The following is a 141,530-nucleotide window of genomic DNA, read 5'->3' as shown; positions in this document are numbered from 1 at the left end:
ATAGCCACATGGAAAACTCGAGAGCTTTTTCCCAAATCATACACTGGGAAGTAGCTGCTGTAAATTAACATTTCCATTAAGGTTGCACTCCAAACTAAAAGTGGGAAATGAGCAACACTGTGCCAATTTAAGGTGGAGACATGAGGCAGAGCAGGAAGCTGAGTGACCCCAGAAATGGACATGCAGTTAAACAGGCACGAGGCAAAAGATGCCCTAAAAGTCTGCACAAAACCAAGCAGTGCCCTTATTAAAAAAAAAAAAAAAAAAAAAAAAAAACACCCAGTGATAGAACTGTGCTTTAAAAAAATAAATTACTGACTATCCAGTGCCTCAACAAGTTTTGGACAAGGTGGGCCCCTCTTGTGCCTTCCCCACATCTTTACCATGAGGGTGGGCAGCCCTGGCACAGGTGCCCAGAGCAGCTGTGGCTGCCCCTGGATCCCTGGAGGTGTCCAAGGCCAGGCTGGACAGGACTTGGAGCACCCTGGGATAGTGGAAGGTGTCCCTGGTTGGACCCAGGTGATCTTTAAGGTCCTCCCAACCCATTCCATTCCACCACTGGCACCCCTCAATGCACCAGGCTCCATCTGGCAGCCACAGACTTGTGTTGTCACTCCATCAAAGAAAGAAAAGCAGACAGGGATTGATTGCTGCCCCCAAAATCCCACTGGGAATTCTCCCTCCGAGCCAAACACAACAAGCAGAGCCGTCAGTGCTGCACTCAGACAGCCCTGACCTCCTCCTGCTGCTCCTATATGATAAATTCCATAGTGTTGTGCTTTGTTTTTTTTTGTTAGGAATGAAAATAATCCTTGCCCAGCTCTCCAGGGCTCACAGTGCCATCTCCAAACAAACACTTCACTCGCTGGCGAGGAGTTTTGTTAGCACAACTGGACGTGCTGAACTGTGCACAGGGTTTGAACACATGCTGGAGTCAGAGGCTGTCTGAGCCTTTTTTAAAACCAGTCTCTTTGTGGGCTGCATTCAAACCATCCCCCCCCAGCAGCACTGAACAAGGAGTGGGCACCACTTGCCAGCCAGCAGCTGCTCCAAGGGCATCCACATCCAAAAAGGCACAAGAAGTTTTCTTGGATTTCCTTGGTGCCTCATGGAGGGTGAAAAAAAAAAAAAAAAGAGAGAGAAAAAAAGGTGAATGAAATTTTAAAAAATTCAACAAGATAAAAGCTTTTATCCAAGGATTTTCTTCCGTGTACAGCCTACTGTCTTAATGATCCTTAAATTGTTTTGCACCCATGCAGATCTTCTTGTGCTCCAGAGCACAGAGAGAAGTCAGATTTCACTCTGTGCCTGTGGGCATTAATTCAGGTTATCTCAACCCTCTTTTTGCTCCACCCACATCCATCACACTCCTGTACCTCCTGCACAGACAGGGATGTGCTCTTCCACATCACTTATCTGCCAATTTCCATTTTCAATCTGATGTCTCCCAGCATTCCAAACTGTTACCCTGGGTTTCTTTGCCTGACACGTTGTAAAAATAACCCAGACTGCAAAGCTTAGTTGATGTTTACAGGAGCCTGTGGAAACTTCCAGCTCACAATAATTAACTTGCAATCAAATTTTAAACTACATTAAATAAAAAATAGAGGGCAGCTCAGGGAAATGCTCCAAAATCCACTGGTGGGAGACAGAGCCCTCTGGGAACAAATTAGTGACATCTATTAATGGGAGAATCCTGGTGGATTAGGTGAACTAACAAAAGTAATAATAATTAACATTAGTCACATGAAACATAATTGACTTCCAAGCGCTTCGGATGTTATTTTTCTAATAAAGATGCTGGAAAATCATCAGAGTTGGCCAGAGAGCTTATCAGGGGCCAGCAGAGGCAGCAGGATTAGCTCTGAGCACAGAGAGTGATTCACCCCAAGGAAGAGCCGCTCGTCCTTCCCAGCAGCAGGAAGGAAATTTTCAGCAGTTGAGTTTTTTGCTGCTCTTTCATCCCTCCCCAGCTCAGCCCGGGCAGGGGGACCCTGGGGGGACCCTTGAGGGACCCGTGCACGGAGCTGCCTGCCAGGAGTTGCCCTTTTTAGAGCTCCACACTGATTAATTTGTGGTGGTGGAAGAGCCGTCCCTCCCCGCTTTGGGTTGGGTTTATCCTGTCTTAAAGTGATGTTTACCTCTGAGAAAAGCTTCACTGTGCACAAGAAGTTGGACACAGCTCCAAGCTGACTGCTCTGGAATCCAAACCTCTTCCTCTGGGTTAAGTACCTTTTCCACAAAACCTTTCTGCAAATAGCAACTTGCTCCACACATTTTGCAAGGTGATTTGTCAAGCCCTGGAGATGGTCTAATACTGCAACCACTCTGCAGCACCAGCCATGCTCCTCACTGGAAAAGGTTCCTACAGAAACCATTCCTTTGTGTCCAGTGAAGCCACAGTCTAAAAACCAATTTCTAGACAAAGTAATTTCACTTTTGGAGCAGTTTTTCCCAAGCCTGAACACATCACTATGCCACCCCTCCCTGTGTGTCTGCTGTCACCCCCAGGATATCTGTCCCTGCTGAGTATCCAAAACACATCCACTGGTGTCCACAATGCTTCAGGAGTCCCCAGGGCTCCTCCTCACTCATTTATTGGAGTGTCCCTTTCTCCTATGGGGCATTAGGACTGTTCCTTTTAACTCCCCAGTGCCCAGATGCTGCCTGAAAAACCACAGAGAAACACAGAATGGTTTAGGTTGGAAGGGACCTTAAAGATCATCCAGTTCCAAACGCCCTGCCATGGGAGGGACACCTTCCACTAGCCCAGGCTGCTCCACGCCCTGCCCAGCCTGGCCTTGGACACTTCCAGGGATCCAGGGGCAGCCACAGCTTCTCTGGGCAACCTCCCCACCCTCACAGGGAAGAAGTTTTTTTTCCCAATATCCAATCTAAACCCATTCTCAGTTTGAAACCATTCCCCTTGTCCTGACACTCTTGTAGACAGTCCCTCTCCATCTTTCCTGTAGGGTCAGGTATCCTGCATCACCCTGATGCCCTTCCCAGCCCAAAAGGAGCCTGAGTGAGCCCTGCTGGGTGCTCTGTGCCTGGTGCCACCACAGGTGACCTCAGCACGGGGCTGCCACTGCCACGAGCAGCATCCCTGGATCTGCCCACAGCGCCCACCAGCTGGAATAACAAGGATGCCTTTGATCCTCATCTGTCCCTCCCTGAGGAACCGTGCAGCCTTTCAGCACTCACAGTTCATTGGGAATTAATGTCCCCAGCGTGGCACGGTGTCACACACCCCATGCCCTGCCTGGCTGATGGCCTTTGTCTCACATCCCAGCCCAGCCAGCTCCAAACCCACATCAGCACCTCCCCAGAGGGTTTGGGGAGGATGTTCCCACCCAGCCGTGCCTCTCTGCCCCTCACCAGCCTCAGGGACTGCGAGGTTTGGACTTTCCAGTCATTGCAAAAACCCTGCTCATGCTGTCCCAGAGAGCCTGTGGCATGCAAGTTTGTAATGGAGAAGCCAGGTTGCATTTTTCCACCCTGAACATTCTCTTGTTTGTGCCCTCTCCACCCTCCTGGCATTCCTCTCTCCCAGCCAAGCTGGCAGCAAACACCACGGGGTTTTCTTCCCCCCTGGAGCAGATGTTTCATCTGCTTCTGTTGGTACGAGATGCAGGTCAGGCCCTGGCAAGGCACACAAACCCTGAGCTAACGATGAGCATCTGCAGCCAGGATTAATCCAGGAGGTGGGAAATGCACATCCAGCAAGAAAACACAAACCTCCCTTCTAATTGCTTCGTACTAACACCAAAACATTTATTTCCCAGGATTCCCAAGAGGGGGAGAGTGCCTGGACTGTTCAGCACCTCCTGTTTCTGGGTTGAGAGGGGAGTAGGGCTAACAGAATTCCCCATCAAAAGAGGGACAGCGGGGGTGGCAGTAGAACCCACACACTTGTCCTGTCCTCGCCTGCCTGTGACATCTCCTGTATCTGGAGCATCCTCTGGGATTTCCACTGGCCTCTTGCCACCTCTTCTCCCCCATTCCACATTCCCAAGTATCCCCAGAGATGGATCTCATGCCATTTTTGGGGATAAGACTCATAAAAGCTTCCTCACACCACCAGAAGGTGAAGGCATCCGAGAGAGCTCACAGCAATCCAGCTCCCGTGGGTGATCCTTTCCCCAGGGCAACATCTGGAGCAACATCTCCCTCCTGATGGCCTGAGGAGGAGGTCTGGAAGTATTTAATACCAAAAACTCACCCCTTTTGTACCCTACCCTTTTTCCAGGAAATTTACAACAAGGATATTTGAAGTAGCAAGTCCAATGGAGCTGCTGACTGTTGCTAACTCTCCACTTCATTATTTTTTTTACTTCTAAGCTCTCATTTTACAGTCAACTGTTGTTTTCCTCGTGGTGGATAAATGATCTGTTGACATCCTCAGGGCAGAGAAAGTTCCCAGTCGGCAGCTCATCCTTAGAGACTGCAACAAAATCAACCTGACACGGCATATTTAATATTTGTAAAGTTGGAAAGAAGTGTGAGGAAAACAAGCAACACTACTTTAAAAAACACAGTCATTTTCAGGCTTCATAACAAAGCAGAACAGCAAGCAAGTCGCCCAACAAGCCACCTTTAGGCTACAGCCATCTATTTTTAATGACAAGGCTCAAATAAATGTTTTATCAGTGTTGTCTCAGCGTAGTCATCAGATTACAAAACCTCCTGGCTTTGTAAGGAGGGAGCTGGAGGAGATCCCAGCTGTCCAGGATGAGGTGTCTCCCCTGCAGGCTGGGGGATGCCCCTGCTGGGGGTGATTCCCACCCAAATTCCCGGGGATGGTTTGTGGTGGCACCTGCTGACCACACGGGATTTGTGGTACTGCCCAACGCCATCCATGAGCAGGGAGCACAGAGCTGAGCATGGAAAGGTCATTAAACCTGGGAGAGACCTCTGCCAAAAACCATGGCCTGGCTGGGCTGCCTTCCTTCCTCCTGCCAGGGTCAGCTCACAGGATTCCCAGTGATGCCTTCAGTTTGAGCTTTCATGTTTTCCACACTCTGCACTGCATTTATAATTCTGAACTTCATGTCAAGTGTCAGCAGCTCTCCTCACAGCTCAGGCACACACAACAATCCTTTTCCAGCCCAGAACCAAGGACACCGCTGCAGCTTCAGCCCCAAAAAGTGCAAACAGCAGGGAATGGAGGAGAGCAACTTGGGAGGATGGGACTGCAGCACCTGGAGCTGGAATTGGACACTGAACCCCAACAGGGAAATGGACCCAAACTTATAAAAGTGTCAAAACTGGTGAGCAGGAGTCCATGTGGGGTGGAGCCACGGCCGGGCTCTTGCACTGCCCAGGGTGTGTCCTGTGAAGGCCTTTCCATAAATCCCTACTTTACTGCTGTGACTCTGCCCAGCCTCTGCTCCAGGACACAGATTCCCACCGGGACACGCTCCCACCTCGTGACCCCACCAGGGACCCCAAACTCCCCTGCCACTCTCCCAGGCTTTCCTGAGCCACACACGCTGGCAGGGTGAGTGTCCCCAAAGCCACACAGGGCTGTTGGCTCCGATGTCACTTAAGGAGATGTCCACTTCCTGCCTCCTCATTTTCACTATTTACAGGCACTGACAAATTCTCTTCTTCATGGAGCTGGTCCAAAAGCAGCAAACGACTGCTCCTTCCCCCTCCTGAGGGCCCAGAGCCCAGCACACAGGGAAGGCATTACAACTATGTAACCTGGGGTCACATTTCACCCTGGACTCAATTACCAGGGGTTAAAAATGGAACAAGACTTTACTTTCCCATAGGAAAGTTGCTCTCTGCCTCCAGCGGCCTCCTGACACTTCCACAGAAAACAGCATCGTCCTCAGCTCTGCTTCAGAGGGAATTTCTCTGTGCTGGCAGCTCCTCTCCAGGCCACCACATCCTGCTCACACGGAGCATCCCGGGGTGGCTGCTCCTGCTGTGGGGGGAGCCTTCACACCACAGCAGCACAGCCAGCCAGAGCAGCGCAGCCCTCTCGTGCAAAACCCCCTCTCACACAAAACATGAAGAGGATGGAGGTTATTTCTGCTGGGAAAGAGGATTCAGGAAAAAAGCCTCTCCAGAGGGTGGCGAGAGGCAGGGCCAGAGCTCCACGCTAACTGCAGGCTCCTGCTGGCACCCCAGCGGTGGGGATGTGACAATCACCCCTCTTGGAGCACTGCCAGCATCGTCACCAAGCTGCCTTCAACCCTGGGCCTTCCTTCAGCCCTGAGTATTCCTTCAGCCCTGGGGCCACCTTCAGCCCTGGGTATTCCTTCAGCCCTGGGTATTCCTTCAGCCCTGGGTATTCCTTCAGCCCTGGGCCACCTTCAGCCCTGGGGCCACCTTCAGCCCTGGGGCCACCTTCAGCCCTGGGGCCACCTTCAGCCCTGAATATTCCTTCAGCCCTGGGTATTCCTTCAGCCCTGGGGCCTCCTTCAGCCCCAGGGCCACTTTCAGCCCTGGGTATTCCTTCAGCCCTGGGTATTCCTTCAGCCCTGGACACTCCTTCCGCCCTGAATATTCCTTCAGCCCTGTGCCTCCTTCAGCCCTGGGGCCACTTTCAGCCCTGGGGCCACCTTCAGCCATGGGCCTTCCTTCAGCCCTGGGGCCTCCTTCAGCCCTGAATATTCCTTCAGCCCTGGGCCACCTTCAGCCATGGGCCTTCCTTCAACCCTGGGCCTCCTTCAGCCCTGGGGCCACCTTCAGCCCTGAATATTCCTTCAGCCCTGGGTATTCCTTCAGCCCTGTACCTTCCTTCAGCCCTTGGGCCACCTTCAGCCCTGGGGCAGACACGGCCCATGCAAGGCCCGTGTCCCACACCCACGGCAGCACAGGGAAGCTCAAACACATCGGGTTTTCTGTGCACAGCACCGCTCATTTATCCCCCCCTGCTGCTCCTTCTGCATCAGCCAGGGCTCCCCTAAAAGCTTCAGGCGACGTGACGTGAACGGGAGAGAAATGAGAGAGAGATGTTTCAGCAGCACAGGCGTCGGGAGCAGAGTGAGGAATCGCAGCAGCCCTCAGACCGGGGGGGTGTGTGAGGTTTGGGAGGGCTCCCAGCTGGGCTGGAGGACTCTGGGTTTGCTCCTGCACAACACCTGGGCAGAAAAAAAACCAGGTAGGAGAAGGAAGAGCCCACTCCACGTTGATGAGTCTTGTTTGGAGACCCAGCCGCTGCGTTTGCCAGTCCTGTTTGGCTCATGTGGCCACCTCGCTGTGGAGCTGCACCCATGGGCAGCTGTGCCATGGCCACCTTGCCCACCGCTCCCAGCACTGCTGGACACCTCCTGAGTGTCCTGCTGGTCAGGGCTGGGTCAGTCCCTCCCTGCAGAGGTGCTGGGGGACCCTCGTTGTCACCAGCACAGCCCCAGGCACCACAGAGGAAAGAAGGGGCAGCACAGGGCTGTCCTGGGGAGGGGGTTTGGTGTGCCCTCGCCCACGGGGGAGGAGGGGGGCCAGGTCTCACTCACTGCAGGGATCAGGTTTCCAAGAGCTTTCATTGGGGGTCACATCTCCGAAGAGCTCAGCACCCAGCACAGGAGGGGTGACAGCAAACCTGGTCCCCGGGGTGCAAACCTCAGCATCCAGAACACTCCAGAAAAACCCAGCCAGCCCCGTCTAATCTCTCTCCCACACACACTGCAGCACGTATCATTTCCTCCACAGCAAGGGGAGAGATATACATCAATGATCCTCTCTCATTTCTCCTGCTGAAAGCTGCTGGCTGCAGAATCTGGCAGCCAGGGAGCTGTGGTACAGCTCACAGAGCCGCTCCGAAGGGGAGCATCAGCTCCACACACAGCCCCATCCCTGCCCTCTGCCCTCTAGCAGACTAGCCTCATTTCTATAGCTCATTAAAGAGGGATAAAAGTAACCTTTAAAGGTTGCTTTCATGTGAAACAAGTCTAAAACCAAACAATGACTTGGCAAAGAGTGAATTGGGTTTCTAAAAGCAATGCGTTTTACTGGAAATCTTATTTCTTTCCTTTTTTTTTTTTTTTTCTTTTTTCTCCTTTTGAGCCTGATGGTGGATTATTTTTCCTTGACACAATCCCGCCTCCGCTGTGATAGATGACGGCACATTTAGCAGTGTTCAGCCAAAACTTTTTATCTCCATATGGAAGATGGATGGACGAGGACTCTGAAGCCCTCATCAATTCCTACAAGAACAAACAAGGATCCAGCCCAAACCCCCTCCCAGGTTTGTTTAAAATACACGGAGCACAGGGCAGATCCTATAAAGCTCCATCCATCTGGCCATTTTTCAGTGTTTATGAAGCCAAAAGGCAACGTGCACTGCTGGAGACCTCTGGCCACCTCCCTGGAAAACACGAGGGAGCTGCGGCTTGGATGGGCTTTGTGCTGGGGGCCAGCACTGCCTGCACCTTCCTGTGCCTGTGTGAGGCTGAGGAGATGGTCCCAGCTCTCTGAGCAGGGATCACACACAGCTCCCTTGAGAGCAGAGGCTGGAAAAGCCAGAGAAGAGCCAAGTGGCTTTTGGAAAACAAAACTACCAGGCACTGCATCACTGCAGCCAGTCCTTCATAGGAATGGACAGGGCAGGAGAGCCAGCCTGGATGAGCAAAGCAGAGCAGGAGATCATGGAATGGTTTGGGTTGGAAGGGACCTTAAAGATCATATGCTCCCACCCCACTTTTCCCAGGCGAGGACGATGAGGCCCTGGAGCAGCTCTGGGCTGTGCAGGTTGCTCCCAGCATGGGTGACTTCCCTGCACCACCCCAGGCCACACACTTTTGCTGAGGTGAGGGAGCAAGCAGGTGATGGCTCAGGATTCCAGGTGAGTCAAGGAAAACGGGAAATCCATCAGCATCACAGCTCCTTCTGGCCTGTCTTGGCTTCTCACAAGAGATGAGGCACCAGCCTTTAAACAGCAGCCCTGGATGCAGCCATGGGAGTGCCACATCCCACAGGACCTGCTCCCAAATCCCTGACCACTCTCATGGTGCCCCTTCCTGCCTGAACCAACAAGTACAAAGAGCAGAGGTTTGGGGTGAATTTGCCTGCAAGAGCTTAGCAGAATTCCAGAGAAAACTTGCTAGGAGAGCAAAAACCAGGAGCAGGTAGGGCAGAAATGCCACCAGGGGATGGACATAGGAGGTGGAGGGGGCTCAGGGCTGCCCACCTGTAAGGAAAACATCATGGCCATGTCTTGGCACGGGGTGCAGCAGCAACAGCCATCACACAAAACAACACATGCACCACAGCGCTCCCACACCTCGTTAATTATGTCTGGGGCTCCCAACACAACATGCCAGAGAAGTTACCTAACCAGCAATAAAACCTCCTTTGGCCCTGTCTCTGGTACAAAAGCCAACACTCCTCATCTCATAAAATACAAAAAGCCCCCAGATGTTTATAAAACTCTGTTGGGCAGCTCAGTGCAGATCTTGTTTACCACTGGGGATCAGGCCTGACCATCCAGCTGACAGGAGCTTTGCAGATGCTGTCATGTGCCAGCAGGATGATCCTCCCCAGCTTCCCACAGCATCAGAGCAGTGTCCTCAAGCCACCACCTCCTGTCACTCCAACCCACTGACCACAGCTGCTTCCAGTGCAACACCTGCTGTCCAGCAAGAGCAGCAGTTGAGGTTAGGTTTGAATGGGATATTGGGCAGGAATTGTTCCCTGTGAGGGTGGGCAGGCCCTGGCACAGGGTGCCCAGAGAAGCTGTGGCTGCCCCTGCATCCCTGGAAGTGTCCAAGGCCAGGTTGGACAGGGCCCTGGGCTAGTGAAAAGTGTCCCTGCCCATGGCTGGGGTGGAATTTAACTAATCTTTAATGTCCCTTCCAACCCAAACCATTCCACCCACTCTAATTCCACATCTGGATGGACGAACACAGAGGTCAGTGGAGGATGCTGCCCACAGGTAGCACATCCAGAGGGACATCTGGGCCAGGCTTTCTGCAGCCACAGGGCTCCTGCTGTTCCCAGGCACCCTGTTGAAGGCTGGAGTGCCCCTGGGTGCCCTGCAGGGCTGCTGGCTCCACTCTGAGCACGGGCTGAGGCATCGCACCGAGGAGCTCCACGGGGATCTCCCAGTGACAAACACCCTCCCAGCTCAGTGGCAGGGACCAGGCCAAGTAAACACAGAGTGTATTTATTGCTCCTAGGAAATGCTTTCATTTCCCCCCACTCCTCCTCCATGTTCAATTCAAGAGAGCAGCAGCGAGCTCCGAAAGGCTCCCTCCATGAGGTGCCTGTTAACCATGGGAAGTGAACACGCTGCTAGCTTGGACAGATCATTATCCCTTCATGCACGGGGCTGAGGAAGGGGGTGGCAGTCTATAATGACGCTAATTAAGTCCTTAAGTGTCTTGGTAAAAAGCAGGTAAGGCTTCAGCAGAAGGCAGAATATTCCATTAGGGCAGGCTTCACCGTAGACACAATGCTGCATAATGGGATCCTGTAATTATGCCTGCACTGCAGAGACTTTTAAAAAAAGGAACCCTGTTTTACATTCTCAAATGCAAACAGCATGAAATGATGTTGCTTAGAAACCTTTACACTCCTACAGTGTGTGCAAAAAAGTTATTCCAGACATCTGTATTTAAAATAAAATTTAAAAACAATCCTACCGCACACACTCACATGGATCTTGGCTTCACATTGAGTGATGAAGCCTATGAAATGTCAGAGGAAATTTAAATTAAAGGAAAAAAAAAAAAAAAAAAACGACACATGCATTTAAAAAGCTTGAGCATCTTGTTAAGTCATTTCAGGTTATGTCTGGTACTGTTCCACCTCACCCCTTCACACAGAGCTGCATCTCCCTGCACTGATGGTGCCATTTGTACCAATCCAGCCTGAGAGGCTCAGAATTATTTCCCGAGTCAGGCTGACCTCAAATACCTGGAAAATATTTTCTTTTCTAGAGAAGCCACCCCGGTTTCACTCCAGAGCAGGCACACACAGAGCAGAGCACTGTCCAGGTGCTGGAGTCACAGAAAACCCCTTCAGCACAGAAAATGTGACAATTTCATGGACAAGCCACAGCACAGGGCACAAGACACAAACCCCACTGCTGCTGGCTGCTTCTCCAGGCTGAGACGGGTGGAGGGACATCAAAATACACCCGAGGTGACACAGCCAGATCTGCAGCAGCCCATAAATAGCATTTTGCCCAGCATCACCCTGCTCCTCCAGGCTTTGCATCCCACAGAGATGGCAGGGCCCAGCAGGGAAAGCTCTGCCTCAGCCCCAGCAGGCAGGAGGGGATGGGGCTTCCTGCAGCCAGCAGAGCAGCAGGGATTGTCAGCTTTGCTCCATGAATCCAAACCCCCCAGCCAGGGCTGCCACTGCCTCCCACCCACCCGTGGCTCTCCCCACCCTCTCCTCCTCTCCGAAAAGGTCACCCCTCCGTGCCTGGCAACGGGGAGCAGCAGGCAGGGCTGATGGATGTGTCACAGCTGCCACCACCCTGGCACGGCGCAAAGGCCAGTGCTGGGGATGTGACAGACCTGACACAGAGCCGTGTGAGCCATGTGTCCCCAGCTGTGCCTGGCACCATGCACGGCGCTGAGCTGATGCCCTGTCCCCCTCCCAGACCTCACAGCTCACAGGTTTGCAGTCATCCTTCCAGCACTCTGCCAGAGGGGTATGGACACAAGAGATGGAGCCTGTGTGCCCTCAGCAGCAGGGAAAGGGGGATATCCCGAGGGATGAGCAAAAGTGGAAATTCCTACAGGGAAATCTTTGCTGATGGGAGATGGGAATCAGCAGCTGTGCCTCTGGTGCAGTGGCCAGACTCAAGATTGTCTGAACTGTGCCAAGGAGCTGAAGCTGTGCCAGGGCAGGCTCAGGTTGGATTTTGGGAAAGGTTCTTCCCCCAGAGGGTGCTGGCACTGCCCAGGCTCCCCAGGGAATGGGCACAGCCCCGAGGCTGCCAGAGCTCCAGGAGGGCTTGGGCAGCGCTCCAGGGATGCCCAGGGTGGGATTCTTGGGGGCCTGTGCAAGGCCAGGAGCTGGATCCTTGTGAGTCTCTTCCGACTCAGATATAATTCCATGAACTCTACATGAAGCAACTTTTTTCAGCCCTGCTGGTACCTGCTGTCTGAGGTCTTTTCCAAGATTCCCTCAGTCCTCAAGACTACAGTGGCCAGAACACATTTGTCTTAAAATCACCCTTCAGAAATGCCACTTTTCCCTCTGTCCACCACAAAGAACCTCCTCACAAGAGCAGATCAACTGTTATGACATTTTAAATGGCAGAGAAAACACTTTCTCTGCACACAGTTTTCTGCTGTCACCTGAGAAGGTCCATAGGCAGCAGCACTGGGAATTCCAGCTCACACACTTGGCTCCTGCAGGTGTTTCAGCTCCTGCCAGGGAGCTCTAACTGGTGGTGCAGGTACCTGCAAGGTGCTTCACCCACACATGCCAAGGATCCAAAGCTGGAGCCTCACTCTCCAAATTCCTTTGCACTGTTCTGGGGCAGGAAGCATTGCTCACACCTGGATATAACAACTCCAGTTGAGCACCAAGATGCTTTTTAGTAAAATAAGCATGAAAAATGTGATCAAATGTGAGAACTTGTACATCATCCAGAAGGCGGATGCTGGCCAGCTTCTGAAGGCAAATTCCACACCTCACCCCGCTCTGGTCTGGCTGGAGCCAGCTTCAGGAACACATCCTTCCTGGGGGAATGTGCACAGAGCAGGACAGCCCTCCTCTGCCAGCTGCTCCCCTCCCACGGGGGCAGGAGACAACCTCTGCAAGGGCACATTCTTCTTCTATCTTTGATTGTTGCTAAAAATAATCTATACGAGCAGCATGGCTCAGCCTGTTCTCACCATTGCTCACTGTGGGGTGAAGTCCAGATCAGAGCAAATACAGCTCCGTGTGCAGGGGGCTGTGCTCTCCCAGGGCTGGTGGTGTGTGGGAGCACAGGCAGGGGCTGTGCTGGCCCTAAACAGGCCAGGGTGCACAGGGAGAGAATGCACTGATGGAGCCTCCAGCGAGTGGGAGGGCAGAGAACAGGCACAGGAATGGAAAATGGAGATAAGGAGCTGGGTGTCCCCATGTGGGAAGCTGGAAATCCTGTGAGCCTTGAAATAATGAGAGGATGTTCAACCCACTATATCCATACAGCATCAGGCATCTCCATCCTGGTATCTGCAGTCACCTGAGAACTCAATGTGTGCTCCCCAAACTTTCTGCCCATTATCAAAGCCCAGCACTACAAAGTTATTTTTCTAATCACTCTATGGTGAGAACAAACAGTTAAAGGACAAGCCCAAAGCCTGAAAGGTAACACTGCCAAATAAAACATCCTGGCAACTTCTGCCCATGGCTCCAGAACAAACCTCAGCACAGCAAGGTGGTCCCGTTCCTCTGTGCACTTCTCATTTGAGGGGCCAGAGCACATCTGATTTCTTATGGATAACTCAGCAAAGTACAGGTTCCATCTGGCTGCCCTCTGCATGGATAAAATATTTTATATTTTACGGGGGCTGATCAGCCAAGAGAAATAAAGCAAAATCCTAAAATTGCTCTTAGAGATGGGAAGTCAGACAAGCAGCACCTGCAGAGCCCACGGGATCTCTTCACATCCTGCCCAAGAACCCAGGACTGTAAAACCTTTGAAGCTATTTCCGATGTGCCTTTTAAAAAAAAAAAAAGCCAGTTCTAAAGGCTTGATTCACCACCCACAGCAATGCAGGACATTCCCAGAAAGAGTTAAACACAGGAAACCTGTTGATTAATTTACAGGCAACAAGCTGCACTAATAAAGCCCCAGGGACCTTAATCAAGCTGTTTGCTGGTTTGCAGACCAAAGCAGGAAGATGGGCAGAGCTGTCAGGATGGATTAGTGTTTGCCCGCTGGCAACACCGCTCCTGAATGGGAGAAAGAGGGGGAGAAACACACACACAAAGGTTTTTTCCAGCCTGAACCATTCCATGATTCTCTGCAGGGGAAATGATGTGCCTGGAGCTGGCTGGAGCCAGCCCAGGTTTGTGTCTTGGGTTTTATCCCCCACTGTTTGCAATTCCCCCCAAAAAGCCAGGAAGTAGCCATTTCTTCCTTTTTTCTTCCTTTTTAAAAAGATTCTACCCTTTTTCATTCACTAAATGTTCTTAGCTCCTCTCTTCCTTTTCCAGGAGAGCTGAATGAAGTAAAGTTGTTTATAACTGACCCCATTTTGAAGGGTTTGGGTGACACACATTGGGGGCAGGATATTTTGGAAATTCATCTGAAGGTGAAAGGGAACAATTTCCTTTCATTGTGACAACAAGGCTCGGCTCAGGTACCTTTTTCTCCCTGAACCATTTACAGTTCTGACCATGAGGTTAATGCAGCAGAATGCAAACAAACCCTCTGCCTTCCCATCCTTTAACCAACAGCAAGGAACCCAAGTGGAATCAGTGCTGGAATCAGTCAGAATTACAGATCGGAACTCTGCTTATCTGCAGGGAAACTTTTCACCCTTGAAGTAACTAAACTTTACTTAACCTGGCAATTCTTTTCTTTTCTATGTGCTGCCAGGGAGCCTCTGCCTTGGGGTTCCAGTTTAACAGGCTGCTGTGTGGCCAAGAGGATGTGGAGAGCTTGTAAAACACCTGACTCCACACAGGAACCAGCAGAAAAGGCCAAAAGATTGATTTTATTTTGCTAAAGCTTAACAGGCCAAAACAAAGGAGCAGAGAATTGCTCAGCTGTGAGTCCTGCTCACATCAGGTATGTTTGAACAAGACCATTTCCTCCACCAGCTTTCTGCTGCTCCAGCCAGCAGGAATGAAATACCCCATGGGAATTCCTGTAGCTGAGTGCTACAGATCCACTCAGCACAGCTTTGATAATTTACACCAGCCAGAGATCACCTTCTGCATTTACAGCTCCCCTGAACACCACAAGGGACACAAGCTGGATGTTGACACCTCAAGACTTGCACCCAGGAAGGGATGAAGGGGATGGTGAGCACTGAGAACATGCAAATACAGCTGAGGATTAGCAAAAGCAATTATGAAAAACAAGTAGTGGAAATAATGATTCATCAGGAGTTGAATCAGATGTGGAGCCCAGTCCTGCACTCAGTGGATTTGGTGATGGCAGTGAGGATTCCAGGCCTACAGAAGTCATTTTTAAAGCTATTTAAATGCACAGAAGGCCCAGTGATAGTTTTGCAACACTGCATTTTTGTCTACCCTACTACAGACCTTTCAGACAGACCTTGGAAGATGTCTGGGGCATCCTTGTCCCTCCACAGACACCCCTTTCCTTACCAAAACTCTGAGTCAAGAAGAGACACTGCAAACCACGGACACCAGATGGGAAGAGCTGTGTGAAGGTTTGCATGGGGCTGAGTGAGTGGGTCAGTCCCTCAGAACCAGAAGTAGAGCAGCACACAGTGTTTCCTGGCAGATCCCACTTCCAAAGTCCTTTAGAGAACACTGACAGTGTCACAGAATCCCGTGAATAGCTGGAAAAGTGGAGAAACAGAAATGCACGACCTTGCTCAAGGTAAAGAGCTCTTGTCCCTGCTCTAAAGAGGACACTGGGTCCTCTCTGCCACTCCCTCCTTCTCCTGGTGAGGGAACACTCCAGGCATTGCCCCAAGCACAGCCAAATTCCACAACAGCTCCAGCTGTGGGATTTTCTCTGGGCAGAGACACCAACACCACGCCTGGAGAGACCCCAATAACCAGGAACACCCTCTGATGAGACAATATTTCCATTGCTCTCACTGGGAACAGATGTGAAGCTGGAAAAAAGGCTGGCACAGAACCCTGACAAGGGCTGAGGACCATCAAACCTGGATTCGTTCTTGTCACACCAACGGAGCAGAACGACCTCGCTCCGTTCCTGTCAGCTCTCCATCTGCAAAGCTTCAGGTTCAAACATTACAATTTCAGAATAAAGTCAAGTGTCAAGTGAGTCACTACCATAAAGATGATATAAGAAAGCTCAACTCGACTCCCTCCATCCCACTCCAGGCTCAGCAGCCAAGACTTTCCCCCATCAGCTGCAAACTTCTTGCCTTGCCAGTGAAATCATGAACAAAAAGCCAAGAGAGCTTTTTTTTTTTTTCTTTTTTTTTCCCCCTCAGTGTTCAAAGCCTGTGCAGCAGTTGGATTCCCACAGGCTGTAATTTCAGCACCCCTCAGACATCCCAAATCTCTGCTGACACATAGCACCTGCCTGGCCAGCCCTGCCAGACCCTTCCAAGGGCTGGGCTGGGAATTATTCCTGGTACTCTGCCCTGAGTTAGGAGAGCTGCTGAGGAAGGCTCGGTCATATGGACTCGGATTTTTGAGGTGGGTGAGCCGCCCTGAGGGAGAAACATGGGCCCAAAAAAACACAGGAGGAATTTCTGTCACAAAGAGACTGATGAGGTTACACTGATGAGCAAAGTGCACCAAAAAATCGGCTCATTGGAACTCCCTCACCACCTTCTCTTCCCTTTGACAGAACCAAGGGTCTAACCCAGCTTCTAATCCACTGAAACTCCCCTGAGTGCAAAGCTGCCAGGGAGAACCTCTGGGAAGAAAAGAAAGAACATCCTTCAGGGGATCCATGCCCCTACAAGGAGCACCAGGCAGACAGAACAGACCCTGAGCAGGTTCAGTGCCCGAGTCAAGAGCAGCCAATCTCCCAGTCCAACCAGTGCAGGGTCCCTGTCACGGCCACACAGGTCCTGGTTGCTGACAAAAAGCAAACTTTGGGCTGCCTCAGTCCCCTCCTGTGGTCCCTTTTTTTTTTCAGGGAGGCCATGGGAAAGGCAGAACCACTGACCCCAGCCCAGTTCCACGCTGGGTAGTGGTCCCAAGGGTCCCAGTGGTCCTGGGACAAAACCCCAGGAAAGCCTCTGCCATCAAAGAGGAGGAAAAGCCTGGCTAAGCCAAGAGTGAATCAATGGCAACAACTGGAATGCAATTTCCAGCAAAAAAGGCAGAATACAGGGACAGCACAGGCAGTCCGTCATAAGACAGATGAAGAGCATTCAGGGAAGACAAAAATCAGTAGGGAAAGGGGTGAAGGAAAACCCAGTGTTCAGAACTTGGACAACACCAAAAAAGTAAATAGACAAAATACCCATATTTTTTCTGCTCTTACCGTAGCAGAAAAACAATGTGAAAATAAAGAATATAATCTTGCTGAAGCCACTGGAGCATATTACAGCTGCCAAAGAGCTGAAAACCAAATCAAACCTGGAGATCAATTGCAGGAGAATTTCAGATGACTCTGTGGATCACCTCAATCTCCAGCAGTTACAGAAGGGAAAGAAGGTGCAGAGGAACTAAATTATTTATGTCAGTCAAGCTTATCTGTCAGAGGGATACACCTTTCCTACCACGGCACATTTCTGGGATTAATGATCAGGCACTATCTGGAGCTGGGCAGAAGAAGAAAAACTGAAGTGATTTGGTTATTGGGGAGGAAAAAAAAAATATGTATTACCCAGCTCAGCTAACAAACACAATTTCAGAGGAATATCTCCCTGAACCAGGAAAATGATACTTTATGATAACTAAAAAATTAAGCACTGAAGGATAACAAGAACAAGAGCTCTGCTGAAAAGTGCATCCAGGAATGACAGTGGTGCCAATGCCTGATAAACTAATTAAGATGCTAATTAAAACCAGAGCACTTTCCCATCTGGGGTTCCCAGCAGAGACTGGGTTTAGCCTGAGCAAGTCTCACTGGGGAAGGGATGAAGGAGATGCCAGAGTGACAACAGAGGATTTTGTGCCCAGTTTGCTGAGGCCCTTCCCAAGGGGCTGCCGAGGACAAACAGAGTCACAGGAAATGGAGAAGCAGCAAAGGACTCAGGGAGGGAGCAGGGAGGAGAAATAACCCAGGAGTTTCATCAGGGCAGCTCCCTCACCCCAGAACACCAGCTCCCCAGGGAGATCACAGTTTATCAACCCAGAAAGCAGGCTGAGTGAGCAGGGGTTAAAATTCCCGCTTTTATATAAATTATTCCCAAAGGAAAGCTGAGAAAAGTGCAGAGGAGCAGCTGTGGGTGGTGGTGGCTGCTGCTAAGGTGACACCCACCAGCACGGGCAGCACCCACGCTCTGTGTGAGCCCAGAAATGGGTGAGAGCAAACTGGAAATCAGCTCAGAGATGTGGAATAAGGCTGGGGAGCACTGGGAACAGTGCAGGGCCTCAAAGTGATGAAAAGAAAGCACCGACCTTAAAAAGGCAGAGCAAGGAGGTGAGAGAGTCCCAGGTTTCACTTTCTCCTTTCTGAGAAGTTACTGACTAAAAAAGATAATGATGGTTATAATGAAGGAAGGTTTGGGAAGTTAGCATTTGCCAGAGTTTGAGTTGGGTAATCCTAACTCAGCATTCCTGGATGTTCCTCCTTTCCAGGACATGGAGCAGGTGTCCATAAGGAGAGGGAGAAAAAGCTGCATTTAAAAGTAAGCATTGTGTGTTTATCTTTGCAGCCTTTCAGAATGTTTATTTTGGTTTGGGTGTGGACAGACTTGTTGGAGGAAATGATTTAAAAGACACCACATAACTGCACAAAAGCACATTGTGTGGCAATAACCCTCCCATGAAATTCATCCCTCGCTGAGCCATCACTGCAGGGCTCCCACAAAAACCTCAAAGGCTCAGCCCAACCTGGCTGTTTTCACCTTGCTTTTGGTGGCACTGAGGGACACCTGGCTCAACAAGCAACCCAGAGAGTGACAGGAAATCCTGAACAGCACCAGCTGTGGCCACATCTTCACCAGGAGGGTCAGCAGAGCCACCAGCCAAGGAAAAGGCAACTCCTTCCCTGCCATGCCCCAGGAGCTGAGCTGGGAGTGCCAGCACCCCCAAAAGGGCAGGGAAGGCCCACAGGGACCCTCTGTCCCCAGGCCCAGCAGGTGTGAAGAGCCAGGGGAAGGTGCTAAGGTGGGATCACTGCCCCTGACAGCAGCCAGGAACAGACTGCACAATGCCAGGATGATCCTGCATCAGGAAAGGTGCTGACACCAGATTTCCATAAGTACTCCCAGGGCACTTTGCTGCTGCCCTTAGGATGCTCCCCAAAGGATTTGATCACAGTTTGAGAGGCAGGGATACATTATTCCACCTGGAATGTTACCACAGGCCTTCCACCATCCACTGGAGCATCTGAGACTGGTTTGGCTCCATGGGAAAGATTCCTGCAGCACCACCAGGGCCTAAGGAAAGCTCCCTCCCAAACCACTTGACTGTGAAAAAGGTGGGTGGAGGGGAAGGCAGAGGGTCATTTTTGGTTTCCACTGGCACCAATTACGTCTCTGGCACGTTTATGGAATTTTTTTTTCCATCATCAAGATAGTGAGGCTGGGCTTTTTATTTTTAAACAAACAAAGGCTGTAATGGGCAGTCTGTGCTGGGGCATGTCTGCAGCCTCCAGCTTATCAGAGCCGTCACGGGACACTGAATTTTTGTTCATTTTATCTGGGGGAAAAAAAAAAAAAAAAAGAAAGAAAGAAATCACTGAAGCCCACAGCCCAAAAGGGTGGAAGGGAGGACTCCCTTCTCTCCAGCAGATCCTGGATTTAGCATGCCAGCTTTGACTGGAGGCCACGAGGGAGCAGACACAGCAATTAGCAGCCAAACAGCTGCTGCTGCCACCTCCAGCCCTGCTGGGACTCCAGCACTGGCAAGCAATTAAAAGTTCACATCAAAGCCCAGGATCCCCATCTCCAGAGGCACATTCATAGCCCTGAGAATGGCCCTTGCCCAAAGATGCAGCCCAGGGCTGGTTTTCAGACCCTACCTCGTGCTCTGAAATCCTTGGCTGGTTTAATGTCCAGCCTGGAGCTGAGCCCTGGTCAGATCTGGTGGCATCCAGGGACAAACTGGCTCAGGGTCCCCCCGTGGCAGATCAGGAGCAGGGAGGGACACCCTGGCAGAGGAGGGCACCCCAGGTTCTGTCCTCTCCCAGCCTCTCTCCCCCATTTACACATTACTGGGGGAGCAAAGGTACTTGACAGCTGCAAAAAAGCAGATAATTCTGCCTGCCATGCCTGTGTTTACGCAAAAGCCACTGGTTTATGAGGAACAGCTTAGTCAAAGCACACAAAGAAACACCCTGCAATATTTTTTTGAAGAGGTTTGTTTTTGGGGTTTTTTATTGCTTCGAGAAGCAAAAGGTTAGCTACAGAAATAGAGAGAACAAAGCAGCTTAACAAACAACTGCTTCTTGTTTTTCTTCTTCTGCGCAGCCTCTCCCAAACCCTGCTCAGCCCCAGCTCCCCCTCCAGCTGCTCCCCACACCCAGTGCACAGCAAGGAGCACCCAGAACCTCCAAACACATTCAGCTGGAAAGGGGCAAAGCCTCACAGGGGACTTGTCACAGCCAGGGCAGCTCAGTTTGGGTTTGTTTCTCCACACCAGCGTGAGGGGAATGAGAGAAGTGGGAGATCCTCCCTCCTGCTCAGCATCTCCAGCCTCCTCCAGTCCCCAGCTGCTCCTCCTGACACCAAAAACTTCAGCAGCCACGTGGCACAAGTCCTGCCACAGGTTTGGTCTGTGCACATGCAGGTATGGATATCAAGTAAACCTGGATTTAGCATTAGGGGCCCTGAAGCATCCTAAAATCACCCTTGAATGCTCTGGCCATAACAGAGATCGCTCCCCTGGTCACAGCCCACAGCAGGAAATGCTGGGGTTATTGTTACCCTGTGGCATTTAACAGGGTTGTTTGTCTCAGCCCCATTAACCTTCAGCAATTTAAAGACAGAGGGAAAAAAAAAAAACATAAATTAGCAGCAGCTCTCAGGCTCTGAGTAACCTGTTTTCCCAGTTTCCAACACTGTTCATAAAACAAACCACATTATCCCAGTTTGGCTAAAGAGAGAAAAAAGCTGTCCCTGCAGCATCCCACCACCTTTAGCTCCTGTCTGCAAGGCACAGGAGAAGAAGAGGAGGAGAAGGTTCCATATATCCCAAAATTAAAGTGGTTTTTCCTGGCCAAGTGAAAGAATGGCTTTGTCGATGGCTCAAAAGGGGAACCACGCTGGCTGGAACCCCATCCCGTGGGAATGCCTGAGCTGGGCTGTATCCCGTGGGATATCCAGAGCCATCCCTGGATGCAGCTGAGGGCTGGGTTCCTTCCCAGGGTTTGCAGGTTGAAGAATTTGGATTTATTGGCACGGGAGTGCCACACGCAGGAGAAGAGATGCACACGCATTTCTGGGAGATGGGCTCTCCCACTCACAGGGCTCCAGCGAAAAACAAAACAGGTTTGACAGAGAACAAATTAATTCAGCATGAAGAAGCGCTGAAAAAATAAAAATTATCTTTGACACATGAAAAATAGATAAATCCTCGCAGAAGATTACTTTAACAAGGCCAAAAATCCATCACAACGCTGCAGAAAGGAGGCACAGATAAGGCTTTCAAATGGATGTGATGTTTTTATACCCACAGGCACTGGGAAGGCAGCACAGTTCAGAGATGACAGCAGGGATCTTAGCCAGCACTCCTGAACTGCCTCAAGATTTGGTGGGTTGCTGCAAGCAGAAGAGAAACCCCCCCCCCTTCACTGCAGGTGCTGCAAACTCCAGATAAGCTGGATCACCTCAGGCCTCAGTTTCCCTTTCACACCACCAAGACCGTGGGGTCTCTCAAGCCCTTCTCAGGTTAAATAATGTGATATCTGCATGAGTGTTGTGCCCTGAAAATGCAACACTTACAGCAGCCCCAGCTACCTGGGAGTTTGTGGGCATCACTCCCATCCCCAGCTTTCCTGAGCCCAGTGCTGGGAGCACACACAGCCCACGGCCCTACACCCAGACCCCACAGCCTTCATAACCCTCCTTTGTCATGCTCTGCCTTCTTGGCTTTGCTGGTCTAACCCTTCATCCTTGAGGAGCACATCAGAGCTGCTTTTCAGAGCATTGAGATTGGCTTGAAACACCTTAAATACCCACACACACTCCAGCCTTTGAAAAGTGCACAAGTGCTTGTATCCCCCTCCAAAAAAAAAAGAGGGACAACAAAAAACTAACCTGCCCCATCTCCTCAGTAAATCTCTACAGGTTTTTCTTTGTATGGACTCCTTCAGGATCCCAAAATCCTGCTGCAGCAGCCCCTCCCCAGCTTGTGCAGGTCCAGAATCCAGGATCTCCCACCAGTGCAGCACAACCCTGCTGGATGTCACCTCTCTCTGTGCTCTCCTTTCCTCCTGGGCCATCTCCAGCCTCCCTCCCCATGCCCTGTCCTCCCAAAGAACCTGCAGCAAGCAGTTCCCCTCAGTTTAGCAAGTGCTTTTATTGTGTTCCCTCCCTTGCCAGAGCAAACACGTCCCAGGTTAGCAGCCCCTGAGGGTTTTGTAGCTGCTTTCAAGCTGGGCACACGTTGTGACACCTCACATTCATATTTATGGCTCTCCAAATGTTTCACACAGATACTCCTGGCCTCCTTATCCACCCAAAGACACCAAAGGGTAAAAGATCCAGGACTCAAGCAGCAACACAAAACAGAGCCACGAAGGGAACGTAATGCCTCAATTTCAGAGCAAAAAGAGCAGCCAGGCATGGGCCAGACAGGTTATTCTGCTCTATAACTGCATCCACTGCCTGTTTATGACACCCCTCATTGCTTTACAGAAATCCAAGTTAACCTGCTCAGCCCAAAGCCTCCTCCTCCCCAAAGCCAGGCGTGCACCAGGGCTGACCTTTGCATGTGTTCTAAATTGGAGTGCACATTGTATTTCCCCAGCCTCTCGTCCGTGTTTTGCACAGACACAATGACACAAAAGAGGCAGAGCCCGCCAGCCAAGCCCTGCAAAGAAGGTGGCTTTAAATAGCCCCTTTGTCTTGCTTTTCCTTGCTGAAATATTGCACATTATTTAGAACCGAGTTTTAGTTTTATCAGGGATCCAGAAATAGAGACAATGGAGGGCTGGGTGAATTTTTGGATCATTTTAAGACCTAAAGTTTCTCATTCCTGTCTACCCTTGCCCTCCACTGCAGAATTTGTAGCTGTATCCCAGGAACCATTCCCTGAGGGGCTCTCAGACCCACAGGAGTGACCCCAGCCAGGAAGGGAAGAGGTGCCCTGAGAAGGTGGCACGTGTGTGAGAAACCTCACCTCTGCAAATTGAGGGCAGAATTCTAAAAGCAAAGTTTCTGTCCTTAATGGGGAAAAAGTCAGCAACTTCAGCAGACTCTGAGCTGGTACCCAGATGAGGTCAGAAATTAAAAGGTGCCTCGACACTAAATTAATGGGCAAACTGTCAAGAGAGCAACAGGAGTTATAAACATTTATGTTCCAGTTCAAGGCAGGGGCAGCATTTATAACTGCGTGGTTTGAGTGCCAGACATGAAAACTGGAGTCCTTTCTGGGCAGGGCACATGGATGCTCCTTTTTAGGTGTGTGCAGCAGCCTCAGAGATGATAAAATGCTTGGCCCTAGTGTTAGGGGGGACCTGATGGGAGCACGCAGCCACAAGACATTCCCATCTCCCCTCAGGGCTGTAATCATTGTGTGTCCCCTCCTCAGCACAGCCCCTGCCCTGGGAGGGTTTGTGTCAGAGTGAACACTTTGTGTTTGTCCCAAAGCAATGCAAAGGTGCCTGCAGCAAACCAAAATTCATCCAGATCTGCAAAAAAAAGACATCACTACTAAGCATCAGCTTTTCCTGAGCAGCAGGTTGGAGCTATGAACAACCTGGTCTAGGGGGAGATCCTGTCCATGGCAGGGCAGTTGGAGCAGGATGAGCTTTAAGGGCCCTTCCAACCCAAACCATTCTGGGATTGCACCAGATGAGGCTGCAGGGAATCCCCCACAGCCAGACTTCTGGGCTGGTTTCACACCGTGCATTGAGAAGGAACCACAACACGTACTCTCTTATCACCTTCATGATAAATCCACAACAGTGCCGTTCATTTATCAGTAAAAAATCCAGCTGGGACAATCATTTTGATCCCCAGGTGAGCAGAGCTTGGCACAGCCCACAGCACTTAAGAATGATCTTACAGTAAGGGTTCTGAATACAACTCTGCACTAGTTTATCATGCTGTGTTTCCTAAATGCTGTTAAATTGCTGATTATGGTCATTCCAGTCCCTGTAAGAGGCACACAACCTTTATCATCCCAGTTTTAAAGAGGGGGAAACTGAGGCAAGGAGCGAATAAAAGTGAATTGCCTACAGCAACACAGCAGTTTCCACCAGCTTTCAGTCCTTGGTCTGTCATCTATGCTGCATCCTATAAATGATGCAAAACCCCTGTGATACTGTGTAAAAGCTACTCAATCTGATACCAGCCCATAAAGACGTTCTGAAAGACTGGAGAAAAATTACAGGGTTTTTCAAAATGTCCTTTACTGAAGGTCTCTTTATAGCCAACAACGCTGTCAATGTGACTCAATATGCAATCTAGATGCAGGTGGAATAATGTGATGGAGCAGACACTTTGGGGATGCAGAACTGCAGCTGCGCAGCAGGGATTTGTTAATCCCTGTGAAATCCAAGTGTTTCTGAGCAAACCATGAGGGGAACGTGCTGCTTTCCCCACAGCTGCCCCAGCCTGCCTGGAGCCTGCTGCGTGCAGCTGAGCTCCTGGCTGTGCACCCCTGCACGATGGGCAATGCCAGCGCAATCCACGCAGGAATTCGCTGTGGTGGGGAATATTTTGGCAGCTCATTACGGTGACTCAGGGGAAGAAGCACAGCAGTGAAGACAAAACGTGAGTTGAGATTTTTCCCAGCTGCAGGAATGAAGATCCCCACCAAACTTCACACTTAAATGCCCAAGGCAGAGCGAGCTCCCGTCCCCATGGGTGAGGGATGGGCTGGGCTCACACCTGTGCTCAGCTGAGCAGCGGTGAGAGGTGCCAGTGCCGGTGCTGGGAGATCCTTTCCTGAGGCTCTGGCGCCATCTAAGCCCAAAGCTGAGATCCTTCATCCTTCCATCTGCCCTTCAGAGCAGAGGGAAAACAAAACCGTGCGGGAGCAAACTCCTCTTGCTGCTCCGGCACAGGAGAACTTCCTACAGAAGGAGAAATCTGGGAGCTGAGAGCCGAGAGAAGCCCAGGAATGACACTTTGGGAGAAACCCAAGCACTGAATAAGGTCAGATCCACCAAAAAAGAGCCCAGCACAGCTGTGTGTGTGCTCTGTGCTCCCTTGGAACACTCCCAGCACTGCAATTTGGTTTTACACTCCAAGTCCATTAATAGAGTTCAGTCAGGGAATGATTATCTAATACAGGCATAAGTCCACTTGCATTATGCAAAGAAACCTTTCATCGACTTTTGACCTTGTTGAGCTGCACAAGATGCAAATAATTCAGAGTTTCTCCCCCACTGAGGGAGTTCCTGATTGTTCAAAGGAAGCACATTGCTCCTGGAGTGAGGAGTCACCCTCAGCTGTGTCCCCCTCCAAGCCCTGCTCTCCTGGGACCAGCTGCTGCATGGTTATTTGCTTTTCTTCTGATCCCTTAAGCAACCAACTTCACAGTGTCCTTTTCCTGGCATTTGTTCAGCCTTTTTTTTTTTTTTTTTTCTAATTTCCCAGTGAGTTACAGAGTAGCAGCGCTGACTTTTTTTATCCTCGGCTGCCCTCCAGTGACAGTGTCCACCCTGGAGCCCCACTGCCCACACGAGCCAGGACCAGGGGACATGGGGACCTGCACAGCTCACCAGGCTGCAGAACCTCACTTATAACACACATACAGATCAATAATTCTAAATTAAGAACCCTCATGCCTCAGTGACAACTCCAGCTTTAAGGATTTACTGATTTTCCAATCCCACACTCTTGCTTTCTACCCAAACACTGATGATCTTTCTTTTAGCCCTTGACAATTAATTCCATCTTGGTTCAAATTCTCCCGTCCAATATTCGAAGTATCATCAAATGCATTTATTTACCTTCACTGTTAAGCAAACGGGAGCAGCAGCAGCTGTTGACACAATGTATTATTGAGGTCTGACTTGCCTAACAGTTCATTAACTTCCAAAATGTTATCTCCAACTCTGTTTTGCAGAACTGGCTTTATAATAAGAGACTGGATGTTTGGATTTCAAAACAAAAACCAACATCAGGGAGCAGAATTATTCATCAGTTAGAAATAATCTTGCATTATGTAGCAAACATGTGAATCTGATGGGGGCTGACTACCCCAAAACCAAACACAGCAGAAGCAGCTCTCAGGAAAGAGAAATACAAGGAATGAGAGGATAACCCACTACAGCAGGGTTTAAAAAGCACCCAAAGCACTCATTTGTTAGGAACAGCCAGCTCATAATCCCCTGGGGGTTTAGTAACAGCCCACAGCAGCAGAGACCCTCCCTTGAGGGACACCCAGCTCTGACCCCAGTGGTGCTGCACACACCTGAGAGCAGCAGCCAGTAGGAAACAAGCATCAGGAGTTATTTGCTTTGTTCTTTTGGTTTGGTTTTTTTTTTCCCCCTGTCTATTTTCTGCCCAATTCCTGCGGGGAGAAGGATTTGTTACAGGTGCAGACACCCCAGCCTCTCTTTGCATTGACCCACATTCCTTTTTCTCCCGCTGCAGCATGGCTGGGAGCCCGCTCTGGATTTCTGCCAATGAACTCGCCACTCGGGGCAAGGCAACCTCCTGCTCCAAAGGTTCCTGGCACAGCTCCAGAGGGACTTTTCCCTCCCCTCCATACCACACACACCTGTACGAGGCTCAGGCAGGAGCATCCAGCAGTGCACATCACGCTGCTGAATTCACACACTGAGTAAATGACAACACCCTCATCCTGCCAGCAGCAAAATATTTTGGCTTCCCCCAGAGGAAGAGAAAACAAAACTAAGGACTTTGTGAAAGAAGCCATTAAATCAGACCATGCTGTAAATGCCTAAAAGAATTGATTGCATTTCTGGCGTTAAGAACCAGGTGGGAAGAATGACAACGTTTTATTGAAAACTGAAACTGCAGCAGGTCACATACATCCAAAATAAAAAAAAAAAAAATTAAAAAAAAAAAAAAAAAACCAAAACAACTGTTCTGCAGTTTTTGCAAATCCCAAAGGCCCCAGGCGAAGGAGAGGTTAACAAGAAACAAGCTGAGGCTTGCAGAACCTCGCTGCTCTACAGCAACACCAGTAACCACGATGCTGCTTCGTGTTAGCCCGCACGTTACTCAATGCTCTCCTTATTCCCACCCAGGATTTTTATTTGTATTCCGGAGCGCTGGCATCTTGTGCCGGTTGGCTGAGCTCAGTTATCAGCTCCCTTCAAATCCAGCCAACCAGGCTGGCGGCTGTTGGACTTCTTGGACACGAAAAAAAAGACGCATAAAAGGCAACAAGAACCTGACACCCGGCAGCGCGGCCAGCGCCAAGCCGTTTGTTTTCCCAGGTCTGTTCCCGCAGCCGCGGAGCTGGGATTGGCAGGCGATTTTGGAGCGCAGGACTTTGAATTACGGCGGGCGGATTTGGCAGGGCTGTTGCGCGGGCAGCAGCTGCGAGGGATGAAAGTACATTCATGGCCTCAGCTCTGGTTTGGCAGGCGGACAAAAAGCCCCCGGAGGCTCTCGGAGGTACCTGGGCGGTCCCAGCACAGGTGAGCAGAGGGCTCAGACCTGCGGCACCTGTGCTGAGCGCGGTCCGAGCGCTGACATGTCACCTGTCACCTCCCTCCCTGTCGCTGGCATCGCTGTCGCATCCTCCCCACCCGAGGGACACGGCGGGGCGGCCCCACCGGGTTTTGTGTCCAGCGCTGGGGGAGCCCCGGGCCGGAGGGGAGCGGGACCGCTCGGACCGGACCGGACCGCACTTACCGGGAGCGGCGGCGCCGCGCGGGACGGACTCTGCGTTGCCCATGGGAGGACGGAGCGGGGCCGGGAGGGTCGGTGCGGGGCAGTGCGGGTGGCGGGACACGCTCGGGCAGCTCCGCGCTCTCGCCGCGATTCGAAGCTGCCGCCCCGCCCCGCCCCGCGCCGGCACCGCCAACCGCGGCCGCGGGCGGGACACGGGCGGAGCGGACCAGCACCGGGGCGGCTCTGATAGGCTCGGGACGGCGCGGTTCGGGCTGAGCTGAGCCCTGCCGGGTGCGCTCGGGTCGGGTGGGCTCAGCCAGCGCCCGCCCAGCCGCAGGAGGAGGTGCCCACCTCGCTGTCATCCCGCCGCGGGGCAATCCCAAAGGTTCCCATCCCTTGTGCTCATCCTGTGCACCGAGAGCCGTGGAATTAACCCAGGGGTCTCCCCACGCTCCCTGACAAGGCAGAATTGTTTCCTTTCCGAAAAGGCTTTAAAGCACAGCAGAGCCCTTGCTGTCACCTGTCCCGGGGCACAGCTGAGCCTAGGAAAGGTCAGGAGCCAATGCCACAGAACAGGGTGAGCATTTCTTCCCGATCCCAAGCAGCGTGTGGTCCTGTCGTGCCACGGAGCTGGGAGATTTCCAGCCGGGATGAGTCCTGCTGCCTTCTGTTCCCCATTATCTCATTTACTCTTCTATTTGGCACGGGACTGATGTGGACTTCGAAGGAAGTAAAAGAGCGAATGAGAAGGGTTGAAATTCCTGTTTCTACTGTCACAGCAGCCCAGCTACCCCTGGGAATAACAGAAAGAAGGAAAATGACAGTGAGGAAGCCACCATTTGTCCCTGTGCCGGTTTCCTCCTCCACAGCTGCATCCAGAACATCATTTCTGGGTGCCAGCAGCTTTGAATTGCTGAAATAGAGATGAAGACACATCCTGCCCTGAAAACCATGGACAAAGTAATGGGAACATGATGTGCAGACGAGTGTGCTCCTGCTCAGAGCCTGGGAAAGAGCTGAGTCCAGCAAAAAAGGAACCACGATGCTTTTGCAGGAGCACTGCTGCCTTCCCAGTGCCCACACCACACACCAGGGTTCCGGGCTGGGAGCCCGGCTGAGGAAGGGATGTGTGTGAGCAGAGGGTGACAGTGACATGCGGATCCTCCTTATCTGGCTGCTAATGCACTTTTTATCTCCTCCCTCAGGTGCGAGCGCTGTGACAAGCCTCGTACTTGAGCGACCTTCAGAGCAGCCTCCTGAGCTGACGGTGCTGTCCTCACACATGGCAATTTATTGTCCCTCATCGCCAGGTTTGGGGGCGTTAGTGTGGCTTGGGTTTCTGGTAATAACCCTGAAACAACAACCCCAATCCAGCGCAGCCTGGAGGAGACTGAAGTCAGACCTCATCAGGGGCTCCAATTTCTGTGAGCAACGACAGCTCCCAGGGAAGGGCTGGGGCTGAGCCAAGGGAAGATCAGGTTGGATTTAGGGAAAGGTTCTTCCCCCAGAGGGTGCTGGCACTGCCCAGACTCCCCAGGGAATGGGCACGGCCCCGAGGCTGCCAGAGCTCCAGGAGGGCTTGGACAGCGCTCCAGGGATGCCAGGGTGGGATTGTTGGGGGGTTTGGGCAGGGCCAGGAGCTGGGCTGGATGATCCCCGTGGGGATCAGGATATTCCATTATTCTATGAATAATAACAACAGCACAAGGCAGAAGTGCTGAGTGTTCCCAGTGGACCCTGAGCAGGTTGCGACTGGTGGCAAACGGGAGCTGCAGCCCCGTTTGCAGACCCTGCAAAAGGTCAGAGAAATCAGTGCCTTTCTCAGAGGCAAAGGGAAGAGCCATCTCGCTCTGTTTGTTCCCAGAAAACACTCAGACACACTCACATTCCTGAGGAGGGCGAGTAGCACACGGAGCAGCTTTCCCAGCCCTCTAGTAACAGGGAGGTTGCTTCCACCTGAGCAGGTGCAGTGGGAACCTGAGTGCAGGGGCCGCACGTGCAGAGCTGCTGCTGCCAGGGCAGGGCCCCCGGGGCAGGAGCTGCACAAATCCCACTGTACAAACCCTCCTGCACAGACCCTGCACAAACCCCACTGCACAAACCCCATTGTATAAACCCTCCTGCACAAACCCCACTGTGCAAACCCTCCTGCACAGACCCTGCACAAACCCCACTGCACAAACCCCACTGTGCAAACCCTCCTGCACAAACCCCACTGTGCAAACCCTCCTGCACAGACCCTCCTGCACAGACCCTGCACAAACCCCACTGCACAAACCCCACTGTGCAAACCCTCCTGCACAGACCCTCCTGCACAGACCCTGCACAAACCCCACTGCACAAACCCCACTGTACAAACCCTCCTGCACAGACCCTGCACAAACCCCATTGTATAAACCCTCCTGCACAAACCCCACTGCACAAACCCCACTGTACAAACCCTCCTGCACAAACCCCACTGCACAAACCCCACTGTGCAAACCCTCCTGCACAGACCCTCCTGCACAGACCCTCCTGCACAGACCCTGCACAAACCCCCCTGCACAAACCCCACTGTACAAGCCCTCCTGCACAAACCCCACTGTGCAAACCCTCCTGCACAGACCCTGCACAAACCCCACTGCACAAACCCCATTGTATAAACCCTCCTGCACAAACCCCACTGTGCAAACCCTCCTGCACAGACCCTGCACAAACCCCACTGCACAAACCCCACTGTGCAAACCCTCCTGCACAAACCCCACTGTGCAAACCCTCCTGCACAGACCCTCCTGCACAGACCCTGCACAAACCCCACTGCACAAACCCCACTGTACAAACCCTCCTGCACAGACCCTGCACAAACCCCATTGTATAAACCCTCCTGCACAAACCCCACTGCACAAACCCCACTGTACAAACCCTCCTGCACAAACCCCACTGCACAAACCCCACTGTGCAAACCCTCCTGCACAGACCCTCCTGCACAGACCCTCCTGCACAGACCCTGCACAAACCCCCCTGCACAAACCCCACTGTACAAGCCCTCCTGCACAAACCCCACTGTGCAAACCCCATTGTATAAACCCTCCTGCACAAACTCCACTGCACAAACCCCACTGTACAAACCCTCCTGCACAGACCCTGCACAAACCCCCCTGCACAAACCCTGCTGCATAAACCCCACTGCACAAACCCCCCTGCACAAACCCCACTGGACAAACCCCATTGTATAACCCCCCCCCCTGCACAAACCCTGCCCTTTTTCTGCAGCTGGGCCACAATCACAGCCCTGACTGATCAGAGCAGCCTCCTTTTATCTCCATCTTCTCCCACCACTGCTCCAGCAGCCACCAGGCTGTCCCCAGGAGGAGGAGGAGCCCAAGGCAGGTCACATCATATCACTCACCCACAGAGATAAAACCCAAGAGGGCACCCAGGGGAGCTGTGTGGCACCTTCCCATTTAAATCCCACTGGTCACTGCCTGGCCCCTCTGGGACAGGGCTGTCGGGAGGCACTGCCCCAGCTGCTGGCACGGCACAGAGGTTCAGAAGATGATGTTCTGGGGCAGCTGTTGGCAAATCCCTTTAATCCCTCCCTGCATCTTCCCCCCATAAAAGAAGGATAACACCACTCAGGGAGGGTTGGATGGTTGGTATTTAAAACTGGCCTAAAGTGTCGTGAGTAGGGAAAGGGTTATCAAGCAACACATCCCCCAAAACAGCCCCTGCATTATCCTGGACTCTTCCTGTGTCAGGGTCATGCTCTGGACACAAGCCCAATCAGGTTAAATTTTCATAATGTTTTTTCCATGGCTGAAATATCACAGGGAGCACAGATTCCCCAAGGAGATTTGGAGCCAAAACGCATTGATCCTGACCTGAAGAAAAGCTTTTTTACTCCAGGCAATCTGGCTGGCAGTGACCATAGTAATGATTTTTTTTTTTAAATCACAAACATCTGTCTCTGCTGAGAACTGAGCTGAGGTTCGCCCACTCACTCCATGCCAAGACCACCAGGCAGGACTAACCCTCAACATGTGTTATTGGCCTGGAACCAAAACCCTTCAGCAAAGAGAGGTTTAATTCCCTTAAACTCCCCCCCTGGGCTCTAGGGACAGAGGGTTTGCACTGTGAGGTGGTTGGCAGGGCTGCATGGGGCAGCTTTCCCAGAAGAAATGGGGAGGAAGATGCTGGTTTGCATTCCTCTCCTCTCCTTTGCTCTGCAGGCCCTGGAATAACCCAATACACAGAACACACAGAAATGAGAGCAGCCCCTGCAGAGGCAGAGCCCTGGTGAGATTGCCAGGGCACATCTGGGCTCAGCAGGTGCCTGTGCACTGCCAGGGGCTTGTGGAGATGCCCTCAACATTCCCTGTCCCCTTGTGCTGCCAAAAAGGTGCAGGAGACACCCTGCATGGAGCAGTGTGGAGCAGCAAGGATCAAACCCTTGCTAACACAGTGAGATTTTTACTTTTTTCAGTCTGATCCTCAAAAAAAGAAAAAAAAAGCCGTATTTTCCTTCCCAAAACTCTGATAAATGCAGTAAGAGCTATAACAATCAGCTGCTTTTGTAGTTTTATCAGCAGATCTCAAAGCATTTCACAAACCTCAGTCCCCAGCCTGGAGGGAGCCCAGTCCCCAGGGAAGAGGAGGAATAGCCATCACAGTGGCTTAGAGGCTGTCCTGCGACAACCCCCCACATTTCCCAGTGCTCAGACTGGGTTTGTATCCCACACCTTTGGGGTATGTCCCTGCCCAGGGCAAGGGCCTGCAACTAGATGGTTTTTAAAGCCCATTCCAACCCAAACCACCCCGTGATTCTATGATCTCACCCAAAATTTGGATGCTCTGAGTGCCTCCCTCTCCGCTCTGAAGATGCTACTGAAGAGCAAAGAGTTCCATTTTAGTCACTTCCCATTTTTCAGTGCACAACCCCTTTAAGGGCCACTTGCAAAATAACAAAACTTTGCTCTTTCTGTGAAGAACTGCTGAGTGATGTGACAGATCAGCACAGCTGATTCAAGTGAGGCTCCCTCCAGCATCACTTGAATCCTGACCTCGAATGACTTTGCCAGGCAATGTTCTTCCCCTACTTTTCCAGCATTTTCTCTCTCTGTAAAAAGCAGGTAACAACACTGAATTTTCTCCTCGGGATGCTGAGGGAATTAAGCAGGCAAATGTTTTTAAGGAAATTAATGCTCTGAAAACACAATTGTAAGGACTGAGCAACTCGATTGCAGCATCACTGCTCTCATTAGAGACAATATTATAAATTATGGACCCCCTCGTGCTGGGCCTGCAGAGACACAATCAATGCCTCTGCGTGGAACTTTTCACAGAAGCACAGAATCATTGAGGTGGGAATAGACCTCCAAGATTATCGAGTCCAAGCTGGTTTGGTGATCCCCAAGGTGATCCCCACCTTGTCCCCAGCCCAGAGCACCGAGTGCCACCTCCAGCCCTTCCTGGGACGCTCCAGGGATGGGGATCCAAACCTCCCTGGGCAGTTCCAGGGCCTGAGCACCCTTTCCATGGGGAAATTCCTGCTGCTGCCCACCCTGAGCCTGCCCTGGCCCAGCCTGAGGCCGTTCCCTCTCCTCCTGTCCCTGTTCCCTGGGAGCAGAGCCCGAAGCCCAGCTGGGAGCTGCTGTTCAGCCGCTGTCTCCAGCAGCCCCAGGTTCTTCTCCCAGGGTTTTCCAGGCGCTCTCCTCCCCGGCAGCGCCGCTGCGGGAATCCCCCGCTAGAGGGGAGCTTCTCCCCACGAACAGCCCGGGCTGCAGCGCCAGGAGCGGCGCATCCCGGGCTCCGCTGCGAGCGGGATTTACAAGGCTCGGCTTTCACAAAAAACGGTCCTGGTCCTCTTCTCTTCACACAAGAGAAGTTTTCCTCTCGGTTTAGCTGGCGGGAAGGGGCTTGCGGCGACTTCTGGTGGTTCCACGCACGCCCCCAGCCCTGCTGCTCCTCCCAGTTCATCTCCGGAGAGGAATCACGATGCTCTGGCTGCACAGAAACGATGGCAAGGCAGCCAGCAGCGGCCGAAAAAGGGTGACATCCTTCCAGCGAGCTTGTCCACGGTCCTTCCCAGACAAAGCTGAATGCTTTGATGTCATTAAAGTGTTTTGTAAGGTGTCCGGAGTAACCACCGACCCTGCAGAGGGAGGGGATGCTGTGCACACATCCCTCCCCGGCTGCCTCCTGTGAACAACCTTCCCCGGACCGGAGAGGGCAGCGAGGGCACAAACGCCCCTGCTGGGGCCACAGCTGACCTGTCAGACACCGCGGGCAGCTCCACACACACCGAAATGTCATCCGATAAGGGCACGGAAAACCAAAAGGAAAAGCAAACCCGCGTGTCTGTAACGCCACGCGAAATGAGATCACTGGCAGTTCCCCAGCCTGGGCCCAGAGATTTGTCCCCAGAGCGGTCTGGAGCCGCGGCAGCCGTGGCCCAGCCCGGCAGAGGGCACAGACACACGGAGCACAGCCATGCAGAACCCTAATTACAGACGCGGTTCATCAAGTGGTACCCGACACCTCCCAGCCACAGCTCCAGGATTTATGGGGCTGAGCACCACGGGGCGATGTTTCTGTGTCCCTTTCCACCCCAGAGCTCGTTCAAGGCTGGCCATGCCCATTCTGGCCTGGGAGTTTTGTGTGGAGTGGATGCAGACGGTGCACAGGCACTGCCCTGAGGGCTCCGTGCACTCCCTGCAGCCTGTCCACAGCAAGAGACACTCCTTGGACCATTCATCCAATTCCCTCATCCACAAAAAACCTATCAGGCAGCTCCCCACGGCCCCACTATTGTGGCCTCACAACACCCAGGAATTCAGAGATGAGTGTCCCTTAAATTCAGCCTGGAAGAAGATTTCTGTGTAGGAAAACAGATCCTTACAGAGAGCACAATGAGCCAGGTAGCCTTACTGAAACTCCTGGCAGCTATTTATTTACTCGTTTTGCCACAGCTATTTTAGAGTTTGTCATACGAGATGGAAACTAAAATAAAAAGAAAAAAACCAAAAAACTTCTGGCTAATGTGGCAGCAAAGCTGGACAAGATGAGTCTCTCTGATTGTGACTCTCATTGACACAAGCTAAATCACACTTACGGAGGTTCTCAACTACTTTTCTACCAGAATGAAAATCCAGGTGTGCCATTTTCTCATCGTAGCTAGAAAATGTTGTTTATTACACAAGATACATCCCTCAGTGCCGTGGAAAAATGGGTGGTGCTGCAGGTTTCAGGGCTAAGAGTCAGCAACAGTTTGAAATGGGGCTGGAAGTCCAGATGTGTGAGGTGTCTGAGGGCAGCTCCTGCTTTGGCTTAGCATGAGTCACTCCATCACTCCCAGAAGTCACAAGATTTAGTGGACTCTCGTTTCAAATGGAAACAAATGGTGGAAAATGTGCTAAGGAATATTTCAGAGTGAGTGGAAGTTGCTAAAAGCACTGACATTTGGTGCCTGGGGCCTGGCAGGGTTACTCAAGCAACCTGAGCCTGATTTCTTTTTCCATTTCCATCCCTCTCTCTCCTTCATTGACTCCTGGGTGATTTTTAACAGGTTGCTCCATGACTCAGTCCTCTCTGCCTTTTGTGTGGACGTGCTGGACACTCAGCTCCTTGATAAGGCACAGCAGGTTCTGCAGCAGATGTGACTTTGGTGTGAATAAGCCTGAGCTCACCGCTGGCCACCGCTGACGCAGCGTCTCCCTGGGTGACATCGAGTGACACCGTGCTCACTGCCACACCAGGCACTGCCCTGGTGGCCCAGCACCACCTGCCTGGCACACCCAGACACCCCTTCACACCAGCACAGCCCCTCAGGTGGCAGAATTTTGGTTGAAAAGAGCCACCTGGGTTGGCTTTTTCCATCTCTAACTCTCTTTTCTCTTCTCTAACAGACTCCAGATGGCCGGTTAAGGTCCCATCACACTCTGGAGGTGCAGGCCAGTGAGTCACAACCTGGTTTTCTCCTCCCTGGCTCTCTCTGCATCCAGGATTTCACTGTGAGTTGTCCAAGCTGTTTCCCAGAGCCCTGGGAACACACAGCTCCAAGAGCCCTTCAGTGACAAAAGTGACACAGAAACAGCACAGCTGGGACAGACCTCTCCCAGGGCTGAGGACAGGGCTTTGCTTTACCCAGAAGACGCCAGAAAAGTCCAGAAAAAAAGATCAAGCAGCAAATAAAATTAGCACTGTGGGCTACACATAATCTGCCAAGAGCTCCCTCGGTGTGGGAAGGGGAAGTGCTGGAGGTAGCACGACCAAGGAATGTGGGAGGAGGCCCAGAAGGAAAGCTGACCCATCCTCCTGCTTTGCACTGCTTCAAAATGAGAGCTGGCAGTCACTGCGTGCCCAGTCAGCCCAGGAGCACCAGGAGGACTCAGCTGTGTCTGCAGCACTTTGCCAGCCTCAGGATGCATGGCCAGGAGGGTCAGGAGAGCTCAGAGGTGCAAGCACGTTCTGAAAGCCCTGCCTGGGCTTTTTCCTGTTAGTAATTATGAGAGCATGAACCTCAGTCCTGCTGCATGGTCACTCCTGGAGCTGTCAGCTGGACTGGCCAGGGCTGCCTTCACCTCCCTCCCTCACTGGCCACGTTGTTCCCACTCACAGCACAGGATCCAGGGTGAGGACTCCCTTCCCTGGCCCACTGCTGCCACTCTCTCATTGTTCTCTGGCCCCCAAAACCCTGCTCAGGCTTCTCCCAAAGGCTGTACAGAGGATGAGCAGCTTCCCTGTGCCCAGCCTGCACGTAGCCAGGGATCTGTCCTACAGCTCTGATCCCAGTTTCCTGGCTCTGGACGGAGCACTGGTACCACGGGGCTGGCAGGAGGTGCAAGGCAAGGTGCTGCCCAGGGAGGACTGTGTCCACCCACACAAGGACTTGTCTTTGTGGGTCAGAGTCCCCTCCTGAGCTCCCTCAGGCCAGGATTTGATCAGGATCCCAGGCACAGTCGGGCCCACTGCAGAGACAGATGTGACACAGATGGGGGTTTACGTTTCCCTGGAGCTCCCTACAGCTTTTCCCCTTCTTCTGAAGTGAATTCCAGGACTTAAAACCCCTTCAAGGCCAGGTTGGCTGGAGATCTGAGCCAGCTGCTCTAGCGGAGGTGTCCCTGTCTGTGGCAGGGGGGTGGGAATGAGATGATCTTTAAGGTCCCTTCCACCCCAAACCATTCTGTGGCTGTGAGCCCCAGTCCTGTGAAGGCTTGGGGGGGACAGCAGAGCTGTGCCCAGAGGCTCCAGGCCGTGCCCAGGTGCAGAGAACAGGTCAGAGCTGGCAGGGGAGGAGGCAGAGCAGGACGGGCAGCAGCGAGGCTCCTGCCCTGCCTGCACAGCCGGTTCTGGGGGCCAGCAGGGCTCCCCGCCAGCCCAGCACTGCCTCAAACACTCCCTGATGAAAGGGGTGGGATTTCTCAGAGCATCCATAATAACCCTTTCACAGGCCCTCATCCATTTCCTGGAAGCTTTGCCCTTTTTTTCTGCGCTGTGAAGCCCAGGCAAGCCTGAAGAACCCGTTTGCTTTAGTTTCCTGTTGATTTTGTAGGATTTTTCCCCCCCAGTGGCCGGTGCCAGCGCTGCTGTGCCGTTGCTATGTTTGTGGTGGTTAAGCACAGCACAGCACGGCTCCCGGTGCCAGCACTGACGTGAACCCTGCGGCTCTGGAAGGACTCAAACCGGCCCCACAGCACCGCAGGGACAGCGTGGGGCCACCCCTGCCCCACAGCCCCCTCCCCACACCCCCAGAGAGCCCGGCAGGGGAGAAACAAAGAGACTTCAAAGAGAGCCCAACTTTTCAGGGAAGGCTGTGGCCAGCAATGACACCAAAACAGCTGGAGAATATCCACAGGAGTTCAGCTCAAAAACTTCCCAAGGGAAGTTTTGGACCCTCCAAGCTGAGGCTGGGGTAAGGTGGGTGCAGCAAGGTGGGGGTTTGGTCTCTTCTCCCAGGGAACGGCCTCAGGCTGGGCCAGGGCAGGCTCAGGGTGGACAGCAGCAGGAATTTCCCCATGGAAAGGGTGCTCAGGCCCTGGAACTGCCCAGGGAGGTTTGGATCCCCATCCCTGGAGTGTCCCAGGAAGGGCTGGAGGCGGCACTCGGTGCTCTGGGCTGGGGACACGGTGGGGACGGGGCACAGCTGGAACTCGGAGCTCTTTTCCAGCCTGGAATTCTTCTGATTCTGGAATTCTCTGAGACTGGAGAGCATTCCCATGGCTCTGGTAACCTGTGGGGAACCCAAACCCTGTCACCCAAAGCGCTCAGGGCTGCATTTTCTGCTCCACAAGGCAGAGACACACCACAGACCCCCGAAGTGCTTGGGACTGACGCAGAGCAGGGTGCTGGGCTGTGCCCCCCAACCCTCCTCGCCCCATTGCCAGCACTGTGGGATGCCTGGGGCAGCAGGAAGGGGCTGGGGTGCTCCCCCAGCAGCTCCCTGTGTGTCAGGAGAGGCACAGGGCTGCTGCTGCTGCTGGGATTGCAAAACCCTGGCCGTGTTTGAGGCTGGTTTTTGCCAGCGTTACCAGGGTACAGCAGTGACTAATTCTCTCCGAACTTTCAGTTTCAGCCTCAAGCACTGCATTTCAGAGGGACCTGGTGTGTGTTGTGCGGGGGAAAAAATCCCTCAGACAGCTCAGGGCTGTGGCTATCTAGGGCAGAAAGAGCCAGATCCAGAGATCAGCCTCATCACCCCGGAGCTGCACTGAGCTGGCAGAGCCAGACCTGCCCCACGAGGCAGGTGGGGCAGGGATGAGCACACTCTCCCCTCTCTGACTGTCCTACAGCTGCTGAAGTACTGCTGGCCAAAAACATCATCTGTGTTCCTGCGAAGTAAATGAAAAATGCCGCAAAAATGAGAATATTTGCCGACTGAAAACGGAGCAAAATGCAGTAAGCAACAGATTTTTTAAAGTCACTTGTATAAAAGAAATCTCCGGGCATTCATTAGGCCTTAATCAGCAATTAAGGAGCAGCAAGAGGGGTGAAGGCACAAGGACATGGATGCTTTTACTCGTGGGGAACCTGTGTTCAAGCACCCACCTGTGCATCCCTCCTGCTTTCCAGGAGCCCTCAAGGAAGCCGTGGGGCTCTGTCCTGCACGTTCTGGAAAAGTACAGCTGCTGGGAGAAGGCTCTGGATGCAGGCTCCGGGGCAGGGAGGGGGGGTTTGCCTCCACCCCTGGCGTGTGAAAAGGAACAGGGGCCTGGAAAGGTGCCATGGAAATGGTTTTCAATAACAGCCTCTGGAGAGGGAGCGGGGAGGGGACAGGGCCCCGCAGAGCTATGGCAGGAATGTCCCCTCAGGAACTCGCTGTTCCTTCCTGCAGCACCAACGACGTCACCGCTGGGCAGCAAGGCTCACAGAGCCCCTCTGCTGCAGGGATCCTGTGAGCTCAGCCCCACAAACACAGCCCCCTTCTCTGGGGGAACAGGGGAGGAAAAGGAAATGCCTGGACCCAGGCAGCCAGCTGCTCCCCAGAGCTGATGTGAGCTAAAGAGAGGCCAGGGGTGCTCACACTGCTCCCAGAGATGGGGCCAAGGGTCTTGTAAAGCCCCCCATGGGTCATGTGGGGGGTTCCCAGCACAGCCAACACCTCCTGGCTGTTGGTGAGCATCTCCTCCAGCTTTATGTGAGAGGAGAAACCCAACACACCCGGCTGGTTCTTCTCGCCGCTGCTGCATCCTGGCAGAGGGGCGGGCTGGGCACTGGTCTGACACGGCCACTTTGTCTACGTGGGCAGCAGGAGGAGGCTGAGGGGTCCCACACACACCCAGCCACGTGCAGGGGGAGGAAGGAGCCAGCCACGAGCTCCTGGGCAGGCGGTGATCCCGGAATCTCTGAAAATCAAATCCAGCCTGTGCCACATCCCCACCTTGTCCCCAGCCCAGAGCACCAAGTGCCACCTCCAGCCCTTCCTGGGACACCCCAGGGATGGGGATCCAAACCTCCCTGGGCAGTTCCAGGGCCTGAGCACCCTTTCCATGGGGAAATTCCTGCTGCTGTCCACCCTGAGCCTCTTCTGGCACCACCTCAGGCCATTTCCTACTGTCCCATGTCACTCGCTCCCTGGCAGAGGAGCCTGACTCCCACCTGGCTGCACCCTCCTGTCAGCTGGGAGGGATAAGGTCACCCCTGAGCCTCCTCTTCTCCAGGCTGAAGGCTGCTGGCACGGACAGCACCTGCAGAGCTGCCCCCGCGGCACCCACGCTGCCCAGCCAGGCTCTGCAGCCCCGCAGGCAAAGCTGCTCCCACGGAGTGCTCAGCACAGCAGCTGGGCCGAGCCGTTTTATAAGCAGAGAGCTCCAGCGCCTCTCCTGACCCCGCAGCACGAGGGAACAGCAGTTCCTGCAGCTCAGGGAGAGGATAAACAGATCACAACAGCCGCCAGGACACGGGACAGACAGCGCAGCCCCTCTGCAGACGCCGCCCCGCGCCTTTGGCCGTGACAAGCAGCAGCTCAGCTGCCACCGCACTCCTTGCAAAGCCATTTCTCATCTCTTCAGCTACCTTTCAGAGACCCTGGCTACAAGGGAGGAGGAGGATGAAGAAATTGAGATCTCCAGGACTGGTGATTTGGTAGAAAGCCAGGTCGGAAGGGGACCAGCCCAGAGCAGCTGGTGCCACTTGTGACGTGGTGATATTTTATCTGCACTTATGTCACGGTGGGAAGGGCAAAACAATGGGGAGTTAGCACTTCTTCTCCAAGGGTTAAACTGCGGCCCTGAATGGAAACTGGCTCGTGCAGGGGAAGGGGGAAAGGCAGCAACAAGCCAGCCAGGGCTGGTGAGTGGCCTGGGCAAGCACCGTGACAGGTTTGAGGCTCCCCAGTGCCTGGATCCTTCATCCACCGACATCAAACTCTCAGCTCTGCAGCTTCACCTGCACCCAGCTGCTCCTCCCTCTGCATTGCTGTGCGTCCCCCTTCCATGAGGAACAAAGTCTCAAAAGCTCTGAGTGCTGAGGCGCCACGTGCAGCACCTGCCCGTGGAAAAGTGTCCCAGATTGCTGTAAGAGAGGAGAAATCCATCTGCAGCACTGCACAGCTCAGCATGGAGCAGTTTGTTGGGAATGGAGACCTCCCAGAAAACAGTCCTTAGAAACAGAGAACTCCCTCCCTGAAGGAGCCTGGCTGGACATGAGTGCCTGGCTCTAGGTGAGAACACAAGTCAGAAGCATTTCACCCAGTCTCAGAACCACTGAAGATTCCTCCAAAAGAACATCACAAAGAAAAAAAAGCTGTCAGCTTTGGAAATATCAACTATTTCCACTTTGAATTTATGGCTGAGGAAAAGCCCTTCCTGGTGCACAGGTGAGTGGAGGTAAGAGAACAGCAGGTTTCAGGAGCAGGACTTGGATTAGCACCGTGACATTTTTTGTGCCACTTGTCATTGCAGTGTGGGTTCTTAGAAGGCACTGAAAAAGTTAAGAATGGCAAATTCTTCTTAAGCCTTGAAGAAAACTCTTTCACATCCTTTTCTATCTTCTCAGAAGCCCTTGTGTCACCACCAGCCCACCTGTGTGTCAGAACAGGAAACACTCCAGACCTCCAGTTTCAGATGTCGCACTGGCAGAACCCACAGCCACGAGGAGTCCAATCCATGGCCCTGCACATCCCTTTCTGCCTGGGGAACAGGTTCCTGCAGTGAACAGCCTGGCAGGGCCTGCTCCATCACCTGGAGGCAGGAGCAGAGCTGTCTTTTGCTACCCCAGGAATGTCACATCCCCTCTCTACAGCAGCCTGCAGTGCTGTTCGGAGCCTCTTGGGATCGCTACAAGGCGTGCAGTGAACCAATAACTCCTTTTGATTCTTTCCAGGAATTTCTTTAAGCCCCGGTGGACAAATGGCATTCTGCTCCTCCTGAGATCTGGAGTGAGAAACGGGTCCAAAATTGGCGAAGGCAACCAGGGAGTTTATGGCTCTGCATTTAGCATCCCTCTTCATCCCTCGCAGCCTCGTTAAATGTTTTGGAATCTCAAACTTGCCCAGCAGCCCATTTCAAACAAATGCAAAGCCCTCCAGCGTCCTCAACAAACCCCAGCTGCAAACCAAGCCCAGGCCTTTCTGATTCCTCATCCATGAGCAAACCACTGGCAGGGAGCACTGGAGAGCAGCGCTCTCCCTCTGGACCAGACCGTCACGGCCACCAGCTCTCCCTGCTTCTTCTCGTGCTCCTCTTCCAGCTGTGCCCAGCTGTTTCTCTCTCTCCCCCTGCCTCCAAACCCATGAGTCTCGTACAAAAAAAAAAAAATCCCCCCACCTCCCCCCCACCCAGGAAGATCATTTTGCACCAGAAATAGAGCTCGCTATACTTGGGATGCAGCCCGGGCGCCTTAAAAATAGCAGCTGGCGGTGCCAGGCGGGGCTGTGCCAGCTGCCAGGACAGACGGACAGGGTGCCAGGGGGCATGTCCTCCCCTCGCAAGGCCATAAATGACCATGGCGCTGCCCAGCAAGCCAATTGCCTGGCAGGGACAGCAGGGTGGGCAGCGCGGCGCTGCCGGCTCCCTGCCGCCCTCGCCGGGACCCCTCTCCCCACGCTCCACATTCCTGCGGCTCATGGAAGGCATTAACACCAGATAAAAGCACACGGGAGCCCAAATGGAGCATCCTGACGTCAGCCATCCCCGAAAGCCTGGAAGGGAAGCTGTAAACAGAGGAACAAAAGGAGTTTTAAACACCCATCCCCACTGGCGCCTGCAGACAGGCGTTTAAAGGATCCGGAGAAACGAGGGTAAGGTGCTGAAATCTGGGCGCTGCTCAGCGCTGGGAGGAAAATCTAATGGAGTCGGAAGTGCGAAAGAAAGACCGAAAGGATTTTTTTTTTTTTTTCCTCCTTGCGAACAGCTTTGTTCCCTTCTGTTCCTCCCCGTCAGTAGGAAAGGGTGGGAGCTATTGTTCGATCCCGCTGCTCAGCTGGCTGCTCGCACAGCTCCCAGGGCAGCCAGAAATCCTTGGGCTCGAAGCGTCCTGGTGACGCAACAGAGGCTCCAGCCGAGCTGCAGCAGCCAGGAGAGCTGCAATTTTCGCCAGTTCGGGTGTTCCACTCACCCTGTGCTGATCTCAGTGGGTGCTACAGATGTATTTATGCACCTTGGAAAGCCCTGAGCGCTCGGGTTCCTCATTCTCAGCATCAGCGAGGACTAAAGGTGTTTCCAAAGGTCATCTAAAGGTGTTTTCTAGTGGTCATCTCCTGCCTGAGGTGCTGGTGTGACCCACCCAGAGCGGGGAGCGGGAGAAGTGGCCGTCACACAGACATGGTTACAGGGGCATAGAACGGCCTGGGTTGGAAAGGACCTTAAAAATCATCTCGTTCTCCTCCTGCCATGGCAGGGACACCTCCCACTAGCCCAGCGTGCTCAGAGCTCCACCCAACCCGGCCTTGGGCACTGCCAGGGATCCAGGGGCAGCCACAGCTGCTCTGGGCATCCTGTGCCAGGGCCTGCCCACCCTCCCAGGGCACAATTTCTTCTGAGTAACTAACTGAGCTAATTTTCCCCTCCAGGCTGGCATCCAGACCACCAGCAGGAGCCCTGCTCCCCCAGCAGAGCCCAGTGACACGGGGCAAATGCCACATGTGCCAGACACCGCCCGAGGTCACAGCTGATGCTATCGCGGCTGACACGTGGAGGACTCCAGACTTTGTTTTAACAACAAAGACCAAGAAAACATCCTGTAATGTAACACTGAAACCAGCACCTACGCGATTGAAATAGAAAGACCCACCAGCCACAGAGTTTATGCCGCTTGTTTTTATCAGCAGCGCCTCTGGCGAATGGCAATGAGTGCTGGGCACTTCAAAGCACAGAGATCCCAACTTTCCGTCCTGTATTTTATATGCAGGATGGATTCTTACAATCACTGAATATCCCGAGCTGGAAGGGACCCACAGGGATCTTCTGTTCCTGCACAAACCCCCCAAAATCCCACCCTGGCATCCTGTCCAAGCCCTCCTGGAGCTCTGGCAGCCTCGGGGCCGTGCCCATTCCCTGGGGAGCCTGGGCAGTGCCCAGCACCCTCTGGGGGAAGAGCATTTCCCAAAATCCAACCTGAGCCTCCCCTGACACAGCTCCAGTGGTTCCCAGGGTCCTGCCACGGAGAGAAGACTGGACACGCCTTTGGGACAGCAAACAATTGATGTAACTTTTTGGTCATCACCCAAAAATCCCTGAAATACATCTCTGCAATCATCAAGATTTCATTGCAGAAGACGAGAAAGGACAGAAGTTACCAGTGTTACAGAGTATCAGGAAAGACTGTCAGAGTTAATGCACATGTGCAGTTTATATCTTTCCTAAATTAGCAAAACCTGCCATTAAAACCACATGGTGCTATGACCCAGCTGCCAATTAACAAAACCTTAACAAGATTTGAAAGAAGAACAAGATACCGATGTGTGAAAATTTTACCATAGATCATATTTTGACAAGAATTTTGAGAATACACTGAAAATAAAACACTTCTTCCCGGTGTGTAAAAGACCTGAAAAAAGCCATTGTTAGCCATCTCTACCACAACTGCTGGAGAACAAAAAAAATTCCTTTCAAATAAAATTAAATTGTCTCAGAAATTAGAAGTCTAAAAATGACACTGTATTTTATTATTTGAGTAGAGGTGGGAGTTAGATTTGGCTCTGAGACAGTCTGCAATTCAAAAAAATACATTGTGTAGTAAGAACCTGATAATTTGTAGCCAACTGGATACTGAGTTAGAAGGTAAGTACATCATCTCAGAGTCCTCTGGGAGTTTCTTTTTAAAGGTAGCCTATAGTTTAGGGATGAAAACGTATTGATATGAGAGGGGCTGGCGTCACAGAGAACCCTTTGATGAGAAATAAAGCATTTTCTGTGGCCCTCGTGCTAGCCCCGACATGGTGTGGACAATGAGGAGACTGGAACGCACGGGCTGATGAAATTTCTGTTCCCACAGCCTTGACTCACCCAGTCTGAGCACCAGCCAAAACCCGGGTGAGATCTAACGGGGCTCCTGATGCCCAGGGTGCTTCACCCCCTCCCATTCCCCAAATACACCCACGAGCATCCTCTCTGCCGGCTCCCAGGACACCTCCAGGCCCCAAACCACAGCACGTGGTGGCTGAGTGCCCACCTGGAGCTCAGCCGTGCCGGGAGCTGCCCACGGTGTCTGAGCTCACCCCTTCCCCTTCGTGCCAGGGCTGCGAGGGGAAGCCCAGGGCGAGTCATCAGGAAACGCATGCAAATGCTGCAGCTTGAGAAGCCCGCTCAGGAAACCCCCAGCCCAACCTCCCCGGGGCTCTCAGCCACCCTCAACCCCTTCTTGTGGCCCAGCACAGCCAGCCTGGCACTGCCAGGGGGCACAGCAGCCACACAGGGCAGCTTCAGAGCCCTGGGAGTGAAAACTCCCATGGCATGGGGGGAAAAAAAAATAATCAAACCCACACCTGGAGGACAGGCTGCTCACACCATATAAAGACAAAAAACTGCGTTCTGTCCTGGTTTTGGCTGCTTTTCTTACAATAACAGAGCCAACTCGCTCTGTGCCAGACTAACAGTGTCAGGTCCAGGTGGGTCCTTGGCACTGCTCTCCAGACAGGCACAGGTTTGTGCAACTGCACTTCCAAAGTGGGAACCAGCTCTCCAAACCTGGAATTCTTCACCCAGCCCAGCAGCAGAGCAGCTCAGCTGCTTCCCCTCAGGTACCTGGGTTCATCTCTTGGAGGTTGTGCTCAGGGTCACAGGGCCACAGCCTCGGTCAGGCAGCTCCAAGTCCTCACAGCAATGCCAGAAAATTCTGCTTCTCCCCAGTCTCTCCTTTAATACCTTGGTCCCATTTAACCTTTCACACCCTTGATTGGTGCTAACAGGACCCACCTGGGCCGTGCCACTCCTGGATTGCCAGCCTCCATCAGCTGTGGCCTCTGGCACTGCCCTGTAGTAAACAGAGTGTTGTGAGGAGCCACACACAGCACAAATCTCACTAATTTGTTCTGTCAGCACCAGTGGATTTGAGCCCGTGTTTGAACTGTTTTCCCCAGCTCCCACCAGCTTGGATGGGAGCAGGTTTGGGGAAGCCAAAGCCCTGGGCAGAGTCTCCCTGGCTGCACTGAGTCTGTCACAGGCGCTGCTGCTGGACCAGCAAAAGGATAAGGAAGAGGTTTAGATGGGGTTTGAGGTGTCGTGATTTCTCACCACACTGTGACAGTCACACACCACGACCTTTTCTCCTTCCCCATCCCGCTGTGACTGTGGAGCTGGGGAGTGGGCTGCACTTAAACATCACCTCCAAACAGCTCTCAGTGCCCTTTCTGCTACCCTGGAGCCAGGCAGAGGAAAAAACCCAGGTGGTAACCAGGCCAGTAAGAGTTGCCTCTGTGTGATCTGGTTGTAATGTTCTTTTTTTTTTCAACGTGATGGCATCACACATCCTTGTGGCCCTGCGAGTCTGATCCTGGGGTGACTAATTCAGGATAGTCCCTAAGCCTGAGTACACCCTGCACCTCTGCGGTGCTGATGACAACAGGCCAAAGCTTTGAGACAAGGGAATTACCCAAGACACATCTAATCTGGGGCTCTGTGCCTGTTTGTCGTGTGATAACTGGGTAGGCTGTGTCCCCTGAGTGTTGCATCTTGCTGGGGGGAGTACTCAGGGCTCCTGTGCTGTGTCCCCATGAGGGCTGGCCGGGGACACCCCTGGGCTGCGGGGACACATCTGTGGGTGCTGTGCTAAGTGCTGCCACGACTTGTGTCCAACTTGGGGTGTTTTGGTGGCATTTTGGGCACCCGAAGGGCTCGGCTGTGTGTCCCCATGGCCGCTCCGCAGGGCACAATGGCCATTGTTTGCCTTCGGGGCGGGCGAGCAGCCTCTGGCTTGGGAGGAACAAAGCCCGGAGCCAGTTCCTGCAGACACAGAACATGCCTTTTTATCACTTCGTGACAAATTGGTTTGTCAGCAGCAGGAAGTGATGTTACCGCCGTCCTCAGCGAGGGGAAACTCCTCGTGGTTTCCATGGGGATGTATGCAACTGGAGAGCTACAGATTTATACAGACTGAAAGCCCCACACACGCCTGCTGCGAGCAAGGATTCTGGGGATTGGATACCACGGGATGGCCCAGCTGAGTTCTGCTAGCACGGGGGGACAGCCAGCTCATGTTGGAGGCAGAGAAATGGGAATTTAAAGCCCTAAACCGGGTTGAACTGTGTGTCTTTAATACTCCAATCAAACAAAGCAGCAGAGCTGGGAGAATAAATAAGGGGTGGGAAGTAAAGATTCTTCCACGAAGTTTCATCCTGGCTGTGCCACCAAGGCATCCTCCTCCTCTGGCCCTCATCCTGCTCCTTCCCCATCCCTCCCAGCAAACCCCCCAGCTGATCCCATCTATCTCCCCAAAACTGTCCCACTGAGGTGACATTTGGCAGTCTCACTCTGATCTCTCCCCCCCCACGTCCTCCCCTTCACACCGGGAGCAGTTCGGGATCTGGGTGCGATCCCATCCACAAAAAGTCTGCAGGAGTCTGAGACTGGGCAGCGCCAGAGTCGGATTACAGGGAACAGCAGAGGGATCCCGATAAAGACTTGGAAAAGGGCAGTGGATGTCAGAGCTGGAGGCGCTCGGTGCTGGCTGCAGGGACCGCAGCCCTGCTGCCCGGGCTGGCTGCTCGCAGCAGGCTTTGTGCTGAAGCAGCTCTCTTTTGCACCCCTCTGTCAGGTGCCTGCTCAGGTTCTAAAAGCTGATCTGCTGCCAGGTAATGAGTTTTATTGTTCCAAGAAACACATAAACAAGCTCCCGCGGCTGTCAGGGAGCGGATTTCTGTTTGAATTGCGATTAACAGGCAGGATTTTTTTTTTTATCAGTTGCATGGCCAGGGCTGCCAAGGTTGTATTTTTCCACTGAACAAGCTCTGCTTTGCTTTGAAGGTGAAAGTTTGTTCCACCCTTTACTGCAGGTGCAAAAAGGCTCACGTATTCAGAGACAGTCTTGCATATTTAATCAGGACAGCAATGGCAGGTTCAACGTGCCAAGGGATTTTCCATGGACAAAGGGGTTTTGTAGGATTCGCAGCACGGGACAGGTTTTGGGGAGGACTTTATTTTTGAGGTTTGGGTGCACTTCAGGAAGATATGAGTTTCTAACTTCACTTCTCAGTGCCCAGGGATCTCTCCTCTTTTAGCTGCTCCATTTTTCCCCCTCCCTCGGTGTCAGGTTGAAAGTCGGTGAGGGCTGACGCGCGGCGCTGACGACAGAGCTGCTGCTTCGGAGGGGCAGCTCACGTGGAAGAACTTCAGAGGCAGCAGTGCATCATCCCGTCCTTCAAGGGCACCTTCTCCCAGGAGAACAGTCCTGGATTTTAGCACCATTAATACCCCAGGTAACTTGCAGGATTGCAGCAGGAGTTTGTGGTGCTTTGCTCATCTTGCTGCGTGACGAGAGCACAGCTGCTTTATGCTCACAAAAACCTTCACCTCTACACTAAAGATCACAACTGCTTAAATTCCTTGATTTTACAGTCACAGCCTGCTGTGTGTGCCCGAGCACAACCCTTTTTGATGGGGCAAACGTTGGATTTGACTCTTTGAATATCAGATACGCAGGAACTGGTAGCTCCCTTCTGGGGTGAGTATGGGAAAGACAAAATCCTGCTGCTCCCCCAGCATCCCTCTCCCTTGTTACCAGCATTGCCCTGGTTATGAAATCAAGCTTCCAGCTGCATCCCACAGCCCTCAGCTTCCCTGGGAAGGGGCTGTCACAGCAGGGATGCTGTCCTGCCCCACAGAGCCCATGAGAGGTGCGGTTCTGTCACAGGAACCCTTTGCTGCCCATCTCCCTGCTCCTGCCCCCAGAGCTGCTGCTGGAGCTCCCCTGGCTGGCTTTGGCTGTGTTACATCACCTCTCCTCATTGCCTCAACAGAAAAACCAGGTCCAAGTCACTCTAGTGATAATCTCCAGCAGGAAAGAATTTATTTGGGTCTGGGCAAGAAAAATCAGCGAGTTGCTGGTTACCTGATCCCTTGTCATGCCCCGATTTGTTTACAGAGATAGCCCAGCCAGCCAAACACTTCATTCCAGGCATCAGAAGCAGTTTGAGTTGCAAAAAGGATTTAAGGAGGTGGGCCAGAAAAGCACTTTGTGAGTTTGTGCCAAGCCTTAGAGATCTGTTACTAACAGGTTAATTTTTAGACTTAACCTTTCAAGCATTAGAAGTAAACAAGGAATAAGGAAGCTTATTCCTCCTTCTTAGGAGAAGCACTATTTTAAATTCACTGTAGCCCAGTGCCCAAGTCTCAGCTGGTTCTAACTGTTACAGCCACCAGGGCAGCCAAATCCACTCCCAGCTGAGAAGCCAGCCTTGGCTCCCTGCCACTGCACACAATTACATGGGGACAAAGAAAAGCTCAGGTTAAGAACCTGCAGTAGTTTCTAGTCAATTATGTTGTTTAAATCCATTTTTCTCAGTCAAGACCCGAGGCCAGAAGAGTTGAAAATTAAAGCTCCTCACCCTGGAGCTTCACATGAGTTTTGTAACTGTGAAATGCAGTATTTTAAAGAATATCTAATCCAGATGAATAGAAATATCATAATTTATTCCGTTTGTATAAAAAAAGTTATAATCATGTAACAAAACTATGTCTTCCTAAGAAGAAATATATTATTTCACATCATAAATAAATCAGCAAACATACAACCCTTGGCAACTCAAAAAAAAAAAAAAAAGCACTCGCCTGGTGCTTTCATGTCAGTGCTTGGGAAACAAGAAGAGCTGACAGATATACAAACACAGGATTATTGTACCAAAAAATACTGAGGTATTTGGTTTCTCTAGAACTGAAACTTTACGTTTGTGAAGGCAAAAAAAAAAAAAAAAAAAAAGAACAAAAAACCCCAACAACAATGCACTAATGTAAAAATAAATAAATAGGACTGTCATATAAAAGGGGACAGCATCAGTGTTGCTCAAAGTGTCCAGGAATGGGAATACTGGTGAGCATGCTACTAAACACAGAGCAGGCTTGGGACAGACAGAAGACAAGGAGGGACAGCTCAGGAAGAGCCAATGTCCTTTGATCTCTGTGCAGACATTTGCTTGAGAAGTCAGAAACACCTGGTTTCTCTGGCACTGGGTGAGCTCCTCTCCACTGACGACACCGGTCTGGGACACGCAAATGACTCCCCACAAAACACAAGTGACACTGTCCCTGTCGTTATTGCACATCTGAGACAGCAAGTCTGAGAGTCCTGGCCACGTTTTTCAGCTGCTTTTTCAGCAGCTCGGGGAAGTAGTGATGGGGCTCTGAAGGTAGTTTAAAGCACTGGACGTGGTGTGAACCGGGATGGAGACGGGGAAGTTGAAGACCGTGGTGGTCGATGCCCCTCTGTCCAACACTGACATCGCGGGGCTCCCGGCTTCTGCTGAGCAGTTGGGGGCCAGGACCTGCGACTCGAACTGAAGCAGCTGCCCCATGAAGCTGAAATTTGGGGAGATGATGCTTCTCCTCTGCTTGACAAACTCGAAGGCTTCGTCCAGTTTGACTCTGTTGGTCCTCATGAGATAAGCGAGGCAGATGGTGGCTGAGCGGGAAATGCCAGCCTGGCAGTGCACAAAGACCCTTCCTCCCTCGTTCTTCACAGAGTCTGAAAGAATCAAAGCACACAGTTAGCAAACAAGTCCCACTGCTTCCAGAGGTGGGAAAAAGCACAGACTGCTGTTTTACATTTCTTTAATCCATCCCTTCCTTAGCCTAATAGGTGCACCCGGAGCTTTTGAGACAAAGGGAGTCTTTGTCCCGAGGAAAGCAGCTATTTTCACTGTGGGCTCCAATTCCAATTATACTAATAGCTCCTCCAGGTCACTTTAGCAGTCTTGCAAGATTACGTTAATACTGATCCGCTTAAATTCACTCTTTCCTGCAAGACCAGTGCCTCTTGAACCAAGATTTCCAACCGCTTTACAAAGCTAAGATTATGCCTGTGAGTAGAATTAAACTAATGGAAACGGTCCCCGAATTTGCCTTCCCACTGGAATGCTATTCCCCAATCTCAGGCGGAGGATTTACTGGGGAAAAACCATGCCAAAAAAACCCCAGGGGACATTAACCCAGAAAAAAAGCGCGGATTGCAAAAAGAGCTCATTTACCGATGAAATCGATCGCCTCGTTGAACCAGGAGCTGATATCCGCCTTGTGGTTGTCCTCCACGGGGATACTTTTATACTGGTAGTGCCCCTCGAAGTGGTTGGGGCAGTTGGCCGAGACGTTGATCAGCGCCGTGATCCCCAAAGCGTCCAGCATGTCCTTGCGGGAGGCGTGATAGGCGCTTCCCAAGTACAGGAACGGCAGGATTTCCACGGGCCCGCCCTGCAACAGAGAGAGGAAGAGCCCCGGTCACGGCCGGCCGGCGCTCCGCGGCAGCGCCCGCTCCGCTCCCCGCTCGGCGCGGCGGCGGCTCCGCGCCCGCTCCGCTCCCCCCGGCGCTCACCTGGTCGTAGAGCGGCGTCCCGCAGGAGCTGCAGCCCGAGTCGGCGCTGCCGGGCGCGGGGCTGGCGCTCAGGGGCAGGCTGAGCCCGGCGGGGGCGGCCGGCTTGGTGCAGAGCTCGGAGCAGGCGGACGCGAAGGCTTCGTAACCTCCTGCGGGGGCAGAGCGGAGAGAGGGGCGCGGGGTGAGCGCCGCGCGGCCGGGGGGCGAGCGGGGCGGCCCGGCGCCCCCGTCCCCTCCGGCGCCCGCGGGGCCACTCACCCTTGAGGAAGCAGATGCGGGCACCGCGGGCCTCCCTGCAGAGGGTGCCGAGCGCCAGCAGCATGGTGCTGTCGCGCTTGGGCGCTTCCAGGTCGGCGCTGCGCTCGTCCAGCAGCACCACGGTGTGGAAGAGCCCCTGGCGCAGGCGGGCGCGGAGCTCCTCGTTGGGCACGACGTGCTCCAGAGCCAGGGCGCCCTTGGCGCGGCGCCGCACGATGGTGCTCAGGCGGACGTTGCAGGAGCCGCGGATGTGCGCGGCGTTGAAGGAGAAGAAGGAGCGGCAGTCGAGGACGAGGCACTGCGCGCCGCGCTCCTGCAGCAGCGCCCGCAGCGCCTCGCACTCCAGCGCGCACACCCGCAGGTTCACCATGGCTGGGCTGGCTGGATGGATGGCTGGATGGATGGTGGGAAGGGAGGGAGGGCAGAGTGCGCGGAGGTGCCGCTGTCCCCGAGTGTCCCGGTGTCCCGGCCGCTCCCGCGCTTATATCGGGGCCGCGCCGGCGGGACGGCGTTTTCTCAATGGGGCCGCGTCACGTGGGGGGGGGCGGGGCGGGCTGGGTGACGTCACCCTGGCCGCCCGCCAGCGCGGGCGCGCCCGGCCCCGCCGGTGTGACGTCATCGCCCGCGGGGCGGCCGGGAGCGCGCCGGTGTGTGAGTGTGAGTGTGAGTGTGAGTGTGAGTGTGAGTGTGAGAGAGAGTGAGAGAGAGTGAGAGACCCCCCCACTGCACACCTGCACACACCTGTACACGTGTGTGTGTGTGTGTGAGAGACCCCCACTGCACACCTGTGCACACCTGTACACACCTGCACACACCTGCACACGCCTGTGCACACCTGCACACACCTGTGCACACCTGTACACGTGTGTGTGTGTGTGTGTGAGAGACCCCCACTGCACACCTGTGCACACCTGCACACACCTGCACACACCTGCACACACCTGCACACACCTGTGCACACCTGTACACGTGTGTGTGTGTGTGTGTGTGTGTGAGAGACCCCCACTGCACACCTGCACACACCTGCACACACCTGCACACACCTGCACACACCTGAACACACCTGTACACACACAGACGTGTGCACGCACAGCTGTACTACACACACCCCGCCGATATAAATGCATATAAGTATAAAATATTTTATAAATATATATAAATATCAATATAATATAATTTGAATAAAAGTGTATATTTATATATAAATATATATTGTATTTCTGTGTTTCTCTATAAATATATAAATATTTATATCATATGAAAATATGTTTTATATGTAAATATATATAAATAGATAAATATAGAAGAACATATAAAATATATAAACGTCTAAAATAAGTAAATACACAAAAATATATAAATATATATGATACATAAATATATAATATATACATGTATATATACATATATACACATGTATATATATATCTACATACACATATACATGTGTATTTTTATATATACATTATGTATTAATGTATATATAATGTTATATATTAATTAATTAAGTATATAATATAATTATATTAATAATTATATAATCATTAATATAATGTTATTTATTAATCGGTGTGTGTATGTATATGTGCCTATGTCTTTGTGCATATATGTGCCTATATATTTATAAATATGTGTATATATATACCTGTATATGTATCTGTATGGGGATATATATTTAAATAATTTTGCATTTATAAATATATTTGTATATTTATATAATGTATAAATATAATTATCTATGTATAAATATATCTATATATTTTTATATTTAATATATAATTTTATATTGTATACATATATAAAGTATATATATATAAAAAGTAGATGTAAAGTATATATATATAAAAAGTATATATAAAGTATATATAAAGTATATATAAAGTATATATAAAGTATATATATCTCTATACATATAAAAGTATATATAAAGTATATATATGAGTATATATATATAAATATATATAGAGATATATATAGATATATAAGTATATATAAAGTGTATATGTGTATATATATAGATAAATAGATAAGTATATATAAAGTATATATGTATATATATATAAAAAAGGTATATATTTTATATATATTTATATAAAATATATATATATAAAGTATATATATGTATAAAGTATATATAAAAATATATATATATAAAGTATATATATGTATAAAGTATATATATATATATATATATAAAGTATATATATATATAAAAAGTATATATATATATATAAAGTATATATATATATATATGGTTGATGAAAAGCTCTGCCTAAGAAACCCCCGTGCCCTGGGCTGATCCCCCAGGCCTGGCAGCAGAGGAGGGGGGGATTCTGCCCCTCTCCCCGCTCAGGTGAGAGCGTGGCACAAGATGATCTTTAAGGTTCATTCCAACCCAAACCAAGCTGAGACTCTCTGAAAAATCCCATGTCCACACCCGCGCGCTGTGTCCGGTCCCTGGGGCCGCAGGGACGCGGTGTGGCGGGGTTTGATGGTTGTACTCGGTTATCTCGGGGGTGTTTTCCGAGCTGAACCATTCTGTGCCTCCGCACTCACCCCACCCAGCACGGCAGCGCTCGGGCTGCGTCCCCTGCCTGCTGTCCCCGTCCTCTGCCCCACGGCTCCATCCTTCCACCCCCCAGCACTGGCTGCTCCCTCCTTTCCCACAGAATTCAAGGCAAGGAGCAGCAGCGTGGGGATGTCGAGCTTTGGATGAGGGTGTGATTATTCTCCTAAAATATATGTATAAAGGAACGAGCATGCACATACATACATTTGTATCCCTGCATAGGCATATCTGCATGTACAAACCCACACACACATAAATATATATGTGTACACATATATTTGTGCATATATTTATAATGTAAACACATATTTGAGAGTTCCCATCATGTTTCATGGCTATAGAAAAAAAAAAACAAAAACGCAGCAGACCCATGCAAAGTTCATTTTTCCCCACTGAGAACTCCCCCAGGGGTCAGGGCTGCCCAGTAACCGGCAGGGCACTGGTGGGAGCTCTCTTTTTTTTTCCCTCCCTCTTTGGTGCACCAGCACTTCCCAAAAGTTTTCTTTTTTTTTCCCGTGGATGACTGACTTCCACCGAGCCACTCGGGTGTTTCTTACTCAGGGCTTCCAGTCAGCGCTGCTGCCACTTCCCCTGCTCTGCTCTGGGTGTCCCCTCTGGGTGTCCCCTCTGGGTGTCCCCAGCCCTCCCGGCCGCTCTCTGCCCATCACCCCGTCCCTTTCCCCAGCAATTCCTGTTCCCCCCGCACTGCCCCGCTGCTCCCAGCTGCTCCTTCCTCGCCCCATTCTGCAGTTCTGTGTTTTCACTTCCCCCCCCCTCCAGCTGCTCCTTTTTGGAGGAGACCTCTGCGCCCACCCACCCCTCACTGCAGGGCTCCTCTCCCCGTCCTGCCCCACCAGGCTCCCACTCCTCGCATTTTCTGTCTCCCCCAAGTCCCCCAGGCTGTGACCACCTCAGCCCAGCTGGGCTCTGTGTCTAACTGACATCTCCAGGGTTTTCCAGGTGCCCAAGGGGGTCCAGGAGGAGGGGGATGGACAAGGGCACGGGTGGGTGAGTGCCAGCTCTGGCTCACCCACAGGATTGTCTCTGCTCTGCTGAGCACTGGGTTTTTCTGCCAGAACTGCAGCCTCAAAATGAATCTGTTATTTCAACACGTTCCTTTAAAATAAACACAGGATTGCACTTTTCATTCCGTTTATTTATTGTTGTTCTTTTAGCGGTGGGCTGGAAGCAGATTGCGGGAGGAGCACTCACACACTCGGGTGCTGGGAAACGACTCCTCTCCATCACAGCAGCCTCGCTGGGCAGAGGGACCCCTCAGGACCCACCAGCTGGGCAGGTGACACATGTCCCACCACAGGGACCTCACCCCTGGTGGCAGCAGGCCCAGCTGCCCTCCTTGGATGTGCTCCCAGCCAGCACCTCAAAAGATGAGATATCACCGTGACACCGAGCTCTGGTGACCTTGCACATCATCTGTCCAACACCAGCCTGCCCAGATTGCTCTAAGGAGATGAGCAGCAGGAATTCTCCGTGATGGATTCCTTGCCAGCTTCTCACAGCACAAGCCAGCACCACAGATGGCCACGAGACAGGGCTGTGTTCATCATTTTTCCCGGAGGAAATGGACCTCAGACACGGAGCTTTCTGTGGGCCTGTACCCAGGAATTGTTTCACGTTTCTCCTTTGGAGTGTGATGTGGGAGCGATTTAAGGCATCTCCTGGCAGGGGCACGGGAGAGGCAAAGAGTCTGTCCAGCCACAGTGGAGAACCCCTGTGGGATTAGGACCTGGGGACATCCCTAGAATAATGAAATCACTGAATGGTTTGGGCTGGAAGAGAATAAAGAGCCTCTATTCCACCCCATGTCTGGCTCACAGGTATCCCTGTGCCACCTCCTTGTCCTAAACCCTTCTCAGTGTCCCACAAATCTAAAAAACAGAGATATTTTATCCCCGAGTCTGGCATCTTCAATTCTTCCCGAGTTTAAAGAAATTTCCAGGCCTGCCACCTGCCCAGCCAAGGGACTCTCAATGACACCCACTTCTCTCACCATGATGTTAACCAGCACCACACGAACGTTGAACACGAGCCAGGGGCCTGGGCCAGGTACCTTGGCTGCTCTGAGCCAGTGCAGGGATGACACCCCACGGAGGCCTTTGCACAAAGGGAATTTATCTCCACAACAATGATAATTGCTTTTCGATGCACTTATGTAACTGTGAGGCTTTGGAATCTGGTCTTGTTTATACCCGGTGTAAATCAGGAAGAAAAAAATTCATCACATGTGGCAGTGTGTACTTAATCACTCACAATCCTGGGCTGGCTATTTCCTTGCTTTATTTTTGTTTTCTTTTCTTAAATAAACCTGCCGAAAGAATGCAAGAAAGCAGAATACAAAACAGGCCCGAAGTGGCTTTTAGAAGCTCATACCGCCTTGAATGACTTGCTAAAGGGTTCATTTTCCTGCCCTAACAAAAGCCAGGAAACACAAAATTAACCCCTTCCTCCCAAACAATCCCTTTTGCGCTGGGGCCAGGACGCCTTTGTGAGGGTAAGAATAGAAACATGAGCATGGAGTGTGGGGGTGGGAGGTGACGCTTTTCTGCGAGCAGATGGGACCCACTCCCATTATCCCCGGGGCTTAAGCAGTTCCCTGTTCCTCTGCCAAAACATGTCCGAGGACATGAGGACATGTGAGCATTCAGGACTTCTTGGGAAAATGACTTCATGGATCATGGCGCAGCTGAGTGTGGGTTTTTTTTTGTCTCAGCAGGACCTGAGACCTGTCCTGGCTCCTCCAGGGACCAGGGGTCTCCCAGTGCAGCCCGGCTGATGTTTTTTTGGAGGTGACAGAGCTGCAGAGAGCTCCTGCTCTGCCTGACAGCGATGCCAGTTTGTCCCAGCTTGGTGACAAGCGAACCAACCCCTGGCCTGGAACGGGCCCATTGCACAAACCAGTTACCCAGTCCCACTGGTTATTCAGGCTTTTTAACCAGTCACCCATGGCCAAAATCAAATGGAAGCACTCCAGAATTACGGCACCCCTGGAACAGACCCCAGCCTGGATCTCGCTGCCTTTTCAGTGCAAGTTTTGCCTGAATAAAGGTACGAAGTATCAAGCCCCAACACTTGAGACACAGGACAAAAATGCATGTGGGAACATTTGGAAACCGTGCTGGATGCATTTCTTCAGCATGTGTAACATTTTCTCTGAATTCAGTTTCACAACCCAGCATTTCCTTTTGTAAATATTTGGACAGATTTTACAGAGGCACGGATTCATAAGAAACAGGAGGAAAAAGAAAGGAAAGATACATAGGGAGAGAGAGAAATAAAAAGAAGCGAGCGAGCAAGGAAGGAAAGATGGAGAGAAATAAAAAGAAAGAAAGGGAAACAAAAAAAGGTTTCAGAGATGAAAGGTCATGATAAAGAGAACACAAACAATATAGAATTACTGATGACTCACACTTCAATGAAAACATTCTTTTTTATGCATTTAAATCCCAAGATTTAACCCTTTGGCCAGGGTTTGGCTGAGCTCAGACTGCCTCAAATCCTTGTTCTCAGAGCTGACGAGAAGGGGGAACAGGGTGGCAGGAGGGTAAGTCCTAAGAGCATGAAAAGCAGCTCTGGGTTGAGGTCTCACTCCTGGAGAGCCTGGCTGGAAAACCTGGTACATTTATTTCTGTGGGCCACGAGTGGAAAGAGTTGGCGTCAGAGCTTGGATATTTCAACCGGGGACACATCTGGACCCTGGTGGACTTTGGGGAATATGGAAAACCCCTTTCTCCCAGCCCTGCCTGAGGAGATCTCAGCTCCCTGCTCTGCTGGCTGCTCCCAGGGGCTGGCACAGCCGGGGCCGGCAGCACTGGGTGCCAGTCCTGCACAGAGAGGAGCACAGGGGGCACTGCCTGGACTCTGGGCTCCTCACCACGAGCTGCCTGGAGCTCCCATCTCGTCCTGACGCTGCGGGCAGAGAGCTCCAAACGCTCCAAAACGTGAGGCTCCCGGAGCTGCAGCTGGGCTTTGCCACCAGCTGTGCCAGCTGCCAGCGCCGTGTGACCCTGGACCCGTGTGTTCGCCTGTCACAGCGCCCACCACATGCTTGTCACGGCCTGAAACGCAGGATTTGCAGCGTGGACAGTGCCCCATCCCAGTTCTGCAAGGCTCCACTCTGCTTGAGCAGCTCCTGCAAGGCAGAAGTTCTGCTTTCTCCTGCGTGACTCACCGAGCTGCCTCGGGCAAGTTGCTTAGTGCTGCGTTTTAACATGATTACAGGCATTACAGAGCCAGCCTGGGATACCTGGATTTGATATTCAAAATCCTTAAATACCTGCCTGCAAAGGAAAATCTCCGGGAATTAGTGGCACTGATACACTTCGCAGCTCTGGGATCAGCTTAGTAGGGCAAATGGTTTAGGCAATTTAATCTTACATTTAATTGCCTCTATTAATCTGCTGTGAATCATGCCTTGCACTAGGCATAAGGGTATTTATTCAATAAAATCGCTGTATTTGTAAAGTTCTCATACTTCAAGATGAAAGGCATTAGATACACAATAAAATACACTTATGGGAAATTATTCTTCCTATCGCTGGGACGGGTATTTTCTCAATAACATTTCTTGATGGCCGGTAGGGCAAGGCAAGGCTTCCGTGGGAGGAGGCTGAATTTGAATAGAAAACAAATGACGTAGCTCGCACCAAGGAGCAGGGAGAGGCGTGTTCTCCTCCCCAGAAACATGAGCCTCGGGTTTATTGCCTGTCAGGTGATGTCAGCGTTTTGTGGGCGCAGTGACTCTGTAAGAGCTTCAGATTCCCAGAACCATCCATTCTCATAAAGATTGAGATAAGAGCTGCTGAGGCACTGCCATTTGTTCTTCTGCTCTTATTTCCAGCGAGGTGAAGGCTCCATAAACGGACGTGGCACACGAGAGGCTGGTGTTGAGCCTGGGATTACTCTGCCCATGAGGACAGGACAGAACTGGAAGGGGCAGAGCTGGAGTTTGGCCTCTTTCCCCTGTCCTGGAGCCGCCACAAACCTGTTCTCCACTCGTTTGTAGCTTCCACCAGGGAAGGGTCTGTAGAGCCAGTGACCAGCTGCTGTGAGAAGGAATTTCATGTTCACACAACACACAAATAGTTTTAGGTGGATAAAGCCACCTTGAGATAATACAGGACTTTTAGGGCTGAAAGCTGCAGAGCTGATGGAAATGGCATTTCTGTCTCCTCCTGAAGTCCCGTGCTAAGTGCAGGAGTCAAGGGAAATCCTCCTGCTGTACTTCCACTGCTCATCTCTGCCACTTCTGCCACCCTCCAGGTCTAAATTTGTCCCACATCTAATGGTGTTCAAAGGGGACAGAAAGGGAGGATGTAACAGCAAAAGCAACTGGAAACTGTCGTAAATAAAGTGAGGTTTCTGTTATCAAAAAAACACAATTCCTGCATTCCTGGACCATGGAGTAACTCAGTGTGGGGACCCAAGAGTGACCCTTCACGAGAGCACATCAAAAAGTAAAGAAACTTGTCGGGAAGGCAAGGCCCAAAGAAATTCCAGTGGATATTACACTGCACATGCTCCAGCTGAGTCCCTTTGTTACTCTTGGTCCTTTTTCCTTGCTTTTTTTAGTCTGAGCTTCCAAGGTGTTTATAACCAATCGTGGTGTTTAAACCATAAGCGTTCAAAAATCTCCCCCCCTGTGTCGGTAAATCCAGAGCTGCTTATTCATTCTGTGCCCTGCAGTTTGTGACAATGTTTGCAAAATGACACGGTTCCCTCATGTGATGGAGGGAGGTGGTGAGTGTGTAATAGCGGTCAGTGAAAACACAGCATTACTCATAGGGGAGAAGAACACTTGGCTCTTTGGGACATGAAAACCTCTAGGCTGTGGAAAAAGCCAAGCTTTGGCCCACAGTGTTGTTTCCAGGAGCACACAAGGGGCAGGGTGAGTCACCTCTCTGCCACTCGAGGGGGACAGGGTGTGAGATGCAGGAGGGATGGATCTGATGATCCATTTCTTTGTCCCTGAAATGCCTTGTCATGACCACTCCTGACCCTCCCACGTTGCTCATGGGCCACTTGGTAAAACGCAGGGCTGAGCTGATGTCACGGCCTTGCTGTGAAACCTCCAGGTGAGGCCAGGTTCGTGCTGTCCTCTGAAGTGTTGGACAGAATGTTTCTTGGTGGGGATGGATGAGGAGTGAGGTCACACAGCAGCATTGCCTCAAACGAATTTGCCCAAACATGGGACGTTTCTCCTGAGGGGTGGCCACATGTGTGGACAGATGCCCCGTGGCTCTTGGAGCCTGTCTCCAGCTGTGATTTCACCTTGGCCGCCGCTCAAAATCCAGAGCTCTGTTTAGAGAGAGGCCCAGCCCAAGGGATGCTCTCACGAACACACTTCTGAGAGAGGGCTTCTTACAGCTGCTGTGCTGTAAAGAACTCCATTGCCATTAAAATCCCGGAAAAGACACCCCTAAAAGCATGAGGGGAGCCCTAAAATGGAAATGGTTGAAAACTGGGGGAGACTTTCCTTTGAGTGAGGCATCTCCTGGAGGGCACGAGCAACCAGAGAGTCCCACGATGATCCCAGCCTCACCTGGATCATCCCAGCCTCACCTGGATGGTCCCACCATCACCTGGATGGTCCTAAACTTGCCGGGATCATCCCAGCATCACCTGGATGGTCCCACCATCACCTGGATGGTCCTAAACTCGCCTGGATCATCCCAGCATCACCTGGATGGTCCCAGCCTCACCTGGAGGGGGACCCTGGTTCTGGTGAGGCTGGCAGTGAGAGAGGGAAGGCAAGAGATGCTCTCTGAGTTTAAAACTGATCTCACCACTGAGAAGCACAGTGTCTCATGGAAATTGAGGACAAGAGTCCAAGTGTTTTCCCACAGCCTGACACAGTTATTTCCTTACGTTTTTATGTATCTCACAGCCATCTCTGAGAATGCTCTCGTGTAATCAGGTCAATCAATAATTAACACTGCCATCCCCCAATTAATGGGTTGAGCCTGTCACAACTATAGCCAGGCTGGAGAAGAAACAAATTTGAATTGAATAACTGAATAAAATAAGGGAATTCTGTCCAATATGCCAAAGGAAAAAAAAAAAAAAAGTTATACTGAATATGTTCGAGCACATTTATTCCAACACAGCCCCTGACTTGAACACACAGGATTTCAAAAATGTGTGAAATTTGTGCCAGGGGCTGAACTTCTCAATTTGGCCTCTGATCAATTTAATAATTCAAGGCATTTTTTTCCTCTTTTATTCCTGTCTGTCCAGTTCAGATTTAGCTCACCTGCCATGCTCACCAGTGGGATGTGCCTCATCGATCAGCAATCACTTTTGTTTCTTCTTTGCTTTATTTTTCTTGAAAAAGAGGAACAAGAAGTGAAAATAGCTGAATGAGTGGGGCACATTCTCAAATGGTAAATACAAGAGGAGCATGAATCATCCCCTTATAGAAATGACGAGAAAAGATGAAAAAGGTAACGGTTTGGGAGAAGCAAGTTATGTTCTACATGGCTGATTCAGCTCTCTGGAGTGAAAATGAATCATCAGAATATTTAAATCATATTACCAGTATTAACACACACAAAACCCCCAAGCTCAGGAAACCTTTGTTATGAAACAAATTTGATAACAGGCAACAGAAGAACAAAGGAGCGCTGGCTAAAACCCCGCGCTCAGTTCTGCTGCGTGTCCCAGCCCACAGAGCCTCGGAAAATCGGAGTTTGCAGCAATTGCCATCACAATGCCCCACTTAAAGCAGAGCCCTGAGGAGCCTCACAGCCCCAAACCCTTCAGAAAAAAACCAGACAGACTGTCCTGTACCTTCCAGAGCTTTTACACTGGGGCAGTGACACGAAGTTTTTCAAATGAAGGAATTACCCAGTGGAGAGTGCATTCTGCGGGGTAATTACTGCTCAGGAAGGATTCATTGCACCAGGAGTGGATGGTTCAGACAGCAGCTCCCAGACCCGAGCAGGAGGTTTGACACCTGAGCTTTTCTTATCTAACTGAACCCCAGCCCAAGTTACAGCCTTAATGAAGCTGTAACACATCAGATTTCAGGCAGGCTCCAGGTGGAGATAACAGAAAGGTCAAAGGATGGTTTTAAATCCCTTTATTTTCCTCCCACCGGTCTGGCTCAGCTTAGCTTGGCTGGGACAAAAAGTGACCCGTGTGTGTGGGGATGTTTTCTTTGCATAGGAAACAGGCAGTACCAGGATATGTCACAGCAGAGGCAGCAAAGCAAACCACAGGACTCCTTTACATAATGATTTGCAACGGTTTTCTAGCGAGATACCTTGTTCAGAAAAAAAGTACATTTGTGTATTCCGTAAACGTTTGTCACATTTGAATTTCTCAATACAAAAGGAACGTGTCTGTTCAATAGCTGGAATCCTCAGAGGGATCAAGATGAGGTAGAAATCCATCTCCAACTGATTTCTCGTTTGTTTTTTAGTCTAAATCCTGTAGCTTCTTTCTCAAATCTCCAATTTTATCTTTCAACCCTGGCACTAAGGAACAAAAGCTTTCATTCTCTGCCGGCGAGCAAGAACCCTAACGAAGATTAGGCAAAAAAATCCTGAGCAGCTATTTTTAACAAAAAAAAAAACTTTTTACTGAAGGAATGTATATTCCTGAAGCAAACATGGACAGGAAAGGCAGAAAGGGAGATGACAGGCAGGGAGACAAACTCTGCTCCACAGAGGAGCCTCTGAAACATCTGGAATGTTGCAGTGAAAGGTTATTTACCAGCAACGTCAGCCAGGCCCAGTGCAGATGGTTCTCATTAGTCTGAGATCAAGAGACCAGCAAGGCTAAAAATATGTGTTTGCTTTTTTAGAAACTGGACTTGGTTTTCTGTGCTTCAAAAATAATAATCAGCCTTACGCAACTCCTGTAACTTAGAAGTATTTTCTTGGAATATTGTTTGGCACGCTGGTTGGGATGCAGACTCTGCCATTGCTATTACTCACACAGCCCTTCCCCCTGAGGGTTTGGTGATGTATCTTTTACTTAGAAACAGGAGGATGGCACATTACGCTGAAAAACGATGACTTTTGTTTTTAAAGTGACAAAATAGCTGAATTTCTGCTCTGGGCCAGGCTCTTGCCTGGAGTAAATGTGTGCAGCTTCCCTGGAATCCAGTGGAATATTGGATGGAGTCACTGTGGGGGCCAGAGAGCCACTGGCAACAGCACATTCCATGCCAAGCACTGCACCTGGAGCAGGTCGGGAGTGCTTGTGGTTTTCTTGGGAATCTGTTTGGAAACAGTTGATTAAAATTGATGGGAAAATTTAGAGTTGCATCAGGCAGGAGCCTGGCTCAGTGAGAAGGAGAGCAGGCAACTGCAATTCCAAGGGGAGATGAGAGGTTCTGATTTCTGCTGGGTAATGAGGCCACCTCCCCAGAAATCCACCTGCCCTGCAGGCACTGGGGACTTCAGTAAGAGAAGCAGCTCTTGAATTACCCATCACAACACTTTTTGTCCTGGAAGCTCTGACTGTCAGCCAGCAAAGCACGGGGAGAAGGAAATGTCAGAGGTTCTCAATGGGCTTTTGCAGCTTCCATTCAGATTTTGAAACCATGGGAAAAGAAGGGAAAGGAAAAGAAGGGAAGGGGAAATGTGAATGAACAATTCTTAATTAAAAGATTTGAGCTCTCAGTGAAAATACCAAAGAAAATTGTTCACATCTTTCTGATACAGCCAAATTGAAAAAACAGGTTGTGGAAGAATGCGTTTGATGAAATGGCTCCCACTGCCATGGGTTGTCCAGCTGTGACCAATCCAGAGCAGAAGAAAGGCAGAGGGCCTACTGGAACCTGTTACTAAATCCAGTATTTTAGCTTGGGAAATGGAATTTGGGATGACACAGACTTAAATTTTAAGCCTGGGTACAGCAAGGTAGTGTGACCACCAGCAGAAAGCTGATCAGATGATGGATGAGTGCACTCTGTCACTTAGCTTTGAATCACTTCCTTTTTTTCGTTTGTTTTCTTGCGGTCAGCACTGCCAGAAAAAATAATATTGTGAAGGGGAAAAGTGTGATCACTGCTTCTCTCATGGGATTTCAGTTCGTGAAGGATGATTTCTCAGAGAGGCTGGCAGCAGTGGGAGATGCTGTGAGGTTTGTCCTCCTGGACAGGAGAGGTACAAAAATGACTTTGTGGGCTTTTAGTAGAGTTTTTGGGGTTTGGGCTTTTTTCTGAGCAGGGCAGTAGAAAAAGCACCCCTGGTGTCTTTCTGTCAGTGAAGAACAGTTCAAGCAGGCTGCAAGGAGAGCAGGGAACTCTCTTGTCTCCTTTGGAAAGCAGGGACAAAAAGCAATGGATAGAAACGGATACACCTGAACACGAGGAAGGAGTTTTCCTGTGCAGTGCCCAGCCCTGAACAGAGAGCAGAGAGGGGATGGAGTCTCCCTCACTGTGGATCTTCCAGAAGTTTCTGGATGCAGTCCTGTGCCCTGTGCCCTGGGATGGCCCTGCTGGAGCAGGGAGGTGGCACCAGGGATCCTCTGTGGTCCCTTCCAAGCTGGGATTTCTGTGGAATACCAGAGGCAGCCCCAGCAGGCAGAGCAGGGGGAACGTGCCCCTGCCCGGGCTGGATCTCCTGCGAGAGGGAGCACTGGGGGTGTAGGGATGTGTAGGGATGACTTCTGTCACCTCCCAGCAGCATCAAACTCACCTCAGGACAAGAACAGAAGCAGATGCAAAGCAGGTGAGAGTCAGAGCTAGCAGGAGCGTGATCAGAATGAGTAAACAATCCCTGAAGTATTCAGTGACAAATTCCGCTCTCATACACAGAACTACTTTTTTTTTTTTTACTATTATTTTTTGAGCCCAGCACTGAGCATTTCTTGAAATAACATCAGCCCCCCTGTCCAGGGCTGTGCTCTGCTCAGCAGGGCTGTCAGCTTGGCAAGTGGGCGACCTTCTGTGTAATGTATAATTCAAGTATCCAATACACAAATGATTGCAGCAGAGGCAGAGAACATGCAAATGATGTCCCATATCCTGCTGTTAGTCATCCTCGGGGGGGAACTCACCCCTCCAGAGCCAGGATCCCAGAACACACTGTATGTTTGTTAATCCTCACTTTTTAAAGTGTTTCGACAGCAGCAGCAACCTCCCAGCCCTCCTCTTGAAAATGACTGTAACCTAAAACTCCTGGAGTAAAAGACTAGGTCCTTTCCCCAAAAATAGCAAATGAATTATCCATATTTAGTTTTACTGCTGCAGTTAGAGGTATTAATTTAAAAAATGGTAGCAAATTACACAGAATCTTTCATCAGAGGGGATCAAAGCACTTTGCATATTAATTACATTTCAGAATAAGTCTCTGAGCTAAGCTTTATTACAGGAGATAGTGAGTTCTAGGGATTCATCTGGGTGAGAGGAAATCAGGACACCTGGGATTTACTGTCTGTGACGCGCTGCCTAACCTTCCTTCAGATCCTCTGTGCCTCAGTTTCTCTGTCTGCAGAGGAAGAATGGTTATATTTAACTTTGTTTTCAAAGGCTGAGGAAGAAAATCCTCTGGCATCAGTGATGTCTGAGAGTTTACGTGGCAATTACAGCACCAGAGCAGTCCATGCAGGAGGAAGGGAGGTGGAGTGACAGATGTACCCAGTGGAGTCCTAAAGCTGCTCTGTCTGCCAGGAAATTTCCCACTGGGGCTTCCTTGGAGGTGCCAGGATCACTCCTTGCCCCTTCCTCTGTCAAATATCCTGAAGGCACCACAGGGACCACCCGAGCAGCCCTCACACTCCCAGCCCTGAGCATCTCCTGGCCTTGGGAAGCTGCCACTTTCACTGTGACCTTCTAGGAGATAACCTTCTGTTTCTATCTGACAGCTCAGTGCACTCTAAAGATGAGATCATCCAGGTTTTAGGGGCTATCAACAGGAAATGGGTAGCAAAGCTCCTCCAAAATTTCTAATTTCAGTTGAGAGGGATCTACAGGCTTCATGCTTGTTGCTCTGCTTGTGCTCTGTGTGTTTGAGAAACCTTTCTAGAAGAGACCAGAGGGACAAATCCTGCTCATTTCTTAGAGTATCTGGGACAAAATAATTCATGAGAATGAATCTAGAGTCACGTTCGAGCAATAATGACACGAAAAATCATCTCATTTTACAACACTGATAATCAGCAGCTTGCCAAAAAAAGAATCAAGAGCAAATACCTTGAACAAAGGTTGTTTTCCTTTATACACAGTTTAAATAGACCATGTGGAATGGCAGATGTGACTAAACCTGAGAGCTGCATGTCACGAGACCAAAGATAAAATGATGAGAATCAGCAACAATAAAGCAGCCCAAGAGTGAGAGGATGGGCCAGGCAGCATTTGGTTCCTCGTTATCAAACATGTCAAGAATAACCAAAACAAACATTTAGAAGAATAACCAAACATAACATTTAACAAACCCAACCTTGGGTGAGTACAGGATTAGATAGGAGAGTGCAGAAGGTTATTGTGATCCCAAATCATGGCAAATACCAACTTCCCTTTGGACTTTAGCAGGAAGGATGTTTTTGAGAGTTGCCTCTGTGCCCTGAGAGGTGCTGGACTCTGTTTGCTCTCACACAAAGTCCACGGGTTGGGGGGAGACCTGCCCTGCTACTGCCAAAGCCAGGTTATCTTGCTTAATCATTTACTGGAATTCAATTTGGTGCTGCCTGCAGTGGCAAAGGAAGGGATCCTGTGGACAAGCCAGGGCACTGGGATGGGGTTTGTTCCCTTAGAAAGGAACTGGGATGGTTTTTTTTTCTCTTAGAAAGGAACTAGGATGGGGTTTGTTCCCTTAGAAAGGCACTGGGATGGGTTTGTTCTTTTCAAAAGGCACTGGGATGAGTTCATTCTCTTAAAAAGGCACTGGGATGGGGTTTGTTCGCTTTGAAAGGAAGTAGGATGGGGTTTGTGCTCTTAGAAAGGCACTGGGATGGGTTTGTTCCGTGGGAAAGGCACTGGGATGGGGTTTGTTCCCTTTCAAAGGAACTGGGATGGGGTTTGTTCCCTTAGAAAGGCACTGGGATGGGTTTGTTCCCTTAGAAAGGTACTGGGATGGGTTTGTTCTCTTAGAAAGGCACTGGGATGGGTTTGTTCCCTTAGAAAGGTACTGGGATGGGGTTTGTTCCCTTAGAAAGGAACTAGGATGGGGTTTGTTCCCTTGGAAAGGCACTGAGATGGGTTTGTGCTCTTAGAAAGGAAGTAGGATGGGGTTTGTTCCCTTAGAAAGGCACTGGGATGGGTTTTTTCCCTGGGAAAGGCACTGGGATGGGTTTGTTCCCTCAGAAAGCAGAATGGCCTGTACAGCACCTGGGAGGAAGGGGAGCACAGCGGGTCCCATTTTCCTGGGAAGAACAGAGCCAGTGGAAGCTGAGGGACTGGAAGGAGAATGTTCTGGGGTGAGCCCAGACTTTTGCAACCAGTGCAGTGTTCCCCACGGGGCTGCCCTTCCTCTTTTCTACGTGGCACTGCCAGCAACAGGAAAGACACAAACGTCACCGTGGATGTGCTCCCATCCCGCTCAGCACTTGGCACGGAGCCCCCTCCCCAGTGCTGCATGGCTGGGGCAGGTGATTTCTGCAACTTCATGAAGAAGCCCTTGGCAAAGTGCTCTGGCAGAGCTCCAGTCCCCACTGGAAGCAAACAGATCCACTCACTGACCCCCATCTCTTCCCTGTGCCCCCCTTGGCTCATCCCCATGCAAACAAAGCACAGCAGGAGCAGAAAAGGAGAAACCTGGAGGCTCCTGGGCTGCCACTGCCACCAGTGTCAGCACTTGACAGAGCTGTTCTGAGATTTGGCTTGCTAATGTCCGAGGAGTTGAGATGAGAACGATTATGGAAATGAGAGACAGAAGTCTGGGACAAATGCTGCTGGATAGCTTCTTATGGGGCATGTTCTCATCTGCAGTCCTTTGTAATTGCAAAAAATGGTGCCTTGCAGATACCTTGAAGGGACTGGAGACAGACAGATGCATCTCCTCATCAGGAAGTCTGTCCTGATAGGCAGCCAAGATCCGAGGGGAGTGTGCATTATTTGCCATTATCATCATCATCACCATCCCTAACCTCATTTCCCTGGAGATTTGACTCCAGTGGAAATGCATGAAGGGCTGTCCTGGGGTTTAGGCTGTGTTTGTCAGCCATGCTGCCACACAAGTGCTTCCCATGGAGTTTGTGCCTAAGGGATGGGTCACACACTGCCCAAAGCCCCCTGAACGCTGCTGGTTTTTACTGCAAGCTGCACTTGAAAGCCATAAGAGAGCAAAAAACTGGGAGTGCTGTGAAACACCTGCAGAGGCTGCCTGGCTCCCCTCAGACACCAGCTCCAGTGGAGGAAAGCAGGACAGCAGAAAACCAGTAGCAACGAGCAGAAGTTGTGTTTGTGCCAAAACAGAATGATGAACCCTTTTTGCATATTGCATGTGCAGGAACATGATGTCAACAGCTCCGTGCTGCAACAGGAAACAGAAGATAAGACTTGGTGAAGCTTCAGCTCTTCTGAGAACTGACCTGCCACTGTTTTCATTTATGTTGTGCTTTACAAAGCCGAGGTTACCAACACAAATAATCTTTTTTGGCAACTTCAGCCTTACTTTTATTTTCCAAATACATTTTAGGTGATAAATTTAAGTGATAAATTTTAGGTGATTGCCAGTACGTCTTTTATTTCTAAATACTTGCCTGATTTTGAGAAAGATATGTGTGTACAAATGCTGCTCCATCTGTAGTTTGGGCTGTACAGCCACAGCGTGGAACTTCTTGACTGGATGACAAAGAGGAATAAAAAAGAAAAGGAAAAATGATGTGCTAGTCATAATTACTAGGCATTCCAGAATATATTTCTGGAGAAGTTATTTGTCCTAAAGATTCATAGGCCTGCTTTATAATTGCCAGATGACTATGCAAACATTAGCAGTGACATGACAACAAATGACATCCCCCCACGTATGGAAATGAAGTGAAATCTAAATTTACACACCACTCATTTTCATTATTCATCTAAGCCTAATCACAAGCACTGGGAAATGTCACTGTAAAATCCAGTGAGGTTTTGTTGTTTTTTTTTTTTTTTTCCTGAAGTGAAAATCAGAGGGCTGTTTCTTTACTCTGACAGCTCACTGAATTTAGCACCTGCTGCCCCTGTGTGCTCTCAGCCAGGGCAGCCGAAATTCCTCTGAGTTTGTGGGGCACTGATGCCTGAGAGCTCAGAGAGTGATGCTCCACGAGGAAAACTGCTCCTGAAGGGAACAGAAGCCGGCACAATGGAGCCACTGATTAAGAAGAACAATCCTGGAGGATTTCCTATTATGCCAAGCTTCGGGAGGAAACTGCGAAGCAACGCAAAGGAAATGAGTGCATTCGCTCAAAATGAAAAGGTCAGCCAGCCCCAACTTTTCAGCTTTGATATACACGTACCATTCCAACTCCCATTTTTATCGCAGATTATAGCTTCCCAAGGCCCTCAGGAAGTTGACAGAGAGATTGTGAGGTTATTGGGTGGTGTGAGAACGGAACTACCTATGATTTGCAAACTTGTCATTGCAGCACAGCCACTTCTGTGCAACGAAGAACAAAGCAACCACCCAACAGCATCCCTTTTGCATCCTCATCACACAGCTTTAAATAACAGCTGCAGTCAGCAGCAGAGAGATTCAGACTTCCCCCTTAAAACCCTCTGCAAAGGGAGTTTGACAGAATGCAACGTGGACAGGCAAAAGCTGGTGAGCTGCAAATCTCCACAGATTCTCCCAGATCTCCTTCGCATGGACATTGCTCAAAGTTAAACAGCAGTGACTGTAAATCACAGCAAAATCTTTGATGTAAAATATTGTTTCATTTGGGAAAAAAAACATGAAGGACTCCGGGGTTCCATCCACAATAATCCCATTGCCTCCCTATCACAACTTCATCTCCCCTAAATTTAATTCCCTTATTTATAAAATAGAAACAACAATATTTAACTTTCTGTCGTGGGCCATTGTGAAGTGGTGAATTTTCACTGCTTGTCTGAAGGAAAACCAAATTATTACTGCCTGAACAAATGGACTATTTCTATTAATGCAATAGAGGCAATGGGATTCATATTATTTCAGTTATGCCTCAGCTTTCTCAGCTTTTGTACAGCTTTGAAAATCAACTCTCAACTCTTTATGTCTGTTGAAAACAGATGCTGAACTTGCTGATGCAGGTGTAAAAGGGTTTTTATGGGATTTTAGCTAAGGAAGGACACAGCACACAGAGTGAAACTGTGGCACTGCTGAGGTTAATGGGAATACTCACAGCATATAATACAAACCAGCTCCTTGTACAGCATCTTTTGTATCTCAAGAGCCTCACTGAGACATAACTAAAATACCAAATCTAAAAGGCTTCCAAACACTACCTAAGACGAGACTGGTAGAACAAAATTTCAGCCCATGCTACTTGAATGTATAATGAAAAATCCATTAGTGACTCACTTCTCCTAAGGATAGAAGGCAGCATCCTTATGAGTCAGCTTTCTGCTGAGAAAAAACTCCTGCCTTCAATGGAGCAGGAGCCACACCACTGAAAAGAGCTCAATTATCAGTCATTACACTGTGGGACAGAGTGGGGAACAGGTAATGAAAGGAGCAAAATCACACGAAGGACTTAGCTCATGGAGGACCTCTCAGCATTATAAGACTGACCTTTAAATTCAGTGAGAAATGAGAGTTGCATCAATCCATCACCTGTCTGGGAAGTTCACTGCAGACCTCTCTGGAAGTCAAAGCACACATGGGTGCTGTGGCTGCACTGCTAACAGGGGTGCGGTTAAAATAGGTGTCTGAATCAATTAAGGGGAAAAAAAAGGGTAATTAAATTAAATGTACTGAGCATTATCAAATTTGGATGACTGTAAGGGATGAGAAAACTTTTGTAGAGTGTGACAGATAACATCTACAGATAAACAATCGTATGTAAGAGGAAATGTGTTGAATACTGACCAAAAAAAAAGGTGATATGGGTTCTGAAATGATTTAAAGAAAGTTTCTTGCATGTCTTTTAGAGTAAATGAAGGGAGTCACTTCTGTGAGCAATGTACCAAGGTACATTTCATTTTTCATCTCCCACTTCAGGTCCTAAGTCCTTACTCAAGCAAAACTCCCACTGGAGTCAATTAAATCTTCTTTCTGATTTGAAACAACTTAACCAATGCAAGAGAAATCCTTTCAGGCTTGTCAGCTTTTTCACACCTCTTGGCTGCCTGCAGTCATCTGCAGCAGTGCTGCGTCCACATGAATCACAGCACCTCAGAACCACACAGCCACAGGGGCCAGCCTTTTGGAGGCTGGCATTCTCCCTCAGATTCGTTCCACACTAGATTAATTCCACTGTCGCCAGTAAACTTCAGTGTGATTTTTGTGGGGGTGAGTCACAGAGTTTGGTCCTCCACCTGAAATAATATTATCTGTGGCTTTGGATGGACACGATTCCACTGCGCTGCTTTTTCACGCTTCCACTCCTCCCCCTCAGTGCTCCTGCCTGGGATGTGCTGCCCACACAAGGCCACCAGGACAGGGACTGCAGCATCGTGCCACTCAGCAGCAGGACCTTTCTTTATTTATTTCTCAGCTATGTCACAGACAACCCATAAATCTTACTAAAACTGACTGATTTCACAGCGAGAATTCTTTACTTCCCCCTTCTCTGGCTCCCCCCCCGCCCCAGCATTTACCATCAGTGGCTCAATCACTTTTGTAATTAGCAGCAAAAGGCAACAGCAAATTTTCTCCAGGCACTGCTGCTGGGAAGGAACTTTCCCTTCCAGGGGGTCACTCTCAGCTTCCCACCAGTTTTGACCAATTATTGCCCTCTCTGGGGCAACCACAGCCACCTTACCCCATTTCCGTGCCCCGCCTCAGCGGGGACATGGGAACACAATGTCACTTACGTGAACTTTACGTGGCCCCACGGGCAGCAGGGGAACACCAGAGGTTCCTCATTTACACAAAGCAGCTCCAGCCATGACTCATGTCTGCCTTGTCACTGTGACGAGGCTCCTGATGGCGAGGGGATGGCTGCGTCCTCCGTCACTCCCGTGTCCCCAACGTCCAGGCTCTCGCAGAGCCTGCAAGTGGGGAAATAGCAAAATGTAAAATGTGCCTGGGAAATTTCCCTGCAGCGTGGGAAAGCTGAGCTTCTCCTACTTCATCTCCTACATCTCCTCTGCAAGGCTTTGCTGGCTGTAGCTTGGTGTCCACCAAGTGTCCGTCAAATCTCTGTCCTCCTGGAGAAAGGTCTTGTGTGAATTTAACATCATGGTTTACATCATTTCCCTCCATCAGCCAAGGCCAGAGGACTGCTTAGAAGATTGGAAGAGGGCTGAGGGATGTTGTCCTGCACCATAAACCAGTGGTTACTCAACTGAGAACGTCCTTCTCCATGTCAGGAACAAGTCCACAACATTGGGATTGGGTATCTGACTGCTGTGACTCCCCTGAACAAGAGTGGGTTTCAATCTCTTTAAGATTTGGAGTTTTAGGCTCAAGGAGTTAATCTCTGTGGACAGCCTGTGTCCTCCAGGGTTCTGACTTACCTCTGGAGGAGACCTTTTCCTGCACATAGGCTTGAGAGGGAATCCAGGAAAATCGGTTTCATTAGGCTAATGTTAGCCTCAGTGGCTGCCTCTGTAGTGAAGTTTTCTTCTTCCTGATGCTGTTCACACCATTGTCACCAGCAAAAAAACATCCACTGATATGGAAAAAGGACATCAGGGAAATTCCATTGAAATAAGGAGAATTGGAAAGTTTTCTTTTTTTTTTTTTTTTTTTTTTTAATAGGGTTGTTCCCACGATGATTTCAGGGAAGAGAGTGAGTGAGTAAGAAGATGAGGAAGGGGCAGGGAAACTCCAAACACTCTCAGTGTACGCCCACAAACAGTGAAAGAAATTTGAAACCAGTAGAATGGAAACATTTGGGATGAAGAATGGAAGAAAGTGAAACACAAAGGATGAGAGACTAATGTTTCAGTGCTGGAAAAGTCATGATGAGCAGGACAGTCATTTTTACGTGTTTGTTATACCCATACAACGAAGCCAACCAAAACAGAGGGGGCTAAATATTATACCAAATATTCCAAGTTTTATTGCCTACAGCTCAGAACTGGAATAACCAGAATCTTTGTACAGATTTCAGAGTTAGCAAAGGCCAAAGAATTTCCCTGGGCATCATAACTTTGGCAACCAATATTGCAGAATGCTAAAACGGGAACTTCAAGAGAACACGTTAGGGATGTTTTCTAGACCTTCTTCCTCCCAGAACCTCATCCAGTGCCTGCAGATTGCACGCCAGGCAATCACAATCTGCCCAAAAGCCTGACATGTTCCTCTTAGTGGCCTCTGACACCAGAAATGAAAGGTACAGACGTATTTACACCATAGGATGCACCAGAGCCAAGGCGCATTAGCATATGGCAGCTAAGATGAATGTTTGGAAGTAGCCCAGTCTCTGAGTCAGACTGATCCTTTCCGTTCATAAACTTTAAAGTGCCAGGAAAAAAGCAAAAAAGTCCAATTAAAATAAATCCTGGCTAACTCCACTGCTGGCTTATCATCGCAGCGTGAGGAGGACAGGATTTTGTTCTTTCTCCTGTGAGAAGCTTGAGCAAGAAGCCATGAAGTGGCCTCAGCAGAGACAGGGCGAGAGGAGTGTTCTTTGGTGGGGGAGAAGTCTGGAGACTGCTGGGCCTGTGCTCCTCTGAAGGCTGGAGGAGTTTTCTGGAAGGGTTTGTTTGTTGCTTTGGTGTAGTGATTTCTGATTTTGCACGCCATCATTTGAAAGGAACCTTTCACTTCATTTCTGACCCTTCAGCTCCCCCAAGCACATCTCCTCTTATCTTCTGCCTTAAGCTGGATTTATCCTCACCTCCAAGTTCCTGCACGGGCCTGCCTACATGTGTGGTCTGTTTGTTCCCAGTTCCCTTCTGCTGGGAATTCCCTTCTCCAGCAGTTTCTCTCTCCATTTATTCCTATCTTTCCACACTCCCTTGCATGCTCCGTGTCTTACAGCACTCTCCTCACGCCATTTCAAGACAACACTTTGAGACAGTTTGGAGTCTCTGTTTGGCCAAGTGGTGATTGCTGGAGCTGGCACCAAGGTTGGATTGGGTCACAAGGCATCTGGAACTGACCACCAAAACTAACCCCACTCCAAATCTGAGGATAGATACTGTAGTGACAGGACAAGGGGGAATGGCCTCAAACTGAAAGAAAGCATGTCTAGATGGGATATTGGGAAGAAATTCTTCCCTGTCAGGGTGCTGAGGCCCTGGCACAGGGTGCCCATAGAAGCTGTGGCTGCCCCTGGATCCCTGGAAGTGTCCAAGGCCAGATTGGATGGGGCTTGGAGCAACCTGGGACAGTGGAAGTTGTCCCTGCAGACCAAACAAGGCCAGAGAGAATGATTTCTGCCTTAATTCATTAGAGGGTTAATAAAACATCTTTATAAAATATTTTTCTTTGGCCACACCCTGATTTCTGCAACAGATTCTTTAGCACTGACAAAACCTCCCCAATCCACTGACCATCACAGCAGTGCCAAGAGACCGAGTGAGAACAAGGAGAACACAAGTCTCATTTGCAGCAGAGGCCGCAATTAAAAATCCATATCCTTACTATGAAAAAGATGAAAAAAAAAAAAAAGGTATGTATTTCTTGTCTGTAATGTCCCATTGGGCTTACTCAGCTAGACAATATCTGGAGGAAATCGCTGAGAACGCTGATAAGGCAGCACAGAGGACATGCCAAAAGCAAGGCAGGGAAGTGCAATTCAACATCTCACGCACAGGGCTGGCTCCTGAGGGTCAGAGGATGGGAGAGAACCCGCTAAGCTGCAGTAGCAGGACTGGCTGCCCACAGCAGGAGTTGGCAAGTCTTCCAAGGAAACTTCCAGAGCCTTGCTTGAGAAATTCCTCCTTGTCAAGCTGTTGTTTGGGTTCACTTCTTTGCTGCCCGAGGGCCTTTGTGATGGCCTAGCGCTGCTGAATCCTCCAATGCTCGTTCTGCTGTAAAAAGCTCATTTCCATGTCTTGCTGGCCACAGCAGAGCCTGACAGAGACCTGACCTTGCACCTGGGTGCCTGAGCTGGCTTGCACAGCTCCCACCTGGGAAGAAGCCACCCATTCAGGGAGGTCATTGCGGCACAGCATCCCCATCCCTGCTGAGCCTCAGTGCCCACTGCGAGCCCGCCCGTGCAGCGGCGCTGGGAGGCATCCAAAACAGCACTCAGGCACCAGAGTGCAACTTCTGCAGACTGCTGGCGCCTGTGCTCGTGAGAGCAGCCCAGGAAAGCTCTGCCTGCCCTGCTCAGCTACGTCAGATGCTCTAAGTGCCCACAGCTCCTGGGGAACGCTTCCCGAGGCGCCGCAAGGTCTGGCGCCTTGCCGTGCCCCACTGCTCTGGGTGGGCTCAATTCCCTCAGCTGCTCCTTGCCTCCTTGTCCAGAAATCAGCTGGGGCTTTTGTCAGGAAGACCTCCAAGACCCAATTTCCCAGGCATGATGTAGGCACCAGAAAGGAAGTCTCAGGAGTGCTTGCAGGTACTGAAAATCAGTGAGTCAGGGACCCCTCCTCCAGTATCCAAGCACAGTCACTGTTTCCAAGGTAAAAGCCCTAATTCAACTCCAGAAATTCTGCACTTGTGGTTACACAGTGGCTCAGCCTTCAGAGGCTGGGCAGAGCACATTTTTCTCCCTTCCCCTGATGCCCTCAAGTTTCTCACACACTCTGTGTCAAAGGTCCACACCTGTCTTCCAGGGAAGGGCTCTCCAGCACTCGGTGAGTATTTAAAGCAGAGGGGTGGCTCATCTCCCAGGCATATTTTCACTGACAACACTAATTTAGATGTGGATGCCAAATGTGTTGTCTGAGCCCAGAAGCAAACGCTTTGTGGCCCTGTATGAGTTTCACAGTGAGGTATTCAGAGGTCCCCTTCTCCTGAGTATTTCCCACTGGCTGATGCAGGAATCTCAACCATCAGTGTACAGGCTAAGGGCACTCGAGTCCTTCAGGTCCTGGTCCTGAACTATTCCTCTCCAGTGTAAAGGGAATTTAAGGCATTTAACTCACGACAGAGCATTTAGAATCAGGTGTAATCCTCAACTCTCCTCTGCTGCTAATCCCAAATCTCCTTGAGATCCGGCCCTCTTAGTGTTCAAAGTCCTCTCTCCAGGATTTCACCCTGGTTAACTGTTAACTTGCATCTCCCTTTGGCCATGACCTCTGGTCAGGTGTTTGCAGTCTCCTGAACCACACTGAGCACTCACCACCACAGGGGTGCTGTATAAAGCATGAGGTAAGCCTGGGACAGGGGCTGCAACTTCCTTGTGGCATTCATTTCCACAGTGGAAAAAGAAATAAAACACAAAAATACGAAAAAAAATGTTCTGCTAGCTGTGACTTTCCCATAGTAAATTCCTGGCACCCAAAACGTGCCAGGAAACAGGCTTGAAAACAGGCAGTTTGTATTAAAAGCAGGGTAAATTTTCTAGGGGCTTTAAGAGTGGCAGATTCCCCTGAGCATTTGCCCACTGTCACAGGATAAGGGAGAGGCCATGTGGCTGCACAGATCCCCTTCTCCACACTCATAAACATCAGCTGTACCCGTCCCTGTGACTGAAAAATAATCAGATTATTTCTTCTGCCTATTGAACAGGAAGAAGAAAGGTGGTTGTTTGTCTTCTTAAGGAAAGAGTGTAGCTATTCAATAAAGAAGGAACTTACACAGTAAATTCAGTAGATATTCATTTATTCTATTGTGTATTTTGAGTCCAATCTCGCAAAAATAGCTGGACAGCATTACATGTGGTAATGATAAACAAACCACACTGCAACAAGACTTTAAGACAACATTTAAAGCTTGCTTTTTGTTCCCTGGAATTTGGGAAGTACTGCCAACACGTAGCTTATCCAAATCCTAAGAGGAAGGGCTGAACTTTCATTACTGATTATACTTAGCACAGCACTTGAATTTGAATTCTTCACCTCCACGCGCATCCTGTTCCTTCAGCGAGATTTCCTCAAACGCCGTTATTTATATTTTGAAAACGCTTTATACCATTTTTTCTCTCCATTCTCCGCAGTGTTTTTTCCTTTTCCTGAACGGCAGTTGTGCTCAGGGCTCCAGGCCACACCCTGCAGAACACAACACATACTCGGGGGCACCCGCCCTGCGGAGCAATGCGCTCACTCCGATTCCCAGCCCACCCCGCCACAGCAGCGCTGCAAACCGAATAAAATCACCCGGGGCAATGGCCTGGGGTGGGCCCTGCCTCACAACATGCCAAACAAAAGCCACGGGGCAGCTTTTGGTTGTGTTTTTACACACCTGTGTAGCAGAAGGGGAGTAAGTGAATAAGCACTGCACCTTCCTCAGAGTCACGGCACATTCCCCTTTGATGAACGAAGCCCAGCTGACCCGAAGGATGAGTGTGTGTAACTCATCTGGCTTTACCTTTGGCAAACAGTGCTGCTCATGACCCAGTCACAGCACCCACACTAAGCTCCCAATGCAAGAGCTGTGGCAGGAGCCAGAGGCTGAAACAAAACTCAGCCCTGTGTAAGGAATCACAAACAGAACAAAAAAAGGGAATCGTATATGTGAGTGTTACAGGATGTGAGATCAGCCCAAACCGTGCAGGACAGGTAAGGATTGAGGCTGCACTTTTCTGGGAAAGGGAAAACTTTGAGAGTACAAAATTGAGATGAGTGAAATCCAGAGAATCATTGAATATGCTGAGTTGGAAGGGATGATCCAAGTCCAGCTCCTGTCCCTGCACAGACTCCCCAAAAATCCCACCCTGGCATCCCTGGAGCTCTGGCAGCCTCGGGGCCGTGCCCATCCCTGGGGAGCCTGGGCAGTGCCAGCACCCTCTGGGGGAAGAACCTTTCCCAAAATCCAACCTGATCCTCCCCTGGCTCAGCCCCAGCCCCTCCCTGGGTCCTGTCCCTGTCCCAGAGATTGGAGCTGTCCCTCGGGAGGAAGCTCCAGGAGACCTCCCCTCAGTCTCCTCAAGGCTGAATTATCAAGGATTAATATAAACTCTGTAAATTGACTTTATTAATGTTAACTCAAAACTTTAAAATAGCATATCAACTGGAGATGAAGAATATCCCAGACACCTGGACATGAATCATTTTACCTGCAAAAACAAATTTATTAAATAAATAACCAAGAAGATTGCTCAAATAAAGCACTTTTTGGCCACTATTTTTTTTCATAGGAAGGAGGTACCAGTTTTGTTGTTGTGAGACATTAGTCAGGAATTCAGACTCATCCATGATCTGATTTATCTGTAACAAAGTGATCTGGAATGAGGAAAATGCTCTTTTTTTGCAAGAAGAATTATGAACATGAATTGGGACTGAAGAGATTTGTTTGCTAATTTAGAACTGAAGCTGATCTTACTCTGTAGTCTTAGGTGAGTCAATTCAACCTCCTGCTTTGGTTTCTTGGTTGTTAAAGAGGTCTGAAAATATTGGTGTACTGGTTTCAGAGTAGCAGTTTGGCTCGATGAACATTCCCAATGCAATTTGGAGAGAAATTATAATTTTAAGGCTGCTGTTGTCAGAAGAAGGCTGACTTATTGCTCCCATGAGAAAGAAAGTTAACTTTTCCATCAGTTGTCAGCATCAGTTCGCTCATTCCAGTTCTAATGGTGGGACAAGCACCTCAAATGAACCCCTTGCTTCTGGTTCCCATTCTGACACACACCATGAGCTCAGCTGCCCCACCCAGCTGGACTGGGGACAAATTCCTGTTCTTATCTCCAGCTCGATGGAAGCCTTATGCAATTAAACAATATTGTGACGAGGGTCTTATCTCAGGGCATTAACTTCTTCTTCCCTTGGCAAGGATGTGAGCGAGCTGCAAAGCTGCTCTAAGCCCATTGCTTTCCCCAGTTTGACCTTTTAGTGGGGAAAAAAAAAATAATAAAATCCCCACAACGCGAGCTCTTGCTGCGCTGTGTTCTTGAGACTCGAGCTTGCAGGAGGAGAACTCTTCAAGGCCACCTCCAGATTTATCTGCTGTACAAGTGAAGAGCTTTAGTAAACCCTTCAGCACTCTCTTGGCTCCTGAGAGAGCTGATGCCTCTGCACAGGACAGTTAATAACAGCTAATGATGTGGGGGCCTTGCCAGGAGCACTCGGTTGTGTAACCACCTTGTCAGGCACTGTTTGTTTTGGTTTTTTTCCACAACGATCCTCCCCCCCTGGCTACGCCTGTGCAATGGCTTGACCTCATGAGAGATGGGAATTGTCTCATTAATTTTACTGGGCTGCTCAGTTTTGGAGCACAGTGTGAAGTGCAGCAGGATTTTGTGGCTGATCTGTTAGCAATCTGCTGAATGTGCTCGCACAATGCAGTTGGATAATTTAGGTGTCTGAGATCAAAAAAACCCCAAAAAACCAATTATTTTTATCTATTCCCTGGGGGCTTCTGGGGAATAATGCTGTGTTATCTCATACTTGGGATTCCTCCAGTTCAGTTTCTCATATTCCCAGCATGAATTATTATCTCTTTTTTTGAATGAAAATGGTATTGATTAACAGCTCTGACTCTTCAGTAGTTTTGCCCTGCTTGTTTCAATCTGAATTTCTTTTTGTTCTAACCAGGTATGGGCCTAGTTTCTGTGCGAAGGGGAAAAAATGGAAAGATGTGAATCTCTAAGTAAAGAAATGATGACAGCAGGAGGAGGAGGAAGAAAGGTACAGAATCAATTAGAAATGCAGTATATTGCATACTCAGATTGCTGTCATCTCACTCTTTCTCTTGCCCTGCTTTTAGACATAAAGGCAAGAATAGTTGTATTTTGTTCCTGCAGTGCAGTCTAACCTGCACTGCATGTGAGTGACAGCGATTGTGAACACAGCAGCAGTCACACTACAAAGCATCCCTGAGGGACACTGCTAGCTGGTGACAGAATTATGGCAAGGAGCAGGGATGGTGCATGGAGCAGGACAGGATTAGCCTCGTGCACTGCACTGAACCTGCCAGGGATGCAGCCAGAAAAAGGCATGCAGGCAAAACGGGAAGACTGGGGAAATGCCTCATCTACCGAACGGGGAGCTTTTTCTAACTTTAATCCCTTGTCTCCAGTAAAATTGCACAAAAAAAAAAAAAAAAAAAAGATTTCCAAAAGCAGGTGAAAGAGCTGTGCTGGCCCTTAAAGGAGCTTATCATAGAATCATGGAATGGTTTGGGTTGGAAGGGAGATTAAAGCTCATCCAGTGCCACCACTGCCATGGCAAGGACACCTTCCACTGTCCCAGGCTGCTCCCAGCCCTGTCCAGCCTGGCCTTGGGCACTGCCAGGGATCCAGGGGCAGCCACAGCTTCTCTGGGCACTCTGTGCCAGGGCCTGCCCACCCTCACAGGGAACAATTTCTTCCTAATATCTAAGCTAAACTGAAAAGGTGCCCAGGGATGGAGGGGTGGGTGTTCTTCCTTCCTTTGAGGGCACTTCGAGGTGTGAGACCTTCCCCTGTCTGTCACCGGGGCCCGTGGGGCAGCCCCTGACACACGCGGTATTAGCGTGATGCTGAGAGTGCAGAAGATGCTGGACAAAGCCTGAAACACCTCCACACTCCGGTCTGGAGCACCAGGAGAGGCTGAGGGAGCTGGGAAGGGGCTCAGCCTGGAGAAAAGGAGGCTCAGGGGGGCCCTTCTGGCTCTGCACAGCTCCTGACAGGCGGGGACAGCCGGGGGGGTCGGGCTCTGCTCCCAGGGAACAGGGACAGGAGGAGAGGGAACGGCCTCAGGCTGGGCCAGGGCAGGCTCAGGGTGGGCAGCAGCAGGAATTTCCCCATGGAAAGGGTACTCAGGCCCTGGAACTGCCCAGGGAGGTTTGGATCCCCATCCCTGGAGCGTCCCAGGAAGGGCTGGAGGTGGCACTCGGCGCTCTGGGCTGGGGACAAGGTGGGGATGGGGCACAGCTGGGACCCGATGATCCCGGAGCTGTTTTCCAACCGAAAGAATTCCGTGACACCGCGCTGCCAGCGCCCTGAGAGCCGCGGGGGCTGAGCGGGCCACGGCGAGCGGACCCTGCAAACTGCGGCATCCCGCATCCCTCACCCCGGATCCCGCATCCCTCACCCCGCATCCCGGATCCCGGCTCCCCGAGCGCGGTGCCGCCGCTCCGTAACCCGGCGGCGGAAGCCCCGGCCGGCCCGGCCGCCCAATGGGCTGGGGCTGCGCGGCGCCGGGGCCGGGGCCGGGGCCGTCACTTCCTGGCCCTGCAGCCGCCGGCAGCGAGGCCACAGCCGGGGCCGGGGGCGGCGGCGCCCGCAGCCCGCCCGCCACCACCACCGCCACCACCATGCCCTTTGACTTCAGGAGGTGAGTGTCGCCGAGAGTCGCGACAGAGCCCGCCCGCCCCGCGGGGACCGCCTGCCGCCGCCCCGCGCCGCTCCCCGCCCGAGGGTGCGCGTGGGATGGGCGGATGGATGGATGGATGGATGGATGGATGGATGGATGGATGGATGGATGGATGGATGGATGGACGGACGGACTGTGCGCAGGGAAGGGAGCGGGGAAGCTGTACCCAGCTCCATAATGCGGTTCCACCAAGCCAAAAGGGGTGTGTGCACTTTGGGTTGCCTGGGCAGGACGGAGGGAGCAGCAGGACCTGCGGGGTGATGGATGCGGGTGTTGGGGTGGAGGTGCTGGGCTGCTGCTCCTCCCGCAGGTGTCTGGGGGTCTCACTTTTTATGAGAGGGGTCACTTTTTGGGGTGGGGCTCCTGCAGCACCTTTAGAAGGTCATGGTGCAGCTCCCATGGCAGCTTTAGGGCCATCATTCCTTACAGTGGCGTTCCCACAGCAGCTTTAGAGGGTCATTTCTTACGGTGGGGTTCCCACAGTAGCTTTAGGAGATCACAGTGGGGCTCCCACAGTGGCTTTAGGGGGTCACTGCTTAGGGTGGAGCTCCCAGAGCATCTTTAAGGGGTCACTCTTTGCAGCAGGGCTCCCACGCAAGGCTCCGTGTGCCAAAGCTGTGCCACGTGTCTCATGGCTGGGGACCAACATCGACGCCTCCACCTCTGGTTTTGCCATTTTGAGCAGGTGCAAGTTGTAGGATTGGCCTTTCTGCGTGGCTCCTTCATCCTCTGGGCCATTGCAGGCAGTGTCAGGTACCAAAGCAGAAGTGAAAAAGACCCCTCTGACTTCACTGGAGCCAAAATAGCAACTGCGGGTTCATCTTCTTTTTTGAGCTTTTCTTGAACCAACAATTTGCATCTTTCCAAGTTCAGAGATGCCAAGGGGAAGATGCACAGATGAGTTTTCTAGTACAGATTTTACTACAACGTTAATAGTACAATAAAAAATACATTCATTTTTGGGAATATGCAGTTAACTACAGTCCTTTCCATGTAGGATCATTTTGACCCCTACATGTGCACCACTTTGAGATGGGAAATGGTGATAGTGCAGTGTTTTATTATATTCTTGCTGTAATTCTAAACCAGGCCTCTCATTTATACAGGCTAACAGGATCTTGTGTGATCCATGGGGCATTGTTGAACATGGAGGCAGTTGCTTCTGAATGAAAACTTGCTGAAGCTGGAAACAGCATCCTCTGGATCATGTGGGATCCGGGGCCCAGAGCCTCGTTTCTGCTTTTGTGTAAAATTTGATAGAAAAACTCTTCTTTGGAGACATTCTGCCAGCTGCGAATCCTATTGCCATCCATTTTCAGACTTGTAAAATACATGAACAATAAGAGATCCTGGGCTGTGGCTGTCACTTTGTAATAGCAGATAAAGAAAATGTTATTTCTGATGTCTTTGAAAATGTAATTTCTGTTGGGTCTCAGAATGTGCATGTGGAAACACTGGCTCACCAAGAGCATAATCATCTTAAGAGACAGCACTAGTGCTTCACTTTGGAATGGAAAAAAGATGTTCAGTAAAAGCTGAATTGCAGGGTTTGTGTTAATGAGTTACGAAAACAGAGACATCAGTTCAGATCTGCATTTTAAAGATTCACAATTGCAAATAACTTCTTTGTCATTCAGAGTGGAGGATTAGAAATAGACACTTCAAAGCTCTTTCTCAAATAACATAAGCACACTGAACTTCAGCTTTTCTGCAAGGATGAATTTTTCAAAAGCTGCCATTGATAACAGGAATTTCCTATCTAAAGTACAGAGGAGCTATTGTCACGTGCAGCAAACCACTTTCCTGTTTTAGAAGCATGAACAGAGTTCAGGACCAAAAGGTTTGAAAAGGTTAGAGCCCTTTTTAGCTGTTGTGGGTTTTGTTCATAGTGCAGGCAGTGGAACAAAATCTGCTGAGGCTGGAAAATCTTACTGTTGTAGGTAAAATATGATGCACACGTTAAAAAACCCGCACAGGTACTTCTGACAACTCTAGAACTTGCAATACAAAGCTCTTGGAGAAATAAGGTCACCACCCTGAGTAAGTTTCTGAATGAAGAAATGACATTTTCACTGTATAAATTTCAAAGTTTTTCTCTCAGAGTTTTCAGCAGGATGTTCCCTTTGGCAGGTACAGTTTCTACCCTGCCTTTTACATGCCTGCGTGTGACTAGAGGTTTGGATTGTTAAGAAACTTCGAGAAATGCCCCTGCATATCTTCTAGAGTCCAGAATTCCATGTGGAAATTCCATGTTGTGTTCAATTCCATGTGGAAATTCCATGTTGTGTTCAATTCCATGTGGAAATTCCATGTTGTGTTCTTCTGGAGGCCACACATTTCACGTTGCATCTGAAGGAATTCTGGCCTTAGCTGCTCTGCCGAGGACATTTGGGAAGGCAAGGTTTTGTTGTTTCTGTATCCTCCCCTTTCCTAGAGCTTTATTTTTGGTATTTTAGGGTGGCAGGATGTTGATAGCTGGCACCAGGTGTAGAGGGGACATTGTAGAGCAGCTGCAAGTTCAGGCTTTGAGCTCTGTTTCCACACAGAGTAGCTCTAGGAGGAATTGGTTGCCCAAACGTCATCTGGAGATGATGAAGACACAAATGACAAGTAATTAAATTAGCCCAGGACCAAAAATGTCCCTTTTCTTCACCAGCTAAAAGTCAAAGAAATAATTTACTTCCATGGGACTCAATCTCTTTGCTCTGTCTTAAACTTAGCTAGATTGAAGAACTGAAATGGCTTAAAAATCTTTCTTGGAAGTTGTCTCCATCAGCCAGTCTGATATGGAAGTAGCTTGGTTTGTTATATGTACTTTTTTGGTACAGTTTTTTTCCTGTAGGACTTCTGTTTTCTTGGCTTATCAGTGGTTCCCTTTCCTAGTACAAACTTCATTTAATTCATAAATAAACCAATATTTTCACAGTAATCTCACATGAATAATAATTATTCTGTGTCAAGTATCTTTAGGGTTTTAATAGTACTCAGAATTTACCTAATGCTTTTCATTTTTCAAAGCATTTAATTCAGACTAATCCCCCCAGTCCTGCTGTGATATTGGTACAGAACCAAGTTTTCAGCTTCCAGATTGAAGCCTTCAGTACAGGTCTGCTCAGTGCATGTCACAAGAACCCAGCCCTCCTACAGAACTACTAAATCAGTTTGTATTTCCAGAAGGCCTGCTTCTTTCCTATTTTTTAACACCCATTTGGCTGAAAGAGAGAGACAGATTTTTCCCTTCTTTCCCATGTCCTGGTTTTTAGAACTTGTGTCAGCAAAGCAGCTTTGCATGTGTTTGATGGGGGGTTTTGAGTTCTCTCACTGGAGCTGAAAGAGTATTTCCCCTTGGAGCCTTTAAGGTCTGGTGTCACCTGCACACTTGCAGCCTCTGAGGATGGTTCAGATCATAATTAGATTAAACTCTAAGCCTGGGTCATCTTGAGTGGTGTTTGTGAGCCAGCCAGAAGGGATCCCACATGTTGTGTGATCCTCTTAGCAGGAGGCTGAGCTGGTGCTGGGACTTCAAACTGCTCAGGTGTTGAGAATGGCACAACTAAAAATGAGAATTACAGCTGCAAGAATGCAGTGGAGGAGGACACGGTGGGGAGAAGCACTGCTGTGAGTTCTCTTGACTCTCTCTGGTGGCTTTTCTTTGCACCTGCCTATTTGCATGGAAGAGTTACTGATGGGTTTGTAAGATACTGAAACTTCTGAACCATCTTGGTCACTTTAGTTGGTTACACCAAGAAAAACTAAAATAGACCACTCTGAAGTCAAGTTTTTCTTCTAATCCTGGGTAATTCACAGTTGTGCCCTGGCCAGGTGTTTCACACGGAGTGGCAAATGTCTGTGAATCCTTATTTTTATGTTTAACTGAGAACTTCAGGATTTATTTCCCACACTTAATCATTGTGATGTTTTCATTAGTTTTTTGGTTTTTTTTTTTATATTGTTCCTTGTTTGGTTTTGGGGTTTGGTTGGTTTTTTTTTCACAATGTGATAAACCTGTATGAAGTAACAATGTGCTGTACCCGGATTTTAGAGGTCATGGGAAAGGAGCCAGGCTTAGAAAGGATTTAGATTTAAATGCTGATCTAGAGTAGAAGGCAAAAACTTTTATTCCATCTGCACAGTATGACAGGCTCCCACTGTCAGCTGTTCTTTGGCATATCTGTGATAAATTATATTTTAGTGTGGGTGTGCTGATTCAGACCTATGGATCATTTTTATTGTTTTGGGACACAGGCAGGTCTTTACTTTAGTTCCTGCAGGTTTTCATTTAAATCAAATTGTTCAATCTTAACCAAAGCTGACACACTCCAACCTTCCTGCTCTTAGCAAAGGGAGTTTGTTTGGTTTTAAATTAGACCTAAGCGTTGTGATGGTGAATAGACAAACTGATGCTCACTCTTGTGACCAGGCACAGTTGTGAAATCAATTCCTGACCAAAAGAAAAATGAGGCAACCATGAAAGACTGTTTTGTTCCTTCTGTTCTGAAACCCAAAGACTAAAATCAAGTTATTTGCCTTAACAAGTGAATGAGGAGGTGTCTGAGGGGTGCTTAATTTGGAAAAGATTTTTCTCTGTAGACTCAAAATCACCTAAAATGCCCTGGTTTGTGCTCATTAATCTGGGCAGGAATCAATTTCACAACTGTGCCAGGTCACAAGTGTGAGCATCAGTCTGTCCATTCCCCATCACAACTCTAAGGTCTAATTTAAACCCAAACATACTCCCTTTGCTAAGAGCAGTAAGGTTGCAATGATTTTGTCCAAAATACTGATTCCTGTATGTGATTGAGCTGGTAGCCATCACTTCCTAAATTAATGTCTGGGGGCCGTAGCACAGCTCTGTTTGGGTAGTTACAGATGTACAGAATTACAGAATATTCTCTTGGAAGGGACCCACAAGGATCCGACCCCACAACCTTGGCATTATTAGCAGCATGCTCTGACAAACTGAGCTCGTTTCAGCAGTAACTGCATTTCCATCCCCACCTGCAGCCACGTCTGGAGCCTGTTCCAGTTCACATTGTGCAATGCCACTGGTAAACAACCCTTGCAAGTGGTATTGCTGCCACCTTACGTAATGACCAACGTGGATTTGGGTGCCAAGCAGTGCCATGACTAACTTTGGCTCAACAATAGCCCTTTGAGGGCACCTGAGAAATTATTCTGCAGTCACAGCAGTCAGATGGGCAGGCAGAGCTGTACAGACAGAGTCTATTGATGTTTGTGCCACAAATAACTGATTATACATGGTGTGCATGTATGTAAATATTTCTTTCTAAGTGCCCCTAGTGCATCATTTCTCTCAAAATATCAGCGGAGCAGAGATTTTTTTCCCTGAGTAAGTAGGGAAATATTAAAGTCTGGCTTTGTAGGAAAGTTTTGCATTGTTCCTTGTGAACTTTAACTGTCCTCCTTTGTTCAGTCCTTGGTGACACAGATGCTTCCTTCATGCCATCATGGTTCATTGCTGTGAAAATGACTGAATCACACTGTAAACAGAGCTGAAGCAATGCCACCAGCCTGGACGGGGAGCTGTGGACGTTGTTGAGCTTGTATTTTGAAGTGTGCTGGTGTATTTTTTAGGCATGTAGTTCAAATGGTGGAGGTGGTGAGGAAAGAATAGTCTTGCAATGAACGAAGGAGTGGGGAATCATCTGTTTTTCTTGTCTTCTGTCCAAGTACAAGCCCTGAAGTGATGTCTAGGTATTCCTGTACAGAGCCAGCTGCTCTCGAAATGGAAAACTTGGTCTGCCAAAAAATTAACCGCAGCCTTGCCACAATCTACAAAATCTTCCTTATACTGAAATGCCTGCGTATTTTAGTAGTAAATCTTATTTTTACTGAAATGCCAGAGTATTTCAGTAATAATCATGGCAGACACACAAGATGTAGTTGGCCAGTGCAACTCACTGAATTGTGTTTGGATGTTTGCTTTTCTGTTTGGTTTTTTTTGAAGGATGTTTCCAAATGAGATGTATTTAGTTTAATTCAGAGATGCCAGAAAGATTGGCATGTAATAGCAGAGCCTTCAAAATGCTCTGTTAAAATGTGCAGGCCTGTATTACTGCTGAGAGGATTTCAGGAGGTCATGATTCCTTAGTGTTTATTTAATTACATCCTAAAGCAGATCACCTGGCTTCCAAACTGTCCCTCTCTGCAGACCACCGTGTGCCCCTTAAAACATCAGTAATGTAAATGTGACACAGTTAATCAGTTAATGTAAATGTAATTGTTTTCTGATAAAAGTGAAGTCTTGAGCCTTACTTGGATTCTGTGTCATTCTAAATGAAACATGACCCAGCTGCACTGAAATCTGAATGTGGCTGCTGCATTATAACTGGTTATATCTGGACCAAAAACCAGTGGTAAACCTGCAAGTGGCAGCTCTTGAGTCTGTATCAGTTATGTTTTTTTAGTGAGCATCCATACAGATATTTCTGGGAAATTGTATCAAACCAGGGACTTGACTTGGAAGCTGGGCAATGCAAAAGAGTTGTACTTGCTTGTAGGTAACACACTTAAATGCAAATAAAAAGCAGGACTGAGTTGTGGAAGCTTGTACAGAAATTTTTGTCTTCTTGGATTGGAATTTAAATAGGACAACCTGAACTGGTCACTGCAGAGTTACTGATACTCTGGAAAAGTACAATATATTTTAATCCTTTGTATGGGATAGGAGTTTCTCTTGCTGATATGGAGAAATCTCTCTCTGCAGTAGGTATGGATTGGCCTGTGTGTTTTTGAGGGAAGCCTTATGAATATGGAGTTGTTTTCTTCACATATCACCCTCTCCCCCTTTTTTTCTTGATTCCCCAGATGTTATATTTGTTCATGCTCTTTTGTACCAGTCTCTGATTTTTGTGCTGAGCAAGTGCAGCTGGCACTTAAACCAGAAAGTAGCTTCCCCAAGTAAAACCTGCACATTTCTGATGCTAAAATATTTGTTCTCAGATCTTGTCCTAGGGTGTTCAGCAGTGCAAGGCAGCAGCAGAACCTTAGCGTTTTGTGATTCCTGGAAGCTGTGGGAAAGACTATGGTACAGCTCTTTTTCCATAGCTCTTTGGTTGTGTGCAGGTAAATTCTTGGAAATCACAGTCCAGCTTTGAATTTTGTTCAGTGTCTGCTGCAGATCAGGACTTTTGTTTATTTGTGGGACGGGAATGTTGCAGGAGGTTGAGGACCCTGAGCTGGCAGGTGTCCCACTGGGAAAAGGAGAAATGTTCACCACCAAGGGTGGAAGTGCTGGGGAGCTGCAGGAACCAGAATCTCTGAGCTGAAAAGGCTCTGGGCCAGGAAGGTTCCAGTCAGCTGATGGCATTCAAGTATCTGAACAATCTGCTTGGATTGGGGAGCAGCCATATATATGTTTCATGCTCTTCCCCATTCTCTGTGTTCTCCAGAAATGCTGCTCCCACTCAGCAGTACAATGGCTCTTACAGTCCAGCAAAGGGCTGGATCCCTTTAAATACCAGTCCCCTTACTTGAGCATTTTTATTTCATGACACTTGCCTCCTGTTTTGATGAAGCAAAGTGTAATTTGCTCACTTTATTAAAAATACATTTCTCTTCCATCCTTCATTTTGACACCTGCTTCACTGCCTAAAAGGAAATAAAATGCTTGCTGGCAAGACTCCACCTTTGAGTATTTGAGATTATACTTTCCTCCTCCTCCTAATTGCCTTTGGAATGTGTTTGAGCCTAACATTTTATTTTGAAGGAAAAAGAAAAGTGATGTACCGCTTCCTGTCTTCCATCCTTCAGTGTCACCTAAAATAGTTGCACTTTTGGCATATTGCAGCAATACAATTGCTGAGTATACTCCTGAGAGAACAAGGATATGCACTGGAAGAACAAAACCACAAAATTTGGCACGTGGTTGACAAAAAAGGTGTTCTGCAGGACAGCATAATAGAACCACAGAGCAGGCAGAAGGGAGGAGAAAAGAGAACTGGAATCAATCTAAGTGTGAGCAGAATGTATGAATTCTCGTGCCTTTTTTTTTTCAGCAGCTGCTGTGAGAATTGGAAGTGTTTTGTCCTAGAAATAGATGGGTTTGTTTTTCTGTCCCTATGCAGATCCTGTACCTGCTAAGTAACCAGCAGGCCAGATGACATAATGTGCTCAGGCTGGTGCCTCCAAGGTTCTCTCAGCCCCTTTCCCTAAATGTCCAGTTACCCAAAGGCTGGATTATATAATTAATGACAGTCCTCCTGGCCTAACCTTGTTTTCTTGTTCTCAGTACTCCTCCTTGTTTCAGACACTTCCTCTGTTGGTTTCATTATGTTCTTGGAATTGGAATTAAGAGGGAGGAGCTGGCTGGCAAGGAAACCTATTCCTACATTTCACTCCTGGGTTTGTAAGTGTGGAGAGCCAGCAGGTCAGAAAAAAAATCCTGCTTGCTTTGAAAACTGGTGTGATGTTGTGAGTGAGAAGTCAGTCATACAGCATTTGAAAAATTGCAGTCTTCACCTGCTTGCAGTCCAGATAAACTGGTTTAAAACTCCATCAGCCCCTCCACCTCCTGTCTGGTCCTTCTCATATCAGAGCTTGCTCAAAGTAATTGAGGATTAAACAGTTTCTGATGTAATTCTGAAGCCTTGAGAGTTTGTCCAGTAAAGCTGAGGTTGTGCAGTGTGTGTGTGTTAATGTCCCATTGTGTGTAAATGAGGCCTGGCCGATTGCTTAATGATGTGTGTAATTTATCTGCTGTTACGGGGGTGTTAATGTTATAAAATGTGTTAATAACTGCTTGGTATTTACAAGTATCGGCTTATTGGTCCGGCTTTGAATCTGTATTTGCATCTCCAGCTCACACTCAGGTCCAGGCTTTGGTGTTTGTGTATTCAGTGTTTATTTTCTGTGTGAAACTGCGATTAGCAGGATCACTTATCTTACTTTGCACATGCTTCAAAGTTTGTGTCCCAATTCACAAAACCATCGGGGGACTGTTCACAAACTGCTCTCCAGGCACAGCCCTGGTACTGAACCAAGCTCGGCTCTTGCAGAGCACATCCAGTTTGTTTTCCTAAAGCCACCTTCCTGCTGCTTTCCTTGTACAGACCTTCAAAGAGCCAGAGAATCACAAAATGTTCTGAGCTAGAAGTGACCCACGAGGATCATTGATCCAGCTCCTGCCTCTGGTACAGACACCTCAACAATTCCATCTTGTGCATCCCTGGGAGTGTTGTCCAAACTCTCCCGGAGCTCTGACAGCCTTGGTCAGTGCCCCATGACCCTCTGGGCAAAGAACCTTTTCCTAATATCCAACCTAAAACCCCTCAAACACAAGCCCAGCCATTCCTCAGGTAGAATTTGGAGCTCTGCTGGTTTAGCTTCAGATATTTGCAGCTTTCCCATCTGTAGATTGCCACGTGCTCGAGGAGAGGTGGGCAGATGTTGCCAGGTGCTGCTGTGCAGAATGAACAGGAGCTGAGGAAGAAAGGTTTAATTGAGTGGAACAGGAATTACACAGTGACAGAACAAGCTCAGGTCTGTTGGCTCCCACTGCTCATCCCGGGATCGCAGCCTGGCTCTGCCAGAGCTGTCCTGAGCTGCTCCCTGCACATCATGTTCTCATCTGCCAGCAGACAGGAAACATAGAAATGTCATCTAAACAAAGAATTAGCAGAGTGAAGGGCTCAGAGTCAGTAATTCTTATTTTCTGCCCCTGCTACTGACTTCCTACCATTGTTTTCCCATTCATTTAAACAGATTTCACCTACTTGGTTGGATTGGGGAGAAGAGTGATTGATTTTATTGTCTGTGCTGGGTTGTAGGAGCTAAGTGTTCTTGCAGAGTTGTCAGAACATGCACTTGCCTTTGGGTGGGAAGAAAAACATCTAAAGAAAGGATTTCAGAATTAAATCTTGCACTAATATTTCTCAATGAAAATAGAAAAAACAATGCTTTCTATACGCATGTAGAGTAAGGTGTCAGAATAAGGCAGCTCTACTGCTTCACCTATTTTAGAATTAATTTACCATGTGTAGAAATTCTTCTTTCTTTGCTAGATTTGTGAAGCAAAATTGGAGATTTTTGCCCAGCACAGGTACAGCAAGGAGCACAGGAACTGAAAATGCAGAGGGTGTTGGAACTCAGCACTTTTTTAGTATCAAGTGAGAGAAGCTTTGCTTTAAAAGGACAGGCTTTTCTTGATGCTTACCCAATTAAAGCCCATCCTTTCCTAGTTCACAGACTTGCTCCAAAATGCTGGTTCAACCAGGTCTGACTTTTTTCCCTGTAGCAGCTCTCAAGCACCTGGGGAATAATCCAGCCCAGGGCATTGCTGAGCAGTCTGTGTCCCTTGCCCAGCCTTCCTTTTATTCCTCTCCTCACCAGTCTGGTGATGCCCAGCCCCTGTCAGGGTCACTAAGCAGAGGGGAGCTGTGTCCTGCTCGTGCCTTCTCTGTGTCTCAGATCCCAGCTGTTCTCCAGGGCCATCTTTGCTGGTTTTTTTCACATATTCGGTCCTTTGGAGTGGGGTAACTGATCTTTCAGGCCATCTCTGCACACCCCAGCTGTTACACTGCTGAATAAAATCAATTTAAGAAGTAAAGACATTAATCTTTTTATCTCTGGTCCTTGGGCACAGGAGTTCTAGGGATGGTTTCAACAACTGTGAGCAGTGAAACTCCCCCCAGCTACTTCAGACAGGCGTCTGGGATTTTATTTTTTAAGTAAATGGTATTTTGCTAATCAAAAGAGTGCCTTGTGTGCAAACCTGACACAGCTGTGCTGTTTGTTCTACCTCTGTATTTCCCCTCAGCTTGAGCTGTCACGTTGAAAGCTAAATTGGTGGCTTTAGATTTATCCATTTTACAGAAGTAACAGCTTTGCTTTTCAAGATCTTACCACGAGTGTCTGATGTGCTTTGTAGGTGGGAATGAAGCCAGAAAAGTGTGTTCTGATAGAAGTTCCTGCCTGCCTTTGGTGGAGTGAGACTGTGTCTAAGCCTGCTTGGTTTGATTTAGAGCTAGGTGGCCTCTGAAGAGCTTAAAAGCCACCTGATGGCCTGTGCTCCTCAGCTGGTGTGCTTGGGCTCCTGGTGCCCAGCAGCTTTGCTGACAAAGCAGGGGTGAATTGTCCCAAAGTCATTGTTTGGGAGCAGTGACCCAAGGAAACAGAGGAACAGTTGCTGCCTGTTAAACAGCTTAGAAGTGATTGGATTTTTATTTAATTTTTCTTCCAGTAACGCTGGAGTATTCTGTATGCCTTCTTAGTTTCTCGTATCTATTTTGTGGTGTTTTTTGTTTTTTGTTTTTTTGTTTTTGTTTTTTTTATTTTTTTTTGGTTTTTTTTTTTGTTTTGTTTTTTGTTTTTTTTTTTTGTTTTTTTTTTTGGGTTTTTTTTTTTTTTTGTTTTTGTTTTGTTTTTTTTTTGTTTTGTTTTTTGTTTTTTTGTTTTTTTGGTTTTTTTTGTTGTTTTTTTTTTTTGGTCTCTCTTAAGAGATAAGTCTGGGGACAGCAGTTTCACAGGGTGGGCCAGGCTGGAGGGGCCCACGGAGGGTCACTGGTGCCACCTCCCTGCTCCAGCAGGGCCACCCCCGGGCACAGGGCACTGCAGCGTGTCCAGACTGCTCTGGAATGGGACTCCACAGCCTCTCTGGGCTCTGCTCAGGGCTGGCTCTGCCCAGGGCAGCAGTTCTGCCTCCTGGGCAGGGGAATTGCTGGGCTCAGGCCCTGCCCGGGGCTCTGGGGCCATCGCTGGGCCTGGGCAGAGCTGGGCCTGCTCTGAGCTCTGCACACAGGGACGGACAGGGACAGACAGGGGGACACAGGGACACACAGGGGGACACAGGGACACACAGGGGGACACAGGGACACCCTGGGACCCCCAGGGACACCCAGCCCCTCTCACTGGGGCTCCTCTCCAGGCTGAGCAGCCCCAGCTCCCTCAGCCTTTCCTGGGCACCGAGATGCTCCAGGCCCTTGCTCGGCTCCACAGCCTCCACTGGTCCCAGGATCTCCAAGTCTCCATTCCTGATCCAGAAGCTACAGCCTGAGGATCTGGTTTACTTCATATTTACGTGTTGGATGCTGGGGAGAGGATGGGGAATGCCATCCCTGGGTGTTCCAGGGGCTGATCACAGACCCCACCGAGCTGGAGGGAGCCAGGTTTTCTCTGGGGCATTTCTAATTCTCAGGCTTTGCTGAGATGAGCAGAGAAGCTACCTGAGAAGTCAACAGAGCACACAGAAATGCTCCTTGTCACTCAGCAGCATGCCTCTGGTGGGAAGGTTTCTCTAGAAATACCACTGGGGATTAAAGCCAGGGCGTTTCCATTCGTGTCTCCAGCCTGAATGATCCTGCTCTGACAGCAGGCAGAGCTTCCTTTTGATACCATGAATTCACATGGAAAATAACCAACATGGCCTGGGTTTTTTCCTCCCCTTCTGCCTCCAAGCTGCATTGATTTGGGGAAGGGGAGAAGGGAAGCTGAGACAGGGTGGTTAAATGCTGTTCTCCCCTTTGTAACACCAGCCTCTTCTGAAGTGTTCCTGGAGAGATAAAATGGAGTCTGTTTGTGCACAGTCATCTTTGAATGTCAGATGGACTTAATCCAAGTTATATTTACCATGACTGAGTTTCTCTCTGCCTCCCATGTCCTCCTTAAAAATGATGAAGTGTTTTATGCAAAGTGGATTCTCAGCTGTAATTGGTATCTCTGCTAAGAGCCTTAATAGTAGCAGCTACTGAATGAATCATAGTCCATAAACTCTTCTGCTGTCTCTAGGAAAGGGTCTTCCAGAGGTGGGAGCAGCAGGAATATGAGGAAACAAAGCTGTGTGGTGGGATGGGGGAGACTCTTCAGAACCATTGTTGCAGCTCATTTCATGTGCACTCAGACATATTTCCTCAAGTGGGGCTGAGGTTTCTCATTCTCTTCTTGCTTCACACCTGCCTTGGTTTCCTGAATTGCCACTGCAGCTCTTCTGTCGTGAAATGAAACTTCAAAATAGCCCCAGTTATACAAATCTTGTGGGAAGAGCTGGTTGTCTCTGCACCAGGTCTGTGGGGGAACCCGAATAAAGGGGATGGAACCAACCATCTCTGCTCCCTGCTCAATAAAACAACAAAAAGATTCAAGGAGGCAGGTAGGAAATGGTAAGAGGAAGAACAGAAGTGTGTCGAGTGACAAACCCCAAGGTTATGTCCTTGTCTCCAGGGAAAACTAATCCTCAGAGCTGAGGATGATTCGTCTCTTTAAAGGCACTTAAATAGAAATTGTAGTTGGCTGGATTCACTGATATCTACATGAAGTAATTAGAGAGGCTTGTGTAATTCTGAGGGATGTGGCCTAAAAATGAATTTGTTTAGAATGTCTGACAGACGCTCTCAAAGAAAAGGCAGTGGATGTTTTCAAGCCTGTTATCAGACAGACCTGCTTCAAAGTGACTCTTATCAAAAACCAAATGGGTGCTGGCATAGGCTTGACTGTCCAGGGCTGTGTTTGGCACCTGCCTTGCTCTCTCTGTGTCTTCCATTTTTGTCATCAAAAGCCATCTGGGATTGTTGTTTTGAATAAATGTTCCCAGAAGTGCACAGTGCAGCAGTTTTTCTGTCCACCTGAAGAAGAAAACCAGTGTAACAAATAGAGTACTTTATCTTCTTTTGGCAAAAAAACACCTTTTTTTTTTTTTCAAGACTGAGTTTTTTAAAACTTAGTGTCTGCATGGGCTGCCTGTGTGTCATTTCTTGAACATGACAAGTACAGTGTGTAACAGCAGAAATTCTCTCTTCCACGTTGTAACTGGGTTTACTGGTGAGTGTGTCATGAGTGGACTTTGTAAAGAACAGGCAAGCTCTTTGTTTAGTCAGGAATTGGTGTGTGTGGAGAAACAGTGACCTCATGCCTTCTTGGCTTCTTGAGATTGGAGGTTTGCAGCCATGCTCTGATCCCCTTTGCAAGGAGGACTGGACAAATGGGGGAAAGCTGCAGCAACATTTCACTGGAGTTTATCTCCAGTTTGCAGCTCCTTGCTGACCCATGGGGAGGGGCATCACCAGCAAACAAGCAGAAGGGTAAACAAGGTTTGGTAACTGCTTTAACCCGCTTGTATTCCCTGTGCAGTGGCAAGGAAACAGTTCTAGCATGAAAAAGCTTCTCCAAGGCCAACTTAGTCTTCTTTCACTTTAGAGAGCGGAGAAAATTGCCTAAAAAATGCAGTGTTAGCTGCTGTGCAAGGTTTAGAGCAAAAAAAGGAGAGTGGTTTTGGTGTGACAGTCATGTTTTCAAAGGGGCTGTGCAAAGACAGACTTGTTCCTGCCTCGGGAGTGAATTAATTGTACTGCAGATACATAAATTCTGTGTGAGATGAGGGATCTCCACAGAAATCTGAGTGGTGCTGCCCAAATCAGCCTCCCACTGAAGGGCTTAAGAGAGGGGTTGTTGTTTCTTAGCTTCTTTGTGCTCTTTTTTCAACTGGAGCCCTTGGTTGAAGGTTTTTGTTGATCAGGAAGACATCTCAGCCTGGAAAGGTGAATTATTCTTTATTTCCACCCCATGTCTATGTGTTGTAGTTGTCTTGCCTTTCTCTTTCTCAGCCTGCAGTCCATCTGTTTCTCAGGGAAGTCATGTTTCTTACCAAGAAGGAAACAATCAAGGATGGCATTCCTACTGACCCTAAACCCCTTGTTTCAGAATCACAGAGTCCCAGGATGGGCAAAGGACCACAATGGGTCACTGGTCCAACCTTTTACATCCAGACAGTTCTGGAATATCCCCAGCGAGGGAGACTCCACATCCTCAGCGTTGACTTTTTCTCTCTGTATTTGATAATTCTCCCAGTAGTTCAGTCACTTCTGCTGTAGAATTGCCAGGTGCTTGATTAACTCCATAGTGAATTCTGTTTCTGCTGGAAAACGTGTTGTCCCTGCAAGTCACTTCAAATTTTTTGTTAGTGAAACAAATTCAGCAGCACCAGGCTGTCTCATTTGTTCAAAGAGATCTCAAAGCTACTGATGTGTAATAAAATTAAGGTAGTTGTTCACTCCACACTGGACTCGTTACTGAGAGTGAGTAATGTCACCAGGAATTAGTGACCTCAGCTCCAAATGTGGTATCTGCTGAAAAATAGATGTCACTTCTTCAAGCTGGTGAACATGGGAGGTGGAGAACCAAGTGTTGTTTCAACACCCACATTCTTCTGGGTGAATCACAGCCATGGACCCTTTCTGCTGAGCCAAGATGACAATGGTGTATTTACACCACCACTGACCTGCTAAAAGTGGAATGTCAGCCATGATACTGGTTGAGTTTTTATTTTTTTTTTTAAATCATCTTTGACATCAAAAATGTAATTTGTTGTAGGGAATGCTCACAGCCTCTAACTTTCAGGACGTGCTGAAGTACCTACAATAGAGCCAGTATGCTTCAAAAAGAAGACTGATGTTTAAGTATTTGGTTCTCCTGGGGAAAAACATAATCTGCCTGAAGAACAAAACCATTTTTCCCCTGTCTGTGAGCATTAATTTCTGGAAAGGGACAAAAATTAATCTTTTTGCTGCGGATTTACAGTGCCCAAATTCTGTTCTGTGACCAAGTGCCAGATGAGAATGTGTTACAGTTCTGCTTGATTAACTGGAATCCAAAATACAGTGCAAGAGCTCCAAAACAGCCTTTCCTTGGCCCCTCAGGTAAATCAGGAAAACCAGACCTTGCAGAATGGTACAGGAGAACATTCCACTGCTGCTCACTCCAGAGCTTCTGCTGGGTCTTTGCAGGGACTCCACGCAGGCATCAGTGATTTTGGGAGAAATTCAGCCCTGGTGCCATGGCCAGTGCATCCCTCCTGTCTTTGTGCCAGGGAGGGATGGGCAAATGCTGGGAACTGAAGGAGGAATTAGTGTTTTTCCTTCTCTGATATGAACTGCTTTGGGTATCAGTTTCCCTTAGGTAAAGGGCATTTGAATTTAACCATTGTCTAGTTAGTTCTACTTAAAAGTTATTGGGTCTTTTTTTTTTTGCCTCACATTCTTTGCTTCTTGTTCATGAAAAACATAACAGCGTCTTACAGAGTTGTTAAAAAAGCTCTTTTCAGATTCCAGAGATGTCAGAGAGGATTCTTCTGTTTGGAGGTGTGGAAATCTTCAGTGAAATAATGTATTTATTACTTCATTTCCTGAAATATTTCGGGTCCAAACTTGAAACTGTTCAAGTGTACATAAAGCCCTGGCAGGCAGCTCCTGCTGAGGGAGTGAGCTCATCCTCTGCTCAGGAGAGGCAGCTGAAGAATCAACTCTAGAAAAAAAAACCTGCAGTGTTTGGGACCTCTGCCCTCCCTGCCACTCACCCAGCACTGGCAGTCACAGCTCAGGTGAGTCCCACCTGCAGAGCTGGCCCAGCACAGCAAGGAGCTGGAGCTGCTGGAGAGAGCCCAGAGGAGGCACCAGGGGATCAGAGGGATGGAGCAGCTCTGCTGGGAGAGCTGGGAGTGTTCACCTGCAGAGGAGAAGCTTTGGGGGTGACACAACTGTGGCTTCACAGTGCCTGGAGGAGCTGCAGGAAGGATGGAGAGAGACTTTACAAGGGATGGAGTGACAGGACAGGGAAGAATGGCTTCAAACTGACAGATAGTAGGGTTAGATTGGATATTAGGAAAAAAATTCTTTCCTGTGAGGGTGGGCAGGCCCTGGCACAGGGTGCCCAGAGCAGCTGTGGCTGCTCTGGATCCCTGGCAGTGCCCAAGGCCAGGTTGGACAGGGCTGGGAGCAGCCTAGGACAGTGGAAGGTGTCCCTGCCCGTAGCAAGTGGTGGCACTGGATGAGCTTTAATCTCCCTTCCAACCCAAACCATTCCATGATTCTATGATAAGCTCCTTTGAGGGCCAGCACAGCTCTTTCTCCTGCTCGTGGAAATCTTTTTGGCTGCCCCTGGATCCCTGGAAGTGCCCAAGGCCAGGTTGCTGCCTGGGATAGTGGGAAGTGTCCCTGCCCATAGCAGGGTTTGGAATGAGATGCTCTTTAAGCTCCTTTCCAGCCCAAACCATTGTGTGATTCTATGATATACTTCTGTCTGAAATAAAAATCTGAGTAGCAGCAGCCCATATTAGTGTAGGTACAGATTTTGAAATCCTTCTGACACTTGCTGGCATTTGAAATGTGCCACCCTTTTGTTTGGCTCCTTGAGGTCACCACCTAGATCTCACCTCACTCCTTCCAAGGGGGCTGTGGCACTCCTGTCCATCAGGGAGCTGGAGTTCTGCCCCAGACCTGCCTTAATCACACAGAGATTTGTGAATTCTCGGTTTGAGCCTGGTTAGGAATGACCCTGCTCATCTCTGTGATGCTGTTTTACCAGTTTGTTGACATTCCCACCAGGAAGGTGAGAAAGTTTTTTTTGTCGTGTCCTTTCAACTCTTGGATTGATAAAAAAGTATTGTAGCATTCCCTCATGTTATTTATGGATGTTGGTTCCTGCAAACCTCTGACATTTCCAAACGGGCTTTTTTTATTTCTTTGTTTGCAACCCTGCTCTCCATTGAAAGAAAAGACACTATAGATGTGTCAGGAAATTCCTTTGTTGTACTGATGACAGCCTAATTCTATCTTTAGCCTCATATTCTGGAATTGCAAGGCCCAGCCTTCCCTTTATGAGAACACGTATGACCTGGAGGAAGAACTTTCCTAGCAGCAAGTTTGTTATTTCCACTCTGAAACGATGTTAATTGATCAGCTCAAAGATACAACTTCGCCTTACAAGTCTCGCCTTTCTGAGGGCAGGAAGAAACTTGCCAACAGCTAAATATAAACAACGTGCAGTGGAAAATGCACATGTGCCTGCTGTGGGAGTGTGAAGTGATGCTTCCCTCCCTAAAGCAGGATGAGCTGCAGGTTAAGGGAGTTCACTGAGCAGTTGGAAATCTACACACTGGTTCCTCCTGGTCACAGAAGATGACTCCCAGACCCTGGCAGTGGCTGCTCAGGGTGGCACAGGGTGTGTGTGCCCTGTGAGCTGCCAGGTGCAGCCCCTCTGCACACCCAGTCTCCCTGCAGCATTGCTAACACCTTCCACTGCTTTGGCTACAGCAGCTCTTGCAACAGAGCACAAGGTTCCTCTCTGTTCCCAGGCTACAAATACTCCTCCAAGTGACCAATGCCTCAGGAACCTGGAGGCTTGTTGGAATTTTTACTGTAGGTGCTTGCAGAACTCTGACCTGAGGGCAGGTAAAACCTGTTCCCCTCTGCCATGCACACAGCTCCACTGCCTCCTCCCTCCTGCATTACAAATCATCTCTGGTGTCTAATCCTCATTCTCTTCTCTTCCCAGCACAGTGTAAGTGCTCTCCTGGGATTGCTTTCAGTTCTGGGAGGTAGGCAAAGAGCCAGTGGCAAAAGGAGAAAGGTTTTTCTAGTGGAGGCAGATTTTTAACCCTTAGGTCTGATAGGACCTGCCACAAATCTCTCATTTCTTGGGGTTTTGGGTCTCCTGTTAGAATAACTCTAGGTCTGATAGGAGCTACCACAAATCTCTAATTTCTTGGGGCTTCAGGTCTCCTGTTACAATAACTCTTGTCAACTTCACAGAATTGTTTGAGACGTTTGCTTGATTGACTTATTTCTATAATTATATGTAATTAATGAAGCCTTCTTTGGGCTTCTGTCCTCATTGCTAGCATTTGATCTCTGGTGACTCCCCAAACATACTTTTCAAGCTGTCATTGAATCCTTTACATTTCATCTTTTCTTCTAACTTGGAGTTTAAATAGAGTGAAGAAGGTGGCTCTTTGTCCTGGCCATGCCATCTCCCATCATTCTTCTCAAACTTTGGTGCCATTTGGGTTTCCCCCTTGCCCTTCTCTGAGTGCATAAACCCCACTGCTGTTTTCAGTAACAGGGATCAGACTGAGGAAATTGTATAAATTGTGACCAGTGTCAGGTGAGAAGTTGCCTGGAACCCTGAGGACTGTTGTTCCTGTGCCAAACTAGGAACCTTCCTAGCTCAGAACATGTCTTTTTGATTGTTCTGTCAGGGGACTTGCACATAGCCAGTCATTTTTCTTTTGGGCTGGTGATCATTTGGATTTGCTGGTATCACACATCAGTGAGCAAAATCTAACTAGCAGCGTTTGCCTCTTATCCCAAACTTGTCTTTTTTGATTGTTGTTTTGATCATTCCAGCATCCTTGTGCAAGCTTTAATACACCTTCCCTCCTTCCCTTCCCTTCTGCTTAGGTCAGGTTCTGGATGTCACCCTTCAAGCTTCTGCTTTCATCCCTAAAACCTTAATTGAGCACTTTTTGTAGTATCTCTGCCTAATCCAAGCTTACTTAGGCCATGGAAAAGTTAATTTGTGGTGTTGGGTGTTACTTATGTGATGAAATGACAATCTCAGAGGAGAAAACTCTGCCTCATATGACATCAGCTTTCCAGTGAGTTGTTTAAAAAGCTGGATTTTTTTTTTCTTTTAAAGCTGTGATGGGCCATCATTTCAATACTAGTAAATATTTCTGATGGTGGGAACAAACTTCCTTTTATAGTATCCACACGCTGCTGTTTTTACTGAATCCAGCCTGGAGCTGTTTCCTATTTCTGAGTGTTGGCTCACACTCAGCAGCTCCTGGTGTTCACGTGCTCTGTCTCCCTCTGTGTCTCTCTCAGCTTTTTTAGCCTTGTTGATCTATTATTGTGACTTTGGCCAGACGACGCCAGCTTTCAGCATTTAATGGGCTGGGAGAGCAACAGCTTCCTCTGCCTGTGAGACCATGATGTCATCAGCTACTTTGGGTTCTTTCACCATCCTGATGCTTCGGTGGATGTGGAAAGAATGCAAACAGCACTTTCCAGATGTTCTCGGGGCAGCTGGAAAACCATACATGGATTGTTTGGTTGGGGAATATTGCTGGTCTGTTTAGGAGACAGCAGGGAGAAGGGTGATGAAAACACAGCTCCTGTGCAGCAGTGCTGTCAGGGGTCTCTCAGAGGGTTGTTGGGGTGTTAAGTGATGGCACAGCTTATTCAGGACTCCAGCTGGGCAGCTGAAATATCTTCCTACCTGCTCTCCATTCCCTCTCTTCCCTTCCTTCCTCCAGCTTCAACTCCTGAGTGAAGCACAGCATCTTCTGATCTCCTGCAAGGCAAATGTTTTGTTCATACAGTTCCTCAGAGTTAGCTCAGCAGTTGAAGACTAAAGAAAAGAACAGTTATCTAGTTTTTAAACTCCCAGTAAAATATTTGATGTAGTAGGAGCTACTGAATAAACACAGGGGTGTTTCATCTTGGTGCAGTGTAGACTGGGAATTTGGAAGCCCTCTCTGGGGCTGGAAAAAGCATCAGCTCTCACCCGCTTGTGGCATATCCAAAAAAGTCTATTTTTAGGGAGAACCGATCACTTCCTTCTTTAGGGTGGGTGGGTGGGTGTTTTTAATGCATTAATTAATTTTTATTGAGTGATGGAAAAGCTGATGTCAGAGCTGCATTGCGGTTGGGCGTGCAGGAACACAAGGTGGTAGGAAATAATACAGCTAACACATGAGGGCAGGGAGAGTTTAACCATGGGCAGTTTAAAATAGCAAAGCTGAGTCCTGTGGATATTAAAAACTATGACTGAATCAAAACAACTGGCTAATATTAAACTGGGCTTAGCTGGGGGAGGAACAAACCTGTTGGGTTAATTCTGTTGTGGTATCCAATGTCCTAGGGATTTTTTTATCTCAACACCTGGATTTCTGACTTAGGGGTTGTCTATTTTTGGCTTGGCAGGATACAAATGACAAGGGGCAATACAGGTTGTGTTTTACAGGGGTTTTTATTCAGGAGTCTGAAGAGTATCCTTTTCTTTTTGCAGTGGTCTATAAACTTGTCCAGCATGACTTCTTGCCTGGCTGCTCTCACAGTTCAGATTGCACAGATCCACAGCAGGGAGGGGGAGGGAAGTGCTTTGGAAATGGGAGCCAAGACAGAGCACAGTTACATAATTGTACAAAAGAAAAGGGTTTTTTTGTTTTGTTTTTTCCTTCCCATATCCTCCTGCTTACTGAAAAAAATGTTGTTGGAAAGCTGGATGGAAAAAACTTCAGCATCGTTCATCCCTGTGGGGGCATGAAATGTATTGAAATGTTCCACCTGTTTTATGGCTGGTGCTTTTCCTCTTTCAGGTTTGACATCTACAGGAAGGTGCCAAAAGACCTTACACAGCCAACCTACACAGGGGCCATTAGTAAGTAACTTCTTTTTGATGTCCTTGCATAGCCCTGGTCTAAAATTAAGGATTGTTCGGCCTCCCTGTCTGCAGGGAATTCTTTTAAAGGGATGTTAAGTGTTGGAAAGGGTGTTCTTTTGTTGCTGAGGCAGCTTGTTCTGCCCATCAAACAGTGGAATAGTTTGTGTGAATTCAGAATTGTAGCATGGTTTGGGTTGGAAGGGGCCCTAAGGAGCCTCCAGCTCCAAGCACTGATAGGGATCCACTCTCACTCCCATGTATCAATACACAGACTTTGGCTGATACTGATCTCTTGCCTTGGGCCCCTTTTCCTTCCTTCCTGCTCCTGAGGGAGGCTGGAGGCTGAGTAATGCCATTTCACACAATTATGTGCAGCGAGCTGGCTGGGCAGAGGGCTTGGTAAACATTGATCAGGCTGATCCTGCCAGGCCTGTCATTACCCTGCTCATGCAGCTTTCCTGTCCCTTGGAGCAGGGACTTCCTTTGATCAGGGAGCTGTGCCCCACTCAGCCATGCTGGTAGATGGGTCAGTAGTCTTGTGTGTCATTGCTGACGTGAGTGATGTCACATCCCTTGGTGACAGCACGCAGGACTGAGTCAGTGCCAGTGAATCAGGACACAAAGGAAAGCCCTCTGTGAGCTGGAGAAACTCCTGGCTGTGAGCATGGTCGAAGAACAGGTTGTCCAGGGTGGTGTGGAGTCTCTGTCCTTGGGGATGCTCCAAGCAACCTGCTCAGAGCAGGGGACTTGGACAGGATGGGCTCCAGAGAGGTCCCTGCCAGCTTCAACTGTCCTGTGCTTCTGTGAAGATAACACATTTCCCTAAATATTTACTCAGAGTCCTTGTCCCCTGAGTTCTCCTGGCCACTGAATTACTTGTATCCCAACTCCCATTTGGGTTTGTTGAAGTTGTGAACAAAGAGCTTGACTCAAACTGTTTGGGAATTCAGGGGCGGGTGAGATTTAGTGTTTTGAAAGAACACTTTGAACTTGTGAGTGATCCTGCTTTCTCTTCTGTTTTGGAAACTAAGAGTTCCCACACTGCCACTGGGCTCCCTTTGAGAATTTCTCTTGTTATGAATCACCTGCAAAAGAGTATTTTAGAAGCAAAAAAAAACCATCAAAGGCCACTGAGTTTAGGCTTTCAGATCTGCAGTAAACAGCTCAAGTGATAAGTCTGTTGTGGGAAGGCTTCAAGGTTGTGACTCTTCCTTACAATTATTAGCTGACTTATTTCTCTCTATTGTTATTTACAGCTTCTCAGGCTTTGATTTTCTTCTCTGACTGGTTCTCCTTCTTTTTCTCAGGGTGTTTTTAGGCAGCCTGATAGAAGCTTCTGAACCACACAGGCAGCAAACAAACTGGTGGCTTTGCCTGTGAGGATCTTGTGAGCAGCTTTTCTAATGGGCTTTTTTCTGTCTGACCAAGCCTGTGGCTTGTAATTTGAAAGCCACTAATCTTAGGTGTTGTAGGAGGCCATGGATGAGACCAGCCCATTGCCAGGCCAGTTGGAAGCCTGGGAAGGTTGCATGACCTGGTGAAAAATTGCTTTAGGGATGTCAGCCTTTGTTAACACCGGGGGCTTGAGTGCAGGGGAAGGTTCTGCCTCTCAAAAAAGCTTTTAGGCTTTAGTAGTCATGTGGAATTACTGTGACTGCAACTTTATTTTGGCTTTCTTTAAGTCCTTGAAGTTAATGATATTCAACTATTAATTTAGGCCTTTTCCATATGATTTCTGCTGAAACCTTAGTTCAGTATCACTTCTGGTGCTGAAGGCTTTCTGGAATAGGAATGGACTTACTGCAGGGTTTCAGGGATTGTATAAAGGTCTGTTTTAAAAAAAAAAGGTTGAAGTTTATTAGGGAAGGCACAGATCAGATTACAGAAGAAAGGAGATGGAAAAGAGCAGCTTTGCTCCTGACACCAGGGCTGAAGAGGCCAAGGTTTTTAGGGAGAAGCAGCTAAGGGAGAGTGAATGTTGGGGGATTTTGAGGGAGAAGAGCAGGTGATCTCAAACATGAGCAAGCTCAGAAGCCGGCTGGAGTTATTGAGGCTTTATTAGGTATGGCTTTTTAATTCCCAAATTTGTAGGCAGTGAACGCTGCATACAAGATACTTCAGATCTGTGTGGCAGCCACTCAGCTACAAACAATTTTTTTAGGAATGAAGGAACCAAGAATTTACTAAGAGTGATGTTTGTCCAGAACAACAAAGCCACTGCTGTGGAGTTCTCTGGGAAGTGTGTAGAAGTTACTCATTCCTTTTCCTCAGTAAAAGTCCCTTTTTCAGGCAGCATCCCTGTCGTGCTGTTGTCCCTCTTCCACCAGTTTTTGCAGGTCCTTCCACTGTGTGCAGCATGTCTGTGGTGCCACTGTGACAGACGTGGTGACAGCCTGGCCATGTTTGGGTACAGAGGCAGCAGCAGCAGCACTCCTGGCTGGCTGACAGTTGGCATCTGGCTGGACAGGAGCAGTGGGGCTCTGGAGAGGAGCCTGCAGCCCAGGCAGCTGCTATCACCATCCTGCTCTCCATCCATCAGTGTGGATGCATAGCTTGCATGCACATGTTGTATGCACACATGGAAACGTTATCCAGAAATACTCTGTGCTGTTTGGGGGCTGGAGTTTTAAATACACATCAGGAAATATCGAAGTTATGATTCACATGGCGCCTGTAACAGGACCCGTTCCTTGTGCTTCTTAGCAGTTTGCTCCAGTGAATAATAAATACTATTAATTTTATGCCTTAATATAGGCATGGCTCCATGTTCTCAGTCTGTGTGATGTGTTAAGCACTTTGCCTTTCTCTCATTTCTCGTGGGGTGGGGAGGCAAAGCCAGGAATGCACGCAGACGGGGTTTGTAGTGGAAGGGATAAGTACAAAAAGGTTAGTGCAGGAATAAAAACCTTGGCAGAGTTTCCCATCCTTTTGGGATTGCATATTAGCAGTGTGTCTACACCAGCAACCTTTGATACATTGATCATGTTATCATATTAGAGCTTTAAAAAACCTGTCTCAGATGTTGTTGGAGTTCTGTGGGAACGTCACCGTGCTCTTGCAGTTAAGGAAGCTTTATGCATGAATTGTTTGATTCTGTCTGATCCCAGCCTTTAATCTACTTTTCCAAATATAATACACTTGTCAAATGTGGGTGGTAGGACTGCACATTTGCATGGAAGCAGGTAAAAGCCTTCACTGTGAAACAAGCAGCTGAAGCACCCCGTGCATAAATTCCTGTGCTGGGAACGTCGTCTGTGCCTGCAGCTCCAGGCTGAGAGAGGAGCTCCTGTTCTGCAGATGAGGAAATGCTGCCTCTGGAGAGAGTAACTGATAATGCTGTCACATGAGTCTCATGCCAAAAACTCCCCCTGCCCTGGAAATGTGTGTATATAGGAAGAGTTTAACAGTCCAGTGTCCTCTTTCCCAGAGTGTCGGGCAGCAGATGCCTAAGAGCAGGAGGGGCAGGTTAAACACTTCACCAGGCTTTGCTCAGTTGGCTCCTGAGCTTCCTAAGCTGGAGTTGGTTCCTTTGTGTTTAGTATCCCTCAATGGATTTCTTCCTCAGGGCATGTATGATTCCTTTTTGTAACCTAACAGGTTTTATTTCTTAAGCAACCTCAGCATCCGTAGTCAAGAATCCTCAGAATTCAGTTGTGCAAAGGAAAAACTCCCCTTGTTTTTAACCTCCCCTTTCCATGTAGTTCCCATACTGGAAGAGACAGTGAGTGGTTGTTCCCCACTCATGTCCTTCAGGCTGCTCATGATTTTATATCCCCCTCTCATGTCCACCCTCAGTAATCTCTTTTACAGCTTCAAAACTGACTCCGTGGTTTGAGGACTGGGAAAAGCATTGAGGAGCTTTGAAAGTCAATCCCTGCCAGGCACTTCAGGGCATTCTTGCAGGGTTTTTTAGATATAGGTTAGTGGAATTTTACTGTGCTGTGTTTGGTAAGTATTGTCACAAACCTTCACTGCAAGAGCTGAAGTGAAAATGGACTTGAGGGAGCAAGTACTGGAAAAGAAGGTATTTTGATTATATAAGTAGCAGAGAAGGAAGTTTAAAAATTGGAAGAGAGAGGAAGCTCTGGGAGAGAATTAAGTTAAGAGAGTTAGTAGTAGCTTTCCTAGAAGTGCTTGAGAGCAGAGAGGTCTGGCTGATGCTGTGGAAAGCCTTTATGGGATTGTAACAAGCAGCAAGGAATATGGGAAGCAATTAAAGAAAAAAGAATTGTTTATGTCAAACACTGTCCCCTGCAAGTGCCAGAGATCAGAGATCTCGTGTCTCCCTGTCAATGATCAGCACTACAAACACTGGATCTACTCGTGTGCTGCCTTGGTTTCTTTTTTTGGGCTCTTATGTAGGTGTGGATGTTCTCACAAGAATTTGCTGCTGTGCTTTGAGCAGACCTTTCTCCTGGTGCCCTGTGCCAGGGGCTCAGCTGGGTCACAGCCCTGGTGACCTTCTGTGTCCTGACATCCAAGACTTGGGAGCAACTGTGTGCCCATCTGAGCTTTCTCTTCAGGAGTTAATATCCTTCTTGCTTCCTGTTTTCCTACTGCTCTTCAGAGGTTTTTTTTTTTCCCTCTCTTTACTCATTCTAACTAGTGGATTTTTTGGCATCTCTGTTAATCCCTTGCACTTTAGAGTGGGTCAATAAATGAATCCCCAGTTGAAATTATTCTGATGAGGAAGGGGAAGCAACGCATTTCTCTTTCCTCAGAGCTGGAAGAATGAGGCACAAGGCTTTAGGTCACTCAAGGCTCTGTCTCAGTACTTGCCCTCAGCACCTCTTTCCTTCCCTTGCCTGTCCCATTCTTTACCAAGGGAGTGATAAAATTGTTCCCAGCCTGTTGTTACTTGAGCTTCCTGAAGGAATGGGCAGTCAGGCTGTACAGGTCATGTGGAGTAAAGTTGAGGAACGTGGCTTTTTTTTTTTTTTTTTTTTTTTTAATGTATTTCTCAACCCTAATTAGTGGCTCTGGTGAAGTGGTCATTTCACATGAAGAGAGCTGTGCTGGGATGGAGGGGTTGTGCTGGGATTGTGCTCTGGCTGTCACAGCCCTGGAAGAGCCTGTCAGTTCCTGCTTTGCCCTTCTGCGAGTGATTCATGATGAATTTGGGTATTGTATTTAACACAGAGACACACTGCAGCCCTGTCCCCTTGAGCTGGCACATCCTTGCCTGCTCCAGTCATCCCTGAACCATAGGATTTACAGCTGTGCTTCCTTCCAGCCCCTCCTGAGTGGGTGACTGTCACTGCTGCCTCACTGTCCCTGCTCAGGGGTTGGAATAATTTCCTGGTGAAGAACAAACAGTAACATTCCAGTTACTTTGGGTTCCCTCCATGCCATTCCAGGTTGGAATTCCTAGGAATTGTTGTCTGGGTACCTCACAATTCCTTCAGTGGGGATTTTCCCTCTCTGCAGAGTCAATTTGTCAGCAAATGGAGAAATGAGAGAAGTCACTGGCTGCACAATTCCAGTATTGCCACGTCTCTGCTGTCCCAGCTCTGAGGTGCCTTACACAGAGCTTTGGAACCTGACAGAGAGCCAAAGTGTCTCCTTATCCCCAAAACACTGTGTGAGGGGACTGTGTGCTTTCAGAGCAAGGAGGTGCTGGTTCTTTTTGCCTTCTGGAGGTTTTGATAGTGATAAAATTGGGGGCCAAGGCTCCAAAGACGTGATGTTGTCAAGCAGCTGTGTCAAGAAGAGGCAGACCAGCTTGGTGTGCTGAAAATGGAGAATGCAGGAGCTGTGGGGAGATGGAAATCATGACAGAAAAAGTGGCCCAAAAGTGGAAGATATCCCTGTTCTGGGTCATTAATGATTAAGCCAAGGGATGCTCATATTTTCACTGCAAGAGGCAAAGAAATTAAGATGAGGCTTTTCTAGATAATCTTGCCTTGAGCAGAATTAAGACATGCCTTTGATAAGTCCCAAGGGTGGGGATGCAGTGGTCAGGATTTTATGTGAACTTGAGGGCTTTTATTTTTTTTTTTTTCTTGTGTGCAGAATCTTTTAGTGTTTGCTCAGTGGGAAAGACACAAGTTTGGTATTTATGCATTCATAAAATAATAGAACTTTTAATGGTTCCTCAGGATGTTTGGATTATTGGCATGGCATTGAATCACTGCTCTGGTGGGCTCCTCTGGGTCATAGACTTGTTAATAGAAAATTGGTCATAGACTTGGTCATAGAAAATTGTTAATTCTCAATTGTGAATGGGTGGCATATCCATAGGGGCAGTGATATGGCTGTGTGAAAACAGTTTTTGTCTTTGTTAGACATACAAAACTAACCTTTTCCTCTCCTTGCCTCTGTTCCAGTCTCTGTCTGCTGCTGTCTCTTCATATTGTTTCTCTTCCTGTCTGAGCTCACCGGATTCATAGCCACTGAAATGTAAGTAAAAGTCATGTTTTCCCCTGTTTGTGTGGATGTGAATCTTTACAGCTTTACTGTTATCTGAGAGAAATATTCCTGTAATTTCACTAGGTCATTTAATTGCCTAATGGCTTTGGGATTCCTTTAGGTTGAGTCTAAATTCTCAGACATCCATTCAGCTTTTTAATTTGCTAAAATTAATAGGCAAACTTGGTTCTGAACTATTTTTGATAGAGGAAGCTGTTCCAGACTTGCTTGATCCTTTATTAGCTGCATGCTTGATTGCATAATTAGCAGCATGGAGAAATGGATTGCATAAAATAAGAATTATTAATTTAATATCAATAATTGCTTTTTTTTTATGATGTCAGAGCTGAATCTCTGATTCATGCAGGTAGTTTTATTAATGTGTGAATTTTTTCTTTTTTTGTTGAGCCTTACGAGGAAACCTTATTCACAGGTTTTGTGCCTGAGGACAAGTTGTCCCAGGTGGTGACAGCTGTGAGAAAAATGGAAATAACTTCTACTTTTAAAAATTGTTCATTGAACAAGTGTGAAGTACTTATTAACATCGAGTTAATCAGATTTTTATTTTTTTCCCCCTGTTCTCATATTCTTCCTGCCTCAAAGTAAACTTGTAGTAACTCTTTAACACACCTACCTTTGTTTTGGGCTCTAGGAAACCTTCTCCATCACCCTGCTGATGTGGCAGTGAGCTCACTGAGTGTGAGGCACAGTTCCTGGATAGCTGGGAAGGGTGGAACTTCTGTCAGGCTCACATGATGGTCCTGATAGCAACAGATGTCAGTGCTGAGCTCAAAGGCTCTGAAACCTTGCTTAGATTGGCCATTTTGATAACCAAGAGGCTCTCTCATTGTTTTTGTGCAGCTCTGTCTTGGATCAAGAGTATAATTTCAGGACTAATGTTAAGGTTGACTAATGTTTAACCGAAGGCAGGAGTGTAATCCAGCTCGAGATCATTTTTTGTGCCTGTTGCACGTTTACTTCAGAGATGGTATCACAGATTTCTTGCTTGCTCACTGTTTCTTTGACTTCAGTTCCGTGTGTTTGCTTGTGAAATCCGGGGTCACCTTATCAGCCACTCCACAGAGCTGAGTTTCCTTGGGTTTCTTGTTTTAAAAAACACAGAAAAGCTAGAAAGACTGCTTCAAGTCAAGCACTGCTTTTTCTTGCTCTCCTCTTAGATGTCATTATCTTGCCTGGTTTTCTTGTTTCTTTCAGTTAATGCTTTACAGGAGGAATTAGTAATATTTACCTAGTTTTGACCCAGTTAGTGGAGAGCACATCTTTATGTAGTGGCAGTTTCCTGACAAGAAATTCCTTTTTGAACAGCACAATTGTATAATTCTCTGAGGCCTCTTCTTGCTTTTTCCTTAAGAAGATGATGCATTTTCCACAGAAATATTGGGAAGTGCTGTAACACACTCAGCTGACAAGTTTCTCATTAAAACCTCAGAGAGATGGTGAAGTGCCTTTCCCAGCAGGAGCTGCATGGGGAGGAGATGTTTGCAGGCAATAAAGGAGTAAAATTTGAGAGAGGCATGTCACACAAGAGTCTGGGACAAATGACTGCAGGAACCTGGTTCGTCATGGACTGTCCAACACAAAAGCTCACACAAAAGAGTAGGACAGCCTCCTTCTGATGAGTTACAAGTCATCAGACTCTTGCTGGGAACATTCACCCCCAGCACTTGTGAAAAGGCTCTCCCAGAACAGTGGAAATACTTCAGAAAGTCACTTCAAGTCCTTCCCAGTTCAGCGACTTCGAAGGCAGGAGTAAACTTTTATTTTCCATTTCTTACTCATTGGTTTCTCTTCTGAGAAACCCAGTACAAGTTGTTGTGAGCCTCTTGTGGTTCCCTTTCAGTCAGGTGTTACTGGCAGTGTGTTGTGAGGCAGCAGAGCCTCATCATTGGGAATAATAACTGGGAGCTCTGCGTGGTCTGGAACTTGTGAGAGCTCTGTGCTGCCATTAAACTGGGTAGTAGCAAATAACAGGGGAAAAACTGTCTCAAAAAGGCTTTTGAGCCTTATTTTCCCATGATCCAAATACTTACAAATATATGGAAGATTCCTTATGTGCAAACTGTTCAGTTCTCATCAACTTTTATTGCAAGCTTCAAGGTTTTTTTTTAGTATTAAGAGTCTCCTACAGCAGATACCTCACCCAGATTGAAGTTTCCCAATGCCAGCCAGGACCTGAATGATTACAGGTGTGCAGTTACATGGGGTGAACTTTCCTGCTTTGTCACTGCCAGCTGTGCTGTGAGACTGCATCACTCTTTCTCCTTTTGTGTCATATTTCCCTTAAAGCACTTGACAGAGCCAAGCTGGGTGGGGAGAGCTGCACAATTTTGATGACAAGGTAAGCACTTGGCCTGGTGTTTTACATCAGAGACGTGGCAGATTCCCTGCTGAGCACTTTTCAGAGCCCTTTTCCACCGAGTTTTTGTGTGTGGGGTGTGTGCAGGGACAGCTCCTCCAGGGCAGTGGTGCCCACAGGATTCCCTGTCTCACTCTCAGCACCCAGAGCTTCCCTTGGTGGCTGCATTTCAAGCAAGAGGTTGGTGTGGTTTGTTGAGCTCGTGCTGCAACATGAGAAAAGAAGGTCTGCTCTGCACCACAGTGACCCCAAATACTCACTGGCTCCTGCCCACTGCTGGACTTTCTTCCACGTTCACATGAGTGCAGCAGCTCCAGTGCCTGGCGTTACTCGAAATCTCGGTTTGGCCGCTCTTGCCCAACTTCAAAGCTGTTTTTCCTTGACCAGCCCATTGTGGTAGCATTTACAGTCTCAGCTGCTGAAGGCTTGTCTGGGTGGCAGAGAGCCAAGAAATGACAGCTTCATCTCGAGGATCAGAGTCACAGCCCTAAACCCAAACATTACCTGTGTGGGGAGGACGGCAGCTGTGTCAGAACTCGTGTGGGCATTTCTAATGAGCAGCCAGGGCTGTGTCTGGGCACAGGAGCTGACTCCAGTTAGGAAGTCAAACCAAGACACTGCAGGAAGCTCATGGAAGAGGTAACACACTCTAAAGGCATGTCCTTTTCTGCTGCTGACGGGTTTCCTGGGGAGACCAGCCCTGAGGAGAGTAGAAAACTCCCAAGCTGCTCATCTTCCAGATTTATTGTGTGACCCTAACAGGCTTGTGAGCAGCCATGAAGGAAATCCAAGCTTGGCACTTAGGTGGGGCTGCATCCTTCCCAGGAAAAGCACAGTCAAGTCGTGGTGAGGGAAAAGAGCTTTTTTCTTTTCTCAGTCACAACCCATCATTGCCATTAAGGGGAGGGTGAGTTTAGCTCTGGAAGTCAAGGATCTGCTTGATCTTTAGGTTTTTTTAGTCCAGACTAAGAGCAACTGAAGACATAGTCCCAACTTCAGGCACTGGAATGTCCCCATCCCTGGAGGTGTCCAGGGAACACCTGGATGAGGCACTCAGTGCTCTGGGCTGGGTCACAAGGTGGGGATGGGTCACAGGTTGGACTCGATGATCTTGGAGGTCTTTTCCAACCTAAGAACCTTGATGAATCTCCTCAGTTCTGTAGAAGATAAAGAAAAGGAGGTCTGTGCTCCAGTTTGAACATCTGAAAGCATCAAACACTTGTCCCACTGAGCCAATGACTCAAATGGCTGAAGAAATTAAGCTAAAGGGTTAAGTGTGTCTGGTTTTTCCTGGGCAAGACCAACAGTTGGTTGAGTTGAGAGTAGTCTGAGTGCTATAGCAGCCTCCTCATTCCTCTGCTGCTGTGCTGCAAATCAGAAGCATAGAAATCACCCATCTCTTTCCTAATTAACTCAGATCAGCGCTAGACGTTAATAGCTGGCAAGATGATAATCTCACAGTTTTATCACCCTAATTAGGTCATGAATTATGTCCTGTAAGATCAATAATAGTTTTCCAAGTATTCCATCATTAAGGATTAAAGATGTAATTAACTAATCTAGTCTGCCTTGCATTGGCAGCCAGGGGAAGGGGTAGGAGGGTATGAATGTGGTGCTTGTGGTATGAATGTTTGTGCTCAACATTAATTCATCTGCCACAGCACACTGTAGGAAGCAACAGACTGTTCCTGGCAGTGTTTGCTTTTTTGCTTTTTTTTTTTTTTTTTTTTTTTTTTTTTTTTTTTTTTTTTTAATGTAATAACAGACAAAACCCTATCTGAAGTGACAAGTTTGCAAATTGGAAAGCTGAGCCCCCCACAAGGCAATTAATTACTTCAGCAGAAAAATTACTGCCTTTTCATGAAAGCATAAACCATGAATCACAGAATCACAGAATATCCTCAGCTGGAAGGGACCCACTAGGATGATCAAAGCCCAATTCCTGGCCTGAAACAGGATAGCCCCAAGAAGGCTGTCAGGAGTGTGGGAGGAAGCAAAACCCCAGGAGTTTCAGGGAGCAGTGTTCCTTGTCCACACTGGATCCATTTGCATGCCCAGGACTGACCCTGCAGAGCAGCAGGATTGTCACCAGACCTGTCTTCAGAGGCTTTTTATCCCACAGCTCTCCAGAGCGTGTGGGGTGTGTTTTGTGGCTCTCAGCCCGTGGAAATGGTACCAACCAGCAGAGTGTGATCCTGCTGCAACAGGGGTTCCTTCTGCTGCAAACCCTAATCTGGGAGCACAAGCCAAGAGATGCCACAATTCCTGTGCCCTGCCACTGAGCTGGAGATGCACCTCCAACCCCGCTGGCTCAAACATTTGAGGCAGATGAAAAGCTGGAGCCAAGCAGCCCAAGCACAGGCAGCAGAGCTTTGTAGGCAAAGGAAATTGGAGCTGTAATCCTGCTCCTGCCGTGGACTGACCTTGAGACAGAACCTTTTCTGCAGAAGGATGTAATCCTTAGCAGCTCTGAGAGAGGTAGGCAGGTAAGAAGCTTAATTGATGTTTGCGTGGCAAGGTGGAGATTACCTAAGAGGAGGTGTTGGAGGTTTGTGCGGGGTTGCTGTGCCCTGTGTGGGCTTGCAGGAAGCGGAAGGTCGTGTCATGATGTCATTTGCAATTCCTGACTCAAGTCTACATTGACGTCTTTCGAACCCTTCTCCTTCTTCCTGTCTCCTGGAGAGCTGCAATCCCTTCCTTTGTAGGGCAGAGTGTTTGCTGTGCTCCACAGCTGATCTGGGACAAGCACCTTCACACTGAGGAGCTGATTGGGATGCAGAAGATGACAAATGTCAGAGCAACAGACACATGACGCAGCAGAGAGTTTGCTGACCTGCTTGTTGTTGTTTCTTCAAACAAATTGAAAAGAAGATTTGTCTAATGCTCTCTGCTCTGGCACCACTGAAAATGTGGTGATGCAGGAATCTCAGCACTGGAGGGTTGTGTCTCTGGAAGGTGGTTGATTAGAGCTGAAAGGGCAAGTGGAGCCAAGAGGGCTCACCTGAGAAAGTCTTTTGAGAAGCTTTGGGCTTCCTCAAGAAAGAATAATTATTTTCCCTCTTAGGCACAGGGTCCTGGAGATGAGAGGGTGCCTCCTGGGAGTTGGAGGACAAGGTAAAGTGCAGCTTTCTGGAGTAAGTGGCTGTATTTTCTCTGTGGCTGATGACTGAGGAGTCTGGCTGATTGTTTGCTGTGAAAGGGGGAGAAAAAAGGCTAAAACCTGAAGAAGGGACTTGGGACAGGGAGGACAGAGGACAAGGCAGATGTGTTTAGAGGGCACCCACGCAGTGTGTGAAGCTCTGGGAGGTGGATGCAGTGCCCACCCTCTGATCCAAAGGGCTGCAGGCTGTTGAAGTGCTGAAGTTAATGGCCAGAGCTGCTGGGTGGAAAGAAGTTACTGTGGAAGTTTTGTTTCTGGGGAAACGAAGCTGTTGTGCCATAAATCCGAGACCCAAAGCACAAGGAACAGGTCTGACTTTCTTTGGATAAAACCCTGAAGCCATGGTGTGCCCTCTGGCTGCTGTGGCCCCCTTTCCTTGGCTCTCACGTGCCATTGGCATGATCTGGCCAAAGGGTCCCTGCAGCTTTTTGCGTGGAACGCTGGAAGTTTGTAAGCAGACAGAGTAAGCAGCCCAGCAGCATCACTCAGGAATGTGAAGTATTTCCAAGTGGCTCTTTCTAGAAGTGAAGCAGATTCCTGATGTGTGGATCATGGAGAAACTTCCCTCCTGTTCCTCGGGTCAGTGGTGGGAGGCTCTGTGGGGGTGGGAGGTCCAGCTCTCACCTGTTGTGTGTACTCATTGTACTTTCAGAGCTCTGCACCCTCACCCTCCTTCATTGTGCTGCTTTTATTCAAATATTCCTTAGTAGCAGCCAGGAAAACACCAACTCCTACATGTTTGGAGAAGGTACATCCTGCCTTTGGAGTCACGATATGACCAATATCACTGCCTCTCTCTGCCTGGCCTCGGGTTTTATTTCCCTTGTGACCATCCCAGATTTACTGTTAAGGCACTTTTACTCCTGGGACACTTTGTATTCCAGGACAGACAGCTATAAATTAGAGTCAACTTTTTTTCTTCCACCAGAGACTTTATTCTTTCAGGGAGAGTGGCTAGAGGGGGTAAATAGTGCTTTTTCTGACATCCCAGGAGAGTCTGATTTAATAGTAGGAAGGGTGAGTGCAATTTGGCTTCGTGGCCATGGGGAGGAGGATGGCAAGGGACGTGTGAGTGCCAGCCCTTTGCCACCCAAACCTGGGTGCCAGTGGCTCACTGGAGGGAATAGCCTCGACCCTGGAAATTTGCATTACCTGTGAGATTTCCAGAATTCCAATACTCCAAATATTTGAGGAGAGAAACAGCCAGTTTGTTAAAAATAACATTTCTTGTGAGGTTTGCCCCACCAAAGTGCAGCCTGTGGTGTGTTGTCATTGTACCCTTGGTTCCCCATAGTGAGAGGGAATATCAGTGACACACAAAGGATGCACTTGGGGGCTGGATTTGTCAGCTGTCAGAGCTGATCATGCCATGAGGAGGCAGTGCCTGGAGCTGGGAGGGAGAAGCAGGATCCAGCTGGATGGGTGCTCCATGGAAGGTGATGCTGCTGGTTCAGATGAGGGGAAGGAAAGGAAGGATCCACTGTCACGAGCTGCCTGATGTCTGTGCAGTGATGGATTGGGTTGTGAAATTTGGAGCATGAGTTGGAGAGGGGCAGGGGGCTACTGGGTGAGGAGGAGGAGGAGGAAGTGACCGTGAGCCTTGCCCAAGGGACAGGCTGGGAGCCACTGGTCCAGTGACCGGACTGCGGGACAGGAAACCAGTTTCCTTCACCTGCAGCTAATGGGCTGTGTGACCTGCACAAGCTGCCCTACTTCTCTGTGCCTCAGTGATCCAGCAAGCAGCCAAGTGACCTCAGCACTTGCCTTCCTGTGTCAGAGCTCCCACGGGCTCCCCGTGAACAGTTCATCCTCTGATTTTGCCCAGAGAAATCAGAAATTTTTTTCTCGCTCGCTCATCACCAAAAGGTTCCCGACAGGTTCAGGGTTAGAAATCAGCAAATACAAACACTGACCGTGCTAGGGCTTTTCTCCAGAGAGCTGGGGTGTTGAGCTGAGCTGCTGGACCTGACCGTGCTCTGCCAGCCCTGCTGTGAACTCTCCTTTAGCCAGGAGCGCCCAGGTGCCCGTGGCACTGCTGGGCACCTCTGGGCATCTCGGCCAGCACGGCGCTGGGAAGGAGCCAGGGGTTCTGAAATGGGCTGGCTGGAGCTGGGAAATGGATGGGAGCACTGAGAGGTGCCTTGCTCTGGGGGATTAATGCCCATTCTGGCTGGAGCTGCTCCTCCCGGCCCTATTTGGATATATGACTTAATCCAATCTGCCCAATCTGTCAGTAATGAACACGTAGAGGAGAGAATGCATTCCACCCAGGAGGAGAGGGCTCAGCCAAAAAGCTGCTAACTAGGTCACTGATGAGCAATCTTTCCCCTCCCTCTGTGTCATTTTTATTAATCACTTGAAAAATAGGTTGAGTAATGATTGCAAGCAACTTGTCAAGCCAATTAAAAACAGAGAAAGGTAGGGCTGTGAAGCCGAAGACAAATGCTGTGCTGGTTTTAAATGAGTGTCTGTAAACCCCACTGACCTGTGAGTAATTGCCTCCAAAAAACCTGGCAGCAGGTGTGTTTCTCAGTGTCAGGGTTTGTTTCTTCTGCATCCACAGGGCAAACAGTTCACCGAGGCCCAGAGATGTATCACCAGAGCAAAATCACTTTGAATCTGTCTCCTAGCTGCCTTAGTCTGCTTTGACTCTTAGCATGTGGACTCTCCAGTGGGGCTTGTCAAAGAGTTAGTGCACTTTGAATGTAAAATAAAAATGCTGCAGAGCACTTACTGGTTTTATTTTATGCAATTTGCCTGAATCTAAGCTCCCGTAGCTTTATAGTCTGCCCAGCTGGAAGATAAATCGTCAAATCTTATTTGTTGAACAAAAGAGCTTCTAGGTAATCTCACCATCGTCTCAGTTCAATGGGGTGAGTCTCCCCAGAGTGGATCCTCCAGGACCATTCAGCACATTCAGCACTGGGGTTGTTTTGGTTTATTTTTACGTGTGGATTGGATTGTATGTGCCAGCAGTAAATATTTATACTCCTGCATTGCTCTGCCTCTCTATCTGTGTTTTGTCTCCTGTGAGGTGCGTGCCAGCCCTGTGGGTGCTATGAGACAACATTACTCTTTGGGAGGCTGGTGTAGAGTGTGTGAGATCCTGCTGTCCAGGATGTTTCTTCCCATCTGTTCCTGGCTCAAATCCCCTTCTCCTCAATTTTAGTCACCACTTTTGGTTGCCATTCATAGACTGGAATGTGATATTGAGGAGGAGAATACAAATATGTCATGCTGCCTTCCTTCTCTTGCTGCTGCTCTGTCAGCTGGGTGGCAGTAACAAAAGGCAATTAGTGACACAAATAAGCTTTCCTGGGGGTAGTAGAGAGCAGCCTTTCTCTAGAACTATTTGTGGAACAAATGGAAAAACACATGATTCCCTCCTGCCTAAAAGGAGTAGCAGCCCTGGGGAGGGGAGGGTTGGATCAATAACCTGCCATCTCTTCAGCATTAGGCTCTTGTTTTGTAGCTCCTCTGAAACCCCAGGGTGGAGAAGGGTACAGGGAGCACAGAAGAGAAGTTTTGGTTTTTACTGGTGCAGAACTTGTTTAAAGCCTCCTGCACTTGGCAAGCAAAAAATCAAATTAAGCTGTGAATTGCCCCCGTTCCATCCTGGAGAGCTTTCCCTTCTCTCTGTAACTCTGTTGTAGCCATCACACAATCAAACCTCCTCTTTCCAGTCTCTTTTTCCCCTTCCCCATGCAAGTTTTTGGGTTTTCCCTGTGGGAAGCAGCCCTGTGCCTGAACCACCTGTGTTTTTGCCCTGCAGAGTTAATGAGCTCTACGTGGATGACCCAGACAAAGACAGTGGAGGGAAAATAGAAGTGAACCTGAACATCAGTTTGCCAAACCTGCACTGTGAATGTGAGTACCCCTTCACTTAGCAGCTTTTCTTTGTGCTTTGAGTAATACTTGAAATGGGCCCAGACTGGTACAGTGGTCCTTCTTCTGTAACAGGATGGAAATAAGTGGCTGCAGCCTCTGCCAATATCCCTTTGCTTTCTGTTCCAGGCCAGGGCACCTGTTTTCTTGGACCATGTGTTAGTGGCTGATCTTCACTGGCTTCTTTCTGAATCTCATTTATTTTCTTTCTTTTTTTTTTTTTTTTTTTAATACCAACCTTTTTGTGTCTGGGAGCAAGAAACCTCCCAGGTTCCATCTGAATGCACCAGCTGGTTGTTGGCTCTTCCCAAGTCACCTGCCTTGTCTGCCTGAAGTTTTTCTGTTTGTGTGATTGGGATTGCAGACAGCTGGCAGGACATGGGAAGTGTGTTTGTGTCAAATAGGCAGCGTGAAAAGTTTGGTTACAAAGCTTTTGGGGTATAACAATTTTTGACAAAGGACATTATCACCTCAGTTTAGTCAAATGTCAGGAAAAAAGGTGTGGATTTTTTTTCAAGTAAAGGCAATACATCCTTTTCCTACACAACCTTCCTGTTACTTATTTTGTTTGATTTTTTTTTAAATTGTGTTTTCCCTCCCACCCCTGCAGTGGTTGGACTGGACATCCAGGATGAAATGGGAAGGCACGAAGTGGGTCACATTGACAACTCGATGAAGATCCCTCTCAATAATGGGGATGGCTGCAGGTTTGAGGGCCATTTCAGCATCAACAAGGTGAGTGGCAGTGACACTGGGTGAGGGTGTGCTGGCTGGGGAAATGCTGGCAGGATCCATTTGTAGAAATGAAAATTTGGAAATCTGTGTCTCTCCTGCCGTGTGTGTGTTTATGACCCTGATCAGACAGAAATTCGAGTCAGTGTGGGGAGAGGAGGCTGCATGGCCAGTCCCACAGGGAGTGTGTTAGATCAGGGGTTTTCTTCACTCTCCAGAGCAGGTAATGGAGACAGAATTGCTGAACAGAGAGAGCAGCTCTGTGCAGCAGCCCAGTGTTCAGGGGATGTGTGAAAACCCTACAGATGCCAAAGGGCTTCTGTGTTTACTCCTCATGACTCCTGCAGCTCCAAAACCTGACTCTGTGTGGAGAGGTCTTTGGCAGTGGCTGCATCCCAGCTCTCCTTTGTTCTGAGAGCTGCAGAATGACAGGAATGTTCCCTGCTGGAGGGTGCCAGGGCTCCGTGCTGGGATGTTTGGAATACAGCACGTGGCCCCACGCATGCTTGGTGGGGATGCTCTGCTTCTGTCTCAAGGAATGAAAATCCAGGCCTGGAGGAGGCTCCTCTTTGGGATGGGTGTGTTCAAGATTGAATAATCTTGCTATGTAATGCTGGAGATGACTTGCTGGGGTGGGGGAGGCACTGGTGGGACCCACTGATGTCCTAAGAAGGGCACACCCTTTATTCACTCCTCTTCGTGTACCACAGGCTACAGAATCCTACTTCCTTCTTTTCCTCCCAGGTCATGTTAAAGCACATCTAAAAATAACAGACAGGGCCTCTTGCTGATTCTGTGGAAAGGATTAGGGATTTAAAAAGAGGACTTTTTCCTCATCTCCAAGCCACCAGGATCGCTGGCAGCTGGTGGTACACAAAACTGGGAAAGGGCTTCTGGAAAGGTAGTTCTTGTCCAGACAATTCCCAGAGCACAGAGCTGAGATACCTGGGGTTTGTCTGCTGGATGTGGTGTGTCCTGCTCACAAAGCAGCTCTAGGAGGGGGTGCAGAATGTGGCAGTGAGGAGCTTCCTCCACTGCTGATTTGTGTCTCATTTAGTGGCTGGGACAGCTGTCACAGGCAGGGGAGCTGACCCAGGACTTCTGGCTCTGGAAACCCCAATCTCTTGTGTGTGACCTGGAAGTCTGCAGTCCCTTGGCAGGAATTGGACAGGCTGAGCTGGGAGCTGGAGTGGGACCTGGCCAGCCTTGGAATCTTGACCAAGGCTTGCACTTAGGTGTTGCTGTCCCAGCTGCTGAGGGAGGACAGGGTGACAGTGAGATGATGATGGTGTGTGCTGCTTGCTGCAGGGCCTGACGCCCTGTTTGCTCAGCTTGTTTATGACACAGCTTGGTGTCCACACCTGAAAGTGTTCCCAGGAGTGCACTGCTGCTCCTCAGGTCATTAAATCAGCTTTCCTGAAAGCACATGGAAGGGCATGTGGCCTCCCATGGCCCTGCTGGTGAGGTGTCTCTGCAGAGAGCACTCTGGGCACCAGTTGTATAACCACCCTCCCACTCCTGCCTTCAGCCAGATTGCTCCTCAGGGTTGCTTCATTTCACAACCTTTTCTCAATAGGAAAATATTCTTGCACCCTCTGTGACAGTGATTGAGCTGAATCTCCTGAAGGACTTCAGGGCTAGTGACCTGAAAAGTGCATGCATGCAGAGTGGTGCCATCAGAGAGACACCAGAGCTCATTTTCTGCCTTGGAATTGAGCCTTTAGGTGAAACTTGTGTTTTTCAGTTCTTAGTATTTCCCTCCATTAAAAAAATTAAAAGGAAGGGCTCCTGCTGTCTCCTGCCAGGTAGAGAAGGGGAAGATCTAGATTGGTTTGTATGGGGTGCCCTCTTCATATAAAACTCACTCGTGCACACCATCTCAGAGGTAAAGTTGCTCATGACTGGTGCCAGAAGAGAAATACATCCCAGCTTCCTGGGCTGCTCTGCAGCAGTGGGCCCGTTTGCAAATGCCAGATGTGGGAGTAAGGCATTGAGCAAGAGAGACAGGAATTTTATTTTAATAGGGATGAAAGACATAGCCTTAAGTGCTGGGAATCCCTGGAGCTGGGAGTGACCCACTCATCCTCTCTGGGTCAGGAACATCAGCAGTGTGGGGGTGCCAGACTCCGGGGCTGCAGGACTTGAGTGCGGTGGTGGTGGTCAGCTGCAGGAAGGTATCACACATTCTTCCATCTTCCTGGATGGTTCCAGGCATTCCCATGTCACATCACAGAGCCCAGCAATGCCTTGAGGGATAAAATGTGCAATCCTGTCTTCCCTGTCTTGGCTAATTTTAGGTCCCTGGTAACTTCCACGTGTCGACGCACAGCGCGACGGCGCAGCCCCAGAACCCCGACATGACTCACGTCATCCACAAGCTCTCATTTGGGGACAAGTTACAGGTGAGTCCTGAAAATTCCCTGGCTGTAGGGGAATGCAGTGAGAGTGGTTTAATATTAGACACTTTGGTTTTATGGAAGGCCTGTGTGTCCCTGCAACGTAAGCTCAAGTCTGGAAGAGTTCACAGCTGCCACCAGCTCGGGCAGGAGCAGTGTCCAGTCACAGAGCAACTGTGCTGTGTTCTTCTGAAACTCAGAGTGCTTTTGGAAAACTCTGTGGCTGTCTCTCTGCAGGGAGTTTGAAGTGAGGGTTTGTGGCCCAGCAAAACCCTGGTTTTAGCATGAGCACAGCAAACAAACCTTTCTGCCTTTGTGGAGGAGCAGTGATGCACTCAGGGAAGATGTGTGCTGGCTACTGTGTTCACCACAGCAGCAGCCAAGCTCTTTCTAATTCACTTCACTCTACTTGTATAGCAGACACCTATTAGTCAAATTTGCTCTGTGAAACACAAGTTAGACTTAGCACTGCCAGTTCCCTGCTGGGAAGAAGCTGAATGCATGCACTTGCCCAGTGGATAGAGTTTCACCAGGTGCTGCAAGTTATGTAATATTACCTGATTTCTCAATAAGGACAGATTACAGCACTTCTCTAGCCTACTTCCAAGGAGCTGGCCTCACAGGTGGGAGTTCCACATGTGCACACCCAGCTTGAGACTCACCCTAAACATTGCTTACCCATAGTCTCTCTGTAATCTTCTTTCCTCAGCACAGACGTCTCATTAGTCTGCTCCTTGTACACCCACTTCCAAAACCCTTTTTCATGCTAACAAGTCTAAGCGTTGCTTTGTAGTCTTCTGATTCTGCTCCCGGCTTCTTTTAGGAATTATCTTGTGTGGGAACGAGGAAATATTAGCGTATAAATAAGCTTGGCTTAATGTCTGTAAAGCACACTGAGATTATGAAAAATATGAGGTGAGTGGTAACAGGGAGTTGTGCAGCCTGCGTGGGAAATGGGTGCTCTGAGGAAGCATTCCCATTGTTTTATCATGGAGTGCTGGAGTAAGGCAGCTGGAGTGTGAATCAGCACGAAGGAGGAGCCTGGAGAGACAAGCAGCAAGTGTCTTCAGTTCTTGTGGTGAGAAACCTGTCTAGCAAATGTGGAGTTGGCTCCTGACTGGGACAAGTTCAGATGAGTATTTTCAGAGTTCAGGATAACTGCTCCTGGCTGAGTGCTCAGGGAGGGAGCTGCAGGCAAACAGCAGCTCAGCAGCACAAATTAAAGAAAGATATGTTCACCAAACAGGTGCTACCACGACTCAGCAAGCAGTGAGAGCCAGCAAGTGTGGGGAGCTTTAACTCTGTCTAGGTGCACCTTTGAATATTTCAGGTTGTCTCCACCTGCTTTGATGTAATAAAAGCTCATATTCCTTACAGAGTGAGGAGCTTCTCATTCACTCGTGTCATGTGCTGGGAGTTTGTTCTTTGTGGGTTGGTACTGACTCTGCCACTGTGATCCACGGAGGGACAGGCTGTGTTCTCCAGAAAAACCAGTCTCTTTGAAGCAGAGATTTAAATATCATCTGGCACTTGAATGAGCTTTGAGTCTTCATCAGTACTTTGTGCACAACAGTGGCAGACTTCCTGTAGATTTTTCATCCTCATTGAGATGAGATCAGAATGAAAACCTGCAGAATTAAAACTCATGCAGTGAGTTCCTGCATGTCAGGTAATCCAGTGAGGAGAGGGATGAGGAGAGCAGCACATGATGCCTTTTTACTGTCAGGGGCAGATGACTCTCCTGACAAGGTTAAAGCCAGGATTATTCAACACCATAATGGAGAACTCAGTAGAAATTATGACTATTATTATCTCCCATTTCCACATCTCTCTCTTTACTGGGTTACCTGATGGCTGGAGGTAGGAACTCATTGGTTTGAATTTTGGTCTTGATGAGGGGAGAATCTACCAACATTTTGAAGTGGACCTTAAAGACTCTGGCCCAGATATTCTGTAGGAGACTTCTTAGCTGTATCAAGAATGGAACACAGCACTGTAGCCCACTCCAGGGGCTTCTTTTCTTTCTCATGCCTTTTACAGTGAGTAAAGAATGAGCACAGCCTGCAGATGTAGTTTGGGAATGGTCGAGCTTGTGTGAAATTCCAGCAGAGCGCAGTGTTGGGAACAGGGAGATGTCCATTAGGATGGGACAGACACATCCACGTGCTGTCAGTTGTTGAGAGGGTCTGGGAAGGAGATGGCATTGCCCTGTTGGTGAGGTGAAACTGTCACACCCATGACCAAATCCTCCTTCCAAGCTCTTCTTCCCTGTTGTCTGACTTAAGGTCAGGAGTTTCTGGGTTGTGGAGTTCTTTGTCCTTTCTTTGTACCTTGTGAGCAGCACAACCTCTGACCTACAGCTGCTGCCATGGGCCTTTCCCTGTCTGGAGAGTTCACACATGGATTATTCTGTTGCTGGAGATCAGACTCCAGGTCACAGCGTGTGCAGGGCATGGAAATCCTGTTACTCTGGGCAAACAGATACTCACAGGTCTGGATTCAGCTGCAGGAAAAGCTGAAGGGATGTCAGTGTTGGGATGTGTCATTCCCATCTCCAAGGCTGAGTTGTACAGACCCAGCTGCTCTGACACGAGCCACCCTTAGAGGAGAAAACTGAGTTTTAACCCCAGTGTGACCCCCATCTGTTTCCCTTTCAGCTTGATAAAATTAATTTCAGAGTTAACTCTGCAAAGCTCTTAGGAAATACCTCACAGTGAAAATTTCACAACTGGCCTCTTCCAAGTGCAATTCCTTTAGCTTTGGAGTGGTTTTGGAATTTCATCTTGTAAGATGTTGTGAAATCAGCTTTTTCACTTGGAGCCAACCACTGTGATGATGGTCACTGAAAGATATTTGGGGTCATCTTTTACTGGGTTGAGGCTTTGTTTTTTGGAAAGGTTGAATCAGGCTGATCCTCTGGTTACAGGGTAGGGAAGCAAAGGTCAAGAGTATCAAGTCAGAGCAGAGTTTCTTCATCCTCCTTTTTGCTTTCCAGGTCCATAACGTTCACGGAGCATTCAATGCCTTGGAGGGAGCAGACAAGCTCAGCTCAAACCGTGGGTATTCCTGGGGATTGCAGCTCTCAGCCACCCTCTGCAGGAGGGGAAGCAGGGCCATTCATGCAACACTGCTGTATCCAGAAGTCTTTCATTTTGCTTCTTCAGCCAAAATGATCCAGACTTTGCTGGCTGACATTTCCATTTCCTCCAGTGCTACAGAAAAGGCTTAGCCCAAAAGGTCCTTTGCAGTCCTTATGGAGTTTTTTGTCCATATCCTGTTCCTGCAGTGTCCCTTTGCTGCTGTTACTTCCACCAGAACTCTGCCTTGTACTTGTGTTGCAAATTACCTTGAAATTTCTACTCTGTGGCTGGCAAGAGGGACATTTTCATGGCCCAGCACAAAAAGGAAAATTCAATGCATGCTACAGCTCAGTGTAGAGAGTTGTCTCTTAAATGTTCAGGCTCCTCCAGGACATCAGTCCTGTCCATTTCTTGGAACAAAATTTCTATGGCTGTTCCTGAAGCTATACAGTTGTGGTTTGGGTTTTTTTTTTTTTTTTTTTTTTTTTACCTCCAGGAGCCAAATGTCATCGTGTTACACTTGGCTAGAGGATCCTTCAGAGATGTCATTTAGAATTCTGTTTTAGAACTGTTTTAGCAGACACAAAAACCAGAACGAGTCATTTAAATAATGGGAAAAAAAAAAAAAAGTTAAGCAGCTGTGGGAGAAGGAGGATGAGAAAGCAAGAAAGAAATGGAAGTACACAGGTTGTGATACCTCAGGTTTTTTAGTCAAAATGATCTCAGTGGGCTGTAACCCTAACCTCAGCCAGTTCCTGATTTAACCATGCTGTTTGTGGTGGTGATAAAAGTGTTACCATTTATAGTGGCAGGCAGTTAGGAAGGTTCGAGTAACCCAAACCTTGGGTGGGTTGTGGTCCTACAGAAGTGGTGGGCGGCTTCTGGTGTCACCCAAACACCTGCCAGAGTTCTGAACAAAGGGCACAAATGTGGGATGTGGAGCTTTGTCCCTGAGATAAGGAGGAGGGAGACACCCTTTTCTGTGACTTGTTCTGTGGGCTGGCTCCTTTCTCTCAGTGCTAACGTGTCCTGTTTTCCTTCCCTGAGCGCAGCCCTTGCCTCTCACGACTACATCCTGAAGATTGTGCCCACGGTGTACGAGGACATGAGCGGCAAGCAGCGATACTCCTACCAGTACACGGTGGCAAACAAGGTAAAGGAGCAGCTGCCTCCTCTCTGCATCCCAGGGGATGCTCAGCCACCGTTCCTTCCCTCCTGCTCCTCTCTGTGCCCTGTGGGTTTGTAGGTGAGCAGTAGCCTCTGCTGGGAGAAGGAGGAACTGAAGCTCCGCAGAGCGGGGCTTTTCCTGCTGCTGGCGTTTGCCAGGCTTGGGGTTGTGAGGGCTCCTCAAAGCAGGTGGTGCTGGTGCTTTCATTCCTCAGGAAGGTGTTCTTCCCTCCTGGCGTTCTCGCCTGTCAGTTTAGCTGGTGTGGATTTCTGTAAATTGAGTGGGAGGTGTTTGCAGGCTGCAGGAACTCCTGTTGTGCCTGGCAAGATGCATCTGAATGGGAACTGGAATGCAGCTGAACACACTGAACATCACTTACACCTGGTTTTAGTAACAAAAAGACTCCGTTGTGATGGATGGATGAGACAAATAAATCAGCGGAGTTTTTAGCTTTTTACAAATGTTGATTTCAGGCATGAAGCCACTGAGCTGTAGCAGCAAATATGTGCTGGTGGAGTATTTCACAGACCCTGCATTATGATAGTGAATTATCACAGAATCCATTAGTTTAGAAAAGATCCAAGATCACCAAATTCTACCAGTGACCAATTCCCACCTTGTCACCCATCCCAGAGCACTGAGTGCCACATCCAGCATTTTAATAACTCAACGTATTGATTTTTTTTTAAGGGAAAAAAAAAAAAAAAGAACCTATTTACTTTTTATGGTAGAAAGCACCTTCCAGCTGAAAATTACTTGCCATTCAGGTGCTAAATGAAAGTCCAAAATCTGTTTGTAATATCTAATTACTTCTAGTTTGCCCTAACTGATAATTAAGCACACACTCTCCTGGACTAGTTCTCAGATTAATGTTCCTGACTGGTGACTTTTGGGCTTGCTTGTATGGTGTGTCCCAGGGATTTGGACATCTCCCTTTGTTCAGATTACAATGTATTTGTTCTGCTTAATGTCACAACTGCTGTTCTGATAAGACTCCTGTGACAGGAGTTCTGAAAGTAATTTGGAAAATTGCAGGAGCTTTTGACACTTCTGTGAGCTTGGCTGCAAATTGGGGCATTCAGCCAAGTCTGACTCATTAGGGCAGGATTGCTGGTGGGGAGGAGGGGAGAGGAAGGAAAAAATGAGGTCAATTCTGTCAAAACTGAGGTGCTGAAAGCACTGCTGCCTCTGTGCTTTCTCCTCGTGGTGCTTCAGTCCTTTACTCCACACTGAGCAGTGGGAAAGGGAAATGGGAAGCGCCTGGAACAGTCTGGCACAGAGTGGCTGGGATGAGGAGAGTCTGAAGGATATAAACTCTGTCTCCTCTCTTAGCTCCTCTGTTTCCTCACTTCCCACATAACCACTGTCCAAAAGTGAGCAGCAGAACTCCAATAAAAGCCTGAAAATTACATGACTGGGGACATCTGCTTCTCTTGCCATCATGGGAGGAACCACCTAAAAATAGGGAAATTTGGGATTTATATGAGATGATTGAAGATAAACACTGTTTCACCAGCACACAGAGAGCAAAAGTAATTTTTTTTTTTTTGTGTCGTGCTCATGAGCATCCTGTTGCTTGCTCTTTTTTCATCTTTCTGAAATATTTGAAGCTGTCTTTGCCTCTTTGTGAAGGAGAATTGAGGCAGGAGAGGAGATGTGAGCTGCCAGCTTGTCACAGGGCTGAGGGAGGGAAGAGCAGCTGTGTGGAGAGGCAGCCTGTGCCACGCTGGGCTCTCCTTGCACTGCTGGGGCCCAGCCTGCTTTCCTGGGATTTTTCTTCACCCTGTGAATGTCTGAAAACTGATACCTATCTCCACGGACAGCACAGACAAAGTATTATCTCAGGAAGATGTGCTTAGTTACCAAGCTGGCGTTGCTGTTGGTACTGGGCAGTGTGTCCTGCTGGGTGCTGCCCTGTGGCTGTGGCTGGCACTGGACCTGTTAGGAAACAAATGGATTAAAGGAGAGTGGCACTGGAAATCTGGAAGGTGTCTCTCCCAAACCAGCACTGGGATATTTTTTGAATTGTTGCCAGTATTTTTCTGTATACAGTTTCATCCTGGCTTTCAGCAGGAGTTCTAAACGTGGTTTGACCATGGTTGCAGATGATTCATAAGAGGGCAAAGCATTCCCACTGCCAGTGGGGAGGGGGCCTGACAAAGGAATGCAAACACAAGGAGGGATTTTCAGGTTCTTACAAACTAAATTCCATTTGTTTGGTGAATGATTTATATACAAAATACAGAATACATGTGATTTACAGAGCTAAAGCTTCACCTGCAGCAAGGCTGTTTGTATTTAAACAGAGCAGATCCAGGATGGAGAATCAATAACAGCCTTTCTGTTTAGTCCTGTGACTCTGAATGAAGGTGAGAGTAATCACCATCATTCTGTCCCCAGCTCTTTCACTATCAGGCTGTACAGAGATTGTTTTCCTCTTTGATAAGGATGGGAGGCGAGCAGTCACGCAGGAATTCACTGTTTGCTTCTTTCCATCTGGTCACTGCTACAAAACAGTGGGGTGAAGGCCAAACCCACGGAGGCAGTTTTATGGCAGACACTCTCTGGAATGAGACTGCTCACACTTTGTGCCATTTCCCCCCTTTTTTCCCCAGGAATACGTAGCCTACAGCCACACCGGCCGCATCATCCCGGCCATCTGGTTCCGCTACGACCTGAGCCCCATCACAGTGAAATACACAGAGAGGAGACAGCCTTTGTACAGGTTTATCACATCGGTGAGTTGCCCTAAACTCTCCTTCTCCCTTCCTCTGCCTGCCTTTCATGTCCCTCCCGAGCCTTTCTTGTCCAGAGGAATTGAATTTCTGCCTCAGGGTGTGGTGGAGCTAAAGCGGCACATGCCTGGGGTGGTGCTGGAGTGGGAGGTGAGTCCAGTGCTCTGACAACTGGATTTAATAGTTGGGCACAAAAAGTAACCTGTTCCAGAAGTGCCAGGCTCTGTCTAGGCAGGATGGGCTCTATTGCAGCAGGTCAGAAGCTGGGAAGTGAAGCTGATGTGGTGAGCAGTAAACTGCTCAGTAATGATGAGATCAAACGTGCAGAGAACCTAGAATGGTTTGGATTGGAAAGAACCTTAAACCTCATCCTATTCCACCCCCTGCCATGGGCAGGGACACCTTCCACTGTCCCAAGCTGCTCCAAGCCCATCCAGCCTGGCCTTGGGCACTTCCAGGGATCCAGGGGCAGCCACAGCTGCTCTGGGCACCCTGTGCCAGGGCCTGCCCACCCTTTTCCACCCCAGAGTCATCCTGGTCTCTCCAGAGGGTTTTCCTTTGTTCAGGTGAGGGAAGGAGAACTGTTAGATGACACAGAGCTGCCTTGTCCTTGCTATCTGCTGGTATTTGGGTGATTTTTACAGTAAATAGGAAGAAAACTGGCAGTGGAGTTTTTATCAGCACCCACTTCTCTCCTCTCCTACAAGACACTGAAGATTTTTTTTTTTGCACTGAGTTTTACTCAGTGCTGCTGCTTGGCTTAATAAGGAGTGCCAGTTCCAGGCATTTACTGCTGGGTAGAAGTGGAGAAGAGCTGCATTATCAAATTCCAGAGGTGTTTTCCTGACGAGTTCCATTTGGATCTGTCCAGAGAGCATCCTGCAGTCCTGATCTCAGCATCCAGAACAAAGCTGTGCTGGCCAAACTGCTCATTAGGCAAAGAGCTATTTAAAGATCCTCCAGAACTTTAAAAAAAATGTGTCTTCAGGGAGTTGGCTTAAAATTGAAGCTGCAGTGAGCTGTGCCAGTGAGGCATGGTGGAATGTGAAGCAGTTGATAACTTGGCTGGAGTGAAGACCTCAAATTCTGATTTTTCAACTGTTTGACTGTTTTAACTGGAATTCACATCAACAGTGTGGTGGAGTTGCACTTCAAGATTTTGATTTTGCAACTTCTGATAAACAATAAGTTCCTTTCACTGAACTTCAGACAGAGAATAGAATACACAAATAACCAGATAAGGGGGCTTGAAGTAAAACCTAAATGTCGTGGTGAAAGACTTTCTCTTCTTAGCACATCCACTTGGCTTCAGAACATAATCCTAAAAAAGGTCAAACATCAGCATTTCGTGACTTGGCATCTCATTCTGCCTCTGCTTCTTTCTCTAAAATTATGCTCCCAGAAGTTTCTTACACATCTTGTTGGGGGTGAGGATGTGGAGGTGTTTTCATGGGAAATGATTTGATAGCTGGGATTATTCTTTAATTTTATTATCAGCATTGACTCACTGCAGATCTGCCATTATATGCCTGTAAAAAGCATCTTTTTTGAATGATATCCTGCTTCTGAGGTGACATAAGGGACCACAGGAGAGAATTTCCTCCCTGGTTGCCACAGTGACATTTTGGTTTTGTATCATTTGAATTTGTATCCCATAACCTCAAAACCTGAAATGTGTGTTTCCTACTGAGAATCCAAAAACAGAACCAAAAATGGATTCCAAAAAAGCAGTTCCAGTTCTGTTTCTGTAAAGATTTAAAGGTTGATTAATTTTCATTAAATAAGAATTTCAGTTTCTCCTCTCCCCCAGAATAACAGTTCTCTCCACACACCATATTCCTCCCTGGACTCAGTCTGAGTGTTGAAGCACTGGCCCCAGGATGAATTTTGCCCTGTTCTGTCTTTAAAGGTAGCCAGGCACTTTCTGGCTGCTTAAGGAGAGTTTTGCAGTTGATTTTTGGCTGCTTTGTTTGGTGCTGTAAATGGCTGTGGTGTCAGGCAGCTCCCTGGGGGCTGTTCCAGCTGAATGTCCTCACTCTGGGGGATGAGGATGATGCTGGTGGCTGTGTCAGGACGTCACACGGGGGTGACAGACACTCCTGGTGTGCAGGCAGAGCCTTGTTCCAGGGGCTGGACCCTGGCTCAGCCTGGGCCATCTGGCCCTGCTGAGCTGCTCTGGCCTCCTTTGGGCCAGGATTGCTGTACAGGAGAATTGTAAATGCAGGTGAGCCCGGTGGGAAGAAATGCTGATGTCTGACTCCAGTTCAGGAGGCTGAATGATTTCTTTATTATAACTATGCTAAAATACATTAATAGTCTATTTAAAGGAGATACTAAAGCTACAAACCTACTTGTTCTAACTGCCATATCTAACTCACAACTCGTGATCCTCTCTGAGAGTGCAGCCACAGGTGGATTGGATTGGATTGGGTTGGATGGGATTGGATTGGATTGGATTGGGTTGGGTTGGATTGGGTTGGATTGGATTGGATTGGATTGGATGGGATTGGATTGGATTGGATTGGATTGGATTGGATTGGATTGGGTTGGATTGGATTGGATTGGATTGGATTGGATTGGATTGGATTGGCCACCAGGCCCAAACAATCCTCACCAGAATCCAACCAAGCAATCACCCCAGGTCAACAATTCCCCAAACACATTCCACATGGGAAAAACAAGGAGCAGAAATAGAAATTGTTTTCTCTTTCTTTCTCTCTGTGCTGCTCTATGAAAAAATACCTGAGAGAGGGAGAAGAATGTGCCTGGCACACGTGAGAGCAGCCTTGGCTCTGCATCACAGCCTGCCAGGTGGCACTGGACAGCTTGGGAGGGGGAGCAGTGCTGCAGAGGATCTGAGCACCTCCAGGCCTGCCCTGTTTGGATGACATGATCTGTTCTTTAGCCCCTTCCTGTATCTCCAGCCTGGCCTTTTGCATCACAGTTGCTCTGGAGACCAGTTAGTGCTGGCCAGCACTGGGCTGAGAGCCAGCAGGGATTGGGCTGGGGCGTGTGGAGTCACTGCCTGGCCATGGAGAGCATCAGCTTGTTCTGAGCACTGCTCAGTTTAAAAACCACAAGACAGGCTCTGGGATAGGGGCTCCTTCAGTTTACTTGGGTTCCCCTGTGGCTTTCAGTGAATTCAAATTACTCCTGGCATGGGGGGTGATCCTGGGACTTCACAGAGGCTTTGTGGGGTCAGTGATGGAGGGGAGGACACACAGCTGAGGGATGATCCCATGGAGAGGGATCTGTGCTGGCTGCTCAGCAGAGAGCCAAAGGCATCTCCTGCTGCTGGCAAGGTTATCTGATGCTCTTTGCCACTCATGGCTTTGCCCTCCAAAGCCTCAGTGCTGTGAAGAGCAGCATTACAGCCCTGTAGCAGCATTCCCACATCCTCTCTGTCCCCATTCTAGCTCATGCCTGCTCCTTAGATCTTCGTGGTGTGAAGAATTATCCTAATTTTCTGTACCGTGTGAGAGGTGCTTCCTGTGCAAAGGCTTTGGTTTAAAATAAGTTTTTTTTTTTACTTTCCATGTCATCCTCGAAAAAAATTCAATACTAAATAAGATTTTATATTTCTTGTGGGTCAGTGCTGCTGCCTCTGTCACTGTTCCATGAGTTTGCCAGGGATCCTGGAGTTAACCACAGACACTTGGCAGAGTTAAACACGGGGCTTTTATTGCCTGTCAAACTGCACTGCTTAAAATCAACTCATCCCTCATGAAGAGAAGCCATTCAAGGCCTCCTGGTTGAGGTTATGGAGCGAGGGGAAAAGTTTCACTGATGCAAATTCATGAGTTCCTGTAAGTGGCTAAACTGAAAGAAGGTTTTATCATGAGATCAGTGTAGGGGCTGGGAGAGGAGAGCAGGCAGAAAAGCAGCCAAAGTTCTGCTGAAGCATTCAAAATCCAAAGAAATTTTCTTTTTTCCTGGTATGAGAGGACTCTAGGTGTGAAATAAAGTTAAACTGGAAATAATGGAAGGTGGGAACTGGAGCAGAGTGGTTGCAGGCAGAGTAATTTCAGCCATGGGAGCTGGTACTGACAGGTGTCACAGATTCAGTCCTGTGGCATTTTTAAAGCCAAATAATGCAAAATGTGCTGAAAATCTCTGTGTGGGATTCTCCAGCTTACCTTCCTAGGAATTGCCTGAGGGTCCTACTGGTCCTCTCTGACTTTAGAAATCATTTTCAGACTTTAGGACATCCCAGAGGAGCACAGTCATGTGTCTGACCCTTGCCTTTCTGTCACCTTGCTCACAACCTTGCCTCCTCCTGTGTGTCCACTCGTGTTTTCCTTTAGGCACGAGCCTGCATCCCACTCTGCTGTGATCTCCTTCTGTCCAAGGTGCATTCCTCATGCCCAGAGGGCTCTCACTGCTGGGATTATTCCACTTCTGTGTCTCTTTCCCTTCATCCTTTCATGGCTGGGCCTGAGTCCCACAGACCTCACGGCAGATCATTGCCAATAATTCATTCCATTAAATCTGGAGAAGTGCCTGATGCCTGCCTCCCCTGCGCAGCAGAGGTGTGATGATAAAGGAACATTTGGTGCAGCTCCTGTGCTGACCTGGAGCCCAGCCCTGGTCACAAGCACTCCAAGCCCTTTTTTCGTCACCAGGACTCAAAGCTGTGTGTGCAGGAGGCCCCGAGCCAGTGCCAGGTGTGTGTGACTCATCCCCACTCAGCACTACAGAGCTCTGCAGATGAATTTATATATTTTTTTCTATTCCCCAGCCCCTTGTGCTGCTGCACTGAAGTCAGATTTTCCTGCCTGTGATGCAGAATCTGCGTGTTGGACGGGGTTTGTGTTTGTGGTGTGACATCTCCCATCAGCTGAGCTGCTCTGAGCTGAAAAACCCAGCTCCATGGTGGGCATTTCCCTGGGAAGTCACCCTGTGTCACACCCCGAGGGACAGCAGGGAGGGGGTACAGGAGCAGGAGCTGGACTTGTTCCCCAAAAATCCTGTCCCTACCTCAGGCTGGTGCTCTGGTTTGAGCAGCCTCGACCTGCTGGAATGCTGAGTGTCCTGAAAAAGTCACATTTCCTGCAGCTCCTTGTTTCACTGAGCTCACTGAATGTTCATATCTTGGTTATAAATGCACATGGAAAGGAGCTGCAGCTCTCAGTGCCTTTGTTCACCCTTAATGAGCTGTTTGTTCCTTCCCCTCAGTGCTGCTGCTGCTCTTGTGTTGGTTTTTTCTCTGTGATTTTGCCCATGGGGTGCTGTGTGGGAGAAGAGACGTGGCAGGGTGTGTGTAGTGTGGCACCAGTTCCCTTCTGGGCCAGCTGTGTTGCACTTTTATAACGTTTATCATGGAATTATTTAGGTTGGAAAAGATGTATAAGGCCACAGAGTCCAGCCTGTGCCACATCCCCACCGTGTCCCCAGGCCAGAGCACCGAGTGCCACCTCCAGCCCTTCCTGGGACACTCCAGGGATGGGGATCCAAACCTCCCTGGGCAGTTCCAGGGCCTGAGCACCCTTTCCATGGGGAAATTCCTGCTGCTGTCCACCCTGAGCCTGCCCTGGCCCAGCCTGAGGCCGTTCCCTCTCCTCCTGTCCCTGTTCCCTGGAGCAGAGCCCGACCCCCCTGGCTGTCCCCTCCTGTCAGGAGCTGTGCAGAGCCACAAGGGCCCCCCTGAGCCTCCTTTTCTCCAGGCTGAGCCCCTTCCTAGCTCCCTCAGCTGCTCCAGACCCTTCCCCAGCTCCATTCCCTCCAGCCCCTCAGGGTCTCTCACCATGAGAGGCCAGAGCTGGACACAGGTGTGACCTCAGCAGTGCCAGCACAGGGGACAATCACACCCTGCTCCTGCTGCCACACTGTTTTTGATAGAAAACCATCTGAGTTCTGCTCAAGACTGGCTGCATACAAACCACCTGGTGGGGAGGCAGAAGTCAAGCACCACAGGAGGGGAAGAAAGTCCCAGGGTGCCACCAGGCAGCGTGACACACCACAACCTAACCTAAAAACGTTACCAGCCATGTTCTAATTACACAGTTCTAACTTCCCAACTCCCACATTTTTTTACTTCTTAACTGTGATGCTCTTTTCATTTGGTCTTTCACGTTGTGTAGGATGAGGTGGTTCTGAGAATAACAACGGGGTTGTGAGAAGGGGAACGAGATCTGGAGCTTATCTCCTGACAAGGACCTGCCTGGGAAAAGGGGGATTTGTTATGAGCTAGGAGCTGAAGGAGAGAGTGATCCCAAACCACTGAGCCATTGTAGCAGGGAAATATTTTGTGTTGTTGGTCTCCTCCAGCCTAAATGATTCTGTGATTCTGTTTCCACAAAGACTCTGGTTTGACAGAATACACAGAATATTTCTGTGGTTTTGTAGCACTTGAGAAGTGAAGTGGGCTGTTAACGCTAATCAGGAGATTCATTTTTTCCCTAACTCTGTTCTTGGAAGTAATAATGTGTTTTAATTCGACCCAAGATCCGCATCTGGTGTGGAAAACTCTGTCCCATAAAGAGTTAAGCTGGCTGCTGTGAGCAGCCCTTGTCATGGAAAGTGTTAGGCAGAGCTGTGGTGTCACTGGGAGCTGGGTTTCTCTGTTAACCACTGCCCTTCACATGCTACTTCAGAGTCTTTTGTCTGTTTGTAAATTATTGTCTTGTAAAAAGGGGAAAAGACTTACAAGACTGTGGTGTTTAAAACAGAAAACAGCATAGGAAGATGTGAGCAACACAGAGCTTCTAGAAAGCTGAGTTAGGTGGAGTTCAGCCCAGAAGGGAGCAGGGTTTGTGCTGTGGGAGCTGGGATTTGTGTTGGGCTCAGGCTGTGAAGAGTTCATCACTCATTTCTTCCACTGCTGGGAATGGTTTTTGTGAATGATCCTCATGGAATTCCATCCCCAGTGCTGTTACCCAGTTCTTACTGTGCTTCCAGCAAACACCCCAGCAGCAGGCTCCCTCCTCCAGTTCAAGCTGTGTAAAAGTTTCCCTCGTTGTTGACAAACGTGTTTCCTCTCTCTGTAATTCCAGATATGTGCCATCATTGGAGGAACATTTACTGTAGCTGGGATCCTCGACTCCTGCATTTTCACAGCATCAGAGGCCTGGAAGAAAATCCAGCTGGGCAAAATGCAGTAGCAGTGAAACTCTACCCTCGACTCCAAGGACAGGAGCAAAGATTGAGAAATTTACCACTACCTGTTTTTGTCTTTATTTTCTATTTGATTGAATCAGTATGGTTTGGTTTTTGTTTTTTTTTTTCTAATCAGGCTGTTCAGTGAAGACAAATCAACAAATCAAAGAAATCTCCATGCATTTCAGAGCTCTGAGAGGGAAAAATCAGTGGAATCAGGGTGTGGATTTTGATTCCCTCCCCCCAGAAAGAGAGGATGAAATGCCTTATCAGATCTAAGTAAGGATGGCAGTCCGTCCTCTGGGAGATTCCTGTGGCAGTGTACAAACTAGGGAGTAGATGGCAAAGAGCTGAACTGTCTTGTGGCACTTCTTGGAGTTCTGTTGGATTTGCATGATCAGACAATCGACTTTTGTATAGGGCAAAATTACACATGAGGAAGAAATTCCACCCATGGTGCCAAAAAGGTGATGTATCTGTTGGTGAGGAGTGGAAAGTGTTAGTCCCCACAGCAAACCTAAGAGACAGAGGGCAGAAATAACATCAAGAAATGTTTTGTGCTTCTAGTGAAAGCTCAGTTGTTCAGATACAACCTTTCTAACGAAGTGAAAAAAGAACAGGAAGCCTTCCCCAGCTACCTTTTCCTAGGTAATCTGTGATCCCAGCAGTGGAGGGCATTTCTTTTACTCTGGATGTAAAAGTGGTTTCATTCCTTCCCACTAACTGAATATCCAGTCTTGTGTTTACAGGTGGCATGAAGTAAAAACCAAACTGAGCAACACAGTTTTATGTGGCCTTTGCTTTGAAAGGGAATAGTTGTCTTTACAGCATTAGCTTTTCTTTCTTGTTTCTAAACACAGACCACCCAACAGTCTGGATTCTGCACTTGTTGTGTTTTTGGTTTTTTTTTAATTTTTGAAAAGAGGTTTTATATTCTCTGTGCTCAGAAAAATGGTGCAGCCCTCTGGGTGGATGAGCACAGCTTCCTCTCTTGCTTTGTGTGTGTGTATTCAATACACCTGTCAAACACAGGAATTCTGACTTTTCAGGATTTAAGGTGCCTCCCTTTTCCTTTAAAACTCAGTCAGGGCATCTTTTCGGAGCCCTGGACTGACACTGTTCTCCCACAGGTACCCAGGGCAGCATTCCCACAGGCTGACCCTTGCTGGGAGTTTTGTTTGATCCCTTAACAAGATTCCTGAGCTTCCCTGTCCATTCCTTCGAGCTTTGTCTTCTAGAGCCTCCAAAAAACAGAGGTGTGAGGGGAAAACTCCTGCCAGGGGGTGCCTTGCATGTCGTGGTGGGCGTGAGGTCTCAAAAATGAGACCAGGTGCCCCCCAGTGCATTTTGCAGAGCCTCATCAATGTTCCTTGAGTAGTGACAGTCTCAGTAATTCAGCAATTCGCATGCCTTGTGAATGTCTGAGCTGAGGATACACAAATTTTAAGTCTTTCAGGACGAATTAAACAAAAATAACCATAAAATAAAGGTCTTGCTGTAAATTCTAAGATGGGTGCAGGGTTTCTCTTGGATGATATCCATTGCCTTTTCCTGGAGGCAAAATATCCAAACTTTACGCTGTGATGATATGAATTGTTGAATTTTCAGTGTTATTGTTAAGAGTCAGATGCATTTCAAAAGAATTCCTGATTGTCTGTTGAAATTGTCTCATTGCCCTGGAAGCAGGGAAGGTGCAGCCAGTTTTATCCACCCACCCAAAAGAAGCAGCCAGCTCCTCTCCCCCTGCCATGCTCTGCCCTGTGTGACTTCAGACAGCATTGGAATTTTTCCCTGTTCTTCTCTGGACTGATTGCTCTTACTTTAGGTGTAAACTGGATTGTGTGACTTCCTGTACCCCTTCATCTATGGGTAGATTTTTTTACTCTTTTTTTTTTTTTTCCCCATTTACAAAAAAATGAACTTTTTCAATGAGATGTTTGTGTTCATTTGGGGTGTGTGTCCTTGTGCCTGCGAGTGGAGCCCTCTGGATGTGGGATTTTCCATGGCAATTGCTTCTCCTGCTGGCTGAAGGATTTCCTCTAACCCACTGTGACCAGCTGAAACTCACAGCTAAAATATCCTCATTTTTCCTTTTGGATTTGGTGAGTCTTGGCAACAGTGGATTACAACAATGAGATTTTTAATATTTTAGCATCTTCCTTACACTGAGATTTATTTAGTTCATCCTGAGCTGGGCAAGGGGAGATCTTTGCAGCACAGTTCATTTTCTGAAATTTCTCCTCTGGTACAATTTCTTTGACACAAGCAAAGGGGGTTGCAGATTCTTTGTGTCCCCTGGTGTGTTATTCCCATCCTTCTCCCCATTCCCTTAAACTGCCTCTTGTGCAGTCCAGGCCAGTTCTCTAAACCAGACCAGTGAAATTGGTTTATTTGGGGTGGGTTGTTTTTTTTTTTTTTGTTTTTTTGTTTGTTTGTTTGTTTGTTTGTTTTTGGTGGGGTGGGGTTTTTTTGTTGTTTTTTGGGGGGGTATTTTTGGTTTGTTTTTTTTTTTTTGGTGGGATTTTGGGTTTTTGTGGGTTTTTTTGGTGTTTTTTGTTTGTTTTTGTTTGTTGTTTGGGGTATTTTTGGGGTTTTTTTTGTGGGGTTTTGGGGTTTTTTGTTGTTTTTGGTTTGGTTTGGTTTTTTGGGTTGTTTTTTTTTTGTTGGTTTTTTTTTTTGTTTTGTTTTTTTGTTTTTTTTTTTTAATAACACACTTCAGCGTGCCTGCTCTCTCTGCCAAAACATCCCCTGCAATAAGGTAATAAATCACTTTTTTTTGGGTTTTTTTTTTGCGAGATGTGGAAACCAAGTTGTACTCAAGTTCTGGCAGGACAAACAGTCTGTACCTTGGTTCTCTAAGCCAGGTCTAAGCCTCTGAGAGCTGCCAAGCCAAGGCCACCTTCTGGGGCTGTTGGGATTTGTGGTGAGCTTGTCCTGCAGGGTCACACCTGGTGCTGCCTCGTGTGTTTACAGCAGAATCTGCTCTTCATCTCTCCAGACGTGGAAGCAAGGCAGTCACTGCCTCTGCACCCATGAGATCTCACTTTTATTCTGAATTTTCTGAAGAGGAAATGAGCTTAGCCGTGCTTTTAAACGTCCTTGCAAACAAAAGAATTTCACGTCAGAGCAGGAGGAAACCCTGAGTTGTAGGGTTCTGATTTTGCCCTTTCAAGTCAGTGTTTTGAAAGAACTATTTGGGTTTCCAAAAAAGACATCCCTGTAGGAAATACCTGAAACTCCCATTTTAAATTATTCCCTGTGACTCCAGACTCCACCCTACGGTGAGGACTTGAGGCATTGGATGCTTTGCAGTGGTGGAGTTAAAAACTTCTTGCTCTAGGGAAAGTTATTAGCTGTATTCTAGGTGGTATCTGGACTGCTGAAGAGGATTTTTATAAGGAAATAAAATGGAAAAGGGGTACAAAAATCCGTGAGAGATGAGCCTGTGAATGTTTGATGTGATCTCTCAAATACTTGCATTTATGTGCGCTGTAAAAAATGAGATCTGCGATGTCGGTGGCCCTGTCTGCCACCAGCTCCTGGGTATTTCTCATTTATTTCTCTTTCTCTGCGTGACACACGGGCTCTTGGGGCTGGGAATGGCTGTGATGAGTCTCTGCTTTACTGGAGTTGTTTGAATTTGCAAATTGGGGACGTCAGTGAGGGGTTTGTCCCTGGAATGTGGGAGAGAGGGGCAGGGAGGAGGAGCAGCCCTGCCGTGTCTGGTACAGCAATGTTTAAAGCACAAGTCTTCTACATTTCTACAGTGGAGACTGTTAAGGAGTTCTGGCATTTGTCTTTTTTAATTTGCAACCTTATGTTAATAAACTATTAGCCTTTTTAGTTCCATAATTAAAAATAAAACTCTTACGTGTTTCAGTTGGCTTCTTGTTGCACTCCTGTTGCAAAATCAATCCAAAGGGTTGTTTTTTTTTTTTTTTTCTTTTGTTTTTAATTATGGTTTCAGTGGACTGAGCGTTATCACACAGTGAAATCACTGGGAGCTGGGTCACTGTGGTGAAAGTTAACACGAGGTTTTTTTGTAATGAGCCCTGAGTCATGTCTGGACGTTCAGAGCTCAGTTTTGTACAGAACCAAGTGTCCCAACCTCCCTTTTTTTTTAAGGAAACGTGGAAGGAACGTGCCTGGGACTTGCTGGGTTTGGCTTTAGTGCTTCCTGGTATATGAAATAACCCAGATTTTGTCCCCTCCTCCCCCTTTTAATGTCCACTTAGCCTTGCTTCATAACTATTTAGAAATAAGTGTGTGAGGCAGTTTTTAAAGATGGAACAGTGGAGGGTTACAGCACAGTGAGTTTGGGCCAAGATATCTGCACCACTGTAAGAAACCAATTCCCTTTATGTTGGTGTGGGCCAAGCAGATCTTTGTGAAGGCAGAGATCCTGCCTGTTCCAGTGACTGGAACTCACATTTCCACAAGTGATGGGGTGGTGCTGAAAGGCCCTTAGTCTGCAAATGACAAATAAAGGTTCTGGGGAAGGTGTTTGTTCAAATCCCAGCCCACTGCAACTCAGTCCCAAACTTTTCCAGCCTGTCTTTATAAAAAACCCAACCCAAACCCAACCAAGCCGATTAATTGCTTAATTTCTACCAATTTTCATTGAGAATAAATGAATCTGTGTCCTGAAAATATGTACTAGGGCCACAGCTACCTGAAAAGGAAATGGTTTGTGCAGGTGAGCTGGGTTACAGGGGCTGGGACGGAGGTGACAGTGACACAGGAGCAGGGGCTGGGCAGGGGAACTGGTGTCCCTTGGGTCTGGGGGACAGGGGACTGGTGTCACTGGTGTCCCTTGGGTCTGGGGGACAGGGGACTGGTGTCACTGGTGTCCTTTGGGCTGGGGGACAGGGGGCTGGTGTCACTGGTGTCCCTTGGGTCTGGGGGACAGGGGACTGGTGTCACCGGTGTCCCTTGGGGCTGGGGGACAGGGGACTGGTGTCACTGGTGTCCCTTGGGGCTGGGGGACATGGGACTGGTGTCACTGGTGTCCCTTGGGGCTGGGGGACAGGGCTGGTGTCCCTTGGGGCTGGGGGACATGGGACTGGTGTCACTGGTGTCCCTTGGGGCTGGGGGACATGGGGCTGGTGTCACTGGTGTCCCTTGGGGCTGGGGGACAGGGGACTGGTGTCACCGGTGTCCCTTGGGGCTGGGGGACAGGGGACTGGTGTCACTGGTGTCCCTTGGGGCTGGGGGACATGGGACTGGTGTCACTGGTGTCCCTTGGGGCTGGGGGACAGGGCTGGTGTCCCTTGGGGCTGGGGGACATGGGACTGGTGTCACTGGTGTCCCTTGGGGCTGGGGGACATGGGGCTGGTGTCACTGGTGTCCCTTGGGGCTGGGGACATGGGGCTGGTGTCACTGGTGTCCCTTGGGGCTGGGGACAGGGCTGGGTTGGGCAGGAACGGTTTCACCCTCATTCATGGAGAGAAGGAGCTGCTGGTGACCAGCAGGGCAGGAGTGACGGGCCGGGGGTGCCCAGGTGGGCACCGGGGACAGTGCCCAGATGTGTGCCAGCTGTGTCCTGGGTCTATCCTAGGGGTGTCCCAGCTGTGTCCTGGGACTCACGAGATGTGCCCCGGCTCTATCCCGGGCCTATCCCCGTTCTATGCCGGGTCTATCCCAGCTCTGTCCCTGCTCTGTCCCGGCTCTGTCCCGGCTCTGTCCCAGCTCTATCCCGGCTCTATCCCCGCTCTATCCCCGCTCTATCCCGGGTCTATCCCGGGTCTATCCCGGGTCTATCCCCGCTCTATCCCGGTTCTATCCCTGCTCTGTCCCTGCTCTATCCCGGGTCTATCCCGGCTCTGTCCTGGCTCTATCCCCGCTCTTTCCCGGCTCTGTCCCGGCTCTATCCCCGCTCTTTCCCGGGTCTATCCCGGGTCTATCCCGGCTCTGTCCCGGGTCTATCCCGGCTCTATCCCCGCGCTGTCCCGGCTCTGTCCCGGCTCTATCCCGGCTCTGTCCCGGCTCTATCCCGGCTCTGTCCCGG

General features: G+C 48.8%; 2 protein-coding genes and 2 long non-coding RNA genes across 4 annotated transcripts; 2 read left to right on the top strand and 2 right to left on the bottom strand.

Moving 5' to 3' along the window:
* The first annotated feature begins 37,289 nt into the window (after positions 1–37,289).
* LOC128814896 (uncharacterized) lies at positions 37,290–38,520 on the top strand. Its single transcript, XR_008439496.1, has 2 exons — positions 37,290–37,566; positions 38,221–38,520. It is a non-coding gene; the product is annotated as an uncharacterized LOC128814896 (long non-coding RNA).
* A 10,675-nt stretch (positions 38,521–49,195) lies between these two features.
* DUSP1 (dual specificity phosphatase 1) lies at positions 49,196–51,824 on the bottom strand. Its single transcript, XM_053991401.1, has 4 exons — positions 51,366–51,824; positions 51,108–51,256; positions 50,767–50,986; positions 49,196–50,264 (listed from the first exon to the last, which is right to left on the bottom strand). Exons 1-4 carry the CDS (start codon positions 51,733–51,735, stop codon positions 49,894–49,896), a joined length of 1,110 nt encoding a protein of 369 aa, XP_053847376.1. The 5' UTR covers positions 51,736–51,824; the 3' UTR covers positions 49,196–49,893.
* Positions 51,825–52,159: 335 nt separating this feature from the next.
* On the bottom strand, positions 52,160–52,438 carry LOC128815113 (uncharacterized). The gene is made up of 3 exons (XR_008439551.1): positions 52,389–52,438; positions 52,277–52,326; positions 52,160–52,180 (listed from the first exon to the last, which is right to left on the bottom strand). It is a non-coding gene; the product is annotated as an uncharacterized LOC128815113 (long non-coding RNA).
* A 28,726-nt stretch (positions 52,439–81,164) lies between these two features.
* ERGIC1 (endoplasmic reticulum-golgi intermediate compartment 1) lies at positions 81,165–139,402 on the top strand. Its single transcript, XM_053991398.1, has 11 exons — positions 81,165–81,277; positions 102,423–102,484; positions 108,814–108,886; positions 118,205–118,299; positions 118,928–119,052; positions 121,347–121,451; positions 124,441–124,501; positions 125,578–125,678; positions 128,309–128,431; positions 135,421–137,625; positions 138,320–139,402. The coding sequence occupies exons 1-10, from the start codon at positions 81,258–81,260 to the stop codon at positions 135,526–135,528; spliced, it is 873 nt and encodes a 290-aa protein (XP_053847373.1). The 5' UTR covers positions 81,165–81,257; the 3' UTR covers positions 135,529–137,625; positions 138,320–139,402.
* The last annotated feature ends 2,128 nt before the right edge of the window (positions 139,403–141,530 follow it).

Source organism: Vidua macroura, chromosome 15, assembly GCF_024509145.1.
Source record: "Vidua macroura isolate BioBank_ID:100142 chromosome 15, ASM2450914v1, whole genome shotgun sequence".
In the NCBI taxonomy this organism is placed as follows: domain Eukaryota; kingdom Metazoa; phylum Chordata; class Aves; order Passeriformes; family Viduidae; genus Vidua; species Vidua macroura.
This window is presented reverse-complemented; position numbering and strand designations above follow the sequence as displayed.

What these genes read in the sequence shown, in the direction of transcription:
- DUSP1 (XM_053991401.1), bottom strand. Translation starts at nt 51,735, where the DNA reads ATGGTGAACCTGCGGGTGTGCGCGCTGGAGTGCGAGGCGCTGCGGGCG. An exon ending in GGACGCCGCTCTACGACCAG is followed by an intron (nt 50,987 to 51,107) that starts GTGAGCGCCGGG and finishes TCTCTGTTGCAG; the next exon opens with GGCGGGCCCGTGGAAATCCT. An exon ending in CGAGGCGATCGATTTCATCG is followed by an intron (nt 50,265 to 50,766) that starts GTAAATGAGCTC and finishes TGATTCTTTCAG; the next exon opens with ACTCTGTGAAGAACGAGGGA.
- ERGIC1 (XM_053991398.1), top strand. Translation starts at nt 81,258, where the DNA reads ATGCCCTTTGACTTCAGGAG. An exon ending in ATGCCCTTTGACTTCAGGAG is followed by an intron (nt 81,278 to 102,422) that starts GTGAGTGTCGCC and finishes TTCCTCTTTCAG; the next exon opens with GTTTGACATCTACAGGAAGG. An exon ending in AGACAAGCTCAGCTCAAACC is followed by an intron (nt 124,502 to 125,577) that starts GTGGGTATTCCT and finishes CCCTGAGCGCAG; the next exon opens with CCCTTGCCTCTCACGACTAC.